We start from the raw sequence: 140,825 nt of genomic DNA on the forward strand, positions 1-140,825 counted from the left end.
ATACACAAAACCAATAGCGTTCATATGCGAAACCGATATATTACCCACGTGAAACCAGTAGAGTGCATATGAAAAACCAGTGCTATACGTAAGCAAACCAGTAGTATACGAACACAAACCAATATAGTTGATAAGCAAACCGATTGCATACGCACGCAAACCAATGCAATTCCCTCACAAACCGATAGCAAACCCACGTGAACCAGTAATAAAGTTCAATTCAATATAGTTCATATGCACACCAGTGCCATGCATATACAAACGGATATAGTTCACGCACAAACCGATAATATACAGACATGAACCAATATGGTTCATATGAATGAAACCAGTATTGTTCGCACGCAAACCAATTAAGTATGCACGCAAACCGATAGTAATCATCCATAAACCAATAATGTTCACGCGTAAACTAGTACTTTACGTACAAAAATATATGATTTTTGGCCTGTTTGGCCCCTCATACAGTCTCTTAGCCAGGGAAAACACTGTGAAGAAGTTGTCTGTTGTTACAGTTCTGCCTTTGTCCAGAAACAGCTCCATAAGCTTTATGACCATAGACTCGGAAAGTCTTTGCCTTGGGTTGTAACTCAAAACACAGTTCTCAACAAAACGTTGCTAGATATCCAAAACTGCAGCAAATCTGTCGTTTTCTTTACACATTCTGCACGGTGTCTGTTGTCAAAGTGCAAATGCCACATGGTAGTCTGACAGCGTTCACAGGACATCATATCTTTGAATTTCTGTACAACAAATAGTTTTGAGCAGGCGTCAGCCACAGCACCAACTGTGGTCATCGCTGCTCTTATCAAAAGACTGGAGATAAACGCCATCAATTCAGAGAGGGAGGGGCAAGATCATTGTACCACGTGAATGTCACTGACAGAATAAAACTGAATAATAAAAAAAACAAGTGTTAACTTTTACAAGTAGCCAAAATTTACAACTGGTGTTACAGTCTCAAATCAAATGCATGTTTTTATTATATTCTAATAATAATAGCAGCAGCTCAATACTCAAAGTGCTGAGACTCGATCTTTGTACCTTTGGGTTAGAAGGTAGCAGTTCTTACCTCTGCGCCATTCAAGAACATACTGTATATCAACCTCCTGTTAATTGACACCTGAGCTTGGGTTTTTAACTCATTGATAGCAACATGTAAATCGAATGTTTTTTTTTTTTTTGGTTATATTCTTGAATAAAAGTGCACGTGTTTATTGGATATTTGGATTAAACTCTTCACACATTATACACATCACGTCATTATTAGTATAACATGGAAAAAGTTTCTGCTTTAGGTATGTGTTCAGCATTTCTTGCCTCACATTTCCTTTCATCCTACACTTACCCAAACCTTTGTAGACACAGAACACACATGAAATGCATGTATTCCAAATAACGATATACTGTATTATTTACCCAATACAACTCCAGATCTCACACGCAGATAAGGAGTCTTGACTTGAGCTGAGAGAGTTGAGCTCCATCAAGGTGGGGAATGGTACACACATATCACATATTAATCAGATTTCTAGGACAGCATTTTTCCACTTAAGAAATATAGCAAAAGTTATTCCCCTTGTAACATTGCAAGATGCTGAGAAATTAATCAACGCTTTTGTTTTCAGTCGACTAGATTACTGTAACTCACTCCTCTCAGGACTACCCAAAAAAGACATAAATCGATTGCAACAAGTGCAGAATGCAGCTGCTAGAATCTTAACTAGGAAAAGAAAATCCGAGCACATCTCTCCAGTTTTGCTGTCACTACATTGGTTACCTGTGTCATTTAGAATTGACTTTAAAATCCTGCTTATAGTTTACGAAGTCTTAAATAATCTCGCTCCATCTTATATTTCAGAATATCTTACACCTTACACTCCAAATCGTAACCTTAGATCTTCAAATGAGTGTCTGCTTAGAATTCCAAGAGCTAAACTTAAAAGAAGTGGTGAGGCAGCCTTCTGCTGTTATGCACCTAAAATCTAGAATAGCTTGCCAATAGGAATTCCCCAGGCTAATACAGTGGAGCACTTTAAAACACTGCTGAAAACACATTACTTTAACATGGCTTTCTCATAGCTTCATCTTAGTTTAATCCTGATGCTCTGTATATTCAATTAATTTTCATGATTATTTATGGTATTTATATTCAAAATCTGTACTAACCCCTACTTTCTCATCTGTTCTTTTTCTGGGTTTCTGGGGTGGCGACCTGCGCCACCACCACCTGATCAAAGCACTGTGATGTCCCTACATTGATGGTTTAAAGGCCAGAAGTCCACATGACCATCATCATCAAGTTCTTCCATGAGAACCCTGAATACCATATGGACTGATTGTGAGGTCATTTATGTTAAGTAGAATGCCTAGAGGGGGCTGGGCGGTTTCGTGGCCTGGAAGCCCTGCAGATTTTATTTTTTTCTCCAGCTGTCTGCAGTTTTTTTTTTGTTTTTTCTGTCCTCCCTGGCCATCGGACCTTACTTTTTTTCTATGTTAATTAGTGTTCCCTTATTCTAATTTGTATTTATTTTGTCTTTTTTCTCTTTCTTCTTCATGTAAAGCACTTTGAGCTGCATTATTTGTATGAAAATGTGCTATATAAATAAATGTTGTTGTTGCTGTTGTAGCAGGCTGCTTGCTGCTTGTGCTGATCGACACATTTTAAAAACAAAAGATGCTGATGGAGAGATGTGAAAGGATTTATGGTGGGCCAGGATTACGAGTTTTTTTATAGGCTTCGGTAATTCTAGTGTTAATCCCTGCAGGACCCATGGAACCCAACCGGAATGCCCCGTGGGACTACAGTTCCCAACATACCCTGTGGGTACCGTAAATCAGGAATGCTGCCATCTAGCAGTTTGGGGGAGTAAATAACCCAGGTAAGTGACAACTCTCTTTCCCTCCATTGTACTGGCATCCCGGCTGATTAAAGTAACCTTTATCAAGTCCTCCTGGGATGCCAACACATATCTATGTATATCAGTATATCTATATATTTTTTTCCACACTTGTTGCTAGTTTGAGGTTGTTTTGTTCCTTCTTCGACTTTTATTGTTTGAAGTGAGGAAGCACAGTGGTTAGCAAACTGCCCAGTTCAGAGAGTTCATAAAACACTAAAGGAATTTCATCTGCTCCAGAGCTTTTACAGTTTCTTAGAGAAAAAAAAACTTGCAGGACATCTTCCCAAATGTAGCCATTGCTTTCAGGCTTTATCAACATTGCCTGTCACAAAGATAGAGATAGATAGATAGATAGATACTTTATTAATCCCAGGGGGAAATTCACATATTCCAGCAGCAAAAATATTAAATTAAAGAGTAATAAAAAATGCATATAAAAAAACAGACAATAACTTGAATAATGTTCAACGTTTACCCCCCTCTGGTGGAATTGAAGAGTCGCATAGTTTGGGGGAGGAATGATCTTCTCAGTCTGTCAGTGGAGCAGGACAGTGACAGCAGTCTGTCACTGAAACTGCTCCTCTGTCTGGAGATGACACTGTTTAATGGATGTAGTGGATTCTCCATAATTGATAGGAGCCTGCTGAGTGCCCGTTGCTCTGCTACGGATGTCAGACCGTCCAGCTCTATGCCAACAATAGAGCCTGCCTTCCCACACCAGTTTGTCCAGGCGTGAGGCATCCTTCTTCTTAATGCTGCCTCCCCAGCACACCACTGCGTAGAAGAGGGCACTCGCCACAACCATCTGATAGAACATCTGCAGCATCTTACTGCAGATGTTGAAGGATGCCAGTCTTCTAAGGAAGTACAGGCGGCTCTGTCCTTTCTTGCACAGAGAATCAGTATTGGCAGTCCAGTCTAATTTATCGTCCAGCTGCACTCCTAGGTATTTATAGGTCTGCACCCTCTGCACACAGTCACCTCTGATGATCACGGGGTCCATGAGGGGCCTGGGTCTCCTAAAATCCACCACTAGTTCCTTGGTTTTGTTGGTGTTCAGGTGTAGGTGGTTTAAGTCGCACCATTTAACAAAGTCCTTGATGAGGTTTCTATACTCCTCCTCCTGCCCACTCCTGATGCAGCCCACGATAGCAGTGTCGTCAGCAAACTTTTGCACGTGGCAGGACTCTGAGTTATATTGGAAGTCCGATGTATATAGGCTGAATAGGACCGGAGAAAGTACAGTCCCCTGCGGCGCTCCTGTGTTGCTGACCACAATGTCAGATCTGCAATTCCCGAGACGCACATACTGAGGTCTGTTTGTAAGATAGTCCACGATCCATGCCACCAGGTATGACTCTACTCCCATCTCTGTCAGCTTGTCCCTAAGGAGCAGAGGTTGGATGGTGTTGAAGGCGCTAGAGAAGTCTAGAAACATAATTCTTACAGCACCACTGCCTCTGTCCAAGTGGGAGAGGGATCGATGTAGCATATAGATGATGGCATCTTCCGCTCCCACCTTCTCCTGGTATGCGAACTGCAGAGGGTCGAGGGCGTGTTGGACCTGTGGCCTCAGGTGGTGAAGCAGCAGCCGCTCCATGGTCTTCATCACATGTGATGTTAGAGCGACAGGCCGGAAGTCATTCAGCTCACCAGGATGTGATACCTTTGGGACTGGGGTGATGCAAGATGTTTTCCAAAGCCTCGGGACTTTCCCCTGTTCCAGGCTCAGGTTGAAGATGCGCTGTAGAGGACCCCCCAGCTCTGATGCACAGACCTTCAGCAGTCGTGGCGATACTCCATCTGGACCTGCTGCTTTGCTGGCACGAAGTTTCCTCAGCTCTCTGCTCACTTGCGCTGCTGTAATTGTGGGTGGGGATGTCTCTCCTATGTTGGTATCAGCAGAATGATGTGTAGAGAGTGCAGTAATCCGAGGTGAGAGTGGGTTAGGGTGGTCAAACCTGTTAAAGAAGATGTTCATTTCGTTTGCTCTCTTCACGTCTCTCTCGATGGTGGCACCCTGCTTCGAGCTGCAGCCAGTGATGATCTTCATCCCATCCCACACTTCCTTCATGCTGTTGTTCTGCAACTTCTGCTCCAGCTTTCTCCTGTACTGCTCCTTCGCCGCCCTGAGCTGGACTCGGAGTTCCTTCTGCACGCGCTTGAGCTCATGCTGATCACCGTCTTTAAAGGCCCTTTTCTTCTGGTTCAAAAGGCCCTTGATGTCACTTGTAATCCATGGCTTGTTGTTAGCATAGCAGCATACTGTTCTTACTGGAACTAAAGTGTCCATACAGAAGTTGATGTAGTCAGTAGTGCAGTCAACAACCTGCTCAATGTTCTCACTATGTGATCCCTGCAGGATATCCCAGTCTGTAGTTCCAAAACATTGTCTCAGAGTATTCTCAGCCTCCGGGGTCCACTTCCTGAATGATCGTTTGGTTACAGGTAGGACTCTCACTTTTGGTTTGTAGTGAGGCTGAAGCAGAACCAGGTTATGATCTCCTTTCCCAAGCGCAGGCAGCGGGGTGGCACTGTATGCGTCTTTAACGTTTGCATACAGTAAATCAATAGTCTTATTTCCCCGGGTGTTACAGTCCACATACTGGGAGAATGCAGGTAATGTTTTGTCCAGCGTCACATGGTTAAAGTCTCCAGCGATTAGCACAAGCGCCTCAGGGTGCTGCGTTTGTAACTTAGCAACAGCAGAATGGATGATGTCACTCGCTGACTCCACGTCCGCCCGAGGAGGAATGTAAACGATAACAACAATGACGTGTCCAAACTCTCTGGGCAAGTAATAGGGACGCAGACTTATGGCCAACAGTTCGATGTCCCTGCAGCAAGTGGAGATTTTGACTTTAACATGTCCAGAGTTACACCACCGTGTATTAACATAGACAGCGAGTCCTCCTCCTTTTTGCTTCCCACAGGTACTTGCATCTCTGTCCGCTCTAACGGTGCTAAACCCGGGTAGCTCCACATTAGCATCTGGGATGGTGTTAGTTAGCCACGTTTCGCAGAAACACAACAAACTGCATTCTCTGTAAGTTCTGACATTTTTCACCAGCGCAGCCAGTTCGTCGATCTTATTTGAGATTGAGTTCACATTCCCCAGAATAACAGAAGGCACCGAAGGCTTAAAACGCCACTTTCTCGCAATCTGCTTCATTTTTAGCTTAGTGCCGGCTCTGCTGCCACGATACCGCCTTCTTACCTCGTCGGGTAAATAGGGAACCACACCGGCACTGGCATTTGTTCTCAGCGCCCGAAGTTGAGTACTTGAATAGGCGAGTCTCGGCGTGTTAAAATCCATGCCCATGTTGTAAAAGTAAGTGTATCCAGGGAACGAATCCACATAAAATAAAGTGGTAGGAGTGATCAATAAATAAAAATAGAAAAATAAAAGTAGAAAAATACACATATATATACAGTCATACACGGAGCTGCTGAAAAGGCTGCCACTCTCGGCGGCGCCGGATGTCAAAAGCAAGTGATGAGGGATCTTTCTCCAAGCTCAGGTTAGTAAAGAATATGCGTGAATCCACAATGAGATAGGAAATACTGAATTATTTGAATTTGCCATCAGCTGAGAGTAATCTGGTTCTTAAATTCAATTTTAGTGATCTGATCCAGGACTTTGCTCCAAAGAAATTCAAAAAAATACAATTTTGAAAGGTTAGCATTAGTATGTTTTACCATACAGCATGGTCTATCCAGTATTTGATCATTTTACTTCTGTAGGCATTTGCAGTAGGGTTGTGTAGTTGATTTTTCAAACCTTTGTTTGCCTTGGTTCCTTGTCATCTGTGCAGCAATATCTAATTAAAGCTAAAAGCTTTGATACCGCATACTCTGTCTCATAATTTTAGAGCCCATATTTTTTTCTGACTCTGTAGCAGTCATTTACCTCACTCTGTGTGTCTCTGAAACGTTGAAGTTGATGTGCACTCATAGTATTTTGTGTAGGTAGGGCATCAAAAATGCCTGTAGCCCAGGGGCCCCACCCTCCTTAATCTGGCCCTGCCTGGAACTTAAATATAAAAATAAGAATTATTGTTATTTAAAATACTGAAACACCTAAATTCTATTTTTTGTTAATATGATACTATATAGTAACATAATTGGTTTTGTTCTGTTTGCAGACTGTCATGTACAATGGAAATTTATAAAAAAAAAAAACAGTGTAGTGTAAAGGAAAGAAACATGATTCTCAACTACACCTCAATTTGATTATATAAATAGTAAAACAAATACTGAATTGCCTCCATGAGACATATGAAACTACCAAATTTCATTACCCCTATTATTTAAGATTTAATATGTTTAAAGTGACCCTGATCCTCCCCCATAAGGATTTATTACCAAGTTAATGTGCACAAGGGTTTTTTTCATTGACAGAATTGATGCTTGTACTAAACCAATTCTTATGGGCATCCTTAATAGTAAAATTCTGCTGATTCTACTGCAAAGCCCTGAAAAATCAATTTTGAACTGAAGTGATGTACACAACAAAGTAAGATGTTATGTATAGATGAGAAAATATCTACAACCGCTGTCCTCCGGCAATCTGTAATGAACTGATGCTTCTTTCCAAGTAGCAGTTGATATAGTTTTAAAGGCTTTTTTGGACTTGTTTTAAAATTTTGCTATTTCTTTCAAGCTCTCACAAAATTATTTGTAATACCATTATCAGTGCATGACTGTAATCAGTGTCTGGTTTCATAATATTAATCTTTATTTCTTATGCCTTCAGAATAAGAAGTAGCTGGATTGTAACTCAGTGGCTAGGAAACACAAGTATACCTAGAGATCATGGACTTTGCTCAATTAACATTTACTAATTTAGAAAAAGTTATTAATATGTCTCGCAGTATAGTAACATTTGTCACAGACAGCATGGGTTCCTGGCATCCCAGCCGGGATCGATGGTTCCTTACCTTGCTTGTTTGTAATGGAGGGGCACGGCTGGACAGGCATCCCAGCCAGCTTGGCTGCTGATACCTCTCCTGGTCAGAAGGCCTTCAGAAATGACAACTCCCCACACTGGAAAAATCTGAGGCACCAACTGAATCGTCCTGTTTATATTGGCCAAAACAAAATAAAGAAAATCAAACCCTCTTAGGTGTGCATGTCCCACTAAGCAGGAATCAAAAGCAAAACAAGATGTTTAGGCTGGTTAGCCAAAAGTTAGGTCACTTTGGTAGCCGAGCTCCATTCAGCGGGTTGCTCTTGACTGAAATGACACCCCCTTCCGGGAGGCTCAGCCTTTTATGGAAGCTGAAGTTGAAAGGGCGAAGTCAGTTACCCTCACTGGGTGGTTTCTCAACACTTTAGGGAAAGAAGGAGATAACATTGTTAGCGATAGTGCCCCTCTTGTCCCAGGTCAACAGAGCCCATAAGGAGGTTCTCCAATGCACACACATGACAAGGACAGACAGAGACTGCTTCCTGGGGAAACGTATACTCTCGATACACTGGATGACAGAATCCCCCCAGATGGAGCTCCCATTTGTACACCTGTAGGGCAACATGGGAGTTGTAATCCTGACAGGCAGCCCTGCTGGGTTACCAGGGTGCCAACATTGGGAGCTGCTGGGAGAAAAGTTCTACCAGTTAAGGAAGTTCTATCTGACCCAGAAGTGCTTCCTAGTTGTAATGCTGTCACATTGGAAGTACTCCTGGGTCTGACATAAGAGGAGCCATTTTGCCTCATCCAGGGAGTCTGTGTCAGGAGAGGAGAAGGACAACTTTTGCCTGGGGAGGAGTAGAGGAGCAAATGAAAAAGAAAACAGAAAGAAAGAAAAACAAAGAAAAAAATGGTGTTTTGGAGGTATTGTGAAAATAAAATTAATTTACTTGCACCTGGGACAATTGTCTGTTTAGTTGTATCTGGAACTTGCAGGCCACACATTTAAAAGATCTAATATTTCACACTTGCTTTATTCTCGAAGAGGAGCCTGGGGACTGTTCTAGCAAACAGACAGCAGGGAAGAAGTCTGAAAAGCAAGCCCATTAAAAGTGACATTATTCCAGCTGTTAAAGATAAAATTTGATTATTTTCAAATTCCAAACTGCAATGACTTTATGTACAATTATTGTGCATGTATTCCATTATGTATGCATATACATCCACTGAAAATTGTTGCTGATCTGGCAAGGATTTACCAGGGCATAAGACTGGCATAAAACAGAAGAAATGACTGTCTAGGTATGACCTCCTAAAGGCAACCTACATGATTATCAGGTAAATTAGAGCTGCTAGGAAGTGGTATGTCTTGAATGCTTTATTTGTGCTTCAGTGTTAATTCCATAGCTATTAGGTTGAGAAAGACATCATGAGGGGAATTGGTAGGTCCCCACTGCATATTAGAAAGGATAGGCAACATTGGAGTTTTTGAGGGTACCTAACTCTTTTAATGACAATTAAAAATATTTCAGCGATACCTGTGGCTTTCAAAGGGCTTTCAGGTGGAAGAGCACCATGACTTTTAAAGGTAGTGTAAAAGGTTGTTTGCTATCAGTGACACGTTGTGCTTGAAGTCAGGTAGTTAGGTGGAGAAAATGGTTGAGTGATCTGAGGTACAGGGAGAGCAGGGGGTGGAAGGAAGAGTTTATTTGGTGCTGCACTGTGTTTTGAAGGCGTAAAATTGGTCAGGGAATGACAACATGGGGAGGTTTAGGTCTGACTTCTATTTATTTGTCTGATAATTTGGGTTTTCTTTATACTGTGCATTTTGTTTCACATTTTGTTATTTTGTAGCCTTATTCTGAAAGTATTTACATTCATTTATTCCCTACATCAAGCAACACTCAATACCCTAGAATGACAAAGTGAAAACAGGATTTTAGAAGACTTTGCAAAATTATTAAAGGTGAAATTCTCACACTGACACAAGTATTTACACCCTTTACTCAATGTTTAGCTGAGGCACCTTTGGCAGCTTTCACAGCCTGGAGTCTTTTTGGGTATGACGTGACAACATTCACATATCTCAATGGCAGACAAACCCCAAATTCTTCTCTGCAGATCCTCTCAAGCTCTGTCAGGTTGGATTGAGAGTGTCAGAAAACAATTATTTTCAAGTTTCTCCAAAGATGTTCAATTGGTATCAATTCTGGGCTCTGGCTGGACCACTCAAGGACATTCATAGAGATGTCCCCAAGCCATTCCTGTATTGTCTTTGCTTTGTGCTTTGGGTCATTATCCTGTTCAAAGATGAACTTGAGAAAAAATCAAAATCTACAGGGGTTCTGAGGCCACGAGACTGCCCAGCCCCCTCTAGGCATTCTAACTAACATAAATGATCTAAATCAGTCCTCATGGTATTCAGGATCCACGTGGAAGAATTAGATGATGATGGTCATGTGGACATCTGGCCTTCAATCCATCTATATAGAGGCTGCACGGTGCTTTGATTAGGTGGTGGTGGCGCAGATCGCCACCACAGAAAACCGTAAAAAGAACAGCAGAGAAAGTAGGGGTTAGTACAGATTTTGGAGCCATGAAAATAAATGATAATTAAATGCATATACAGAATATCAGGGTTACACTAAAATGAAGCTATGAGAAAGCCATGTTAAAGTAATGGCTTTTTTAGCAGTTTTTTAAAGTGCTCTACCGTAATAGCCTGACGAATTTCTATCGGTAAGCTATTCCAGATTTTAGGTGCATAACAGCAGAAGGCTGCCTCAGCACTTCTTTTAAGTTTAGCTTTTGGAATTATAAGCAGACACTCATTTGAAGATCTAAGGTTATGATTTGGAATGTAAGGTGAAAGGCATTCCAAGATGTAGGATGGAGCGAGATTATTTAAGGCTTTGTAAACCAAAAGCAGTATTTTAAAGTCAAATGTAGAAACATTTCGACAATTATCAGTAAAATGGAATGCCCCTGAGCCAAATCTGAAGTGTATTAGTAAAGGATCCTAAAGCTTATGAAAAAATGAGATTTAAGGTTTTTATTTTTAACAATTGTGCAAAACAAAATTCTGTGTTGCAATTCTGAGCTATTGAGTGGTGCTTGATGTGTGAAAAAAGTAATTTAAACAACTTTAGGATAAGGCTGCAACTTAACAAAATGTAAAAAAAGTAAAGCTGTCTGAATACTATCAGAATTCACTGTAGCTATTACTGTGCTCCCTGTTTTGGTTAATAATAAAGATTATTTTTACATACGTAATGTTTTTGCCACTTTTTTGTTCAAGGTAACCGAATGGAGGCATAGAATGTGGTAGGGCTTACCAAGGCCATATACGAAAGAGAAGAGAAGGCAGTACCATTGACACATGCTGTTATTCCAGTGCAGAAAGGTAAGTACTGCTCTCACTTCTCAACAAAGAAAGTACATTTTGACTTTTTGTTAGCTACTGTAAGGCTCCTAGTTGTATTCTCTTCTTCAAATGAACTCTCTAATAGGAACAGAGTATTAAAAATGCAATTTGCTTTACAATTATTTAACTTTTGCTGCTAATTAGTTCCTATATGTGGATTTATATATGAAAAATGAACAGAAAGATGTAAAGAATTCAAATTCTGAGACTTTTTGGCTGGTCAGTCATGGCAACAAGTGTCTTCTGCTGTATGCCATCATGGATAGTAGCCAGGTAGTTGAGTCAGGGCAAAAAAAAAATGAAATGAAAGAAAAAATGATGCTTTGAAAACAGTTGTTCTTGCACTTGGATGAATCTTTAGAGAACATGTTTTGATTCAATTCAATTCAGATGTACCTTTCATAATTATTGAACTACAGTTAACATTTGTTACAACAAGAAGGGTAAGTAATATACAATAGTAGACTATATCAAGCACCTTATATACAATTTAGGGGGAAAAGAAAAGATATAACTGCTCCGACTGAAAGCATTTTCCTTTATTGGCTAAAATCATTTTAACCTGCCCAGACTGTAGTGTAGACTTGTAGTGGTTTACATTATTTAATTTCAATACAAAATACCTAAATAATACAGTGTGCAATTTATAAAAGTTCCCGAATGTATTATTTGCTATTGAAATTATTTAAGTGAATGAATTATAGATTGCTTTAAATGAAGAAAAGTCACAGAACACAACCCAACTGAAGAAAAATTAACTTCAGATAATGAATAACTGAATATTCCACACTGTATATTGACTTTGATACTGGGCTCCATCACATAGCAAGATACATAGAAAATAATGAAGTCTGAGACTGTGGGAAAAGATTCACCAAAAGGTACATGCAGTAAATAATCTGCAGAATAATATATCAAAGAGGGGTTGAGAATTATTATTAATTCATTCATTAAAATACTTATCTTTTATGCAATGGCTTTTTGTCTTTCTTAACTAATTTATCAAATAAAGCATTATATCAATTTCCAATGTAACATTTTAAAAAATCAAGTACCTTTGGCTTCTGTCATTATTCAGAATATGTTATGTTTTTTTCATGATCAAATTTTTATTTATATATTTTTGACCAATAAAAATAAACACTCAAAAAGGTATGAAATGTTATTTGGCTACTTTTATAATTCAGACAATTTCTTTCAGCTTTTGGCACAAGCAGAAGACACAGAAATTAAAGGTATGCCAGATTGCCTTTCACAAGCCATTAAAGACGAGAACTTACTGCTGACAAATAAATCTTCTTTGATGTGACAGCTGTAACATGTAGCATGAAAAGCAAATTGCTTAGACAATAGCTCTTTTACATTCTCATATACATATTGCCACAGTAGCCACTTCTGCATGCCACCATGGCCAGAAGCAATATGGACAAAAAGAAAAAATTCTCACAGTATATATGGAAAAACGTATTCTTAATATTAAGAACAATGATACAAGGGAAACAATAAATAATGTAAATAAAGGCAAAATATTAGCAATGCCCAGTCTCATTATATGACTCTAAACATACATTTACATACTTATTCATTATTATCTCTGTAATATGGTTTGGCCACCTGCCCACTCCAAAAAACACACCAGTTTTATTTCCTCACCTCTCCCACTGTTAAAGGATGAAGCCAATAACTTTGCCCTCTTGCTGGTTGCCTAGTTTATTGGTCAGCAGGGTCTCCTTAATTTATTTCACTGAGTGCAAAAAGAGGAAAAAGAGAATATGCAATAGACGTTTCTTGTTGTCCTGATCTGTTTAGCCTCTTTGGATAAAATCAATCAAATAAACAATAATAATAACCCAAAGACTAACATTATAAGTAAAGTATTATTTTATAAGAATATTATGTGAAGTTTTTCTCAGGGTTTTCTCAAGTTTTCAGCTTTTGTGGCTTGCTGACACAGTCCTTCTATAGCTCTTATACAGAGAAATTCATTGCCAGGGACAGAAGGATCATTTGTAGATGAGGGTTAGCAGCTTTGGGCTTCCATCACGCTAAATATCTAAGACATACGAGGGTATACCCAAAAATAACCGAAATCTGTACCTGGAACAATCTAGACACAGTTGCAAATTTCACCACTCGGTGTAGCATACTTACAGTATTCTATAGCAGTCTGCCAAGTGGCATTGCTCTGTATTGTTCGTACGGCATTCTGTATCGGTTTTTGCTTATTAAACGTGTTCTGCTATTTTTGTGATTGTAAAGAACAGCAAGTCTGCATTACATTTTGTTTTCTCTTAGAGAAAACAGCTGCTGAAACTGAGTGATGCTTGAAACTGCTTTTTAAAGAGGAAGCTTTAAGTAAAGCACAGGTCTACAAGTGGTTTTTGCATTTCAAACGAGGGGAAAAGTCACTTGAAGACCAATCAAGATCTGGCTGACCTTCCACAATTAGGAATGACGAAAATCTTGAAAAAGTTTGCAATGCAATTTACAAAGATCATCGTCAAACTATTGAAGAGATTTCTGAATTGACTTGTGTGTCTTGGAGTTCTTGCCACCTTCCCTCCTCGCCTGATCTTGCTCCGTGCAACTTTTTCTTGTTCCCGCATATCAAGAAAGAACTCAAAGGAAAACAAGTCAAAGAAAAATCACTGCAGCCATTGGACAATGTTCCTCTTCAGCAAATCCAAAAATGATTCCACCAGTGGGAAAACCGTTGGGACAAATGCATTCATTCACATGGAGAGTGCTTTGAAGTAGACTAAAGTTTCAGTAAGTAAAAATTATTAAAACAATTTTTTTTTCAATTCCAGTTATTTTTGGTTACCCCTCTTATGTCATGTGTAAAGGTTTGAGTTGACTTTTTAGAGGTTTCAGGGGTACACTGGGGAAGGATTTGGATGCAGTACAGCTACTGACATATTTTCCTCTGCTAAGACAGAGGACAATTAAGAAGAACGATAGCCATTCATCTGCCCCCCCACTACCTCCATCCCTCCCAGTCTTTCTGCTTAAAAAGATGGATTAACAGAAAGCCTAACTTCATTGTGGCACCACAAGCTATTGGATGTGACTTAAGAAAACATTTATAACTGGCTTCCTGGACTTTCCAACTTCTTTCCTATATAAATTGCTATTAAACATGGATTCCAGGGGACTGTTTTTATACTGGATTGTATTTTTCCACGCAAGGTATTTTTTACCTGGGCAGTAAATTGAACCACTTTCTATGAACAAATGAAATGGTAATATGAGTTCAGTGTACTCAGTGTCATTATATAACTCTAACAATGTGTTTCACAGGTTTTCATAGGGAGATTTTCACAGTTCACTTTTATGTCTGCTTGTGATTGTCACAGTGACTTCTAAAGTTGATTGCCTCATTGAGTTGATAGGCAACATGTTAACTTCCATCCATAAATGCATTATATTTAAAAAGGAAATTAATTTTTCAAATGGAGCTTAAACAACTACCCACTTATGAATAGTAACAACACAAACAAGCAACTCTAGTAAGCTTGTCCTAATAATTGTAATAGTTTTATAATCTTTGCTTCTAATTTAACTGGCTGTCTCCCATACATAGGGTCCACTTTCTGTGGGTTGGCATTCTCTTCATACTGTATGTCAACACAGGTTTTAGTTTAGGTTCTTTGGTTTTCTCAGTCATACTTTGATCTTTGGTTAATTTGTGATGCTAATCCAAACTTGTTTGTGTAAGTTCTTGTTTTTCTTCTTCGTTTTCAGCTTTTCCCACTTCTGTGTGGGATCAGTGTTTTATAGGTTTTGGCATGATTTTAATGGCGAGATGCTTTTCCAGATAGATAGATAGATAGATAGATAGATAGATAGATAGATAGATAGATAGATAGATAGATAGATAGATAGATAGATAGATAGATAGATAGATAGATAGATAGATAGATAGATAGATAGATAGATAGATAGATAGATAGATAGATAGATAGATAGATAGATAGATAGATAGATAGATAGATAGATAGATAGATAGATAGATAGATACTTTATTAATCCCAAGGGGAAATTCACATACTCCAGCAGGTATACAGACAGTCAATAACTTTGAATAATGTTAACATTTACCCCCGTGGGTGGAACTGAAGAGTCGCATAGTGTGGGGGAGGAATGATCTCCTCAGTCTGTCAGTGGAGCTGAAAGTGACAGCAGTCTGTCGCTGAAGCTGCTCCTCTGTTTGGAGATGATACTGCTTAGTGGATGCAGTGGATTCTCTATTATTGACAGGAGCCTGCTCAGCACCCGTCGCTCTGCCACGGAGGTCAAACTGTCCAGCTCCATGCCTACAATAGAGCCTTCCTTCCTGACCAGTTTGTCCAGGCATGAGGCGTCTCTCTTCTTTATGCTGCCTCCCCAGCACACCACCGCGTAGAAGAGGGCACTTGCCACAACCGTCTGATAGAACATCTGCAGCATCTTATTGCAGATGTTGAAGGACGCCAGTCCTTCCTTCTAAGGAAGTATAGTCGGCTCTGTCCTTTCTTACACAGAGCATCAGTATAGGCAGTCCAGTCCAATTTATCATCCAGCTGCACTCCCAGGTATTTATAGGTCTGTACCCTCTGCACACCGTCACCTCTGATGATCATGGGGTCCATGAGGGGCCTGGGCCTCCTAAAATCCACCACCAGCTCCTTGGTTTTGCTGGTGATGCCAACCCTCCCCATTTTTCTGGGCATGGGACTGGCTCCAAAATAGAAGATGGGTTCTCAATTTAATCAAGACTAGAAAGGAAAATTTAACTTGACCACTCTTTTAGGTTTTGTAGACAACACATGTTTACTATGCTAAGTTGAAGTTTATTTAGTTTATTTAATTTTAGCTCCCTCAAGGCCAAGCAAGTAATGGGCCAGACATCAATGACTCTAAAGGCTCTGGGCTGCCATTACTTCTTAAAAGCAGGTTCAGTAAATGGATAAATTAACTCAATTTCTATTTCACAGTGGCTTTGATTTCTTATCAATATTTTTTATGCAATTAATTGTTAGCAAATTACTTTCATCAAAGTTACAAATGAAGTTATTGGTGAGGGCAAGACCTTGCCTTTTAAATAAATAAGCTGCCTTGTCATGAACATACAGTACAAGACTAGACAGAGTAAGGCAGAAAATGATAGATTGTTAGCAGAGTTGAAAGCTGAAAAGAAAGAAATGAAACAGAAAAACATTTAAAGAATTGGGAGTGTTGTTCTTTCTAACTGGCTTTGCTACTGACTCCTATATAAGTGCATATGTGTTAAATTGAGTTTTGTGGGTTGTGTGTCTTTTGATCCCCCTATTATTTAAAGAAAATAAATATGTCTGCAGAAAATAAGGCTGCTGGTGTTTATGTGGTGAGATTTGGGCTATGAGGCTGCATACAGAATTATTGATCTGGAGCTCAGTCACGCATTAATTGTAGTAAAAGCTAGAACAATGAACAGCATGTACACATTAAATGTATTTGGGAACGCACAGGTACACATTGCTTGATTGTTAATCAACTTAATTAGCTGCTATATTTATTTCATTACTAGGCAATTAAATGATAAGTGTTGGCTCCTGCTTTGTGCTCAGTGCTGCCTGGGTGTTCCTGAGGTTCCATGACCCTGAACAGGAATAAGGTGGCTTGATAATAGATGACAATCAGATAAATAAACAGCTGAACTGAACAATACAGTTTAACTGCTAGTCCTATTTTCATGTAATTACCATTATACAGGCAGTCTTTTGTTATACGTATGGAGTGTTTAGAGTAATCTGTTTACATTAACGCAACGCCAATAATGATGTACCACCTCCTCTTGGTGCATGGCATCATAACAAATGGGCAGTACCGGAGGGCATTCCTCTTTTAAGATTGACTCTTCAGCATATTTTAGCCTTTTTGAAGTAGACATTAAACATACTCATGTTAAAAACTCCCCATCTCAGACTTTACAAAGCCTCTTTGTAAAGTAAGAAATGTGTATTTCTGTATCAAAAGAAAATGTTGTTGCTATCCAGAATTTTTACATAATCTGTTTTCACATTTCACATTGAACAACACGTGAGGGTGTTAATGTAGTAAACACAAAAGTGATAGACTTTTTATTGACTGCATCTAATTTTTATTATTTCATACATTTACCATAAATTTTAGCACATCTGTATCCTGTATATGATTTGTGTATGTCAAAACCAACAATTTCTAGAATTTTGCATCAAACTTTAAATCTCCTTACATTGCGTGAGCTAATACACAGACATACATTTCCCCACCACTCCATGTGAAATAGCGTTAAAGTAAGCTGCATTCATGCAAATCAGCACATACTTAAAGATCTTTACACCAAGTGTGAATGAGCTTGCACATGTGAATCAACAGCAATATCACAGTATCAACACAAAGGTGGTCATAGGTGGAAACTTTACTGTAGTAGACCATATATTATCCTGAAAATAAGTGGGGATAGATATGTGATTTACAGTGGTATATTAAACAAGTACACTGAGCTTTGCGTTCTACGAGTTCCCTGGAACATTCATGTTACATTTTACAAGCCTGGGAAGGGTCAAGAAGGCAGATAGAGTCTACCAGGGCATTGAATAAACAGAGCCTCATAGAATATAATGGTGAAATCATGGACAGGGACATGGAATGGCCCAGTTAAAGATGATTGAATACACTGGAGGAGTGAATATGGCTTTTGAAAAAGCATAAAATTGCTGTGGCTTGTTTCAGTATAGGGTGGTGCAGCGGTAGCGCTGCTGCCTCGCAGTTAGGAGACCCAAGTTCGCTTCCCAGGTCCTCCCTGTGTGGAGTTTGCATGTTCTCCCCGTGTCTGCATGGGTTTCCTTCGGGCGCTCCGGTTTCCTCCCACAGTCCAAAGACATGCAGGTTAGGTGGATTGGCGATTTTAAATTGGCCCTGGTGTGTGTTTGTGTGTGTCCTGCCGTGGGTTGATACCCTGCAGTGGGTTGGCACCCTGCCTGGGATTGGTTCCTGCCTTGTGCCCTGTGTTGGCTGGGATTGGCTCCAGCAGACTCCCGTGACCCTGTATTTGGATTCAGCGGGTTGGAAAATGGATGGATGGATGTTTCAGTATAATAGTTACTTTATGAGGCATTTTCTGTTGACATAACAGTGGGAAGGTAATTAAGATGAATGTGCAGCTATGGATCATCCATCCATCCATCCATCAATCCATCCATTCTCTAAACCTGCTTTATCGCGAGCAGGGTTATAGAGAACCTGGAGCCTATTGCAGCAAGCATATCGCACAAGGCAGGAACAATCCCTAAAGCATTCGTTGTTAAATAAATGTGCCCAATTTCAGGCTTTTCTCTCATTTGTGTGTGTGTGTGTCGGTCTTTACATCTCAGTATTTGTTGCAATATTATTCATGTTGTTGCAAAGTGGTAACAATTATCTGCAGCTTAGCACACTATCCTACCGTATTATGTGTTCTTTCGTCTTCTTCTTCTACTTCTGCTTTGATTATTACTATTACTATTATTATTATCATCTTTGTGCTGAAGCCTCAATGTTAGTATAAGAAAACTGCAAAACGTCATGATGACCTTGAATTCACAGCTCGAGGTATTGTGAAGTCACAACGTCTTTCATTCTCAGACATAAATTCCTACTCTTAGCCGAGACTGGGACTGCAAAGCTTCATAAACACTTCTTATGTCCTATTCTGAAGTAGGACTAATTCTTATCCTAGAGTGACATTTAGTTCAATTCCTACGAGTATTTAGAGACTTGATAATTGCAGGCTCTAGAGTCCACCATACTAGTTTTCTTCATAATTTTGAACTTTACTAGCATGTCTTCTGTTAACCTATATTTTCTTAAACCGAAAAGATTCAGCTCTTTTGACCTCAGCTCAAACCTCATATTCATGGCCTAGTCACTCTCACCACGTTTTTTCTTGTGCCACTCAATCGTTTTTGTAATATGGAGGTCAAAATAACATGCAGTAGTCCAGGTAATACCTCACCAGTGTGTTATACAGCTTTGGTATACCCTGCATAATACATGAGTATGTTGCATGAGTATGTTGAAGAATTAGGAGGAAAGATGTAAATAGCAGGAAAGCATACTGTGTGATGCTTACATCATCCACACTGGCTTAAAGAATTTTTCTGGGTTTTCACAAACAAGCACTGAATTTTCTTTTCAAGAATAGCTGTTTAAAAAATATTTGGAAATTCTAAAAAAACTAAAATTGTCAGGTTCTACAGACAGCTGAGTGCATTTTGTACATTATTTCTGGAAATTTTATTATTTATTTTTTTTATTTTACATATTTTTTATTGGGCCAGCAATTTTACATTGTTCTAAGCATACAACACATCCTAAATAAATAATGAAATGATTACATAGTGATGTCATGAAGAGTAGTCATGTTACACATTGTGCCTGGTCACATACTGTAAACTTGTTCAATAATGCCATATTATAAAAATAGACCTGGAAGCAAGTTAAGATCATCAGTTGTTCAGATCATATCTTTTTTGCTAATTTTTGCAAGGTGTTAACTGTTTTGTGTGTTCCTTTTGACTGTATTTTTGTGCATTGTTTTTGGCATTTTTATACAGTGCAGCAGTCCATGGCAGCTGCTGGCCAACTAGGAAAAATCTTGTCAACTTGGCTTTATTTATATAGAGTTTTATTTTGTCCCATTCTAGAATTATGTGTTAATGATGTCATTATTTTGCTAATTTGGATTTTGTTTGATATGATGACACACATCCCAAGGTACATGTTCTATGTGCACTTGCATACGCATGATATCAAGGTGACCACCTTATTTAAGACTGATTCACATGACCAGTAATTTTTGATGTTTTCTTTAATAAAGACCTGTCATCCAAATGTAATCTTAAGGTGACCACTGGAATTTTGCTTAGATTGTGCTCCATTTTCCTTGTTAATTGAATCATTTTCTGATGTAATTTTTGTATCTCTCTATTATAAAAAAAATCCTGGGAGAGAAAGACCGGAGACAAGACGTGATCTTCACGTTAAGATCACAGAAGACACTTAAAAGACCCACAAGACGAAAGAGAATGGCCACAGAGCGTCTCGTGGGGACCTTAAACATGAGACTTTGTGCCAAGAGATTGACCCAGGACCGTCTCACGATGACGTAGAACATGAGATTCTTGCAAGACATGCCCTACTTACAACCAATATCAAATAAGACCATGGGCAGGAAAACATTCAGTCATCTAAAGGATTTGAGCACACACAGATCCAGGGTCACAGTGCATGTAAAGCGTATAAGGACAATACGTTATAAATGAAACATTGACAACTAAGCGAAGAAGAAAGCAGCGCGGAGAAAAGAGACTCAAAAGCGTTGGAGAGAAAAAAGAGCAAAAAAGAAAAAGAATAATCTAGGTGCAAATTCAGAAAATAAGGAAAGTAATTATCAGCCCAGAACAAGTGAAATTGAAAAAAAAACACATCCAATCGGGCTCAGAATTAAAAGACAGAGTAAAAGACAAAGAAGAACTTCATAAAGACTTTCATGCTATACACGTGCAGAGCAGGTTAGAGATTATGAAAGCAGTGGAATTCGAAAGGCTAAAAAAAAAAAAAACGTTGGTGCGATACACATGTGGAGAAAGTTAAAGTTAGAAAGTATAAAAAAAAAGAAAGTAAAGATCGCAGTAGCACAAACAAATGGAAATTATTACTCGAAAAGGGGAAAATAATCACCACGGACCAGGTGTCATTGAAAAAAAAGCAGGACAAATCAAGGTCAGAAATAAAAGACAAAGAGTATAAAACAAAGTAAAACATCATAAAGAGGTTAAAAACAAGGGGGACAAACACATGCAGAGCAGGTTAGAGATAATGAAAACTGGAATTCAAAAGACTCAAACAAAAGCGTAGGAGCGATACACATGCTGAGCAACATACAGAATATGAAAGCAGAAAAAAATGACAGTGTCAAAACAAACAAAATAAACATCACATTAGCGCAAAAAAGAGAAATTATTACTCTGAGACATAACGAAAAGGTGAATAGAGATTGAATATATGGACATAGGTGATATGTCAGAAGTATGAGGGTTGTCTGCGCGGAATCACTCAAAATAAGTAGCCAAGGATTTTTTTTTCTATTTTTCTCATGTACTTTGATCCTTTTTAAACTTTTTCCAAGTATTCACCGCCAACATCAATGCACTTTTGGGCTCTTCTGACCCACTCTGCAAAACATTCGCGAAAGTCCTCGATTGGCCATTGTTGAACTTGTCAAGGAAAAACTTGCACCATTCCACACGAGCTTGCTTTTGTTCCACAGTCAGCAGCCATGGAACAGCACATTTCTTTGTAAAGCCAAGATCTCGTCGAATGATGGTGTCGACAGCATACCGGGTCATTCCAAGTTCCAGGGCAATTTTCCTGATGGTCACACGACCATCTTCTTCCAGGAACTCCTTCACACAATCAGCATTTCTGCCATCAGTCGAACTTCGCGGTTTCGGTTCACGTTCTTCATCGTCAAAGTTGAAGTGGCCTGTGCTGAAGCGCTGGAACCACTTAAAAACCATCGTCTTCTTTGGAGCATTCTTCTTGAAGATGCAAGAAAGTTTTTGGCAGCACTCTTTAGCTGTTAAACCATCAGAAAAGTCATAAAAAATCATCACTCGAAAGTCAGGCACGCACGGAGTCGGGAGCTTCGGCGCTAGTGCCGGCTGTGCACTCTCAGTTCGTTTGTTTCTCGTGTTCATTCTGAAGGAAAAGAGGGAGCAAAACATCTGAACAAAAACATGCAACCACTTGAATAATTCCTCTACACAGCAGAACAGGTTTCGACAGGCTGACACTCGACAAACGATAAAATTCCGCGTGGAACCCAGACAACCCTCGTATGTAAATATTGTAAGGCTTTGAAGTTTAAGTCTAGAGAATTTCAAAAACAGAGTTTACCTCATATGAATTTATTGGTTACTTTTCAAAAAAAATTATTAACTGCTGATGATGTAGATCGTTTTGTCTGTGCTGAAATTCCAAACAGAGAAACCTGTCCTAAATTATGGTACAAAGTCATTATACCATGTCTCACTGACCTCATTTAAAAGATTCAGCATATTGGGACTCCAAAGATTCCAAATATTGTTTTTACAGAAGTCCTGAAATAAAAGTGAAACTAATGAAATAGCAACAAAATCAAAGAAAAAAAATCTTAAAAGTGTGTATCCCGAAAACCAAACATGGGGGTTGGCGAGCAAAGCGAGCAGGGGGCGAAGCCCCCTAGCTTTGATTTAATGTTCAAGTTGTTTAAAATCATTTTAATCTTTTCTCAGTGCCATATTGCTTTGGTGGGAGCCACCATGTTGTAATATATTTGTCAACACAATGCTAGGGATTTAACAGGTGATCTGTAGCCTGTGATGTCACCATAGCTTAAAATGTCAGTCCCGTGCATTACTGCATTGTCCAAGATTCAGACAAAGATGGCATTTATTGTGAGTGTGTTGTATTTTGGATTTTCTGATATTTGAATGATTAGCTTTGAACTTCGAGTCTTTGCTTTTGATTTGGTGAAAGATCAGCTGTGTTATTTGGTTTCAAACTCGGCTTGGTTACTGAGTCCATCTGCTCAGCATAACACATGTCTGCGAATAGGCAATAGTCATTATGAGTTTCATACAGTATATGCAGTTAAACTGCGTAGTTCAAGAAATATTTTACTAAAGCATCAATGTCAAAAGAATTAATAAAATTAAATGAATGGCAGCAAAGCTAACATGCTAACTGATCATCAAAAACTAGACTGAAGAGAAGGACATTAACAATAGACCAGTGATGCTCTGAGCAGACGTCCTACACTCCAGTAGACAAACTAATATCTACAGAATTCATATTTTACTCAGAGGTCAAATTGATTTAACCATAGAACAGCATTAAGACCATGCCACCAAAACAAAGATGCAACCTTCCAAAAGAGCATTAAAATATTTGAACACAGAAAATGCTACAGGCACAACATCAAAATATTAATCAAATATTACATTAATCAAAACTTCAAATGTATTGATTACATATGCAACATCAGAACAGAACCTCAACAAGGCAGATAGCACAAGTATGTACAGTAAATGCACTATAAACAGCATAGACTCTTAACAGGCTAGTTTTATATATTTTAGATAAAAACAAAGTCACTTTCATCCATCCATTATCCAACCTGCTATATCCTAACTACAGAGTCACAGGGGTCTGCTGGAGCCAATCCCAGCCAACACAGGGCACAAGGCAGGAAACAAACCCTGGGCAACAATTTAGAATCGCCAATGCACCTAACCTGCATGTCTTTGGACTGTGGGAGGAAACTCACACAGACACGGGGAGAACATGCAAACTGCACACAGGGAGGACCTGGGAAGCAAACCCGGGTCTCCTAACTGCGAGGCAGCAGCGCTGTCACTTTCATTAATGGATAAATAATATATATATATATTTTTTTTAATTTTAAATATTACTTATTTACTTAACTTCACCTTCTTTCTCTCAAGCAGCTTCTTGATAACCACACTGTTGTTTTTTTTTTGCTCTCAAATATTCAGGAGAAAAGGTACTTGCTATGGCTTGGAGTAATTCTAAAATTGATCTCCTTTAAAACAGTTATTTCATTCATGATCTGCTGTTAATTATAATGTGCCTTATTTATATTCCCCTTTGTTAATTACCCATTAGAGTAATTATGTATTAGACACCTAATAATATAGCATTATTTCTCATCTGTAATTTAATTGACACTATTACACTGTATTGAGTTATCATAACACATTTACTTAATCTTCCCATATTTACTCATACTGAAGTTGTTCACTGCCCTCTAGTGAAAAAGCTGCAAATTAAAGTTAGTGTTTGATCTGCAAGAAAATACTGTACTTCTGTCCATTAATTATGTTGAACTGAACCAGAAACCAGTACTGAAAAAAAATGTGTATGAGGTATATAGAGTAGCACAGGTGCATCAAGGGGAAAGGCAGCCAGGAAATCCAGACAGTCTGGCAGTCCTTTGCAGGGCCCACTCAGATATAAAGCCACACAGGGTCAACCTAAAATTGTCAGTCTACCTAACATGCATGTCTTTGGGGTGTCTTTAGAATTCACAAAGCTGAATGAGCATTTTTCCAAAGATTTGAACGATGTGCTCCATATACACATAGTAATGTGGCCTAGTTTGCAATCAACAATGTAGCACAGGGAAGTGAAAAGTGTCAATGGAGACTTTTCAAAAAGAGAGAGTGTACCATTACACTCTAATGTGGTAAAAGATGCACCATTATGGGGTAGGAGATCCTTTTCTTACGACTAGTGTGCCAGAAATGGAGTCAGTAAGGCATTGAAGCAAGAGGAAGAGGCAAGTGCTCTAAGAAATTGAAAAAAAGTTCCCTAGAAAGCTTGAGGGCAGGCAATACACAAGACGCTGGGATGCAAGATGGTATTCCGGGGTAAGAGATACAAAAAAGAGAGCTGATAGTATATAGTGCCTAGGCAGGAAATCTAAAACCATAGTTCCCCTTTAGAAATTAAGGCAAGAATGACTGGTAGAAAACCAAAATACCTTCATGCCATTAGGTGGAAACACACAGTCTCTGACTGAGATGAGTGAAATCATGCTAAATGTTTAGAGCAGGGAATTTCTGGAGACTGTAAGTGACAAAAGTGTGATACGGTGTTTTAGTTCAAATGGAAGCAAGAGAGTGAGTGACCTCATCATAGTTCAAATTTACAATAGGATAGCCTGATAGGAAAGCAAGTTTCTTGTTTGTCTTGTTTTTGTACTTTCAGTAAAAAACAGAGCACTCTTCAGTAACAGCATATACATTGATCAGCCACAAAATACATTAATTTGCCAAAAACTGTGTAGGTCCCCCATCGTGCTGCCAAAACAGCTGTGAGTTGTCGAGGCATAAACTCCAGGAGACCTCTGAAGGTATCCTTTGGTATCTGGCACCAAGGTGTTAGCAGTTGGTCCTTTAAGTCCTGTAAGTTGTTAGGTGGAGCCTCCATGGACTTGCTTTTCCACCACATCCCACAAATACTCAATCACTTCGAGATCTATGGAATTTGGAGGCTAAGTCAACACCTTAAACTATTTGTTATCTTCCTCAAACCATTCCTGAACAATTTATGCAATGTGACAGGGTGCATTATCCTGTTGAAAGATGCTACTGCCATCAGGGAAACCGTGGCCATGAGAAGTGTATGTGGTCTGCAACAATCTTTAGGTAGGTAGTTATGTCAATTTAACATCCAAATGAATGCCAGGATCCAAGATTTTGTAGCAGAACATTGCCTCCACCAGCTTGCCATAACACATCTTGGTGCCATTTCTTTTTTCCAGATAAACAATGCACATACACCTGGTCATCCACATGATCAAAAAGAAAACATGATTCATCAGACCAGGACACACTTTTCCATTGCTACATGGTCCATTTTGACACTCACATGATCACTGTAGTCGCTTCTAGTGGCAGAGAAGGGTCAGCATGGGTACTCTGGGTCTACAGCTATGCAGCCTCATATACAGCAAGATGTGATGCATTGTGTGTTCTGACATCTTTTTCTCATGGCAAGCATTATGTCTTTCAGCAATTTGTGCTACAGTAGCTCTTCTGTGGGATCAGAATAGACTGACTAGCCACTTCTCACCATGTGCATCAGTGAGTCTTGGACACTCATGACACCTGGTTCACCGGTTGTCCTTCTTTGGACTATTATCGGTAGGTACTAACCAACCATACCAGGACCTGCCATTTTGGAGATACTCTGACCCCAGTCATTTTTCCATCACAATTGGCTCCTGTCGAAGTTGCTCAGATTCTTACACTTGCCCATTTTTACTGCTTCCAACACATCTCCTTCAAGAACTGACTGTTCACCTTGCTGCCTAATATATCCCACCCCATTGACAGGTGCCATTGTAATGAGATAATCAATGTTATTCACTACACCTGTCAGTGGTTTTAATGTTGTGGCTGATTGGAGTACATAATTATGTACATTTCTGCACACACAAGTGGGCGAGGGTCCAGTTGACAAAAAAAAAAATTTCAAGGATGGTAGAAAAAACAATTACTATATATAAGAAAGCTCAACAAGAATGGAAACTTCCCTAGGAGCTTATTTAGGAAAAAGAATATCAATACTGTTCTTATGTCTTTATAAAATAAATCCTTGGACTTGTAGCAATGAGAATAGTCATGTAGTTAAATGTGGTTAATTACACAAAGTGGACATGAAATGGTTTAGTGTTCACCAGTGTTTAATAGTGAAAGCTCTTAAAATAGATTGTTAAAATCTGAGCTTCCAACTACAGCATACTTCTTGTTTTTAAAGGTGAGACCATGGATGAGAACTGTCACCTACCGTATATAGTGACTGACATATTCTGTGATTTTCTGTGTAAAGAAGACAAAAAACAAATAGTAACGTTTGGAGGATCCACCCTGTATATTGCAACAATGCAGTAAATCAATGAACTGTGTATAAACTAGTCGTAAAGGACTGCGTCAAACAGTGACTAAATTGGAGAGTGGAATGCTTGGATCCATTCATGCACACTCACACAGGTCCAAATGAGAGTTACTAATTAAATTTAAGTGTTTGTCTTTGGAGATATGGGGAAAAAAACTGAATACTGTACTCAGAGGAAAACCCTTATTGACATGGGAAGATTTAGCAAACTCCATACACACAACAGAGAAGGTGCATGATCTGGAACTGTGATACTGGACCAATAAGTTAGCATCGCCACTTACTGTACTACACTGCATCTAAGTTAAAATTCAGAAAGGAAAGAAAACTTTAGGCAAAGTTCACAAGAAAGTATTGTGCAGCACTGAAAGGAAAAAAGAAAATGAGATACAATAATATACAAGGAAAAAGAGTGGCATTTGAATGTATTAAACAAGTCAACAGATTGACTTCTATGAAGAATTCAGGTCAGTGATATTTTACTTGTCTCTGATTTTAGTTTGTTTAAAATAAGATATGCTGAATATAAGAAAATTATATTAAAAGCTCACATACTCTGGTAATTGGAACAAACTAGCATTTAGATTAGAAAAATGATGGTGTAGTTCCTTTTATGTCTAGCATAAATGTGACACTTTGTTCTGTCATACCAAATAGCAGTATCAGCTTTAGTCTGATGGCTATAATAATTCTTAATTTAAACATATAGGTTTGATTATTAAGCTTTGCAATAATGGGTTTAATTCTGAGATTTATGACTATAATGTACGCTTTCACTCTTTAACGTTCTGATATGTAAAGTCATGATTTTTACATAAGTTTATTTTTAATTGTCACATTAATTGCAGCCAGGACTTGAAGATTCACTTCATTTAAAGATAAAGGGTAATTACTTTAAAAATGAATATGTAATATACCCTGTAGGAGGCGCCACTGAGCCCCAAACCCAAGACACTGTAATCAAGCACACCTTCAAGTTAAAATAAAAAATATTTATTTAAACAGCCACTGTTCTCCACAATCACCTGTCCAAAGATCAGCCAGAATACACAAATTAAATAAACTCTTCCACCTCTCTACCTTCTACTGAGAGTTTTTTTGCCCATTGCCTTCCAAGTCTGACTCATTAATGTTAGGCAGCAGGCAAAGGGCCATAAAGAAAGTAGGGATGTCCTCCCCCAACAACACCATCTATCGGTACAAAGGAACCAGAACACGGGTGCATTTCTGGACTCCATATCCCAAGTACCCCAGCAGGTGTCCCAACTGGGTTCCCATGTGCGGACCACTGCCACCTGGTGTATGGAGGATGGAACTGGTCCCGATTCCCAGCAATCGCTGGTCCATCCATTATTTGATATCAGAGAAATACAAAGCTATTTTCTCATCCCACCAGCCAATCCATTTGTCCTTCTGCTCTGGCCTCCTGTCTGGATATGAAACCATCCACTTTCCCGGCTGGGATGCCTGATCTTCACTTACAATAATTACTGAAGGCATTTAAAATATTTTTCTATTTGTAATTTGTCCTAATTTGGGATCCTGAGGTGGTTTGTTGTGTGGTGAGTGCAGCAACGTGCTGCATCAGTGCATGCTCCCAACCAACCAACCATTGGCACATAAAGCTGATATTACATTACCTTTCTTCTAGTCAGGGTGTATGTCAAACTTAATGAGCTGCCGATATTGTTGCCTGATGACATCAGATTACACAACTAGAAATCACTGGGCCTGTTAAATTACTCAACTGCATGATGATTTTCTAGCACAGTATCACATTTCCAGAGTATCGTGAGGAAGAGGAGGTTGGGAGCATGCACTGATGAGCTTGCCCCTCTTTTCTGTCCCCTAATAAAGTGCTGCCTGATGGAGCTGGAGTTTAAAGGTTTAAAGGTTTCTTTTGTTTCGTGGTACATAGAACATGAGGCAGGAGAACACCTCTTCTGTTTGCGAGGTCTAAAACACCCACATTCATTATTTCTCATAGTTAGATTATGTGCATTGTACTTCCAAGTGAGCGCTCATAGGTTGTCAGCTCTAGTATACACCATTTCCTCCCCTACAACATTAGATAAAATTCGAGCCTGTGTGTTTTTGTTGGGGTGAGTTGTTGGGTATGTCACATGGTGCATTTGGCAGTCATATGAGTGGATGATGAATGCTTCCAACTCACTAAGATTATACAAATTAAGATTATAACTAAAAATCACTGGAAAAATCGTGTAATGAGATATAGTCTAATCAGCCAAAGATGTAAAGCCTACCATTGTTTTAGGACAGGAGCTCAGTTATTAAAAGTGCTCATATGACTGGGAGGCATTGAAGGTTAATAAATGTACTGATATTCTATAGTGTGTATTGTGGATATAAACATTTATTGTAATATTTATACCATGTTGTGTCATACTTGCACGACCTGAAACTGTGCTTTCAGGATGGAAGAGTGAGCTAGTGCTACCTGTCTAGGTAGGCGTCAGTGTATTCAGAATTAACATTTGCAGTGCACCATCTATTGGAATGTATTTTGTAATGCATGAAGTAATTAAATGCATTGCATTTGTCATTCTACCAGATGGCGCATTACAAACATTTGAAGTAATAAAATGCATCAATACAAATGGGTGTGACACGCAATCTGTTGGAATGACAAATGTATTACAAATGTTTGAGATGCATCATCTGTTGGAATGACAGACACATAGAAACTGGGCACATACATAGATATACAAACACACAGCGACCTGTCCTTTTATTGAGGTGGATAGTGATATCAACCAACAGTTTAACTAAATAAAAAAAATTGAGGAACAACACATGATATGTCATGTAACCACAAGGGGGTGCCTCTGAGCCACAAACCACAGGCACAACTTTAATCTCAAATAATTGATTTTATTTTTCAAATGAGCCTCTGTCAGGCCAAAACAACAGTGTATACAATTAACAAGTTGTTCTCTCTTTCACTCCTCCTAGTGAGTTTTTTCCACTGCCTTTGACTTTGACTCCCCGTGGGTATGTGGTGGGCTTCTTTTAAATCAGACCTTGGAGTGCTTGTGGTGTTGCAGCAGTAGTACCTCTGGGTTGTATGGAAACCAGGTAAGTCTTTCTCCAGGCAGCATCCTCTTTCAGCGCCCACAGGACCCGACAGGGCTGCTCTTCTACATTCCAAATCCCATGTAACCCTGCAGGAATCCTAACTGGGACCAGTTTTCAGGGACACTGTCCCCTAAAGTGTGGGAGAATGAACTGCCTTCTGGCATCCACGTTTTCCCAGTTTCTTCATAATCTTCTCATCCTGACTAGGATAAGGATTGCCACCTATCCTGGCCAAGGTGTAGCTGTTTCCAAGTTGTCCATTCATTATGGCCTCCTGGCCCAGTAAGGAATCGTTCTCCATCCCAGGTGGGAATTAAGTCTAATTGCCTTGGCATCAAAAACTAAAAATCTTTAATGTTTACATTATCTGCTTTTTCTGCAATTTAAGAATCCATAGTTAATAAACAGACTTGGCATTTGAATTCATTCACAGTTTACTAGGCTGCAGAAATAAAACTGACTTTTAAATGTGGAGTAATAACAAATATAATTAGTTTGGAGGTGATGGGTAGATATGGTGTCAAGGAGAGGAATGAAGAAGGTCAGAGGATAGTGGATTTTGCCAAAACGATGGACATGGCAGTGGTGAATACGTATTTTAAGAAGAGGGAGGAACATAGGGTTACATACAAGAGTGAAGGAAGATGCACACAGGTAGATTATATCCTATGCAGAAGAGTCAATCTGAAGGAGATTGAAGAAAGTGGTGGCAGGGGAAAGTGTAGTTAAGCAGCATAGGATGGTGGACACTAGGATGACGTTGGAGATCAAGATGAGGAAGAGAGTGAGGGCAGAGCCAAGGATCAAATGGTGGAAGTTGAAAAAGGAAGACTGCAAGGTTGAGTTTAGGGAGGAGATGAGACAGACACTGGGTGGCAGTGAAGAGTTACCAGACAGCTGGGTAACTACAGCAGATGTAGTAAAGGTGGCAGCAAGAAGGGTGCTTGGCATGACATCTGGAATGAGGAAGGAGGAAAAGGAAACCTGGTGGTGGAATGAGGAAATACAGGAGAGTATACAGAGGAAGAGGATGGCAAAGAAGACGTGGGATAGTCAGAGAAATGCAGAAAGTAGACAAGAGTACAAGGAGATAAGGCGCAAGGTGAAGAGAGAGGTGGCAAAGGCTAAAGAAAAGGCGTATGATGAGTTGTAGGAGAGGTTGGACACCAAGGAGGGAGAAAAGGACCTGTACCGATTGGCTAGACAGAGGGACCAAGCTGGGAAAGATGTGCAGCAGGTTAGGGTGATAAAGGATAAAGATGGAAACGTAGTCACAAGCGAGGAAAGTGTGTTGAGCAGATGGAAAGAGTACTTTGAGATGCTGATGAATGAAGAGAACGAGAGAGAGAAGAGGTTGGATGATGTGGAGATAATGAATCAGGAAGTGCAACGGATTAGCAAGGAGGAAGTTGGGACAGCTATGAAGAGGATGAAAAATGGAAAGGCCGTTGGTCCAGATGACATACCTATGGAAGCATGGAGGTGTTATGGAGAGATGGCAGTGGAGTTTTTAACCAGATTGTTTAATGGAATCTTGGAAAGTGAGAGGATGCCTGAGGAGTGGAGAAGTGTACTGGTGCCGATATTTAAGAATAAGGGGGATGTGCAAGACTGCAATAACTACAGGGGAATAAAATTGATGAGCCACAGCATGAAGTTATGGGAAAGAGTAGTGGAAGCTAGGTTAAGAAGTGAGGTGATGATTAGTGAGCAGCAATATAGTTTTATGCCAAGAAAGAGCACCACAGATGCAAAGTTTGCTCTGAGGATGTTGATGGAGAAGTTTAGTGAAGGCCAGAAGGAGTTGCATTGCATCTTTGTGGGCCTGGAGAAAGCATATGCCAGGGTGCCTCGAAAGGAGCTGTGATATTGTATAAGGAAGTTGGGAGTAGCAGAGAAGTACATAAGAGTTGTACAGGATATGTACGAGAGAAGTGTGACAGTGGTGACGTCTGTGATAGGAGTGACGGATGCATTCAAGTTGGAGGTGGGATTACATCAGGGATCGGCTCTGAGCCCTTTCTTGTTTGCAAAGGTGATGGACAGGTTGACAGACGAGATTGGACAGGAGTCGCCGTGGACTATGATGTTTGTTGATGACTATTGTGATCTGTAGCGATAGTAGGGAGCAGGTTGAGGAGACCCTGGAGAGGTGGAGATATGCTCTAGAGAGAAGAGGAATGAAGGTTAGTAGGAACAAGACAGAATACATGTGTGTAAATGAGAGGGAGGTCATTGGAATGGTGAGGATGCACGGAGTACAGTTGGCAAAGGTGGATGAGTTTAAATACTTGGGATCAACAGTACAGAGTAATGGGGATTGTGGAATAGAAGTGAAAAAGAGAGTGCAGGCAGGGTGGAATGGGTGGAGAAGAGTAATTTGTGACAGACAGTTATTAGCAAGAGTGAAAGGGAAGGTCTACAGGACATCAGTGAGACCAGCTATGTTATATGGGTTGGAGACGGTGGCACTGACCAGAAAAGAGGACACAGAGCTGGAGGTGACAGAGTTAAAGATGCTAAGATTTGCACTGGGTGTGACGAGGATGGATAGGATTAGAAATGAGTACATTAGAGGGTCAGCTCAAGTTGGACAGTTGGGAGACAAAGTCAGAGAGGCGAGATTGTGTTGGTTTGGACATGTGCAGAGGAGAGATGATGGGTATATTGGGAGAAGGATGCTAAAGATAGAGCTGCCAGGGAAGAGGAAAAGAGGAAGGCCTAAGAGAAGGTTTATGGATGTGGTGAGAGAGGAAATGCAGGTGATGGATGTAACAGAGCAAGATGCAGAGGACAGAAAGATATGGAAGAAGATGATCCGCTGTGGCAACCCCTAACGGGAGCAGCCGAAAGAAGAAGATATTTTATTTCATTTTACAAAGCATTTCATTAAATTATTGCTAGTATACATATTGAAAAAGACAAAGAAACAAGTTTTAAAATTGGGCTGGTGTTAAGATTGCACAGAGTGCCTGATGATTATTGCAAGTAAGCCATAACCAGGATATGAAAGAAAGGCATGAAACCCAAGCAAGTTTCAAAAAATGCCAGAGACAAAACAAGATTGAACAACCAGGATCAAGAGCAAAACAAACTGAACTCAGAAATGCTCACAACCAAAATTAGCTCACTAAAGAAGATGAAAGATTTTTGTTTTCACCGAGGGTTAACCCAGGATGCAAATTCCACCCTGTTTATAGAAACTTCCTGTGATTTCATAAGCACAAAAAAACCCCAAACAATTCAAAGATATATGTATGTATATGCTTGTATATTACAGGTGACCAGACATCCTCTTTTTCCCTGGTCATTTCTTTTTCTTGAGGCTTAAAGTCCCCTAAAATTGTGAAGAATTTTGCTTTGCTTGTTTCTCAAACTGTGTTAACAAACATAAGCCTAAATATTTTAGTTTGTTCCATGACATAAATTTTGAACTTACACACATTGTAAATTAGTACTGTTCATACTGCAGTGCAGTATGGTAAGCCCTTTTACTATTTAATCACCTATTTTTGGTATAAAAATTAAATACTCTGGTATTGTACATTTCAAAATTTTAGAATGATATGGTATCAGAATTTTAACATTTCATATAAGCCTATCATCATTTTGAATTTAGATAATGACATTTTGAATTTTGACGTAAACATTTTGAAATTTGATCTTTATGGTTAACATCAAAGACACTTATTTTAACTGGGTGTGGCAAAGGATAATTTATTTGTTCTACAAATAGCACCTTTAATTTTTTTTGTGCATCTCCTGCCAGGAAAAATACTTATTTAGAAATCTTTTGTGGGGGTTTTAGACACAGGAATTCAATGGTGTACCTCTTTAGTTCGATCGGAGACTTCTCTGAAAGATTTATGATTATTTACTGCCATTTTGCTTTGGCCACAGGAGTTGCCATTTTGCATGGTCATCACCTTAGCAATAATTCCCATGATGCTCCAGGTGTGTACAATGTGTGACATCATCTTTGTGACTGTTTAAGGGTCACCATGTGCATTCTTGGATTATCCAATACTGATTTATCTAGCAATTTTTAGGATCTTATTTTTGTCACTTCTGGCAGTAGTACTTCTGTACTTTTCACTTTGATTTTTGGTTAGCAACCCCATGTCCATTTTTTGACCTTTTCTCCTGGTCATTGCTCATACAATGTTTTCCTGACTACTTTTTTAATCAGTACAATTTTGTTTTTCTTTTAAAAGTCGGTGGCAATAATTTCTGTATGCAGTGAATTTTAGTTAAAGTTAATATCAAACTTTTAGCATAGCATATCAGGATATTAATATCAAGAATTTAAAACTTGATAAAAACAGGTTTAAAATTTTATACCTACTTTTAAATGTTTTATATCAAGTATGTGGTCCAATACCAGGGTTTTGATATATGTTACTGCAAGATTGCATAGGAAATGGAGTCCATAAATGCAACCCTGCTTTGGGGTCCACCAGAGGGCGCTGTCAGGGGAGGACTGCCCTGGTTTCTGCATGACCCGAAAGTGCTCCACATCACTGGGACAAGAGACCAGAAGCAATTCCCTGGTCAAGCTTAAAGGAAAGGCGGTTCCTCATTTGACTGAGTCAGAGTTGGGAGGAAGTTGGCAACACTCATTGGAGGAGAGAAGGAGAGAGAGCTTAAAAGTCTGTATATTGGCTGTAACTGTAATTGTATTGGGCTGAGTGAATTAAAAGTCCTTTATTTTAGAGCCGGAGTTGTGTTGGGTCATGTGTGTCTGGAGTTTAGGGGCATGGTGGTGCCCCCAACTGTTTACACCTCCAAAAAAATGTTTAGAGTTTAAATTAAACCTGTGCTGTGTCTGGCCAAATGTGTTGTAGTTCAGATGAGAACTGCTGTGACATTAATATCTAATAATGCAACATTTTAAGATGCCAATGATATTATTTAATTATTTCTATTCAAATACTGCATATCCTTAAATCTCCTTGGGTCTCAGGCTGTCAGTTTGCTTTGGAAGGAGGAAGCAGAAGAAGCTGATGTTCATCAGACGTACAGTAAATTAATCTACTCTGCTTATGACAAGGGCAGCATTTTGTAAGTTCCTTTTTCTGCTGATGCTTTAGGTTAGGCATAGATGTTGTCTTTGGTAGTTTGGCAATAACCTGTTGTGCCAGTTGTTTGATTTTGGCAGGACTTAGTTTATTTATTTTTCTTATGACGAATTAAGTAGACACTTATGTGAATTTAACATTAACATTAACTTTCTAAGATTGGCTTTTACAGGTATTAAAAGCTGGGACATTTTTTAGGTAAAGTTAAATAAAGGACATGTGTGAACATCACGCTGGTCTTAACAGCAACTGCCTCACCTGTTAACCACTAACTCATCTCCAAAAGTTATCAAGCTGGGGCCTTCCCCTTGCAAGGAAGTTAAAGCTTCTGAACAGCTGCCTGAAGGATTGGTCTTGCAAAAACCACAAGCAGACACCAGCAGAAGTGAAAGCAGGAGAGAGAGAGAGAGAGAGATGCAGAGGGTCAAAAAGTGAGTGTGATCCAAACCCTTGAGAGAGGTGGGAAGATGGACAGCGACAAGCAAGAAGTAATTACTTTACTGCAAGGGCTAGCCATCTGAGAAGATAGGCTGAAATCACCTATTATGACTAGGATTAGGACTGATGCTGCTGGAATTTAGGCCATATAATGTTATTTGTCACATTAATTTGCTTGCGCTTTTGCATTAAATATGACATGTTAATGGTTATGTAAAGTGGGAACACCTGCTTTGCTGTCTTGCTTATTCTCTAGCCTGATGGCAAGAGGGGTTTGCAGAGAGATGTCCGCTATAAGCTGTAGGGTCACTTGATCATGGCTGATTGCGTAGAAGCTCATAGTTTCAGAAGTAGGATGTACTACTGTGGTGTGGTCAAGTGATACCATGCCACAGAGAAGGAATCCAGTAGCAGGAAGAAGTGGATCACAGTAGCAGCCTTAGGACTGACTGATGATGAGGCATCTAACCCGAGACTTTCGCTAACAGATGCAAGTGACCCTGCGGACTGTATTTAGGAGGAACAGGAAAGAGCAATAGTCATGTACAGTAGTTGGTAATTGGCATTGGAGTGGGGCATCCATAAAAAGAACCCTGTTGCACAGAAAAGGGATTATGTTTTAGGGGTCAAGGGCACCATACACATTCCACTAAAAACATAAGTTTAATTAACTATACAAATAGAAATATTAGCATATTAGGTTCATATGTATATACATATAATAATGTTATTATATACCATGTAATAATGTTAATGATCAATAAAATTAGCTAATCAGTACAGGTTGTGCAGAATAAATGTTTTAAGCGCTGATGCATGGTATGAACATGCAGTGAATGTTTCATTGGACTGAGTCCTTTTGATGAAGCAATTTTTACAGGAACTGTAATCCCTGTAACAACTATGCATATCCAGTAGCCTACGATCAATGTGGAGCGCAGCTGCACAAATGATTACAGCAGTACAGCAGAATTTTAAACAAATGGTTAAAGTGACCATTCATCTTGCATGGAGAAATAGTGTAAAGTTCTGAGAGGTATACATTGCTCATGTGTCCATGGACCATCAGAAGGGTCGGGGCCACTGCGAGAAGCCAGCCAAAAAAAAGTGTACAGCATGGAGGGAGGGGGCGGATATAGAAAACATGCCTGCAAACACTTCAAAAATGTGTTACACGACCATTGCCAAAATCCATTGGCCTGGGTCCACAGCCATTGGTCAAGCTCAGGAAGGATCCTAGCTTGAACTGGCTCATGAATTTGGGGAAAGTGAGTTCAGATGGTGTGGCTTTTAATCCCAAATAAGTGGTGCAAGGCAGAGCTGGCAGCATGAATGTGCAGGTAGTTTTTGAAGCAGATAAGTGCATAAAAGCAATGGACTGGAAGCCAAAGTTGCACTGGCAGTGGTGACACACAAGTGGCAGGAGCAACTGAAGGCTGTAGAGATTTAGAAACTTGCGTTCCCTGTACAAAGAAAGAAATGGTGTTTCATGAGACAGCTGACCAGCAAAATGACAGCCTGTACTGTGAGACCAGGTAATAAAGAGAAAGTTCTAACCATGGTCCAAAAAGTGTCATTTGCTCCCAACAAGACAAAAGCAATCATTAATGCTGTCGTTATATTACAAGGTGTTGACCCGATTGTAAAAGCACTTAAATATATACCTAATTGTGGCATTGCAAATCATAGCAGCAATCAGTGCAGTCAAAGTACTGAAACTTTAATTAAGAAATTAGGGCTATATTTCTGTTTTTTCCTTAAATGCCATAATGAAGGAGAAAAAGCTGTTTAACTGTTTAAAAAGTTTACTAAAAAAAATTATCTCTATTTTAAAAAAAATCTTGGGACGAGATGAGACTTTTTTTCCTGCGATGAGACGTGATCTTTTGAAGACAGATCTTTTGAAGAGAGACAGAGAGACACTTTCACGTCCTGTGAGATGGTCAAGTCACGTCATACTTATAACCTCTGGAAGCAAGTCCCGTCATCTAACCTATCAGTTGTCAGAATGCTTTTGGCAGACACACTTCCTGTGCTCTCATCTCTTAAAAATTTTGGGCCAGAAAAAGACAAAGTAGAACATCGTAAAGAATTCAAAAATGTTGGCATGATATACATGCAGAGCAGGTTAGAGATAATGGAAGTGGGAAAATTCGAAAGTCTATAAAAAATGATAGTAGAAAATACTACTTGGTGAAATAACGGAACAGCGAAAAAAGATCGAATAGTGTTTGAGGATGTCTGAGGGAGAAGAAAGACAAGGCAGTGAGACAAAACGACAGCTGCTGTACAGTCTTTTAAACATTCGAAGTGCCACACAAAATGCAGATCATGCATCACAGCAGCAGTAGCAAGCCAGCAGCTGACCGAGCAAAGAGGAGATATCACCGTTGCATCACCATTTAAGAAGGGTTTCAGAGGAGCAACCGCGTCTCCTTGGGGTGCGCTGGCGGAAGAGGGTGGGGGGGGGGGGTTTGGGTTGGCGAGCGAAGCCCCCTAGTAATTCATAAAATAAAAATATTTCGAATAGAAAAAGTAATAAAAATCTCTTACTTAGGAGGAATGTGTCATATGCTGATTACTCCTCTTTTAGAAAACCAAAATATGTTCCCCCTTTGTAAAATAGTTGAAAACTAGAAAGCATTTTTTTTTAAATATTTACAATGATAGAATAAGTACATCAAAGTGCAGAAGTCGGTAATACAGTCGTATATCAAGTTTAGAAAGATGTATGTTTTGAGCCCTATAAGTTATTCTGGGACTCTCCATTGTTCATTTACTGAAGAAATGACTTTGCTGTTATAATAATTATGTATTTTATTCCTAAAAGATAATAGCCTAGCATGCACTTAAACATTTCATCAATCCTTCAAAACATTTTACCCATAGGAACATGGTTGGAAATTAACTCATCTGTGAACAGAAATTGTAGGAGAAAACCTAGTGTATCCTTTCATCCCACTTAATACAAAATCAAATGATGATGATTCAGAGCAGGAGGCATTCATGCCATGAAAGGGTCCGTTAATCCTAGCTAACATTCAGACCTGACAGCAAACTGTTAAAACTGTCAAAATGAGTTTTCTATTCAGCATGTTATTGATAAAGATTTCAGGCATTTCCTTTGACCTACATTGTCTCTGTTAGATGCTGTAACCAATCGTGCAGACTTGGCAGCTTAAAGGCTTATTCTGGCTGCACTTACCTTTGAATTATATATTTATATTAATGAAAATGCATATGTCACCTATTCTGAAGACTGTTACCCCAAAACTAATTGTACACTAAAATTCAATCATCTGTGCTTACTTAACAAATGCCACAAAGAAATCGTCTTCACCTTTCCTTACAATTGAATTGGCATTTAAACATTGGTGCTCCCATTAAACTCACATTCAAAGCACTGCATAAAGCCTGGGATCATCAAACACATAATACATAATAGAGATATGTGTACTGCGAGTGTATGAACAGGACACCATACCTTTGCACAAAAATCTGAGAGTGTCTTTAATAATAATAATCATTAGTTTAATTGAAACAGATGACCTGCGAACAACTACAAGGACTGCATTAAGTTTGAATATACAGTATACATCAGTCGATGACATCTTTCCAAAATGAAAAGTAAATACAGAACTAAAGAAAAGACATGGGTTGAAATACTGAGCACTAAAATCTAAACTGAAAGCAAAATTGAAGATTAGAAAACTAAAAAAGGTCATAGCCAAAATCTTGACAGCTTTTACACACAAATGTTGATTTTAGAAAGCAAATCCAAATATAATACACATGGTGCTACACGTCGGCATCTTAAATATTACCTGTGTCATTACATTACATCTACCAACAATGGAGATCACATAATCTTGTCAGTAACCACAAACTACATGGCTGTGCCCAGGTAAGAACCAAATACAAAATGATGTCTTAAAAATGCTATGTGCATGTGACTGTAAAGATCATGTAAACCTACAGTATAATAAAATATAACATTCCAAAATGCCATGTTTTACAACATGTTCTTAACGGCCATGCTCAGATACTATCACCACCCAGTTACAGAAAAACCTCAAAACTGATCACATGTGGCCAACAACACTGTAACTGTAAACATCTACCTTATTAAATGGACAAGTGCCCCCGCATTTGTCCAGTTGCTATGTCTCCGTCATTCCAATAGATGATTTGTTGTAATAAAATGCATAGCAGATGATACATCACAAACATTAACACTGCTTTTAAGAATCCCACACCAAATGGTGTATAACAGAGACATATAAATTGCATGGTGCAAAACAAACGTTAATGTTGAGGTCTACATTGATTACTTAGATTTCAACCCATCTTATATGAGTAGCACAGGAAATTATATTTATTTAAGTAAGTAGATGAGCACATTTAGTTTTAAGAGTGTTAAATACATTAGCTACTAAGCAGAGATATCTTACCAGGTATACCTACTTGACAGTTATTTTCCCCTATCATATGTCAGATTCTGGGGCTGCAATTTGTAAAATGAATGAGTGCAACAGAGTAAAATGTGGACCAAGCAAAATCAAAAATACAACTCAGCATGGTCATGATTAGCAATACTGGGATGTGGCAAACAAAATGCACAAAACATCATGACCTACATTTAAACTTTAAATACTCTGCCTAAAGACCTGACCTGGAATGGTTATATGCGTAAGTTTGGCCTGCACTCTGAATATGTAACTGTTGTGTAACATGCCCAAGGAATTTATAAAACCTTTTCTTAAACAGAACTACCAAAGATGTTTTCAGTACTATTAACTGCCAAGACTATGCCAAGTGGCTTCTGAATCCTTTTGTTCCCACTACTGGCCCATCAGGTCAGAATCCTGACATCACATCCCCCAAAAGCTACAGATAGCCTAATACAGCTCGAATAATGTAAACATAAATAATTTATTGGCATACAGCATGTATTTTTGAATATATTTTCACTTTAAATATTGGCATATGTTTCCAAAGTATATTCCAGAAATACGTAACTGTGGGGAAAAAATGCTTCAGTATTTATTAGTGAAAAGCAAAACAACGTATTTTAATTAGCTGGGCATATACAATAATACATGTAGTAGAAACTATACTTTTATGGTGACAATTTATATAGTTTTTGTCTTTGTTTTTTTTTGTTTTGTGTGAGATTTAAGCAGTTTTGCACTGCATCATTCTACCTGGAACAAGAACGACCCCGAAGGTATGATATGACATGGGCGGCTTTCCAAAGTTGCTGTATGACTCAGCAGAAAACCTCTTCAGTATTTAATTATAAAAAGGAAAATGGCACTTTTCCTTCAGCTAGAAGGATAACATATTATATTAAGCCAAAATGATATTTTTCTATATACAGTAGTTTAAAAAATTACAACATTATTTACATATGTCACAGATTATGTAGGAAAATGGCAGGCAGCATGATCACCAGTCCACTATTATTTTTAAAGCCTAAGCGGCTCGCACACCAGAAATAGGTGCACTGTAATAACTTTTGTTTTGCTTCATGTGTATTCTCTCACTGCCTCTGTACTTATCAATGTCTCTCTCCATAGCCATCTTTTGTGTCCTTTCACAATGGGCTGGCAGTTCCCATCTCTTTTTTTCACAGTGCGGTATGGAGAAGACTTGTCTTTTGGGCTTAAAATATTGCTAGCAGTGACTTTTCTCACATTTTTTGTGAAAAGCTCATGAGTTACATTCCTACATATCAAACAGTGATATTTCTCAAAATAGGGAATATTGTATATTATACACTGTAAATACATATATAGTAGGATCAGGTGCAAAAGAAATGTTGGGACACCATCTGGGTCATCCCATTTCAATCAACAAACAAATTGAAAACAAAACAAACACTTGATGGCATTAAACAAATGAAATACGGTCTATAGCCTTTTCTCTTAGTCTGCAAATGCTGCTTGGTTGAGTGGGTCTGGCACTGGGGAGCTCTGTCTTCCAGTATGGTATGAACCAAAGTGTGATGCCTCCATCTAGGAATGCACAGCTTTATGGGATTTGACTTGGAAGGGGCAGAGTCAGTCGCCCTCACTGGGTGTCTTCTCAGAGCTGAAGGCAGAAGGAGGTCATAATGTTAGGGACAGCACCCCCTTTTGTCCTGGAGTGGTATTACATTCATCTGATGAGCCCAGAGGGTGATCCTCTACCATTTATGCATGACTATATATACGAGGGACGTTCAAAAAGTTTCTGCACTTTTTTTTAACTCTATTTATTAAGAGTTTCAAAAACAAATGACATCACTTTTCTACATAGTCGCCTTCATTTGTGATGCAATTTTCCCAGCGTCGTACCAACTTTTTAATGCCCAATTACTACTACTCCCTCCTTCACTGTTTCCAACAAAAATATAAAAGTGAGGAAACTCTTTGAACATCCCTTGTATGAAATAATAATACAACAATATTTAATAATAATAAAAACAAGGTATACAAACTAGGTAAGTTGTTAATATAAAAGAATTAGCACAAAGATTATATAGGACAGGAAAGCAGAAGAAAAGGTAGACTTATGAAACAGAATCTAAGGCAAAATCCATACAAAACAATAACTGCTGTCAGGAATTTGATGAAATTATTTACTTTATTTCTTATCTATTTATTTTATTGCTTTATTTTTTAATATCTCCAGGAACCGCTTCAATACTAAGGGACATGGCTACATATATATTGGGTGTCATGGTAGCCATATTTATAATTTAGAGCCACTGTTCCTTTTTGGAAGTTTTTTTTTCATTTTGTTTTCAATCTTAGCTTTTGCCCCAGTTTAGAAGTTTGTCTTGTTCTCTGGTTTTTGGTAACATTTCTTATTCTGATAACAACTCCTGCTTGTTATGACTATTCTCTTCCTCTTAAAATTTAAATTTTCTCTGCCTCACTTGATAAATTGTTTTCTTGTCCAGTTATTCCATTTTATAGAAAGTTCATTTTAAGCATGGCACATGGCCCAATCCATACATTCTATTACTGGTGTCACTGATAATCCTAAAGGGAATAGAGTAATCACTATTTTACACACAGTAATTCAAAGAATCTTCACTCAACTACAAAACTTCGTACAGCTTGCCATATGACTGCTAAAATTAACCACGGAAAGCATTTTGCGTAAATGTGTGGACAGCCTGCTACAAATGTATCTTAAGGAGTGTCATCACAACAATCATGAAGCTCATCTTTCAGATGAGGAAACAAAAAAAGTCACAGAGAGAAATGTCTGAAGAGTATGCTGAATGTGGCAGTACTGTTGTTCTGTATTTTGTTGGCTTCTGCTGAGTGGTGTAAGAAGGGGAACTGCCATGCAAAGTGCCAGGTGAACACATCCATGTGGTTTAGTGTTTGGCCACCGTGCTCCAGCTGTAAAATCTTGAGTATTCCAGTTGCCAGTTTACCAAGAAGCTGGTAAATTTGGCTGGTCAAAAGTGAACATTTTTGGTTTCTCCCATGTGCTATAAATTACAGGTTTAATACATTCATGTTTTTTCATGGATCCTGAGCGTAGCAACGTGTTGCATTTAAATTAGACATGGCACTAAAAATTACACTCTGATCTGCACATTTGACAACATAGGGGTGTTCATATGTGCACTTGGCACCAGGACACCCTAGGCCTCAGTTCGATGATCGACTTTATGGTCGTGTCGTCGGACCTGTGGCCACATGTCTTGGACACTCGGGTGAAGAGAGGGGCGGAGCTGTCAACTGATCGCCACCTGGTGGTGAGTTGGCTCCGATGGTGGGGGAGGATGCCGGTCAGGCCTGGTAGTACCAAACGTGTTGTGAGGGTCTGCTAGGAACGTCTGGCAGAGGCCCCTGTCAGAAGTAGCTTCAACTCCCACCTCCGGCAGAACTTCGACCATGTCCCGAGGGAGGTGGGGGACATTGAGTCCGAATGGGCCATGTTCCGTGCCTCTATTGTTGAGGCGGCTGACCGGAGCTGTGGCCGTAAGGTAGTCGGTGCCTGTCGTGGCGGCAATCCCCGAACCCGTTGGTGGACACCGGCGGTGAGGGATGCCGTCAAGCTGAAGAAGGAGTCCTACCGGTCCCTTTTGTCCTGTGGGACTCTGGAGGCAGCTGATAGGTACCGGCAAGCCAAGCGGAATGTGGCTTTGGTGGTTGCTGAGGCAAAAACTCGGGCATGGGAGGAGTTTGGGGAGGCCATGGAAAACGACTTTTGGACGGCTTCGAGGAGATTCTGGTCCACCGTCCGGCGTCTCAGGAGGGGGAAGCAGTGCTGTGTCAACACTGTGTATGGTGGGGATGGTGCGCTGCTGACCTCGACTCGGGACGTTTGTTGGTCGGTGGGGGGAGTACTTCGAAGATCTCCTCAATCCCATTAACATGCCTTCCAATGAGGAAGCAGAGCCTGGGGACTCAGAGGTGGGCTCCCCCATCCCTGGGACTAAGGTCACCGAGGTGGTCAAAAAACTCCTTGGTGGCAGGGCCCCGGGGGTGGATGAGATACGCCCGGAGTTCCTCAAGGCTCTGGATGTTGTAGGGCTGTCTTGGTTGACACGTCTCTGCAACATCGCATGGACATCAGGAACAGTGCCTCTGGATTGGCAGACCGGGGTGGTGGTCCCACTCTTTAAGAAGGGGGACCGGAGGGTGTGTTCCAACTACAGAGGAATCACACTCCTCAGCCTCCCTGGAAAAGTCTATTCGGGGGTTCTGGAGAGGAGGGTCTGTCGGATAGTCGAACCTCGGATTCAGGAGGAACAGTGTGGTTTTCGTCCTGGTCGTGGAACAGTGGACCAGCTCTGCACCCTTAGCAGGGTCCTGGAGGGTGCATGGGAGTTCGCCCAACCAGTCTACATGTGTTTTGTGGACTTGGAAAAGGCGTTCAACCGTGTCCCTCAGGGAATCCTGTGGGGGGTACTCCGAGAGTATGGGGTGCCGGACTCCCTGATAAGAACTGTTCGGTCCCTGTACGATTGGTGTCAGAGCTTGGTCCGCATTGCCGGCAGTAAGTTGAACCCGTTTCCAGTGAGAGTTGGACTCCACCAGGGCTGCCCTTTGTCACCGATTCTGTTCATAACTTTTATGGACAGAATTTCTAGGCGCAGCCAGGGTGTTGAGGGGGTCCAGCTTGGTGGACTCAGAATTGGGTCATTGCTTTTTGCAGATGATGTTGTCCTGTTTGCTTCATCAGGCAGTGATCTTCAGCTCTCTCTGGATCGGTTTGCAGCTGAGTGTGAAGCGGCTGGGATGGGAATCAGCACCTCCAAATCCGAGACCATGGTCCTCAGCCGGAAAAGGGTGGAGTGCCCTCTCAGGGTTGGGAGCGAGATCCTGCCCCAAGTGGAGGAGTTCAAGTATCTCGGGGTCTTGTTCAGAAGTGAGAGAAGAATAGAGCGTGAGATCGACAGGCGGATCGGTGCGGCATCCGCAGTGATGCGGGCTCTGCATCGGTCTGTTGTGGTGAAAAAGGAGCTGAGCCGTAAGGCAAAGCTCTCAATTTACCAGTCGATCTATGTTCCTGCCCTCACCTATGGTCATGAGCTATGGGTAGTGACCAAAAGAACGAGATCGCGAATACAAGCGACTGAAATTAGTTTTCTCCGCAGGGTGTCTGGGCTCTCCCTTAAAGATAGGGTCAGAAGCTCAGTCATCCGGGAGGGGCTCAGAATAGAGCCGCTGCTCCTCTGCATCGAGAGGAGTCAGATGAGGTGGCTCGGGCATCTGATCAGGATGCCTCCTGGATGCCTCCCTGGTGAGGTGTTCCGGGCACGTCCAACCGGGAGGAGGCCCCGGGGAAGACCCAGGACACGCTGGAGGGACTGTGTCTCCCGGCTGGCTTGGGAACGCCTCGGGATTCTCCCAGGAGAGTTAGAAGAAGTGGCCGGGGAGAGGGAAGTCTGGGCATCTCTGCTCAAGCTGCTGCCCCCGCGACCCGACCTCGGATAAGCGGAAGAGGATGGATGGATGGATGGATGGATGGATGGATGGATGGATGGACAATTATTACTACTTTTGCTTCTTATTTTCAACCTCATTAAATATTTTGGACAAGTGTAAGCAGCCAAATGTTCAGCATTATAGAGAGAGCTTTTTTTACCATACCTGTAATAACCATGTGCCAAGTTTACTGGCATTGTTAATTTTAGAATTAATTTTCTCTGCCACTTATGGGTTTTTCTGTAGTGAATGTTATAGATAGATAGATAGATAGATAGATAGATAGATAGATAGATAGATAGATAGATAGATAGATAGATAGATAGATAGATAGATAGATAGATAGATAGATAGATAGATAGATAGATAGATAGATAGATAGATAGATAGATAGATAGGCAGGGGGCACTCTCCATAGAGCTGGAAAGGATGGAAATGCTCCATACGTTATCAGCCTTTCTGGTGACACACTGTAGAGCTATTGCTTGACAAAGCACCATTTAATTCTGGGAAGGGTTCCCTGCATATGAAGTTGGTTAAATATGTTTTGAAAGGTTTTCCTAATATATAGGAAAAAAAACTAAAATGTTTATTGAATGGTAAGCTACCTACAGATTAAGAAAATCTGGATTTAGACCGTGTTGTTGCATGCAGCAAGAGTCCTTTCAAAACCATGACATATTGGTATTTCACAAATCTACTACCATCTATTCATGGAGCTTGTTACAAATCTCAATAAATAAAGATTCTTTCTGGAACATTCATGTGGATGGGTCTTTTGAGAACTAAAAAAGAGTTCCCCTATGGCATCACTATGAAGAACCACTGGCACCTTAATATTTAATAGTGAATAATCATCCATCTTATTTCATCTCTCTGTTCACTTGCTTGCCTGCCTGCCCAAATTCCTGTCTTGCTGTTTTTCCCCAAGGAGTGCCCCTAACCAAGCTAGGGTTTGAATATACAATCGGAGGTCTGACAAATAAACTATACCTTATGAGAAGAATTTAGGAATTGTAGTGGACTCAGACAGTGTTCAGAAGCCATTAAGAAGACTAACAGAATGTTAGGTTATTGTAAGCCACTAGGGGGCGTATCGCCACCCTAACCCAGACACAGACAGGCAGAAGACAAAGTTTTGCCATACACCACACGTTCATTTACAGTTTCTTACCAGTCGACAATACCCATAAGCACAACGCAGCACCACTAACACCTTTCAGTCCCTTCTGCCACCAGTCCTTCTCCCTCCACTCCTTTTCAGGCTTAGTCCTCTCCTCCCAACTCTGGCTCCTTATGGAGTGAGACGGCTCCTTTTTATAAGGCACCTGGATGGACTCCAGGTGCCTAATGAGCTTTTCAAGCCTTAACGAGCCTAAGGAGTGGCGGAAGCGTGACCAAATAAGGCCCTGGAAAGGTCAATGTGGCCCCTGGTGGTGGCCACAGGTTCCAACAGGGTTGAACCTCCATGCTCATAACCCGTGGCCCTACTGAAGACCAAGGGGGCTGCCCTCTATCAGCCCGGGGGAAGAAACTGTCCCGACAATACTCTTTTCCCCGGTCCTTCCACACTTTGGCCGTCCAGGCCAGGTAAGTGCCCCGGCTATCCGCCACATAGCACGATGTGTGGAGTGCAAGTCCAGGGAGGTTATGCTGAAGCTTCATAATGCACTGGTGAGATTTCATCTGGAGTACTGTGTGATGTTTTGGTTTCCAGAATACAAAAAGGACATAGCAGTGCTAGAAAAGATTCAGAGAAGAACGACTAGACTGATTCAAGGGTGCAGGGGATGAATTGTGAGGAAAGATTAAAAGAACTGAGCCTTTTCAGTTTAACCAAAAGGGACTAAGAAGTGACATGATTGAAGTGTTTAAAATTATGAAGGGAATTAGTACAATGGATCAAGACTGTCATTTTAAAATGAGTTCATCAGTTCTCAGTTTGAAACTTGTTAAGGGTAAGTTTCACACATATATTAGGACGTTTTTCTTTACACAGAGAACCATAGACATGCTACCAAGTAGTGTGGTAGACAGTAAGACTTTATAGACTTTCAGACTTGACTTGAGGTTATTATGGAGAAACTAAGTGGATAGGACTGGCAAACTTGTCTAAATTGTTATAATGTTCTAATGTTCTCATAAACATTCCCCTTTAGCCTCTTATTATTATCATCACTGTTATTGTTATAAATATTATAATTGATAAAGATACATCAAAAATAAATGTGCATCTTGTTTCATGTATATGATAAAACTAAAGGTTTGACTGATGGTTTTTATTTGGTGTTATGACTAACAATACTAGTGATCGGTGTTTATGTTTTATTAAAACTCTTGTTTGTCACATGGTACATTCTGCCTGTCGGTATTAATTATACTTTTTAAGACATTAGACATTAGAAGTTGCTGATGAATCCTTCTCGTTGTTGCCAATCCTTAGCAGCAAAAAGCAAAAGTGTAACAGAAGTGTCACAGAACGTCATTAAACTTTCTAGGCAGTTTCTGTACTGTTAACACAAATGACTAGATGATGTCACTGGAGAGGGGAGTGTCAAATGCTTTGAAGACTCTGCATGATTTTCGACACAGTTGGTTCAAAAGTTTTGGTGTTTCACAAGGCTTTACTCTGCCCATCACTAGCTGTCACAACAGGCAAGGTGAAAACAGAAATTAAAAATGGGTGGCCCAGCTATCTGGAGCAACAGCAGACAATTCTAGTAACTCCCTCAGCAGGTTTAAATAGGGGTGCCACAGGCAGAAAAGGAATGTTGATGAAATACCATTCACATATTTATGGGTGAATGAAGTGTGATCACCATAAATTAATGCAATGGGGGAAAAGGGGAGGTGAGCCACTACTTGCCCTTATTTCAAGATCCTTATTTTTTAGGTGTTTTCCTTCTGGCTCTAAAAGAGGGGAAGTGCTTTTTGTAGCATTAGTTTACAACCACTCAATTTTGATGAACTACACAATAAATATGATTTTGTATGTTTATGGGCCAGACCATTTATACCCTTTCTGGTATCTGCCTCTCTTGGGGGACATAACATGATAGTATTGATGTCTAAAATATACACAATATTTGAAATGTGGACATTACAATCTTTGCACGCATGGTGGCAGAATAAAAGTTCTATGTGATTATATAATCTTCTATTCATCCTTTCATCCATTATCTAATCTAGTTAAAGCGACTCTTGGCCCAAACACTGTATGCAAGGCAGGACTCAAACCTGAATGGATAAGTTGAACTTCCACTACAATCAATTTCATCCTAAGTACACATTTGATGATCTCTTTACTTTCTTCTTTGAATATGCATGAGATAACAACTTGCACATTTTGACATTTTTAATAAATATGTTTACTTATAGAACATTAGGAATCATTTTCATTTGTGCTTTGCTTTTCGGAGCCACCGTATGAAACCACTATTTAAGCCCTGACGAGGGCGAGACCGATTGAGGCAAACTCCAGCGAAAGGGACTTACTAACAACGATGCAATCAATTGGTAAAAGCAAAATACAGAACGATATGAATCAGTGTTTCTGCTATATACATACTACAAGTTGACTGTTGCAGACTTTATTTGACACACTGCAGTGTTTAAGCCTATTGGCCACTGAACTAATGTTACTATGTTTCACCTGATAACCGAACGCAAGTGAACAGAGAAACGTCACGTCCTAGCCAGCAAAGAAACGGACGCTAATGAAACAGCTACTACGGTGGCCGAGAAGTATCAACTGAACACGTGATTGAGAGAACCGCATGTGTGAAGCACAGCTTGTCTACAGAGGCAGGTTGATGCTGTTTTCAGTAGGTTTTAAAGCATTATTTCCACTGAACTTTTAAGTGAACTTTTTACGAAACGATCATGGAACAGGATGTTGCACGAATCATAGCGGAATTAACTGCAAAAGAAAAAGAAGTCGCGGATTTGAAGGCAAAGCTTGAAAAGCTTCAGAAGGTATTTCTAATTGATTTCTGTACAAATGTCGTCTGTACACCTAAAACGTACAGGGCAGTAATGTATCATACCAGCCTTTTAAATGAGGCGAGGCTGAAGTTAATTGCCTATTCACTCATAGCCAGCTACTTATTCGCATATTTTTTTGCGAACCAGAAACGTATTCTTTGTTATAAGAGGATAGTATGTTCTGAAAGGTAAACATTAATATCTTATTAAAATCGATCAGTAATTCAGAAAACTGGCATTCCATATTTTGAGTATATTTGCTGTTAATGAGTGTTGTAAAGACTAGGCCGCTTTAATGTTTACAGTTTTGTGAAACAGAGATTACAAGTGCTATGCTCCTTCTCGCCCAGTCAGGTCTGCCAGTGAACAGCGCATGGTGATGCCGCCCCTGCGTGGTATCAAGTCTCAATAGGTCCCAGTTGGTGGAAGAGGCTACCCACCTCCATCCGTACCGTTGACAGCCACAATGTATTTAACACATAAAAAGTAAATGAAGACCCTTCTTTTCTGTGAATATCTAATTGATTGAAGAAGAAAAAAATACTCTGTAGTTTTTAATATTGTTGTTGAAGTTTAATTGCCTTATCGAGTATATGTTTTGCTAGTAAATTATTAGGTATTACCTCTTTTCACTTGTAGCCATAAACGTTTGTTACTTGTCCTATTACACTTGCTGAACAAACAGACCCTAGCCTAATGCTGATCAAATATGTTTACCTCTGTTGTAAGTCGCTTTGAATATGCTTTTTAAACTTCTCTGGGCCAACATGAGCATGCCAGTCAGATTAACTGGCACCCTTGGAACATTTCCACATAAACAGCACTGGACAAAGTGTGTTATTTAATTGGCACTGTAAATACTTTGGGTCACTTAATCCAATGTAGATACGCTTATCTAAATTTACAGGCAAACGTGGCATGGCACACTCATTAATGCATTGAACCATAATATGTAATGGGCACTAACAGTTTTGTGACATGAATTAAATATGGGAGTGTGCCACTTTGGCTGGTAAATTTGACTAGTGCACCCTCATTGGGCTGGAAAAAAGTGCAGTGCAATTTAACAAATGACTCTCTCTTGTCACAAATCTATAAACCCTGAAGTGACCCAACATGGTTTAACCCTTTACAGTGCCCATTAACTAAATTAAGCTCTGCTTAAATGAAAAAGTAAGCCATGTCCATGATCAGCTAAGACAGAGTAATTAAAGAAGTTATGCTAAAACTAAAATGGTACTTGTGTACTAAACGGACGGCAGTGAAATCTCCCTCACGGAGCCCAACACTTAAATGGGTAGGGGGGAACTTTATGCAACCTCCCTTCTTCAATTTGGTGCCACAACCTTTTTCCTTTGTCATGCCGTCCGTCCGTTTAGTACACAAGTACCACTAAAACTTATAAAATGGGTAATCAGAAATGTCTTTGGTTTTATATGGAGCAAAACCTCCACTGTTTACACAAAAATATCAGTTAGTGTTTTACAGGAAAGCTGTTTATCCATCTAATAGAAATATGAAGTGAACAACATGTTGAAACTGATGTAGGTCAGCTGGAACTAATGTTGCTTTATGTTAACAGGATTCACACACCACAGCCTCTTTGCATCCCATGGAGGATATTTCATCAGCACTAGATCATCTTCGTAAAAAGGCTTCACTTAACAATGACGAGATTATGAGATATAGTAGACAGCTTCTTCTCCCAGAGTTTGGAGTCAAAGGTATCAAGACTGGCAGATAAGTCTGTGTTCACCTTTTTCTTTCGTTTTCTTCATAGTTCTTATACATAATATTAAATCATCCATTATATTTTATAGATGATAAGACTGTTCAGTACATGCTTATGTACTGTAGGATACTGTTAGTTTTTCTGATATTTTATTAAGCTATTTTTTAAAATGTTAGGGAATCCAGTTTAATTTAATGACTATGTAGAATGTTCCATTTTCCTACAAACGTACGAGTAATTATCCCTAGATGATCTTTATGGATGTTCTTTGTTGTTTGTTCAGTCCATAATTTTTTTTTTGGTATTTTTTTAAACAAAATGTTTTTAATTTCATTTACTGAGTGATGTTTGGGTGGCACAGTAGTGGGTTGAGTAGCACTGCTGCCTCACAAAATAAATGTCATTGAATCCTATTGCTGGACATTGTCTGTGTAGTGCATTGAATCCTATTGCTGGACATTGTCTGTGTAGTGTCTGCACAATGTCTCCTTATCTGTGTGTGTTTTCTTCTGGGTATGTTAGTTTTATTTGTGCCTCTTCTCTAGTGATCTGCACTTTAGGTTAAATGATACTTTTAAATTGACCTTTTGTGAGTATATGTATTAATGTTGGGGTGAGTGGGCTCTGCAGTGGACTGGCAGTCTTTCCAGTGCTGTTTATTGGCCTTGTTCCCAGTGCTATAATTTGTGCTGGATTTATACCGGTCCTTTACAATCCATGAATTGGATTAAGCAGGTTTGTTATATTGATGTAGTTCTTCAAAAATATAAACAAAGTTCCTGTATGTAGCTATGGTATTTTTTATGTTATTTAAACTATAATTGAGATTAAAAATGAAGAGGGTATTTTGTTCATTTCTTTTTACTTGGGGGACTATTTTAAAATTTTTGTTCAGCTGTCATTGTTACCTAGTGATAACTAGAAAAGTCTCATTAACTGTACTGAAAATATTACTTTGTCCAAGTTAAACAAGTCTTCATACATAGGTCTAAATTCCACTATAGTAAAATAAGTTAAATTTAATATTTTAAAAGTATTATTAGTATAATTATGGCATTGTATGTAGCTTTTGAAAACAATAATTAAGGCGCATCACATGGCATGAAGAACAACTGTAGTGTGTTATTCTAAGTATTTTAAAGCAAAAGTAAATTATTGAAGATCAATTAAATGCAGTAAACTGCTTTTGATGAATAATATGATTAAAAAGAAAACCATTGCCCTTGAAGACTAATGTTGAAAAACACAGCATCAACTAATGGATGCCCTCAAAAGAATAATTTTAATATTTTATGAAACATGTTGCAAGGCATTTTTCCCCTGCTCTTTTCTGACTTTCATTTCTTTTTCATTATCTAGTAGACAATCAGCCAGACAACTAACAAAAGACATCAGAGCTTTTTCAATACCAGTAAGACAGGTCAGATGCAGAAGGTTTCATTTTAACAGTGGCTCAAAGCTGTGAAACACCACTAGAAATTACTTTCAGGACCTGTTTGATTGTCAATCTTATATGCAGATGTAGCAAATTCTGATTGCCATATATCTTTAAACAGTATCTCACAGCGACTGCTTCTTGGAAGAAACTGGCAGAAGTCACCATCATTTTCTAGTTACTGTTTAAGCTTATGTCAGCCGCAAAACAATTCTCTCATATATTCATTTATAATCTGCAGTCCTTAAAAGTGTTTTACTGTGAGTGTAACTTGCTAACATGATTGTAGTAGTCAGGTGGAGGATGAACTGGTGTCATTTGGTTGCAGTAATTTCAAGTTTATCTGAGAAGTAATATCATGTGCAATAGTACTCACTCGCTTACCTCATCAAAAAATGTGGGGTTTTTGTTTAGAATTTCACACAGCTCCAAAGGCAGAGTAGTACTAGTTTGGAGAACACTTAAACCTTCACAAGTGTTTCTTGTGTTGTAAATCTAAAAGCTATGCAGATAAGCAGTCAAAGCCTGTAACTCCGTTTACATGGTGTAAATGATACTACCTGGATTAGTTTACCTGGCGCTTTGGATCATCTCAAGTTGATGATGTGTATAAATGCTATGATGTGACTTTCAGAGCTAATTCCTCATAAGTACCTGAATAGTTGTACCACATACATCTGAAGTATCCTTTTTATGTAGTTTTATTGTTCCAGCAGTGACTCTTTTACTGTAAATAATAAAAAACCTCCCGTGTTTAGCAGCAGTTGTTAGGTGTCTATTTTAAACGTCAGTTTTCCATTCATTTATTCTAACATATCCATTTATGTAATTCAGGGATGCAGAGGGCCAGAGTAAATCCTGGTGTTATCAAGCAGATGTAAGGAATCAGTCTTGGATGGTATGCCAGTACACTACAGGGCATATATAATTCCTGTAGTCGCTCACATCAGACCAGTTTTCAACTACCAATCAATGTAATATGTACATCTTTGGTACGTTGGATTAAAGCTTGAGTACCCAGGAAAAACCCATGCAGACACAAGGTGAACGTGCAGAGAAACCAGAATTTAAATATGGGGTTCTGGTGCTGTACCATCATGCAACCCCAGTTCATACTGTATATACCGTGTATGTGGCTTATAGTGAGAAATAAAAACACCATTCTAACTAGGTGATTGATTTGAAAAAGACAAGAATATCAATAGCTACAGCCATGTATTTTCATGGGTTGTACTTACTTTTTCACATGACTGTATTGACTGACTTCAACCCAGCAATAGCTCAAATTAACTGATGAATCTTGAGGATGTGGTTCAAAAGTCTAAATAGTCTATACAAAAATTAAAATTGCAAGTGTAAGAGGGAAAATAAAAGTTGCAGTACAAGAAAAACATCATCTAGGGAACGTTTTTGATCATAACAGTTATGCTGACCTTCAAGACTGCTGTAAATATGTATTTCCTTAAAGTAAATTAAAGTTCAAGTTTACTGTCATGCAATTTGTATAATACAGCATCCCAGGGAGGTTCTGTGACCCCCTAATAAACTCTGTGGGCGTCTTGTAAGCCTGAAAGTCAAAAATATGGTGGAAAAATGTAAAACATGTTATGGTGTTGTGAATTATTCTGTGCCCATTAGTGAGTTCACAAGAAAATATTGTAGTACAGTACAGAGAGCTGTTTTTACAGGCCTGACTGGAAGGTGGCAAGTCTATGAGTACTTTACAGAATGGAAGTTTCAAAATAATGAAAGAGAGGGCAGAGAGTTTCTTAAGAAACTAATAAACTATAACCACATACAAGCGTAAATGCGTGTCTGTGTGATCCATCATCTCAGTGACAATGAACCAAGTAGTGCCAGTTGCTGATACTATGTGAATCGACTGAGTTCAAGATGGGAACAGTATAAGCCAGCAACATTTTGTTCTTAGTTCATGTCAGTTTATAGGTTAACTGGGACCCATAAAATTGGGAAAATGAAATCATCAGTTTATTTTGGCCCTTATAGTACAGTGCTGCCATATACAGAATTATTGTTTAATAAACAAGCCTATGAGTGAGATTAATATATGTAAATGTTACTGAGATGGCTACAGCTCCTAGCAGTCTGCAGGTGTGCACTAAGGCCAATGGGAGATTGGTGAGCACTTTAAAACGAGTGGGTGTTTAGTGGAAAATATTCTGAATAGGAATACATGATGATGGAATGGGTTTTGCTTTAGACTGCATATTTGTGTATATTGTGATTAAACTAATTAAGGTATGCACATCCTAACTGATGAAATGTTTAATGTATTGTATATTCCATAGTACCAGATTATGATTTCAGTGGTTAGCCAACTAGACTCTACTGATTACTATGGAAAATCTAACACACTACTGTCATGTATATATAGTACAATGGCATTTCTTAGTTTCTCTCTGATTAGTGACAGTAGTACAATTCCAACAGTGGACAAAAGAAACAGTGGATGAAATATACATTGAATGCAACAATAATGCATATGGAAACCTGTTTTGATGGCATAGACAGCATTAAGCACAAATAATACTTGGGACAGTATTCTGCTGCCATCTAGTGGATGTAATGACATCATGCTGCCAAAATATCATTGTTTTGTCATTTCTGCTTTTCTGTGGTAGCTCATCAATATTCATGAGAGTAGTGGCACCTTTAATGAAAAAACATAATGGCATGTGAACGAAAAGCTATAAAGCAAGTTTTAAAATAAATAGAAATTGGTCCATTAGTTGAATCGAAAGGTAGTAATGACAATGTGAATTGGTCATCAAATGTTGAAACAGGTAGTGAAACTGATGCATGTGACACTGTAAAACAGAACCTTCAGGGGAAATGTGTAAGTCACAAAGCCTTGTACTGTGGGAGCCTACAATGACACACTTGTGTAGATCAGGTACTGACATTCTACCCTGTCATCTGCAATCAACAGACATAATGTAAGTAAAAATAATATAAGAAAAGTACACAGAGAAACACACTTCTACTATACTAGTTGCAACATCAGGCTGTGCCTTGATGACTGTTTCAAAACATGTCATATGAAGGATGTGTACTAAATCAGTACAGTAGTGAACAGCAGACATACCTTTCTTACTATAATTATGTTGACATTTTTATATTAACACGCTTCTGTTACACATAGTGACTTAGAAAGATAAATAGAATTGTTGCTATCTGTTATATGGTGGAATTGAGGGAGGTATACCTGTATATCAGTAACAATCTGTTCAGCCTTCACCCCATCTGTACTGCTTTGTGGTCCTGAGCTGGGCAGCTGGGTTACCAGCATATATTACAGGACAAACCTCTTTTCTGTAAATTGCTTTGTCAATGTTGATGATTAGGCCTATGAAAGTGGTGTCATCAGCAAATTTAATGATGGAGTTGAGTCTGACCACACATTAATAGGTGAACAAGGAGTATTGTAGGGTATCCAGTTTGATACCTATGTTGTGGATCAATGTGGAAGAAGTACTGCTGCCATTCTCCACATGGTCTAGTCTGGTCTGCTACTTAGTAAGTTGTGAATCTTTGAAGAAAGCCCATGTAAAAATATATATTCAGATTATTCACAGTAGAGAATTAAGCCACTGTAGCACTGTTTGCTTGTGTGTAAGAATGTTAGTTGCTCCTTTGCATTCTACCACCTCATGATCCCAACCAGTAGTAAAAGCATCATGTACTGTACAGTGCATCCGGAAAGTATTCACAGCGCATCACTTTTTCCACATTTTGTTATGTTACAGCCTTATTCCAAAATGGATTAAATTCATTTTTTTTCCTCAGAATTCTACACACAACACCCCATAATGACAACGTGAAAAAAGTTTACTTGAGGTTTTTGCAAATTTATTAAAAATAAAAAAACTAAGAAATCACATGTACATAAGTATTCACAGCCTTTGCTCAATACTTTGTCGATGCACCTTTGGCAGCAATTACAGCCTCAAGTCTTTTTGAATATGATGCCACAAGTTTGGCACACCTATCCTTGGCCAGTTTCGCCCATTCCTCCTTGCAGCACCTCTCAAGCTCCTTCAAGTTGGATGGGAAGCGTCGGTGCACAGCCATTTTAAGATCTCTCCAGAGATGATCAATCGGATTCAAGTCTGGGCACTGGCTGGGCCACTCAAGGACATTCACAGAGTTGTCCTGAAGCCACTCCTTTGATATCTTGGCTGTGTGCTTAGGGTCGTTGTCCTGCTGAAAGATGAACCGTCGCCCCAGTCTGAGGTCAAGAGCGCTCTGGAGCAGGTTTTCATCCAGGATGTCTCTGTACATTGCTGCAGTCATCTTTCCCTTTATCCTGACTAGTCTCCCAGTCCCTGCCGGTGAAAAACATCTCCACAGCATGATGCTGCCACCGCCATGCTTCACTGTTGGGATGGTGCCATGCCCATAATGACAACATGAAAAAAGTTTACTTGGTGCCTGGTTTCCTCCAAACGTGACGCTTGGCATTCACACCAAAGAGTTCAATCTTTATCTCATCAGACCAGAGAATTTTCTTTCTCATGGTCTGAGAGTCCTTCAGGTGCCTTTTGGCAAACTCCAGGCGGGCTGCCATGTGCCTTTTACTAAGGAGTGGCTTCCGTCTGGCCACTCTACCATACAGGCCTGATTGGTGGATTGCTGCAGAGATGGTTGTCCTTCTGGAAGGTTCTCCTCTCTCCACAGAGGACCTCTGGAGCTCTGGCAGAGTGACCATCGGGTTCTTGGTCACCTCCCTGACTAAGGCCCTTCTCTCCCAATCGCTCAGTTTAGATGGCCGGCCAGCTCTAGGAAGAGTCCTGGTGGTTTTGAACTTCTTCCACTTACGGATGATGGAGGCCACTGTGCTCATTGGGACCTTCAAAGCAGCAGAAATTTTTCTGTAACCTTCCCCAGATTTGTGCCTCAAGACAATCCTGTCTCAGTGGTCTACAGACAATTCCTTTTGACTTCATGCTTGGTTTGTGCTCTGACATGAACTGTCAACTGTGGGACCTTATATAGACAGATGTGTGCCTTTCCAAATCATGTCCAATCAACTGAATTTACCACAGGTGGACTCCAATTAGGCTGCAGAAACATCTCAAGGATGATCAGGGGAAACAGGATGCACCTGAGCTCAATTTTGAGCTTCATGGCAAAGGCTGTGAATACTTATGTATATGTGCTTTCTCAATTTTTTTATTTTTAATAAATTTGCAAAAATCTCAAGTAAACTTTTTTCACGTTGTCATTATGGGGTGTTATGTGTAGAAATCTGAGGAAAAAAATGAATTTAATCCATTTTGGAATAAGGCTGTAACATAACAAAATGTGGAAAAAGTGATGCGTGGTGAATACTTTCCGGATACACTGTATATATCAATACTATATAAAATGTATAACTGTTCTTCAATCTGTTCTTCAAAATGAATGTCAGGAAAGTGGTGATTTTACAAAACACTGGTTTGAAGGCTTTTAATGCATATCTTTGACTGATATAACACATTTTACAAAGTTTAAAATAAATATAAATTCACCATAGTGCTAACTGAACTCATGGCCAGATTTTTTGCCATTGTGTAGTTTTCCAAAGTAAGGTTATATATGGTGCAACTCCACATCTACTTAAGCCTTTATTTTGTGCCTCAGATCTTCTTACCTGAGGTGTATTTTATGACACAGATTAACTCTGCTTATCAAATTAACCATACTGGGTTTCCAGATGAATTGCTTACTTCATACAATAGGATCTAAAGGAGCTATTTCAGCACATTCTTTTACCATCCTCGTTATTCTTCTTTTGTTTTGTCTTTGCAGGCCAGGTAAATCTGTTGAAGACATCTGTCCTTATTGTTGGTTGTGGGGGTCTAGGTTGCCCAGTGGCACAATACCTTGCTTCTGCAGGCATTGGTAAGAAATTCTACATTAATCATTTTATATGCCATGGTTGTGTAGATAGGCAAATGTATTTCTGATCTTGGTCAGTAAGTTTAGATTTGAAATGTAGAAATAAAAGCAGGGCGGCACGGTGGCGCAGTGGTAGCGTTGCTGCCTCGCAGTTAGGAGACCCGGGTTCGCTTCCCGGGTCCTCCCTGCGTGGAGTTTGCATGTTCTCCCCGTGTCTGCGTGGGTTTCCTCCAGGTGCTTCGGTTTCATCCCACAGTCCAAAGACATGCAGGTTAGGTGGATTGACGATTCTAAATTGGCCTTAGTGTGTGCTTGATGTGGGTGTGTTTGTGTGTGTCCTGCGGTGGGTTGGCACCCTGCCCGGGATTGGTTCCTGCCTTGTGCCCTGTGTTGGCTGGGATTGGCTCCAGCAGACCCCCGTGACCCTGTGTTCGGATTCAGCGGGTTGGATAATGGAGGGATGGATGGATGGAAATAAAAGCATGATAACCATTGTCACTAAAGTCATTAATGCTATACAGTATATGGCAGTAAATTTTTCTTTTTTCCCAATTACAGGCCGTTTGGGACTCCTTGACTATGACACAGTGGAACTCAGTAACCTGCATCGACAGGTCCTACATGGGGAAAATAGGATAGGCTGGCCAAAGGCATTTTCTGCTGCAGAATCACTCAAAAGGTACAGAGAGATATGTAATATATCAGAAATTAGTGTGTAATCATAAAGCTATACATGTATAATGCAAAGTTGACTCCCTTACTCACTCATCAAGAGACACACTATTTGCTGTTTACTTAAAAAAGTGAAATTTGGTTGAGTGGTACACCTTGGTCAATAGGTATCTACAAAGAAAAGATATTCCCCTCAACCCAACAGAAAAACTAAATGCCCCACAATCTCAACAATAGTAAATAATAAAATGTCATTTTATTAACTTACATGTTCTATGCCAAGAGTGTGCTTTATGCAAATGAAGGACGCAGCAAAAGTGAATAGCACCACTAACCAACAGGGTGGACAAATGACTAAATACAAGGTGGGAACCTGGACAGTTGTGATCACATTGTAAATGGAAGAATGGAAATAGAAAGTTCTGCGAAGCTTGAGGAAGTTACAAAGCCCAATGGTCTAATCTTGGATATTTGTAATCCCAGTCATGGTGCTGAAAACTGACCCCACTGTCATCCCTGATCTTCGATTGCAGTTCTGCAAACTCCAAGGGAGAAACATCAGTTTTAGACAGTGGCACTTGAATAGCTATTGGGAAAATCCTCCTTATTCTTCACGTTACTACATCAGTGTAATACATAGGATACCAGCACTTATGTATATCCACCTCAAGCACTGCTTTGCATGTACATTTACATTTGCAGGCTTTAAAGGGGGGGGCTACTTGTAACTGACAAAATACATGAAATTTCCAATAGAAATATTGTTAATAAAAAGTTCATTACAGTGAAGTCCCTTTTATCTGTAAAATTCATTACAACAGAGTAATTTTCCATGAAAAAATCTGCAAAACACACATATTTCTTCTTCAGCAGCTCCGCTGAACAGCCAATTGAACTGGAGTTTATGTCACTTAGTTTACTGAATATTTTGTTACATTTTTTGTGGACAATGAAGGACAAAAGATTAATGAAGAAAAAGCTTCTGGTTTTTTTAAATGTTTTCATTAATATCAATTTATATATTGTCCCATAGTTCACAACCCTTTTATTATAGCTTGCTTTATTTTGGTTTTGCATTTTCTGTAAATTTAATTTGAAAATGTATAATAATATTCATAGTAGTTTACATGAAACAGTGGCATACTGTGTATTACAGAATTATTATTTAAGAAACCATATTGTCTCATTCTTGTTTACATGACAGTATTCTAAAGAAAGCTGAATTCAAGCTTTTGCTTTTTTTTATTTAGATTGAATTAAACATCATACGCCGTGTTTCCATTTTGGCATTTGGAATAGAAGATGTCTTTTATCTTAAGTACATGTTGATATGCCACCCAACAAATTATGGCTGTGCTGTTTCTTTTTTGTGATGTAAGAGACATTATTACAAACAAATAGGCTTTAGCACAGTGTTTACAACATATCCAATGGTCTGGATTTTAATTCTTGCCAAGGTTCTATTTATGTTAGCTTTGCAAGTTATCAAATTTTGGTCCAGGCACTGACTGTATAGAGAACCATACCCCTTCCCCCTGGATCCTTGTGGGTTGCCAAAAACTTGCAGGTTGGGTTAGGTGAAAATTGTAAATTGTTCATATACAAGAGATTTTAGTTCTGGTTGTGCACAATACCTTGTGATGTTATTGTACTAGTACTAACTTCTTCCCTGGAACTGATATTACTGGGTGAACTTTGTTACTCTACTACAAATTAGGTATAAGTTATTATAGTGCAAAGTTTTGCCATAACCTCTATTGAATTTAACTGTCAAAATCATTTAATGATAATGGTTTCAATGCAACCTAAACATTGAATATTTTATTAGTATAAGTGGAAAACTGAGTTTTTTTTAGTTTTGCTACCTCAAACTCTAATAAATAATACTGTCTCCTGAATAAGCGTGATAGTATCAAGAACAGATGGAAGAAAATCCATGAGTAGTATTTGGGAAAGGAGTCCCAGATGAAGGGCTAGTACTAAGAATAGACAAGGAGGAAGTAAAGGAAAAAAATGAAAAATGGAAATGCCACAGGAACAGAAGAAGTACCAGCTCAAGTGTGAAAGACTTCAGGAGAAAGGGGATGTGATGGATGGCCGGCTTCATATTCCGGCCCTCACCCCCAAGCCGCCAGGAGGAGCTCTTCTGACAGCGTGGACGTGCCCCGAATTCCAGCAGGGCCTCATGGACTTTGTAGTTTCTACACACAGCCCTGCTGGATACCCTGGGGTCCACCGGGAGTCGCTGTAGGGAGGCTCGTGGACTCTTATGTGCCCTATAACCTGTAAGTACATCCTGATCACGTGAACAGGAGAGATGACGTACTTCCAGGTTGAAGAAAAGGACTTCTACCCTGACCCGGAAGGAATAAGGACTTGTGGGTAATGGAACAGGAACACCTCCGGGTCAGGGGATATAAAGGACTCTGGGAAAGCCAAGTACACTGAGCTGAGCTGGGAGGTAGGGTGGCGAAGTGTCTGGGAGAGGAGGATTGGTTTGTATTTGGAGAATTAAGTATATGAGTAGTGTGGAGTGGAGGGTGCTTGGTGCACTGTACTATTATAAAATAAAGAAGTCTTGTACTTTTACCTGGTGTTTGGAGTGGTACCTGAGGGTTCAAGAGGTGGATCGATACCTCTACTGCTACAGGGGAGTAGATGTGTTCTGGAATCAAATGCAGAAGATCTATGAACAGGAGAGAATACCAGAGGAATGGAGGAACATAACCCATAGAGTGCGGTGAAGATGGAACAATTGAAAGGAGTTTTCAGGATACCTGTGTAATCAAAGGCTTAAGACAGAGATTAAAGGAAAAGTTTTTAAGACCGTTGCAAGACCAGCAGTGATGTTTGGAGCTGAGTAAAGGGGGTGCAGGAGAAGAGGTTAAATGTGGAAGAAATGAAAATGTTGAGATAGATTTGTGGAGTTACAAAAAAGAAAATGATACTAGCAAAGGTACAATAAAAGAAAGTACAGGAAAGCAGATTAAAGTAGTATGGAAATGTGATGATGAGCGACAATGAATATGTGAGCAAAAGATTGATGGTAATGGAAGTAAGTAGGAAGAGAAAGTGAGGGAGGCCAAAACAGAGATGGATGGATAAAGTAAAAGAAGATTTGAAGGAAAAGATTTTGACTGAGGAGGTGGTACAGGATCAAGCTATATGAAGAAAGGTTTATTAAACACATCAAATGCACACAGAAGTGGGAGAAGATGAAGAGGAGGAGGAGGAAGAAGACTGTCTTTGTGTGCAGCTCAATTAAATATTCTACAAATAAGTATTTTAATCTGCAAAATTTATTTTTATAAAATTGTAAAATTCACTGACTTAGTTGGTACCTGACACAAAATCCCAAATACACTACTTTGTCTAATGTGTGAATCTTGGTTTACACTTGTGACTTTTTTCAGTTATTATTGTCTAATTTCAATGCTTGGTGGATGAAAGAATGCCTACAATGTCTGTTCACTCCTTACCACTTCTCTATCATTGAAGCACATATGGAATCCTCCATATAGTGAATGAATATAAGTGTTTGTGTGACTTTTTTCAGTTATTATTGTCTAATTTTCTACAGAACTGAGACAGCAATCTACATCTTGTCGTGGACATTCAATAATATCAATAAAAGCACTTGTCAGTGACTTACCGAGGTGAATCCACAACCCTGAGTCCAAGCACTTCCTTCCTGTTCTGCAGGCTGCAGCAAGAACAGTAACACAATGAGGCTGAAATGAAACTGTGGAGGAAGACAAACTTGGCAAAGTGAGGTGCACAGCCAGTCTTTTAAGATGGCTAAATCTAACAGCAGTGGTTTTCTTTTTTGATTTTTTTTCTTTCTTACGACAAAATGCACAACTGTTTTGCAACTTGTGTGTAATCACAAGACATGGATCATTACTCAGTAACATTTTTGGCTTGAAACATGGACATATTCTAAACGTTATAAGGCTTTTCTTTATAATGGGAACCCAATATCCATAAACTCCATTATAAAACACAAATGAGTTAGTTGTTTTTTTACAATTTAAAATACTCTTCACTTCTGAATGTAATATCATGTGGCAAACTAATGTATATTGTGGTTGTGAAGAAATAACTCTGACTTGAAAAATACTGAATTATCTATTAAGAGATAAAAAAAAGACAAATTAAATAGGTCGATTTAAAAGTAAAACTACATACCACACTTGTTGAATGGTACAAGAGCGAATGGGAGGCAGTCTCCAGTTTACTGCAGTTAAAGTCATTCCAAACCTATGTTCACAAACATAAGCAGTAACAAAGCCTAAGCACTTACAGATCAAAGGCAACTGAAATTAATTTGAAAAAATGGATTAATCTGAAATTGATAAGTTCAATTTCATAAAGATAGCTTTAAAGTTGGAAGAAATGTAAGAAGAGAAGTGAAATAATTAAAGCATCTGTAGTTTGTGACACTTGATATTTGAATATAAATTGTTTATTAAATACACAGTAATATTAATCGGGCGATGTCTCCTCCATACTATGATACAAAGTAAAATCTCACAACAGCAAATGTCACAAACCTGACAAAGCAAAAAAATATCCAGTGTGATCTTGGTATTCTGCAATTCATGTAGCACCATTGTAATAATGCTTCAATTTTTATTCTTAATATTGATTTTTTAGCAGAATTTATTTTTCAGTTACCTATCAGTAAATGTTAGTTATATGCACGTGGTAAGATAAATCAGTCCATGATGATTATTTCATTATCGTAAATCTTGCGCTGAAATCCTTCCCCAAGCCTATATATCCTCACAAGCCAATAACCAACCATTTGTTGTTACATTAAGGAAAAAAACTCCTGTCTGCCACATATTAAATTAGCTCTGACTTTCCAATCTGAGTTGATGAATTAACATTCGGGTCACTTACTCCTTGGCAATAACATGAGTACTGATATTTCAAAATGTAATAGGTCAAGTACAGCATGAACTTGTTTTAAAATGGTAGTGTGAAGCCATAACGTAAAGACTGGTCTTATAATCCCTACCATGTCCACAATGAACTTTAGAATTTCCTGTTAGATTTTATCTGTAACTTGAAACCATAATGATTAAATGTCAAACTGCTCAGTCTGCTTCTTGAATGTGTGAATTTCGTCAGCAGATCATTTGTTAAAGGGCACACACGTCAATAATTTTTATTTATATGAAGTGTTTTTTGGTAAGTTCTTGCTCATCACAACCTGTAATTTCAGAAATTATCGTATGTTAAATACATTAAGAATGCTTTAAATTTCTGTGTTTTATAGTGCAGCTAGAAAGTAACACCATTTTAAAAGTTTTATATCTTTTATGTTTTGTGCACATATGGCAGTCTAATCCTCATTTTAATGATGACTGTATTTTGTGGTGGTCAAAGTTAGCTGTTTTCTGGGACATTAAAAATTAGCACACCTCTGGTATAATCCTCTTCTAAACCAATTACAATTTACATTTTGTGTCCCAATCCAGGTGCAGAGTAAAAACAGATTGTTAAAATGTCTCTTGAATGACATATCAATTCAAAGATAAGACACTGACCTAGTTTGATATCCAGATGAGGGATAAAACTGAATACCAATATAAAAATAGCTTCTGGGGCCCATGGCAGTAAGATTACTGACACCCATTTGCCTGATTAGGGTTTCAAGGTAGTGTGTAAGGGATTTAAACTCAACTTCTTCACAGTAAATGGATTATGTATAAATGGAGAAAATTCAGCATTGATAGCAGTTTAAGGGCATCCTGCTTCACTATCTCAGTCTGGAAATTCATTCTGTGGTGTCAAGGCCAAGTGCTACATGCCAGTCGTGATCTGGAGTCCTTAAAGTTACAAAGAACCTTTTCCATTTGTGGATAGAGCAGCTTTTAAGTGATCAGTGGTGTGTTTCTGTGTTTGCAACTTCTGGCTGCCTATCTCCAAGCCTCCCAGCGCTTAGTGCCTAGATCTCTACACTGACAGAATTCACCACATGAGCATAATGGAAGATGCTTCATAATTTCTCGAAGAACTGTAGGTTAACATTAAAATGGTCTTTAGGAATATTTTGCCATAATCACTGCCAAGGTGCATGAGCCGTTTGTCAGAAATAAATTTAGAAATTCCATCGAAACAGTAGGTGGGAAGGAAAGAAACTTAGGCTCTAAGAAAAGAACATGAATTATGTGAAGTTGGTAGAAATATCATCTGTGTGTGGAATAAAGGTTCTGGGGCAGTGTGTTCTAGACAGACATATTGAAGCTGAATTTTTTTTTTTTATTTTGCTGGAAAGTATAGAGGATGAAATATTATATGATTTGAGACTATTATTCATTTTAAGGGCCTGAGCACCTTGTTGCTATTAAAACAGGTTGTACCATATAATTGTGAATACTTCAGCAGAATTTGTGGCCATTATTTTTGAGAATCTAAAACTAGCCTAAAAATTATTCCAGCAGCATGACAGTTAGGGTTGTGTAGTACACTGGTAGAGATTTGTCAATGGGTAGAATTTTTTTGTGTATAATTTTAACCATGGTTGATCAAAAAGCCTCCTTTGTTAATTATCCTCCTGGAAATTATTTGCCAGTACAACTGTGAAGATGAAAGTCCTCACAGACTTTAACTTGCCATAGCTAAATATAAATGTTCACATGCAAATAAATAATTGAACAGCCCTACATGTCATAAAACTGAAAGTGTGTTTGTTTCAGAGATTAAATTTATATATAAATGTTGTGTTTTGCAGAAAATGCATGGTACAATAATAATCTTGGTCAGTAGAATCAGATGGTAGTAGGGAACAGGTACTTTTGTTTGATTACTGTTAAAAATTGTATTTTGAGTTGTTATTGTAGCAACGTGACCTGTGAGAGAAGGGCAGGATGAGGCTATACAGGTGTGAGGGTGGAGCCGTGCATGCTGGAAGAGCTTAGAAGGAGATGCAATGAACAGTGTAGCAGGCCAGATGGTCCAACGCATACTCAAAAAAAGAAGGAAGGAGTCCAGTGCAGTGTGAAGGCATGTGAGGACAGCTGTCTCTTCTCAAGAGGAAGAGGAAGAGCTTCATCTCCCAAGGGTAACTACAAGAGTTGCCCAGGGTCCTTTCTTAAAGGGACAATAAAGAGACCTTTCAAGGACTATTAAATAGCTGCTTGTGTCTGTGTGTCAGTCCTTCGTCTGCTGTAACTCAGGTTGTTGCATCATGTTTTGTATACTGTATGATATGATAACAAAACATTGCATTTTTTTTTGTTAAAACATATCTATAGATTTCTGAAGAAGCCCGTTCAAACTTGTGCAGTTATCAATTAACATGCTTTCTGCAGAATGTTCATGTATGAATTTTACAAATGTTAAATGATTGCGCAAGTAAACATTATGCAGACATGTAAAAATTAGGAAAATAAAGTACTACAAAACCAGTGAGATATTCAGTGCTACCAGCAACAAATAAATCTGTGATGTAATTTAATACAGGTACTTTCCACAATCTGTAACTATATTATGGTAGGCCTGCATTAACCATTGAGCAAATTTAGCACTTGCTTATGACACCAAAGGAAAGTAGTGGGCATTACAGAGTTTTTTCAAAATTAGTGGAAAAGTTTAAGCACAAATAAAAAAAATGTATAAGTAAGCAATAAGATGCGTTATTTTTTACATGTTTTGATCCATGAATGTTGAAATGCTGTGTATCCTAAAGGTTAGAAAGCAATGGAATTGAAGTTTTGTTTAGTACAAATAAGGGTATTTCTTCATTAGTATATCTTTTAAAAAATTGTCCACCAACATTGATTTGTGTAGAAAGAGGATTTTAAAAATTGAAATGTATGCACTCAAGGTCATATCTCTGTAGTGTGAAAGCTTTCTTTAGTAGCCTGTATTGTATGGCTTGTTTTGATAACCTCTGCCGAGGTAGTATTTAGTAAATGTACAGTAGATGTACATTTTACTTTTTTCTCTATATGTTCACAAAGATGTTTTGAAAGGCACTGTTAAAGTTTAGTTAGGGTTGCTTATTTTTGGCCAATGGGAAACCAGAGAAAGTGGGAAGAATAGTTCTTTGCAATTATTATATATTGTCAGTCTAGTATTGTCAATACAGTACACAGTTTCCAATATTCTGTATGTTAAAAGGTGTGTGGAATATGTTTTTTTTTCTACTTCAGTTCTTCTTATTTTTTTTTTATTTTGAACAATACAAATATTTTGGAACTAGCCAAAGCCCTGTAAGAATAGGAACGGAAAACGGTGAGAAAGGAATTCAGAAATCAAGAAGAAATAAATACTTCTTGAAAGACGCAGTTGTGAATAGGTGTTTTGGTGGAGACGACAGATAATGAGTCGAAAGATCTACTCGTACTACAATATCAGGTCTGTGCTCTGGTCTTTGGGTATCCCACTGTGCATGTAGAATTTCCAGCCAAGCAGGATTAAATGTGAAAGTGATAAATAAATCGGGCTTTCCGAATTTACATACTATGGTCATGGCAGTCTGATAGTTTTGTTGCATGTATCTTGGACTTCCTGGAAATGTGGACGGTAATATCATTTTGCCTACGCGTACGTTGTTATTTTCAGCATTTGCTTGCAGTGCGTCTGATAGTCCTTTGTATTGTTCATTGCGCAGATCTTGTTGATGTAATCTGAGATAGTTGAGACGCACGCCCTCTGTTTTAACATACACATCTAAGATGTACTGTTGGAGTAGTTTGCCACTAGAATGCAAAATACTAAATGTATTCCTCATTGCTAATCTGTATGCATAAAATTGGCATTGAGTAAGCCTTATTTGCTTGCCGGTTCTTTTATTGGGAACATGTTGTAAATCTTTGTGCAAGCCAATGTCTCCGTAAGGAAATAAATTGGGTAAACCATTTTTTGGAATTACTTCAGTTGATTAAAATTGCACATATGAAAAGAAGCCTCACCATAGAACAGTAGAGCTACTCACTGTTAACCTGTGAAACTAGACCAACAGAAACTGGATTAAATCTGAAAAGCATATGCCGATAGATTTTACCATGATATATACAGCAACCATGATCATTTTTAATTATATGTATCATGATGCAAATTTTTGGCCATTCTCCCCATCTCGAAGACTAAAGATTTTAAACTTTGGAGGAGATCCTTAACTTATATACATTTACTAATGCTCGCTTCTAATCAATCCTTGTAATGTCTATTAATATTTGACAGCAAGTGATTTTGTAAAATGGACCACAAATAGAAAAAAATATTAAAGGATGGAAAAGGCAGGCCCCCCTCTGGAGCCAGGCCTGGAGGTGGAGCTCGATGGCGAGCGCCTGGTGGCCGGGCTTGCACCCATGGGGCTCGGCCGGGCACAGCCCAAAGAGGCAACGTGGGTCCCCCTTCCCATGGGCTCACCACCTATGGGAGGGGCCAAGGAGGTCGGGTGCAGTGTGAGTTGGGTTGTGGCCGAAGGCGGGGACCTTGGCGGTCCGATCCTCGGCTACAGAAGCTGGCTCTTGGGACGTGGAATGTCACCTCTCTGAAGGGGAAGGAGCCTGAGCTAGTGCGCGAGGTCGAGAGGTTCCGGCTAGATATAGTCGGGCTCACCTCGACGCACAGCTTGGACTCTGGAACCAGTCTCCTTGAGAGGGGCTGGACTCTCTACCACTGTGGAGTTGCCCCCGGTGAGAGGCGCCGAGCAGGTGTGGGCATACTTATTGCCCCCTGACTTGGAGCCTGTACATTGGGGTTTACCCTGGTGGACGAGAGGGTAGCCTCCCTCCGCCTTCGGGTGGGGGGACGGGTCCTAGCTGTTGTTTGTGCGTATGCACCGAACAGCAGTTCGGAGTACCCACCCTTTTTGGAGTCCCTGGAGGGGGTGCTGGAGAGCGCACCTTCTGGGGACTCCCTCGTACTGCTGGGAGACTTCAATGCTCACGTGGGCAATGACAGTGAGACCTGGAAGGGCGTGATTGGGAGGAATGGCCCCCCCGATCTGAACCCGAGTGGTGTTTTGTTATTGGACTTCTGTGCTCGTCACGGATTGTCCATAACGAACACCATGTTCAAGCATAGGGGTGTTCATATGTGCACTTGGCACCAGGACACCCTAGGCCTCAGTTCGATGATCGACTTTGTGGTCGTGTCGTCGGACTTGCGGCCACATGTCTTGGACACTCGGGTGAAGAGAGGGGCGGAGCTGTCAACTGATCACCACCTGGTGGTGAGTTGGCTCCGATGGTGGGGGAGGATGCCGGTCAGGCCTGGTAGGCCCAAACGTGTTTTGAGGGTCTGCTGGGAACGTCTGGCAGAGCCCCCTGTCAGAAGTAGCTTCAACTCCCACCTCCGGCAGAACTTCGACCATGTCCCGAGGGAGGTGGGGGACATTGAATCCGAATGGGCCATGTTCCGTGCCTCTATTGTTGAGGCTGCTGACCGGAGCTGTGGCCGTAAGGTAGTCGGTGCCTGTCGTGGCGGCAATCCCCGAACCCGTTGGTGGACACCAGCGGTGAAGGATGCCGTCAAGCTGAAGAAGGAGTCCTACTGGTCCCTTTTGTCCTGTGGGACTCTGGAGGCAGCTGATAGGTACCGGCAGGCCAAGCGGAATGTGGCTTCGGTGGTTGCTGAGGCAAAAACTCATCATGGGAGGAGTTTGGGGAGGCCATGGAGAATGACTTTCGGACGGCTTCGAGGAGATTCTGGTCCACCGTCCGGCATCTCAGGAGGGGGGAGCAGTGCTGTGTCAACACTGTGTATGGTGGGGATGGTGCGCTGCTGACCTCGACTCGGGACGTTGTGGGTCGGTGGGGGGAGTACTTTGAAGACCTCCTCAATTCCACTAACATGCCTTCCAATGAGGAAGCAGAGCCTGGGGTCTCGGAGGTGGGCTCCCCCATCTCTGGGACTGAGGTCACCGAGGTGGTCAAAAAACTCCTTGGTGGCAGGGCCCCGGGGGTGGATGAGATACGCCCAGAATTCCTCAAGGCTCTGGCTCTGTTGTAGGGCTGTCTTGGTTGACACGTCTCTGCAACATCGCATGGACATCAGGGACAGTGCCTCTGGATTGGCAGACTGGGGTGGTGGTCCCCCTCTTTAAGAAGGGGGACCGGAGGGTGTGTTCCAACTACAGAGGGATCACACTCCTCAGCCTCCCTGGAAAAGTCTATTCGGGGGTTCTGGAGAGGAGGGTCCGTCGGATAGTCGAACCTCGGATTCAGGAGGAACAGTGTGGTTTTTCGTCCTGGTCGCGGAACAGTGGACCAGCTCTACACCCTTAGCAGGGTCCTGGAGGGTGCATGGGAGTTCGCCCAACCAGTCTACATGTGTTTTGTGGACTTGGAAAAGGTGTTCGACCGTGTCCCTCGGGGAATCCTGTGGGGGGTACTCCGAGAGTATGGGGTACCGGACCCCCTGATAAGAGCTGTTCGGTCCCTGTACAACTGGTGTCAGAGCTTGGTCCGCATTGCCGGCAGTAAGTCGAACCCGTTTCCAGTGAGAGTTGGACTCCGCCAGGGCTGCCCTTTGTCACCGATTCTGTTCATAACTTTTATGGACAGAATTTCTAGGCGCAGCCAGGTTGTTGAGGGGGTCCGGCTTGGTGGACTCAGGATTGGGTCACTGCTTTTTGCAGATGATGTTGTCCTGTTTGCTTCATCAGGCCGTGATCTTCAGCTCTCTCTGGATCGGTTCGCAGCCGAGTGTGAAGCGGCTGGGATGAGAATCAGCACCTCCAAATCCGAGACCATGGTCCTCAGCCGGAAAAGGGTGGAGTGCCCTCTCAGGGTTGGTAGCGAGATCCTGCCCCAAGTGGAGGACTTCAAGTATCTCGGGGTCTTGTTCACGAGTGAGGGAAGAATGGAGCGCGAGATCGACAGGCGGATTGGTGCGGCATCCGCAGTGATGCGGGCTCTGCATCGGTCTGTCATGGTCAAAAAGGAGCTGAGCCATAAGGCAAAGCTCTCAATTTACCAGTCGATCTATGTTCCTACCCTCACCTATGGTCATGAGCTATGGGTAGTGACCGAAAGAACAAGATCGCGAATACAAGCGGCTGAAATGAGTTTTCCCCGCAGGGTGTCTGGGCTCTCCCTTAGATAGATAGATAGATAGATAGATAGATAGATAGATAGATAGATAGATAGATAGATAGATAGATAGATAGATAGATAGATAGATAGATAGATAGATAGATAGATAGATAGATAGATAGATAGATAGATAGATAGATAGATAGATAGATAGATAGATAGATACTTTATTAATCCCAATGGGAAATTCACAAAAGATAGGGTGAGAAGCTCAATCATCTGGGAGGGGCTCAGAGTAGAGCCGCTGCTCCTCTGCATCGAGAGGAGTCAGATGAGGTGGCTCGGGCATCTGATTAGGATGCCTCCTGGACGCCTCCCTGGTGAGGTGTTCCGGGCACGTCCAACCGGGAGGAGGCCCCGGGGAAGACCCAGGACATGCTGGAGGGACTATGTCTCCCGGCTGGCCTGGGAACGCCTTGGGATTCCCCCGGAAGAGCTAGAAGAAGTAGCTGGGGAGAGGGAAGTCTGGGCATCTCTGCTCAAGCTGCTGCCCCCGCAACCCGACCTTGGATAAGCGGAAGAGGATGGATGGATGAAATAATAATTGCAAAATGGTATTTATGAAGACAGAGTCACCTTAATAAATTGACAGAACTGAAGTTAGGATTAGATTTCTGTAACTTCACCTGTGTTTAAGGAGACCATTTGTAGTGTACTTTTATTTTTACGACATGTTATGCAATAGTTAAACCATTAAAATGTATTGTTTATATTTTCTTTTCTAATTTGTAAATAGGCTGAACTCAACAGTAGAATGTATACCATATCATATGCAACTTACACCTGAAAATGCCCTGCAGCTTATTCAGCAGTATCCTTTTTTTTAATTCATATGGTTGTCCAAGAATGTGCTCATGTGATATCAGAATTTTGTATGTTTGTTTAGAATTTTCTTTTGTGGTGCTATATTGCCAAGCTTTTCCCATTCTACTTCTCCTTCTGTTTTTCACTAAGAAGCTATTTTTATAGATACATCTTCTTCACAACGTGATGGTTATCCATTGACTTTGCATGGACATAACAATATGTTTTAAGTACACCACAAGGAAGCTGGTCCATACTTATTTAAATCCAATAATATTTTTTTAAAAAGTGGTGAGTCAGAACTCTGAATGCCTTTGTCCATTTTTTCATGCAGATTTATTGGGACTGAAATTTGTCACCTATAATCCATTGTCTTTTCCCTGAAAACCTCTCTAGGACTTTTTCAAATTTGAGGCATGGAACATTATCCAGATCAAAATGTTAGCTAGTACAAGAGCATAGGAAGGGGCACAACTAATCAGTTAAAAAAAAATATATCACTCTGCTGCATTACAATTCTGGTATGTTCATATGAAGAGACCTAATGTTTTTCCTTTTCCACTAGCCTTCATTGTTGATAATGACAGTGTGGGACCATGAGTTCATCTCATTTATGCTGGTCTCCCAGTCACTGTGAATCGGATGTGTTTGTAACCATGCACTTTTTTAGGCACTTAGCTCACTACAGTTGCATCTTGTTGTTTTTTCTGATAGGATTATAATTGATTGGGTTGTTTGTTTTTGCACCCCATTCATTTCAAACTGGCATATTCTCCACTCTGAGCTGTTAGTTGATGGCAATGAACAATCAGTTTTTTTTCTTTTGTGTGTGCGTGTGCGTGTGTGTGTGTAAGTGGTATGAATGACGTATTGATATAGCCAAGATATTGTTGGGTATGAAAATCAGAGGATAGTCCCTAATACAGAGTGCATGGTGTCAGGCAGAGCCACTGAACACTTTAGTCTTACTAAATTAAACACATTCACACCTTTGTGCCCCTATATCTTCTTTAAATAATATTTTCCACATATATATTGTTGCTGATCAAGTAGGAAATTACTTGCAAGGAATAATTGTTGATAATATACGCTTAATGTATAATTACTGTATTTTTGTCTTACATGATGAGATTGAAATGATTAAGAACTGAATTAAAGTTAGATCATGTCTGTATTTTGTTCAGCATAATAAACAGAAATATGCCTGCGTTATGAGTTGGTAAGCAGTATATGAACATTAGCAAAGTGTATTAATATATTATTAATACTGTATTTGTATTTGGCATTTAAATTAGCCATGTTAAAACTAAGTTTTTTTCTTAATGACCATCCTTCCATGTATGACATTGTGGCTGACTGCTCAGATAATGTTCCAACCCGATACCTTGTAAATGATGCTTGTGTCCTTTCTGGTAAACCGTTGGTTTCTGCCAGTGCTCTGAGGTTAGAGGGCCAGGTAAAAAAATTTGAAATATTCATTTGCTATAAAACTGCATCAAATTAATGTGATTGTAATGATGACTGGAAGTTCCGGTGAGATGCATTTCAAAAAGTGTCTGAAAATTGTTATGATTATGAAACTATTGTTCATATCATTAAAGATTAATTTGCTTTCTTTCTGTATATTTTGCCTAAACTTTACACAATTTATTTAATATTCTGAGGTTTACCTAATCTTCCTGTGTAAGTTTTAATAACCAGCAGATGGCAATAACATTAACTAATTCTTTAACTGTTCTACTTCGGTGAAGGCTGGTATTGATCATTATAGATTTGTTTGGCTAATGGTAGCAAACCACAGAAATTGACTTATGCCATTGGTGAGTTAAACAATTTGAACTGAATCTGCCTTAATTTATTGTACTGTGGTTGAATATTTGCTTGAGTATTTATCATTATCATTTGGAACAGTATTGCACTTAAAAAAATTGTATTAGTTAAATGTTTTAGATTACTGCATGTGATTTACTGCTTACTATATGTTTGTATGTAGCTTACTGTATACAACTACAAAGGGGGTCCATGTTATAGATGTCTATATGCAAAACCACCTCCACCAGAAACTGTCACCAGTTGCTCAGATGGAGGAGTTCTTGGTGTTGGTAAGTGTTTCTTTTTTATTAAATTATAGCTGTAAATATATATATTTTTTTACACAATATATATTTTCTTTGCTTAAGACACTTTAATCTGGCGAGGAGGTATCTCAAAACCAATAATGATTTGTTATTGATTTTCTGAAAATTTGATACACTCTATTTGTTCAGACATTATGAACTAAGTGTTGTTAACTAAGCTCAAAATATTTAAGGCTATGCACAAGTATAGTTTAATGAAAAAGTCTGGCTGTGATAAGTATAACTGTCATATTAAGACCAAAATGTGTCCAGTTATAATACTGTACTTGCAGATTTGCCTTGCATTGCTAAATGGTAACCTTATAGTTTACCTATTTTCTTCTTTTTTTATTATTGAGGCCTAAATCCTAAGTACGGTAGTTTAAATACAATAGGCCACATGTATAAACTCTCCTGTACACCAGTTTTGTGTTATTTATTTATATATTTTTAAAAACTTAATAGAATATATTAGTGTATGAATCTTTGTTGCAATTGCAAGTTACAAGTTTTGTATCCATATTCCTAATTTTTTTAAAGATAGGCAGCAAACATACTCAAAATAATTAGTTAATTATATTATTACATGGATAATCGTCATATTGCACCATGTGTTTTCAAATCACTTTAGAAAATATACAATTACTGTAATTTACTGTAACTTGCTTGGAGCAGGGAAACAACATTTTATCATTCTGTTAGTTCACATGTTAAATAGGCCTATATATATGTTTTGCATGCTTTGTTAAATAAAATTATTACAAAAGCATACGATAGTGTTATACATGTGTTATGTTACAAGCCTCCTGTAATTCTGCTTTCTGCTCCAGAAAAAAAACATTTAATAATTAAAGTCATTGGCAGCTGCCGTAAGATATAATAAATGGTCCTTTTTATTTAGTGTATTTTAGCTTTTTTATGTTTAGAATGAATACTGTTTATATACCTTTAACTTAACTGACCATAATAAATAGTATACAAAGAGAAATATCAAAAGTGAAGCAATTTATTGTGCAAAAAAGTAAAGCTAAGTGACACAAAACTGCTTTATGAATCTTGTATTTGTTTGCTACACCTGACCTTCAGTGCTTCAATTGACAACTGCTTTGTGATTGCGTGTAAGTAATCAAATAATAATAAAAATGTACCTGCTGAATAGTTGTGTCAGAACTGTTTGGACACAAAACTTTAGTAATATGCATGTTACCAGTAATTCACATCATTCAAGTACATGCACCGATGTTAAATAATTTACTATAAATTGTTGGACTGTTTTCAGAATCAAAATGTAGGAACTGTAATTTGCAAACTGGATTTAAATTGTGTGCATAGTATATTGGAATTTTATATAAAAGATACAGTATGGTTATAGTATTATAGTGTCATTATTGCCATGTGTGCTCATTACAGTGAAATTCTTACTTACATGTATGTGATAACCAACGCATAGCAGGTTTTATATGAAACATCAGGTCTGCTTTAGAGAATCTGGAATATCTAAATTAATCCTGCATGACTGAGCTTTTATTCATGACTGCATACTGTGATGAACTTTTTGTTTAGGCTCAGCATCTATTTTGTATGAATTTGCTGTCACTATAGGATCTGTATATTGGCAACTCTGTAATTATGAATTGGTTTAGAAGGTGGTGGACTCATTTAGAACTTTAGGACAATGCACAAGTGCAAATTTTAACATCCAGCATTTCAGCATTAACTCATTTTTTTAAATAAAGTTCCAGGAATTATGGGATGCTTTCAAGCCCTGGAAATCCTCAAGATTGCTTCAGGAAAAGATTGTATCCTTACAGTATTACATTTTATGGTTTTTGAAAGTCGTAATTATATTAGATTTGTTCCTGTTTTTTTGCTATGCTGACTAGATAGATGTTCTTCAAAATAAATGGCTTGGTGGTTTTAACATATTAAATCCTTTATTTATATGTTCGAAATATCTTTTTTCATTCTCTCGGGTATATAATATTATGGTTGATTTTTTTTCTTTACAGTGATTAAGAATTCAATTAACATAAATTTATAGAAAAGAGAATTACATATATAAAACTTTTGAATTTTTTGTGGCAGTGACATTGTACAGCACATATCAGTGTGTTCTGGCAAACAGTAACTCTACTAATATGACCTCTAAAAACTTCATAATAATGTGTATAAATAAATTATTTTATGTTTTAAGAGCCTAGTGTTTTATCATTTTTGTTGCATTAGAAAAAGCAATGAATTATAGGATGCAGTATTTTCATTTTTTAGTGTTTCCAAGCGGCACTTTTAAAATGACAACTTTCAGCCACAAGAGGGTGCACTATTTTTACATGGAAGGCAGATAGTAGGTAGAAGGTAGGTAGAATGCATTAGAAATATTACACTTACTGTGATTTAATTCTGGTGAACTGTTTTCCTCAGTGACTTGCATTTAATCTTTGCACAGAAACGGTGTGTTGTATGAGTTTACTTAATGAGAAATGATTTAGGGAGTTTTTTGATTACTGTGCCTGCTTATAAATCGTAGAACTGTTTTATTGGCTTATGTTGTTTCCTGTCACATGACATTATGTGGCTTCTAGTTACTCACTGACAACCATTCAGTATTTTTAAATATTGCTTTGACCTAGATAAAATAAAGTATATTCTTCAGAGGTTCAGCGTTATGTTTGATGCTAAAAAGTAAATTTTAAAATGTGAGATTCCTTAATAATATGAGGTACCCTACAATGCTAAATTGAAAATGAATGGATGGATTGATATTGTAACCTGTAGTATACATTTCTTACCCACTTTGCAGAAATATCAGTCATACCGATTTATCAGCATCTTAACATACATCTGTGGAAAATGTTATTGGGGTAAAAAAGTGTGTTTCAGCATGACTGGATTTTACACCAACATGTTATGAAGTGATGAATGATCTTGAATTCATTTTGAAGAGCAGCTACTTACTTTTTACATTTGTTTTATGCCAGAGATACCTTAAAGTGTTGTACCATCTGTTCAGGGCACCCCACTAAAATAAACACAATGCTTTAGGAGAAGCATTATGTTGATTACTGCTAATAGTAGTCACATGACATGATGCTGAATTATAGTAGACCTGTTTACCAAAGCCAATGCTATAGAAGACTGTTGTGTGATATGTGTAGGTCAGGGATTCTCAACCATTTTTTCTTGGCATACTTCTAGGAATTGAAATGTTTTGAAGTTTTTTAATGTAAGAACAGTAGTGTGGTTTGATATGAAATAAAAAATTGCATGAAATGCAAAAATGATAATACAGTTCTGTATTAACTATTCAGTTCTATATTAAGGAGAAAAATAAATCACAATTTATGTACAACTTCAGGTTAACAAAAAGCATAAAATAACTTTCACATCAATGTGAAGGCTGAGCCTTTTAAAGCCCACTTTTTCCCATTTTTTATGTGTGGACATACTCCTTTCCATACTGTCTGCACCCTTAACCACAGAGGTGGAGAACCTTTTGCTCTATTAACATCTCAGGATAATCCGATCCCTTAAACCTAAATCATTATTTCTTTAAGAAAAATATAAGAGACAATTTACATTTACCAAGTGAGGCTTCGGAAAGACTAAACACTGTTAAGTGATTGTGCATAAATGCCGCAAAGATTCTACTGTGGCTTGCACCAGTTTATCAAATTGCTTTGTGTTACATCCTCCTTACTCTGTATTTTTATGGATGCAGGTCACAAGATATTTTATGATCTGTTTGAGGTAGTGAGCAAGCCGCAAGCAGTGTACACCATGAAAGCGATTCAAGATAAAACATTTATATGTACAAGCTTCACCAGAAGCCCTAATTGTAAAATTTACTTTTCATCTTAAATAAAGCAAACATTACACTTTTAGACATTATTCTCCAGTGTCTAAAGAAGAGCACATTCAGTTATTTTATGGCTCTAAACTGACCCTTTGTGTGTGAGTGTGGTGTTAGCATGGGTTTGCCTTACAACAGCCCTTTTAAATCCAAAATTGTTTTATGACTTGTACCAGATGCTTTCCATGTAAGCCCCGAATTTCTAGAAAACCTGTAATGTAAAAAAAAGACTGTCACTTACACATCTGTACATTTTTCTCACCACTTTCACTTTTCTTTCAGTTCTGCTTGCAGCTTTGGACTTGGGTCAGTAGTGAACATGAAGATAACCGTACCATCACTTTATGAGAGAGCTTAGTTATTCCATCAGTTCATATTATATAGTTACTTGCATGGGAAACCTCACCACATTATAAACAGCAAGATACTTAATGATGGTGACATTTTAAAAGTTTGTAATCTTACAGGGCTGCCTTGTGCTATAATAAAACCAGATAATGGAACAAATGTTTGTGTAAGCAGATGTCTATATTTAAACTATCTTGAGTAAAATATACAAATTAATTTCTCAGGACACATGCCATTCTTTTATTATTTAATACTGGCCCTTACTAAATATGCTGTGTTATGCTCAGATAAATTGTTTTAGGATTTATCTGACTGGAAAGGAATGTTTACTGCATATGTATCAATCCTGATGTTCATTTTTAACTAAAGCATCTTTCTACCTTGAATCCAAAGTGTTTAATTAGTCAGTGTGGCAATACTTGATATAAAATAAACTAAACATTAAAAGCTTTATTTTATAAGGTGCTCTGTGACTTTTCCTTAAGTATAGCATTTTTCAGCCTCATATCACCAACAGATGCTACTGTTTGATGCTCTAGAAGGCCGATTCCGCACAATCAGACTGAGACCAAAGCAAAATGGATGTGTAGTATGCGGAGAAGAACCAACAGTCAAAAGTCTTGTCAATTATGAACAATTCTGTGGATCAACAGCTACTGACAAGGTCAGCAGGCAATGTTTTATGGTAATAGCTAAAACTATGTATACATTGATGTGTAATATTTATATTTTCCTGCATGGCAGTCAGTACTCCAACCATACTTTAGCTGAGCAACAGAACTCTTTCAAAGGGAGGGTGCCCGGAATTTAATGATATTTTTGTTTACTTTATTATTTTCAAATAGTAAATGCATCTAGTCAAGTACCTCTCTGTTTAGTCAGGAGATCCCATAGAGAGAAATTCCCTGAAGGCTACCTTCTTCAGTCTGGCAGCATCCCACACCTCTGGGGTCCATCATCAGGTCCTAGGGTTGCTGCCTTGAGATTGCCAGGATGCTTTAAGACAACAGCTTTTAACAGTTGCTTCTTCAACTAAGATTTGGAACAGGTTCCATTTAAACTCCATGTTCCCAGCCTTTCTCTGCACATGGGAGAAGTTCTTTCAGAGGTAGGAGATGGGAACTCATCATGAACAAAAATCATAGCCATGCATTGTCACGAAACCCTAACAGCTTGTGTAGGCTTTACTGGCCAACGATTCTCATTTCAAATCCAGTTCACTTCTAAGTGATGATGAGTTGACAGCTCTGCCCCTCTCTTCACCAGAGTGTCCAAAACATATGGCTTCAGGTCAGATGACACATCTGCAAAGTCTATCAGCAAACTTCAGCCAAAGGTCCTGTGGTACCAGGTACACTTAAGTCATTTTGTTTAAATGTGGTGCTTGTTGTGGACAATCCCTGACTAACACAAAAATCCAATATCATCTCACCATTATTGTTCAGTTCCAGCAAGCATTTCCTCATAGTCACACCTCTCCAGGTGACATGAGCATTGAAGTTATTCAGTAAGACACTGAGACAGTGGGCAGCACCCCTTTAAACACCTCACCCATATTTTCTAAAAAGGCTAAATACTCTGAACAGCTGTTTGTTGAACAGGCACAAGCAAAACTCAGAGGTTTTCCTTCTGCAACTTGTAGGCAATCCTCACATCCAGCAGAAAAAATTTCAATTGCACCATTCTCAGTTGGGGGCTTGTCTGTATCCCCACACCCATTTGAGGTCTTTCACACATTGGAACTCTGGAGTAGTAGACTGACCACCCTCAATCAAGAAGTTTGGTTCCAGAGCACATATGTGGAGGTCATAGCAACTATATATACCTGGTACTTTTCCACCTCCCACAGCAGCTCAGGTGCCGTAATGTTCTAAGTCAGTCTCCATTGCCAGAATCTAGTCCTTCTAGTGCTTCCTGTCTTTGCCCGCCACTAATCTGGCATCACACCCGACCCTAACCCTTCATCTTGCAGGTGAGCCCACAAGAAAAGAGCTTCACAATAAATCTCCAAAGGTATATAGTTATCTATAGAGACAAATACAATGATAACACAATTATTGATTTTTTTTGGCATCCATATTGGCTCGGTAAGAAAGTAAAAAAACAAACTATAATCCACATATGTTATACTTTTTGGGTGGAAGATACAGACGTTAAAAGTAATTATCAGAAAACTGACTGAGCCAGGAGGAGGAATGTTGTGGGCTTGGAATCGAGAAGACCCATTGTGCAGGTAGATCTCTGCCATTGTACTGGTTTGTACAGAGTAAGCAGTATAATCACATTTTCAGTAGGGTTAACTTTCAGAGCTATGCATATGAGTAGCAGGGTCTTTAAGATGAGATACTGAGGCAAATGTGAGTGGACTAGCAGCAGTATTTTGTTTCAGTTGTAGTTTGCTAATGCATCCTGCAGTTGATGAGAGAACTGCAGTAATCCAACAGTGAGGTAATGAAGGCATGGAAAAATACTTAGGCTTCCAAGGTGGAAACATGCCAGTACAGTACTTAAGAAAAATGTCACAGAGCATGAGCTACAGTGTCCCTAAGTGAGTAACTTAGACACAGGATTTAAAGTAAAAAAATGTTTTAAGAAAAATAATCACAGAATTATTTCTTTGAATACCACCTCACACACACACAAAAAAAATTTGTTAAATAATTAAACAGTAGAGCAATCTGAGATTAGAAGGCTGCTTATCTGCATACCTCCAGTTATCAATAAGTACTAAATTTTGCATGGCACCCAATTTACCATTGGTCCTTGCCTTGAACTCTATGCTTCCAGGATAAGCTTGACTTTTCTATAACCCTAAACTGAGTGAGTTGATTTGAAAAGGTAGGGAGGGGTGGATGAAAATCTACAGCGCCAGATTTTGTTATCAAGATAAGCAACCCCAAACCTAACCACACTACGTTCCAGTAAGAGAACTTTTGTTCTTTGCCTCCCAGCTCCAAGCTTCATAAACCCCTGAAGAAAGTGTTCTAAACAGTGTAATAAATGATCTTGCGCAAAAAAAAGACTTCTACAAACAGAAAAAGGTTTGGGGACCATCCCCATATATTGTCGTCCAGACAATAATAACGACACTGATTCAGATGACTTCAGTACATTGAATGTTTTACTGTGAACAAAATGGCGTTTAAATAGCAGAGGGAATGATGGGACAGGAAATGGTTGGCAGGAAGTGATGATGGGAGACAGGAAGCAGTGGATGGTGGAGCCGGAAGTGATGTTGTGGCAAACCGGAAGTGACGTTGTTTCAGCCATTTTGAACCCGGAAGTGGAGCTTCTTAGTTTTCGTCAGGTTTTCTGTAGGCGAAAAAAGATTTAGGTAAGCACCACGTGATGACCCTTTGTCTCGCGATATTTCACTCACCTTTAGGCTCTTTGACTGCCTCCAACTCGCATGTGTGTGACATGACCCCCCCTTAGTCCAGACCCATCCAGTCGGGCGACCTGCACTGAGAGGTTGTGGACACGGGAGAGAGCATCTGCATTGGCCTGCAAGGAACCTCTGTGATAAGTAACACTAAAACGATAAGGTTGAAGATCCAAAAACCACCTAGTGACACGAGGATTCGACTCCCGATGAAGAGACATCCACTGCAAAGCGGCATGGTCTGTCACCAGAGTAAATTCACGCCCCAATAGGTAGTACCTCAATGACATGATAGCCCACTTAATTGCCAAGGCTTCCCGCTCCACCGCAGCATACTTAGTCTCCCGCTCCAGCAGTTTCTGGCTCAGATACATAACGGGGTGTTCAGCACCGTCGACACATTGGCTCAGCACGGCACCCAATCCTGTGGCCGATGCGTCGGTCTGGAGAATAAAAGGAATAGAAAAGTCAGGAGATTTCAATACAGGTGCTGACGTAAGGGCCAATGTTAAGTCACTGAATGCTCTATCGACCGATTCATCCCATACCACTTTTAAAGGTGCTCGTTTCTTTGTTAAATTAGATAAGGGCGATGCGATTTCTGAGAAATGCGGTACCAAACAGCGATAGTAACCAGCCAATCCCAAAAATGCTTGTACTTGCCGCTTATTTATCGGACGGGGCCAATTCATGATGGCAGCAATTTTAAGACATTGTGGTTTAACAACACCCCCACCCACTAGGTAACCTAAATATTTGGCTTCTCCTAATCCAAAGAAACATTTCCTCGGGTTAATACGAAGCCCGGCTGACGCTAGCGTGGAGAGTACTGTTTGAACCTGCCGTACATGATCCTTCCATGTGCCGGAATAAATGACGACATCATTCAGATAGGTGGCACAATATGAATTGTGGGGCCGTAGCAGTGTGTCTACCAGACGTTGGAAAGTAGGTGGCGCCCCGTGCAAGCCAAAAGGAAGAACCCTGTATTGCCAATGTCCACTGGCTGTACTAAAAGCGTTTTTTTCTTTAGCGGAATCCGTTAAGGGAATTTGCCAATACCCTTTTGTCATGTCAAGAGTAGTCAGGAATTGAGTGTTCCCCAGTCGATCGAGCAAATCATCTACTCGCGGCATGGGATACGCATCAAATTTAGAGACCTGATTAAGTCGACGAAAGTCGTTACAGAACCTCCATGACCCATCGGGTTTAGAAACCAAGACAATTGGACTAGACCAAGGGCTATAGCTTTCTTCAATAACCCCTAATTCCAGCATTCGTCCGATCTCTAACTCTACTTCCGCTTTCTTTGTCTCCGGGAGCCTATAGGGTCTCTCTCTGACAATCACTCCAGGGTTGGTAATGATATCATGAACAATCAAGGCAGTTTGTCCAGGTACTTCATCCACAACTTTAGGTGCAGAAAAGATAGCTGTTTCGAGATCTTGTCTTTGTTCGGGTGTCAAATTGGGACCAAAATTTAGATGAGCACAGGACATAAAAAGTGAACTAGGCTGTCCGGAGGAGGGATCATGTTCCCTTTCCTTCCACAGTTTCAGCAAGTTAATATGATAAACTCGTTCACTCGGTCGACGATTAGGTTGTTTAACTAAATAGTCAACAAGTCCCTTTCTTTCTTTAGTTTCATAAGGGCCTTGCCAATGTGCTACCAATTTTGAATGGGAGGTTGGAACTAATACCATAACACGATCACCCGGGACAAATTCCCGAATGGTGGTGTTCCTATTATAATAACGTGAATGCGCTGCTTGTGCTTTTTCCAAATTCTCTTTTAGAATAGGTCGAATCTTCTCTAATCTATCGCGTAACTGAGCGATATATTCAAGAATATTTGAAGTAGGGAGGACCTCCTCTTCCCATCCTTCTTTTAGCATATCCAAAAGCCCTCTGGGTTGTCTTCCATACAGCATTTCAAAAGGAGAAAACCCTGTAGAGATCTGAGGTACTTCCCGGTATGCAAATAAAACGAGAGGAAGTAACTGATCCCAGTTTCTTCCATCCTCGTTAACTGCCTTGCGTAACATCTGTTTTAATGTTTGATTAAAACGTTCTACCAGCCCATCAGTTTGGGGGTGGTAGACCGACATTTTCAGATGTTTTATCCTGAGTAATTTGGCGACTTCCCTGAATGTTTCTGAAGTAAAGGGAGTCCCTTGGTCTGTTAAAACCTCCTTGGGGATCCCAACACAAGCGAATATCCCTACCAATTCCCGTGCAATATTTTTAGTATTAGCTGAGCGCAAAGGAACAGCTTCAGGAAAACGAGTGGCATTATCTACTAGGACTAAAATGTATTTAAAGCCCTTTACCGAGGGTTCTAGGGGTCCTACGAGATCAACTCCAACCCTTTCAAAAGGGATATCTATAAGGGGATGGGGAACGAGAGGAGCTCTAGTCCTTCTTGGAATCTGGCGAAGTTGACACTCATGACATGAAGTGCAAAATCGCCAGACCTCCTCATTAACTCCCGGCCAATAAAATCGGAGTTTTATTCTCTCCAAAGTCTTGTCGGAGCCTAAGTGGGCTCCTAGAAGGTGAGCATGTGCTAATTCACATACCTTTTGCCGAAAAGTATGTGGAATTAACAACAATGTTCGCACTTTCACCCCCGTGTTCTGCCACTCTATGTAATAAATCGTTTTTAATTACAAAGAATGGCATGGGATCTAGGGTTATATAACCTTCGGTTGATACTACCGCATTCCTAGCAAATTTCAATGAATCATCATTCCATTGCTCTCTTTTAAAGGAGGATGGTGTTAATAGGAATTGAGCAGTTAAATCTTGAATGGGATCTCTTTCGAGCTCAATGGGTGGGGCTTTTGCCGCCACGTCCTCTACGTCAACTGTACTAGGTCCCGCAGAGGACGATGGGACATCGATTTCTTCACATTGGGTACCCGTGTGGGTCTGTGCTACTGTGGGACACGGCGTGGAGGCAGTCGGAGTAGTATTCTCTATTACTAAGCCCAAATTCTTGTTAGGTACAGTGGGGCAAAAAAGTATTTAGTCAGCCACCAATTGTTCAAGTTCTCCCACTTAAAAAGATGAGAGAGGCCTGTAATTTTCATCATAGGTATACCTCAACTATGAGAGACAAAATGAGAAAAAAAATCCAGAAAATCACATTGTCTGATTTTAAAGAATTTATTTGCAAATTATGGTGGATAAAAAGTATTTGGTCACCTACAAACAAGCAAGATTTCTGGCTCTCACAGACCTGTAACTTCTTCTGTAAGAGGCTCCTCTGTCCTCCACTCGTTACCTGTATTAATGGCACCTGTTTGAACTCGTTATCAATATAAAAGACAACTGTTCACAACCTCAAACAGTCACACTCCAAACTCTACTATGGCCAAGACCAAAGAGCTGTCAAAGGACACCAGAAACAAAACTGTAAACCTGCACCAGGCTGGGAAGACTGGATCTGCAATAGGTAAGCAGCTTGGTGTGAAGAAATCAACTGTGGGAGCAATTATTAGAAAATGGAATACATACAAGACCACTGATAATCTCCCTCGATCTGGGGATCCACACAAGATCCCACCCCATGGGGTCAAAATGATCACAAAAACGGTGAACAAAAATCCCAGAACCACACGGGGGGACCTAGTGAATGACCTGCAGACAGCTGGGACCAAAGTAACAAAGGCTACCATCAGTAACACACTACGCGGCGAGGGACTCAAATCCTGCAGTGCCAGACGTGTCCCCCTGCTTAAGCCAGTACATGTGCAGGCCCGTCTGAAGTTTGCTAGAGAGCATTTGGATGATCCAGAAGAGGACTGGGAGAATGTCATACGGTCAGATGAAACCAAAATAGAACTTTTTGGTAAAAACTGTACTCGTCGTGTTTGGAGGAGAAAGAATGCTGAGTTGCATCCAAAGAACACCATACCTACTGTAAAGCATGGGGGTGGAAACATCATGCTTTGGGGCTGTTTTTCTGCAAAGGGACCAGGACGACTGTCAAAATTCTGCACAGCCTTGTCGCACCTCCTAAAGATAGTGCAACACACATTTATATAGTTTTAAGATTCAAGGGTTTCTTTTGAGCAGTGTGCTAATTGTACAGGCCTATAGCATTGTGCATTAATCAACTCCACAAATGCAAATGTGGGTGTGGAAAGTCTGTAGTGGCCTGTGACAAGATCAAGTATGTGCTGTTTGAGTTAGGAGTGGTGTGTCACACAAAAAAGCACCTTGCCTAATGTGGAACTCTATTTCAGTGTTGTTTCCCTTTTCTTAATAAAAGGCACCATTACAGCAAGACATACATGTCTATTTTTGTGTATTGAGTAAATCTGTGAGAGCTGAGAAGAGTATGATTCATACAATGATAACATCTCTTTATGTATTACCTTGTATCTAGTAATAGTATGAAGAGAAACATGGAGTGAAATGAATTTTCCCAAAATATGGAATGAAAAACACAGTAATAGGAAGTTAATATTACTTGTAAAGCACTTGTCACTTAAAGTTTTTTGATTTGCTGTGGTATTATTTGCCCTTTATATTGCATGACTACTTGACCTGCTGGTAGTGTGGTGCCAGGAGGAAAGCAGGCACCACAGAGCTTCAGTGAGAGGACACAGAATTGTCCGTATAAATGCAGATGCTATATTGTTAAGGAAAATGTGCTAGATGATAATATGAGGGATAAAATATTGTTGGTTGATGGAGACCTGTTGCGTCTGCAGCCAGCACAGTTTTGTAATAGTTTCTGCTAATGCCTCACACAGCTAGAAGGACGCAGTAAAGAAAGTTGTAAACTTGAGTATATCCCTATTTAAACTGTGTTACAGACTGATTAATCTAGTGCAACACTGTGTTACAGACTGATTAATCTGGTGCATTTCCGTTTAAGCTAGATAAAATATGCAAAATATAGTAGCATGAATTAACTTGTTTGTGTATTGTTTTACACTTTATTCTCCTGTCCCTTTGTGGCCACAATCATGATAACAACGCACCTTTAGGGTATGACGTAGCTGTATATTGTGGGTTTGGACAAGTCTTTATTGAGTTTGCTCAGATTTGTTTTTTTACGTCTATGTGAAAGCTTTTTATTATATCTTGTCTCAAATGAAAATAGCTCTGCTCTGCAAAAAAAAAGAATCCTGAACCACCATAAAATTGAATGTTATCCTATTTACTCTCTTTACATATGATATATTGAAATTGAGCTTAAAGACCATTTAAAACAACACTTCAAGTGGACATTCCACATAACTTTACAGATAGGATTCAGGTTGTCAAATAGAGATGAACAAAATGTTATAATTATTGAAAAGCACTCACATTGTCGTTTTGTTTATGCCTAATTTTGAGTTGATTTGACAAGTATTAGAACATTAGAATACAGTAATTGTGATGAGAACAGGCCATCAGCACAATAAGCTTTCCTATAATATTCACATAGATTCTCCTAAATAACATCAAGTTAAGATCTAAAGGTCCCTAACGTCCTCCTCTACACAGCACTACATGGTACTGCATGTATCCGTGGTTCTCTGCATGCTGAAAAACTATATAAAATTTGCACAAAATTTGGCCTTAATAAGTTTCCAACTGTGTCCCTGTGTTCTTGTTGAATAATTTATTTGTAAAGTAACAGCTGGGATCCATTGTACTAACACCCTTCATAATTTTAAATAATTCAATCATGTCACTTCTTAATCTCTGTTCCTTCAAAATGAAATGCTTCGATCTCTCCTCATCAACACCTTGAGCATGGGAAAAGTGCTATATAAATGTATTATTATTATTACCAATAACGGCGCACTGCACAATAACGTGCAGTGAATACACTTGACTTGAGAATTCATAGTTTTCATACTCTTTCTCTGTACGTTTAGCATTCATTTGCTCAGATGTTGATGCGCTTGCTACTTCCTGAGCAGCTCTTCTTTTCTCCACCCTAGCGGCTCGCTTCTTCTCTTCTTTCATCTGCATCTTTTTGTGTTAAAACTGATTAAGTCAGTGTACATGTTGCAATTACTTAGTACATTTTCTTTAATTTTTCACTTCTGCTGGCACTTAAGTCTTCAGTCTACCTCAAGAATGATTTAAGGTATGAAGAGGTAGGGGAAGTGACGGTGAAGGTAGTAGGGAATGAGAACGGCGCCCTTACGCATGCGCCACATGGCCACGGTTGATTCTACAATAAAATAAAATAAAAGTAAAAAGAGGAATAACCTAGGAGGTCAATCATTACCCCAAAAGCGGATAGTAGACCTCACGTAGTATATGTGTACCAAATTTAAGGTCAATAGTTCAAACGGTTTGCGAGCTACAGGTGATTTAAAATCCTGGACAGACAAATGGGCATCCACGGTAGTGTATTATATAAGAAGATTATTATAGCTCATACATCTCAGTTCTGGGATCAGCCTAATTGCTCTCCTGTGAACTTTCTCCAATGCTGCTGTGTCTTTTTATGTAATGTGGAGAGCAAAACCGTACACAGTGCTCCAGGTGAGGCCTCACTAGGGTGTTGTATAGCTTTAGCATAACATTCCATGACTATGCTGTTGTTTATATATAACCTAACAACCTAATGGTGTGCCCACTGTGACTGCTAGATTCTTCTCATGTGGTGTACTTGGAAGTTTCAGACCTCCCATGTCCAAATCTAACATTTCTACTCCCTAATTGTATTACTTTACATTTACTTACGTTACATCGCATCTGCCACCAATCTGCCCAAGCCTGTATGGTGCCCAGGTGCCTCTTCAACAGTTTGGCTGATTCTACATTATTTGTCTTTCCACCTAGTTTGGTATCATTCCAGATTTCAACTTGCTTGTTCATATTCTTACCTAGATCACTTATGTTCTCTGTGGTTTTAGCACCACATAATTCTAAAAAAAGTTTCTCTCGCCATAACCGTTTGCTTCCTGTGTTTGAGCCAATTTTGTACCCACTTACACCCTGCACCTTGAACTTACACAGTTTTCAGGTTGATCACTAAATTTTCATGTAGCATCAAAGTTGTTCTGAAAATTTAGATAATATCACATGCACCTCTCTTATTTTATGCTTTTGTTGCTTCCTCATAGAATTTTACCATTTGTAAAACATGACCTTCCCTGTCTGAAACCATGCTAATACCACTTTGCTGTTTAATATTTTCCTTAATAATCGCTTCCATTAATTTACCAGTGATGCATGTTAAGCATACTGGCCTATACAGTTAGGTCCATAAATATTTGGACAGAGACAACTTTTTTCTAATTTTGGTTCTGTACATTACCACAATGAATTTTAAATGAAACAACTCGGATGCAGTTGAAGTGCAGACTTTCAGCTTTAATTCAGTGGGGTGAACAAAACGATTGCATGAAAATGTGAGGCAATTAAAGCTTTTTTTGAACACAATCCCTTCATTTCAGGGGCTCAAATGTAATTGGACAAATTAAATAACTGGGAATAAAATGTTCATTTCTAATACTTGGTTGAAAACCCTTTGCTGGCAATGACAGCCTGAAGTCTTGCACTCATGGACATCACCAGATGCTGGGTTTCCTCCTTTTTAATGCTCTGCCAGGCCTTTACTGCAGCGGCTTTCAGTTGCTGTTTGTTTGTGGGCCTTTCTGTCTGAAGTTTAGTCATTCAAGAATTTTCCACTTCTTTGCTTTAATAAACTCCTGGGTTGCTTTGGCTGTATGTTTTGGGTCATTGTCCATCTGTATCATGAAACGCCGCCCAATCAATTTGACTGCATTTAGCTGGATTTGAGCAGACAGTATGTCTCTGAACACCTCAGAATTCATTCGGCTGCTTCTGTCCTGTGTCACATCATCAATAAACACTAGTGTCCCAGTGCCACTGGCAGCCATGCACGCCCAAGCCATCATACTGCCTCCACCGTGTTTTACAGATGATGTGGTATGCTTTGGATAATGAGCCTTTCCACGCCTTCTCCATACTTTTTTCTTGCCATCATTCTGGTAGAGGTTGATCTTGGTTTCATCTGTCCAAAGAATGTTTTTCCAGAACTGTGCTGGCTTTTTTAGATGTTCTTTAGCAAACTCCAATCTAACCTTTCCATTCTTGAGGCTTATGAGTGGCTTGCACCTTGCAGCGCACCCTCTGTATTTACTTTCATGCAGTCTTCTCTTTATGGTAGACTTGGATATCGATACACCTACCCCCTGGAGAGTGTTGTTCACTTGGTTGGCTATTGTGAAGGGGTTTCTCTTCACCATGGAAATGATTCTGCGATCATCCACCACTGTTGTCTTCCGTGGACGTCCAGGTCTTTTTGCCTTGCTGAGTTCACCAGTGCTTGCTTTCTTTATCAGGATGTACCAAACTGTAGATTTTGCCACTCGTAATATTGTAGCAATTTCTCGGATTGGTTTTTTTCTGTTTTCGCAGCTTAAGGATGGCTTCTTTCACCTGCATGCAGAGCTCCTTTGACCGCATGTTGTCTGTTCACAGCAGAATCTTCCACATGCAAGCACCACACCTCAAATCAACTCCAGGCCTTTTATCTGCTTAACTGATAATGACATAACGACGGACTTGCTCACACCTGCCCATGAAATAGCCTTTGAGTCAATTGTCGAATTACTTTTGAGCCCCTGAAATGAAGGGATTGTGTTCAAAAAAAGCTTTAGTTGCCTCACATTTTTATGCAATCGTTTTGTTCACCCCACTGAATTAAAGCTGAAAGTCTGCACTTCAACTGCATCTGAGTTGTTTAATTTAAAATTCATTGTGGTAATGTACAGAACCAAAATTAGAAAAAAGTTGTCTCTGTCCAAATATTTATGGACCTAACTGTATTTACTTGGATCAGTCCAATCCCCATTTTTATACAACTTTTTTTTTAAAAGTGCTACAGGAAGATTTACTGTCCTATTCAAAGCAGTGAGCTGCCAGTTTTCTTTTTTATTGCAAAGTTTTTACACTGAATGTTTTAAGGCCTTCAACCAAAGAACTGCTTTAATTCGGAAGCATTAGTAGGTGTTTTATCTTGTTGGTCACCTAACACAAAAGGTACCTACTAACCTACTAACCATTCTTAATGAAGGATAAGAATAAATGTCAAAATCAGCTATATTGCTGTTACCCTTAACAACAGCATTTATTTATGTAGCACTTTTCAGACATAAAAGTAACACAAAGCGTTTTAGCATGATAATGGCTAACCATAGTTGCAAAAAGAAACTTCTTGCCTGTCTCACTGTCAAGATTGTACCTTGCATGTTTAATCCTGGAGATCTCTAATGAAATGTTGCTTGTTGACTGGGGCTTTCTTTACTCCAAACATTCGGTCCATTTTTACCACCAATAGAGGGCTTCACGAGAGCATCCTCAAGTGCCAGTAAGAGACTGCAGCTAGACAATGAATAGACAATCTAGCTTCTTGGCTTACTAATAATAATCAGACAAAAGCATTGACTTTTAAGTTTTAATTATTACTATGTTTATTTGCATCCAAACCATTAACAGCAGATACACAGTGATACAAAGAATCATACATCCATTCAATTCCCAGGTGGCTCTTTTCTTGTAGATATTCAGAGACTTGCAGTTTTATGAAGTAGCTGCATTTTTACCCCCTTTGTCTTCTTTTACATCATCATTAGATCCAACCTGTTTGTCAAAAAAAAGGAAAAAAAAACAAATACAGTGAAACCTCAATTATCCGGTTTAATGACCGGCACCCATCATCCGGATAATCAAAAATCACGGATAATCGAAAATAATTCTAAAAATTCGCAAATGCTAGAATAGGTGCTGTAGAGTGAAATTCTTACCTTTCTTGTGTTATTTATGAAGTTTTCTTGAAAAAATCAGACAGGAGACGCTGCTTTGTGTTCTTGTAGCGCTTCAATTTTTTTTGATGTGCTGAGTTTGCGAAGTGTTAGGATGTCACTAAAATTTGAATCCGCTTCCTGCTCAAGAAAGTCTAGCAATGTTTCTGCACAATTTAGCGCTTCTGCAAGCGAAACTTTATTTTCTGAAGGTCTTCAACCGCATCATCATCGCTTTCTTCCAGCAATTCTGCACTTGACTTTGCTTCCGCAGCAATGACGTCGTCGTCTTTCACTTGATATCCAGGCTGATCATTATCAGAGAGTAGCCATTCTTCGATGTTTTTTCTCTGTCGACGCCTTCAAATCCATTTACATTTTGAATTTCCTCCAAAAGCGAAGCCACTGTTATTTCTTGGCTTTCACTCTCATTGACGTTTTCAACACTATCCATCACATCAGTAAACAATTTTCGCCATGAATTTCAAAAGGTTAAGTTCGGCATGTCATCTCAACTCTCTGAACATGAGAAAATTGCGTCCTTAATTGTCCATTTCTTGTAAAACTCAGAGATCTCCGTCTTCTTCCAAGACTGAACGGAGTAAAGATTTCCTGTAACGACGCTTGAATGCTTCTAAGACGCTCTGGTCCATAGGTTGCTTAAGCAACTTCACGTTTGGAGGAAGATATGCGACGAAAATCTGGTCATCGCTTGTTTTCAGGACATTTTCGCTAGGATGGGAAGGTGCGTTGTCCAACAGTAACACAGCTCTTTGTGGCAAATTTTTGGAGCATAGATGGTCTCGAACAGCAGGAACAAAATGTTTAAAAAAAACAATCTTTAAAAATCTCTCTGTTCATCCATGCTTTGGTCTGATTGTAGTAAAGGACAGGAAAATTGCGCATTTGTGTTCCCTTTAATGATTATGGATTCTTAGACTTTCCAATGCATACGAGTTTCAATTTGTGCGAATCACTAGCGTTAGCGCATGCTAGCACTGTTATTCGTTCCTTACTGGACTTGTGACCTGGAGCAGACTTTTCTTCTTTTGATACAAGCGTTTTTGACGGCAAAGCCTTCCAGTACAAACCAGTCTCGTCAGCATTATAAAGTTGGTCAGGTGAAAGATCATGAGCCTCGACAAGTTGTTTAAATTCCGTTACGTAGAGAGCTGCAGCGTCAGAATCACCGCTTAGTTTCTCACCTTGCATATCCAACTGTCTAATTCCGTGGTGAGATTTGAAACATTGCAGCCATCCTTGAGACGCAGCAAATGGTTCAGGAATCTTCATCTCACAGTGAAACCATACAAGACAACCCTCGGCGCGTTTTTGCTTGAACCATTCGAACACAGCTCTATCCAGATCGTCAAATTTTGAACCCTTTGTTGTCTTGAGCGCACTCGTCCCAATAAATGTATCGGATGAAGTTACGAACTTAGAGTTCATCTTTCTTCCGAACAATATCACGCACTGTTTGATTTCCAATGTTAAATTCCGATGAAAGCTTAGCAATTGATTCCCCCTTTTCGACACGTTCAACAATTTGCAGTTTCATAGCAATTGACAAAACAACTCTTTTTCTTTTCACTCCCACACTGGACCCCGACATTTCGGCACGAACCTACCCGAAGCTGCTTTCTAACCTCGAGGTGCGGACGGCAACTGAATGAACTCGGAACAAGGTGTTGCCTACACGGACGTTGCGACCTATACACAATCTTTTCCAAGAAAAGCGTTGAAGCAGAAGACAAATATCAAAACTTATTGACGAATGGCAGTCGTCGGAATTTGGAAAAAGGAGAGGGAGAGTGTTCGGAACAAGTCCTCTGCATTGGATTAAGTCTAATGGTTTTTCACAGCAGGGGATCAGATGCTATACTTTCAATCCTTTTAGAATAATTCTCAGAAACCCATCGACAAAGAAAACTTAAGCTGTGACACACGTAGTGTACATTCCTGTAGTCGGAATTCTTGGCGTCGAAATCTTGGCGGTCTTGTGATGTCTAGCAGTTTTTTTTTTTAGGCGATCCCGGATTACCGAATGCACGGAAGACCGGATAATCGAGGTTCCACTGTACTGGTAACATGTTGACATTATTTTTTGCAGTTTCTCAAAGCACAAGAAAATGTTTTGGACATTATTATCAAAACTCCAGGTTAATTCTCTAAGATTCAAAGTTTAGTGAGTCAAAAGTTAAAAATAAAAATCTCTAAGTTCCTAGTTCATATTCCAACTGCAAGCATTGCACTCTTGTTTAGCTTTATGAGACTTCAGAATAGGCCTATTACCTGAACAGTTTAAAGTATCTCCTGACAGTAGGTTTTGAAGTGTAAAGTGTTTAAGGCCTTCTCGGAACATCTCTATTGAGTTTAGATGTGGACTTTGACTAGCAAGTCCAAAACTTATTTTTTGTTTGTTTTCATTCATTTTAATGTAGCTTTGATTTTGAGGTTTAGATCATTGTCAAGGATGGATGGGCACATATTCTCCTTAAGAATTTATTGATATATGATTCCTTACATTTTTTTCTGTCTTACTACTCTCCAATGAAGTCCATTTTTCCCCCAGTGCACATGATATCACAATAAGAATGACATTAGGATCACTGGGATATTGTGATGCCATGAGCTTTAACCTTTGCTGAGATAAGAGAATTCTTTGTAGCTTTCTGGGAGATTGTATGTAGTGCACATGTAGTAATTTTAGCAGGTCAGCTACTTCTAGGAAAATTCATTACTGTACCTGTTGTTTTCAGTTTAGAGTTTATGGTGTGGTTCAATTGCGTTCATGAGCCTAAGAATTTTTTAAGCCCTTTCCATACTGATATACATCAAAACGTTTTTTTTCTGGTTCTTTCAGGAATTTCCCTTTGATACTGGCATTGTGTTCTTGTTGAAAGTTTGTGCTGGCACATTTATTCAAAAATAATACCACACTGGGCAAATTCCTAATGACAAAAATTTAGGAAATTTTACCCTGTCTTATAAAAGGGGTGATCAAGCTGATCTATACTGTAGGCCAGTACTTACTAATCATGGAGAGGGTCAACATATTGGATGGTGCTTAGCACATGCAAGTAAGAATTTCACTGTACTATGTGACAGTAACTACCCTATAATCAGGCCTAGCAGACTTTATTTATCTCTTTATTGGTTTGATTTAACTTGAGGGCAGTTCCTTTTTGAAAAAGTGGCAGATAGTGTTTGATAACTTTGTTCATCAAATATATAATTTAAAAAATGTGCTATTTTTTCACACGTGCTATTTGCATACTATTAGGTAACAGAGGAAATCAAGGATGGGGTAAATACTTGTCACCACTGTAAGTAATGTATTTGAAGATAAAGGGCACGGTTTGGATATGAATTCATATCTTGCCCTGGACAGGCTCTTTGTGGTGTTTATACAATATTTTCTTAATGTGTCTATGTGTGTTTTTCACTGGGTACCCTGGCCTCCTTTCATATTTCAATAAATTCCAAGACAGACAGACAGATAGATACTGTAAATAGATTGGCAACTCTAATTTGATCCTTTAAGTCAGTGTGCCCTGTGTTAGACCAGTGATCTGCCCATGATTGCATCCTGTCTTGCACCAAATGCTGACAAAATGGGCTTTACTCTGGCCACCCTGAACTGGATTTAGCAAGTTTGGGAAATGGAAGAATGAATAGTTTTGTTAAACAAATGAAAGGATTGGAAAATGCTGGCTTTATGTTATATTGCAAAGCCCAACTTACCAACATTTCCTGCCTTGAATGTGAAGCCTATTCTACCATTCTGCCACAATTGCAAGCAGTCAACAGTGAAGCAATGGTTATGCAAGATGCACTTTCACCCTGTACTTCAACATTACCTTTTGTTGACTTGCAAGGAAACCACTAAATTAAAAATGCAAACTGATTCAAGCACTCCATGTCATGCTACTACAGTGTACAAAGTGTTTAACTATACAGCCTGGGTTGTGGATTATGTTTAACAGAACAATCTCTTTGTTGTTTCCCATTTTGTGCAGTTTGGCACATTATATCATGAAATACCAATGGTCATCCAAATCTGGCTAAGGGATGCACACAGTCAGTGAAGCTGTTGTCTAGAAAAAGTAGTGAAAATCTATGCATTTGCACATCTTTTAGATATTCTAGTTAGATTAAATCATGAAGGCATTTTTTGCTATAAGCTCTTGTGAACAGTGAACAGATTGTGAGGTAGCCAGGAAAATAATTGGGGCACCAGCCGGACTACCCCAATTAATTTGCAGGTGGCCATTTTGGGGTTGAAGGCAGGCCCTAGAAGTCTTCCTGGGATTGCCTCTTAGAACTGCTGGTGAAAATGAAAACAATGTTAGTGACAGCGTTCCCTCTCGTTGTGGAGTGATACCTCTTACCTCCATAGAGCCAGGAAGGAGATCCCCAGGTGCACATGCGTGACGGTCTTCATAGAATGAACAATTTCCTTTATTTTACAATTATCAGGAGGTTACGGACACCGTAAACCCATAAAATAAATGACTGTTATAACTTTTGCATGAATATTATTTATTATATCTAAGGATCAAAGCTAGACAGATGTTTCTTTGTAGTTCATGTCTCATTTAGCTTCCATTTGAGTCCATCAGATCCTTGTACAGTCGTGGCCAAAGGTTTTGAGAATGAGAGCAACTTCTTCCAAGCATCCAAGAACAGTCTGGTGACAAACAATGCCTTTTCCAGCATGACGGACTACTGTGCCATAAGGTAAAAGTGATAACTAAGTGGCTCGAGGAACAAAACATTGACTTTTTGAGTCCACGGCCAGGAAACTCACCAGACCTTAATCCCATTGAGAACTTGGTCAATCCTCAAGAGGCGGGTGGACAAACAAAAACCCACAAATTCTGACAAACTCCAAGCATTGATTATGCAAGAATGGGCTGCTGTCAGTCAGGATTTGGCCCAGAAGTTGATTGACAGCTTGCCAGGGTGAACACTGCAAATGCTGACTCTTTGCATAAACTTAATGTCAATAAAAGTCTTTGAAACTTATGAAATGCTTGTAATTATACTTCAGTATACCATAGAAGCATCTGATAAAAATATCTAAAAACACTGAAGCAGTAAACTTTGTGAAAACCAATACTTATGTCATTCTCAAAACTTTTGGCCACGACTGTAGTGTGCATAACACCTAAACCAATCTATAGTGTCTCCATGATTGTGTGAGTCTTTATTGCCAGGAGTCTGATCAGATACTAGAGATGCTGGATATTTCATGGCATCTTAAAACATCAACACGACATAAGGCTCACATGACTACCGAAACAAATAGACTATTGTGGGCACATCAAGTATGTATGCCTAAGTATAACTGACCCTAAGGCTCTCTTTTTGACATGATGTGATTCTGTTCTACATAACCATCTAAACCAACTGTAAATGCTGCACTGGATATTTTTTTACCATACACAACATAGCTCCGACCTACTCTTAACCTTTAAGTAGTTCAACCTGAACAGCTGGAAATTTATTCTGGTACTATTTCCAGTGAGCCATTTTTTTATTCTCATTTGTCATATGTATATGCTGCAAAGTGATTTTACATCAATGCAGTATCCTAAATAAGATGTATACACACACACACACACACACACACACACACACATTTAATTTAATGACCTGAGAGTTAGAAGGTTCTATTAGTCATGGTTTTAGAATATTGAGCTTTAAAAATTTTGACTTTCCATTAATTAGACTTACACAACCTTTTTTCTGTTAATTTTGTTCCCATACTTTTAAAATGTATTTTCAATACAAAAATATTTTGACCCAAGTAATTTTTGTTGAGAATATGACCCCACAACAATAAGATTCTAACATATCATATTTGACTATTTTTGTAAGTGAACAGCAAAACTTTAATCAGGATTTAGACTGTGTTATTACAAGTGGAGGCTCTGGTAAAATTTTTAATTCTGTTAATTCCAGTAGTATTCATTTGTATGTCAGTTGATTGGGTCAGCACTGCTTAAAATGACAAGGAAAACTCAGTATTGGGACTACCAAAAGCTGACTTCAGTGATAATTATTCAGGATAAAGTTTGCAACCATGTCAAATACAATATTTGCAGTTGACAATAATAATGAAAGGTCAAGAAGTGCACAAAGAAATTCAATTTAATAAACACCCTGATAAGGGAATAAACTACATAAGCTAAAGCATTAAAACTGTGGCATGTCCACTCCTATATTACACAGTATATATAAATTAAAGACAAATGTAATGTGGATGAACATGTTTGTTTATATAGTACAAAAAGAATAACATTGTACAATGCAGTTATGACAAAAAAACAAAAATGGCTAAAAACAGATCTACTAACAATTTCAAATATATTGTTTTAATAAGGATCTTAGGCAAGAACGGAAAAGTGTGTTCTTTATGTTGTGTGTTGTGAATTTCCCCTTGGGATTAATAAAGTATCTATCTATCTATCTATCTATCTATCTATCTATCTATCTATCTATCTATCTATCTATCTATCTATCTATCTATCTATCTATCTATCTATCTATTATTTCCATCAATGGCCTTATGAATAATTGGTAAGCTTTTATAACAGATAAAACAAAATCGTAAAATGCAAAAGACAAATAAGAAAATAGGCATGTTTATGGAGTGGAGATTGAAGTGGAGTCCCAAGTTTCAAATGTTTCACAGATGCTGCCCCTGTGCTTCCATCAGTTGTGACACAATATAACAATTCTTGTCTCTCACTATTAACACACACACACACACACACACACACACACACAAACAAATCAACACTCAAGGGTAAAAGCAAAATTTCTGTTCATATCAGAAATAAAAAACCCGTGCATCAGTCAACTGAAAGCACAACTCTTGGCCTTGTAATGTATAGAATAAATACATCCTACTTATGACATATTCTGAAATTGGCTTTTATCAATACTTCAGGTGTTGTACTAATGCTTACTTAAAATTTCAAGTTAAATATATAGTACAGTATATACTTACATTAACATATATTTTGTTTATATTCTTCTCTAAATTCTGTACAATTAAAGGGTATTTTGTTTAACAGAATAATGGTACTGAAAAGAAAAAGAAAGAACTTGTTTGTTTCACATGACATACCACTCTGTGTATACTGGGCCATCCATAAACATGTCCTCTGTTTCTGCTAGAGAAATCCTCTCAGCTTTTATCAGATCTTAATTAAAAGCCTATAACAAACAAAGAAAAAGAGAGGACATTGTTCATACACACAATTTATATACTCATTAAAGAGTTACTGTAGAAAAATTAACCTCTGGCATTAGCAAATCCAGAATGATATGGACTCTGTCCATCCTTTCAAAAGTGCATATAGCTCTTGAAAGCACTCCATCCAAATGGTTGCGGAGGACATCTATTACTTCTTCATCCTCTATATAGGACATTACCCACTAACATTTAGGATCTTCATAATTGTCATACCATTTTGGTGAAACATGTCTACATACAACACCCTGCTGGAAAAGAAAATATAATAGTTTGGTACTTTAAAGTCATCGTAGCTCTCTGCTACTAGATGGATTACAATAACAAAGTTTTTTAGTTGTTACTAGCAAATGATCATCTGCCCCATGGTCCTTAATTATGAAGTCTGTCAGTTTTTAATCTTGAGCCCTCCTGGATGCCCTGCTTGTCTCCACAGCAGCAAAAACCTGAACCGTGTGCTCTGGAGTCAGCTGCCCTACTAAAGGCACACAGCCAGCACTCTCTCCCATACTGTGAACACACACAGATAATACATAAAGTTATCATCACTCATTAAGAGTGAAAAATGAGTTGAATAATGTTAATGGTCTGGTGTAACTAAAAGACACATTCAATGTTAAACTAACCACAGTAAAAACATATCAAACTTTATATAGGAATAACTGGAGTATATTAATCTACAGCCATACTTTAATATACACATATTTATGTTCTCTGTACATCTCCCTGTCAGTCAAAAAATAATAGAAAAAAATCCACTTGATAGTTGTCAATAAGTGTCTGCAAGTAACCACTATCCCAAAATACTGGTTAATTTTAAGGAAAATATTATCATTATATCATCATTATATTGTTGTTGTTGTTTAAGTAAATGAACCCATAAACAGACCTGTGTTTTCGCTCTGTCTGGATGCATCTCAGTGACAACAGACCCCTTCCTGCAAAAACGAGTGTGACTAGCATAGACATACTGTATAGAAACATTTATGTTCTCTGTGCATCTCCCTGTCAGTCAAATAGTCACCCATTCACAAACTCTTACTCACACACATACACACATAGAGACACACCCACACTCCATGCTACAGGCAGGGTGTCATATGTGTAATGTAGGTCACTTTCGCTTGCCAGTTGCACTAACTGACTACCTAAAGGCTTAGCTCAGTTCATAGTACTGCTTCCAGCAACCTAGGTTTGAATCCCCTGCCTGGATGTTGTCTGTGTGACATTTGCACATTTTTCCAGTGTCTGCATGGCATGCCAGCTTTCCTCCCTATCCCACATATGTATTGGTTAGGTTAATTTACAATTCTAAATTTGGCCCCAAGTTGACTGAAAGTGTGGGTGTGTGAGTGAGCCTTACGATGGGTTAGTGGTGCTGGGATCAGCTCCTGCCCTCTGCAATCCTGATACGGGTTTAGCTGGTATAAGAATACCATGATATGCTACAGGAGTGTCTCCTGATATTAGAACGGCTGCTCTCAAATAAACTTCTGTAGTTCTGCTGGTAACATTTTGGGGATTCTTGAAAGAATTGTCCTGAAAGTGAAGAGTGATTTTAGATCTTAGAATGCATTTCACGTTAGTTCTTATTTTGGATGGCTTCCCTGCGACTGGAACAAACAACCAATGATTTTAGAAGTCTGTCATCGTAATCGATTCTTTTTCATCTTTAAAATTTTCAATAAATTTCACCTTTTATTGGCTAACTAGAAAGATTACAATATGCAAGCTTTCGAGGCAACTCAGGCCCCTTCTTCAGGCAAGATGTAATTGATTACATCTTGCATGAAGAAGGGGCCTGAGTTGCCCTCGAAAGCTTGCATATTGTAATCTTCTAGTTAGCCAATAAAAGGTGTCATTTTGCTTGGCTTTTCTCTTCATTCATAATGGCTAACACGGTACAACACCCTAGTACTACAATAAATTTCAGTTATTTCTTCACTCAATACTAAGAGCACTCTCTTGTGGAAATGAAATGTAAAATAATTTTAACTGCATTTCTTATTAATTTTGAATAAGTACTCATTTTATATTAAATAATTGTACATCCCAGCTACAGAGAATTGTTTTCATTTTAAGTATTCCTGATTGTCTTGTTTTTTTATGATGATGTTGTCAAGATTCATACTTAAACCAGGGCTTAGTTTAAACCTAACATTTCTGTGTCTGAGCAGCCTGATCCAGCCCATAGCTAGAAATAAGCCTAAATACATAAAGAGATTACATTTTTTTTATTTAAAGTGTGTATGGTTAATGTGCAGCTGGAAAATTTTTTTTTTTTTTTTTTTTACCAAAAAAAAGTCTTTAATATGCTAATACATACTGTAACACAGTGTAACTACGTGCATTATAATCAGTCTGCATTCATCACATCCACATGAGGCAAATTTTGAGATGCTGATTGCTTATTTTGAACAATGGCTTTCCTGGTAAAAGCATTTTCAGAAACACAGTACTTAGCATTGTGAACACAACCTGGATTGTTTTTTTTTTTTTTAATTTTTCCTCCTTTATCCCAGTGAGACCTCTACTATCACTTTGAGGAAATTCTTAAGAACTATGAATCAATGTCTAATTACTGCACAGACCACAGTGTATTAGCTATATACATTTGCCTTTAGCCATGTTACACGCCAACTCTACCACAAGCTGTAGAACATCAACTTTTTATTTGTGTGCAGCAGAGTATCCCTGTCTCAAGTGCCTGTTGTAAAGTAATTGTTAGTTAAGTGGCTGTTAAAGAGCAGTTCACAATAAAATGTTAGTGATGCATGATTTGAAAATCTTCTCTGCATGTAGAAAAAAAGCTTTTTATATACTGTACTTTCATTGCAGTTTGGTTTTAAAATAAGAAAAAGTCTGAATTTTAAGTTAAATGGGCAAAAATATATTGTAAACTAATTTGCAAGCAAATGGGCACAAATGTTTTCTTAATATTATTGGTTGTTCTGAGACAATTGGTATCATTTTTTCTGGAATGTTCTATACATATTTCTTCTATATTAATTAATTAAACCAGAAAACTTTATAGTGTACTTTTCCTGCTTTAAATAGGCTGCATAAACAATGTAAATATTGCAGTAGACAGCAATTGAAACACTCATAGCATCTACACCTTGATTTCCATTAATCCTTTTATTTAGTCGATCCACATTATCAGTTATAAGGATGAGCAGAAATTGCCCTGAACAGATTGTAATCCATCTCAAAAGGCACACTTTTATACAAATCAGTATTTGCATTCACTCATACAGGGCTAGTTTAGAATCTCAGACTAATAGTTGCACATTTTTGGAGTGTGTGATGAAATTAGAGCAACAGGGAGATCATACACATACCAGTACAAGGAGTTAATACAGACAGTGATTATACCAAGAATCAGGTCCAGGTTTCTGAACCTGTAAGCGAACAGGGGAAAGCACTAAGCATAAGTGTGGTCTCTTATGAAATAAAATTTAATAATGTATAACATGTTGGCCAGTCATGAAAGTAACAATTCCCATGTATTCTGCACAATTGACAATACTACTACTACAACAACATCGCTGTCTCATCCAAAACCTTACTTTTGACCCCAGAGACTTATTTGTTTCTTTATCCAAATTTGGTTGAAATTACATGAGCAGATTGTCGATGAGTTTGAAGTACTGAAAGAATTGCTAATGCCTGTTAGTGCCTGTTTCCAAATTCAAAAAAGTAAAATGAATAATCAGTTGACATGCATGTCCTTTTAAGGTCATTGCCTTTGCAATTCTCTCTTTGTCTGAAAATTGAATTAAAGACTCTCTCAGGCAGTAAATCATGCAAAATGTATGCATGAAGAACTGTTCAGTAAATTATATTACAGTATTACAGCACAGTAGATACATTCTGATTAGTTAAACTCTTCTCTAGTGCACTTTTAGAAGCAGGAACTACAATTAGTCCCCAGAGCTAGATTTGATTTTCCTTCCTTTTGTTGTTTTACAGAATGTGTTGTTTAGTTTACGATTTCCAGAACAGGGTATAGTTTAAGGGTTTGAGTTGACCAAAATAAAACATTTTCAAGACTCGATACATTACATAAAATCCACAGACCTTTTCTAAAATACAGTACTAGTAGTCTGAACAGAAGTAGAAAAGTTTTTTCCCCAACACTGAAGGCTGATTTTGGCATCATTATTTTTCAAATCATTTTTCATTTTTTGTTTAGACACATCCAGAAAAGTTATCTGCATGTTACTAATATAGTAAACTTGAACCACACAATTTTGAAATTCATTTGTATTGCACCAGTAAATGAAAATCTGAATAGATCTGAGGTGCCACCTCAGACACCCATATAGATGTACGGAGAAATGCTTAATAAATTGTTAATAGCCCCCTCGATGCCTTCTGCTGTTGGTCCCTTCCAAGATCTTCTGACTGCCAATAACCAATGGAGGACTACTTTTATTTGTGTTTTTTTGAGCAGAGTCAGGTTGAGCTTTATGTTTCTTCTTCCTCTAATGATCATTATTACTACAGAGATAGCAGACAAGTACATTACCTTAGAACATTAGAACAATCTAGATGAGAACAGGCCATTCAGCCCACAAAGCTTGCCAGTCCTATCCACTTATTTCTTCCAAATAAACATCATGTCGAGTTTTCAAAGTTCCTAAAGTCTTACTGGATACCACACTACTTGGTAGCTTATTCCAAGTGTCTATCGTTCTTTGTGTAAAGAAAAACTTCCTAATGTTTGTGCGAAATTTACCCTTAACAAGTTTCCATCTGTGTCCGTGTGTTCTTGATGAACTTATTTTAAAATAACAGTCTCAATCCACTGTACTAATTCCCTTCATAATTTTAAACACTTCAATCATGTCACCTCTTAATCTTCTTTTGCTTAAACTGTAAAGGTTCAGCTCTTTTAATCTTTCCTCATAATTCAACCCCTGTAGCCCTGGAATCAGTCTAGTCACTCTTCTCTAGACCCTTTCTAGTGCTATTATGTCCTTTTTGTAGCCTGGAGACCAAAACTGCACACAGTACTCCAGATGAGGCCTCACCAGTGCATTATAAAGCTTGAGCATAACCTCCTTGGACTCCACACATCGTGCTATATAACCTTACTGAATTATGTTCTGCCTCTTCCCCTAAGAATTCTGCACTGTAACAGATTTGTGCTCACATCTTTGACAGAATATATATTCATTTGTGTATTTTCTGAAACTCATAAATCAAATCAGGTTAATGGGAAATCAAATATTTTCCCTGCAACATTGAAGGTAAGTCAGGACTGAATCCTACAATGTGCAACCCCTCATTTACTTACAAACCCATATAAGCTTATAAAGGATCATTAAAACAAAAGTAACTGGAGAAAATACATCTAGGCACAGGTAGAATATGAAGATTCCACAGAGACAAGATCCAGTCTGAGATTCCAACTCCACTTTCTAAAAGAATAAAGTATCAGTGCCAATCAGTGATGCACCATTTACAGACAGACAGACCCCCAACAAACATATATTAAAGGAACAGTTCACAGTTGTTTTCTTCCTTGCTGTGGGCAAGAGGAGTCTGCACTTTTCAGCTTAGTTATTTAGTTTTCATTATTTTGAACATTAATCTGAAAGTATCAGCTAGTATTAGTTGCATGCTGTGAACTGGATGGCAAAATCTGCACTAAGTAACTTCAAGGCTACATTCTTCCTCATCATATTAACTCAGGGAATAGAATGCCCTGAATGCCCTGTCATTTTAATTGTGTTCTTTAAGACAAACAATAGCATTTAAAATGAAAAATGTTAAAGAAAAAATGCAGCAATGTCTAGCTTGTTGCACTTTTTTGATGCTACTTATAATTTTAGCAGTGTGGTATGAGACTGAATGAAAATGGTGAGCTGGCAACACAGTACTGCTGCTGTTTTTAATATGGGTGTGCTAAAGAGTTAAAATATTCTTATACAGCTCAAAAATAAAATCATTACAGAAAGAAGCCTCTATAAGCAAGACAGTAGTCTTCATGCAACAGCAAAAAAAAGAAAACACACACACACACACAATTTTAATATTTAGCATTCAAAATTTAACTTAGACAAGGGTCAGAGGAAACACGTTATATAATACCATAGCTAGTCATTATTCCTCTCCATGCCACCAATTTATACCTGAATAAAATGATTATAATTGGATCTGTTAACTATGCACTGAGTTGTCTGGGCCATAAAAACGATCGATCCATCTGTTTTTTTTGACTTGTGTGCAACCTATTTCATATGGTTTAAAGCACTTGTAATTACTCTCCATTCCTAAATGCACATATCAAAAGATAGTGCCACAGCATATAGAAAACATTTTAGTTAAAATGTTGTGTTCATAAGACTTACTTCAGAATTCACTTCAGTTTTTTTGTCTGACGCATCCTGACTCATCAGTATGTGAAAACCTGCACATATGATACATCATTTGACACATCTTGGTGCCTTCTATTTTTGACCTTCTTACACCCATTTTAAGCCATTTTGGATCAAATTTTGTGCAATAAATTATATCCTTATGATAAAGAGCAAACCAATATGTGTCTTTAGCAAAAATGATTAGAGGGATTTGAAATTTGGCAGTGCACATCAACAGACTCCAGGGGTTCACCCCCTAATGGGGTACAAGGGGTCAAAGTTACTCCTTTTTACAAATTTTGAAAAAATGGGGATCGATAATATAGTCATGTGGAGTGTCATTTTATGATATTTCAAGGTTTCTGATCACAAATATGATAATATTTTAAATATTTTATTATCAGTTGTGCTATCCCTCTAAGTGCCACTCCCAGAAGGTTGAAAGTGACAAACTGCAAACATTAGCATGTGTGGTATTGGTTTACACTGTTTCAAGGTCAGGGGGTTAAGACTATGATGTTATTTTTGATGTTTTACTTGGAATTTAACCCCATATGGACCTCTATCAAAGGGTAAAAAAAGCAAGTTTCTATTACAGTAAAGGAATATTTGGACTTCAAGCATTTAAATTAAAGCACACATTTTAATATTTTAAATACTTGATTCTTTTTTATTATGTACTTCTGCCTCATAAAGTAAATTATTACTTTTCTTTTGAACACCCTGAATTAGAGCAGCTTAAACTAATTCAGACTTTTTTTAATTTGATGCTATGGTAAAACTCTATTCACCACTTTAACTCTTATTTGCACAATTTGGTAGCCTAGTATGTTTAGATCTATTTATTCATTATCTAACCTCATTTTTCCTCCAGTGAAAGATTGTGAGCACCTGGGGTTTGTCCTGGCACCATCATATTTAAGATAGAAAGTAATGATTGCTAGGAGTTCTCACTTACACATGGTCTTTTTGAATACACACAGCTCCGACTTTAGTGTATGGGGATGGCATTGGATTCTTGTATAATTCCCCATCAACTAGAAAACATGTAAATGTCCCGCCAACCAGGAATAAAAATATAGTTTAAACAGTATAAGACAGTAATGGTATGCAAAAGCTGAGAAACATCAAAGTTATCTATTTGTGCATTCCTGCACTCATCTCATCAGTTCTCAGATTCTGAGGTGGCTATAAACAATACCTAGCAGTGTATTCTAAAAGTCTGATACAACATCACATTAGGTTATTCTAAAATGCTGTTTAGAAGAATCTGTGTATTCACTACTCCAGATAACAGGAGTTGTTAATTTATGCTTGTTCTGTCTCAGAAGTATTTTTAATTCAAAATATATTACTATATTGTTAACAACTTTGCTTTGAACTATGTGGAACTTGTGCACTGACATCCATTGTAAATACTCGGAGGGTAATATTGAAAATAATGAAAAACTAACTGGACTGGACATTGCCTGCTACTCTCACTCATGGGTATTTCTCAAGATAAGAAAACAATTTTAGCTTTTACATGACTGCTCATATCTTTTTCCATCATATACAAATGTTCCCTTTACTTGTTCCACCCCAGTTAAACAAGAAACAAGTATAAAAAGTGTTCCATTTACAACCACACCAACTAAATTAAATAACAGGGCAGGGAAAAGTAAAAGTATGCTTAACATAGTGAGCGTACTATAGATTTTTTTCCACACAAAGTGCAGCAGAGGCTGCTGGATGGTCTGATATGATGCAGTATGGAATGTCCACATGGTCCTGTAATTATAAAGCAGTATATATATATATATATATATATATATATATATATATATATCCATCCATCCATTTTCCAACCCGCTGAATCCGAACACAGGGTCACGGGGGTCTGCTGGAGCCAATCCCAGCCGGCACAAGGCAGGGAACCAATCCCGGGCAGGGTGCCAACCCACCGCAGGACACACACAAACACACCCACACACCAAGCACACACTAGGGCCAATTTAGAATCGCCAATCCACCTGACCTGCATGTCTTTGGACTGTGGGAAGAAACCGGAGCGCCCGGAGGAAACCCACGCAGACACGGGGAGAACATGCAAACTCCACGCAGGGAGGACCCGGGAAGCAAACCCAGGTCCCCAGATCACCCAACTGCGAGGCAGCAGCGCTACCCACTGCGCCACCGTGCCGCCCTATATATATATATATTTATTTTTATTTTTTTTTCCCCCCCAGTGCAGAAGATTGTGTTTGCTGACAAGTGATAAAAGAATAACCATCCAGGTAATGCTAATAAAACTTTTTAAGAATATTGTATATACATTCAGTCACAGGAAATTCAAAGTATTGATATATTGTATTATTCTTTAACATATTGTACCTAATTGTTGAAATGACTAGTTTATTAAAAAGTGGGACTGCAAAATGACAAAACAGTAGGAACAGTTTCCAAAACTGACTTGCACAATGATTTTGTGTAAACCACTGAGGGTGCTTTGAGTTTTCTTTTTTATGCTGGTGAAGATATGTTAATGGTTTCTATATTTGATATTTTTTAAATAATGTTTGACCTTCATCAAAATGGAAGTACTTATTAAGCACATAACCAAAACTTGCCTTCTGTAACTTATTTGCTTTACTGACTACATGTATTTTACCTTTAATTGTTGAACCCTAATGGTTCCTGAAATTTAATGTTGGTGGTGAATACGTCTCTGTCAGTGAGGAAATTATTTTTTTTCCATTGGCTTCAAATTAAACTCTAATTTATTATTAAAGTGTCTCAAGAATTATGTCTTCTATGAAAAAGGTTCAGATACACTTTGTTAACAGTGCTTTCTTGATTAAAGTAAGTGTTTAGTGTTTAAGTGTTTTTGCATTCTGTGTTTACAATACCAAGGTGTAGTAGTAGGCCGTTTAACAGTGTTAGCCATTATGGATGCAATGAGAAGTCAAGCAAAATTACACCTTTTATTGGCTAACTGAACAGATTACAATATGTAAGCTTTCGAGGCAGCTGAGGCCCTTTGTTCAGGTCTGAGCTGCCTCGAAAGCTTACATATTGTAATCTGTTCAGTTACCCAATAAAAGGTGTAATTTTGCTTGACTTCTCAGTACCAAGGTGCAAAAGGACCAGAGCGAATACAAGAATGACCAAAAAAAATGTCAACAAAACTTGCTTATCATTTTTTCTTCCTATTAGGAGTATAAACAGATTCTAGATGACAAGATCCCACACTTACTCCTTGATGTTCGTCCATTAGTAGAGTTTAACATCTGCTGTCTGTCATCTTCTATAAGTATCCTTTGACAATCACAACAAGGGTTCTAGATAAGATACCTGAGTTAGGTTAAAATGAGCATTTGACAAAAACAAACTTGAAAAAGAAAATTATGTGACACAGGCCTGGTTTAAAAATCAGTGGAACTACTCTGATATATAAAAACTGCAAGTAGATAGCCTTTTGTATGTTTGTCTGTAAAGTAGGGAAAGAATTAATCTTGTGATTGTGGATATGCAATACCTTGCTTTTGAACTTGATATGCATATAGGATTTCAGTTTTATCCATGTGAATAGTTATTTGATCAGTAGCTACAAATGTTAAATAATTCAGTCCATTTTAAATATTTTATTTCTTTTTAATTGTGCTTGCTTAGACCTATGAAGTTTCACTCTTTTTTATTATTACTTTTACTTTGGAAGGGCAATTTATTTTATATTTGTGTTATACATGTTGATGTGTTTTTATATCCAAGGCCAGTTTCATTGAATCCACTGATGGTGTTTTAAAGAGCCTTTGTGTTTTAATGCAGGCACAAGCTGAAAGTACCATTTAATAAACAAAATATATTTGCATGCATAATATGAAATTAGTCTATCTGTATCTTGTTGTCATATAATATGATTTATATTGTCACACATAAATAAATAAATTAAAAGTAATAGTGAACAGGTACTGTAAAGTCAACACAACAGTACATGTGAGAGGTAAGTTGATACAAATGAGAAGATCTTTCTTACATATTGTTTTCTTAATCTAAGTAAGTATGGGATTGATGTAGGTAATAAAGTAGGACCCTTTTAAGAAAGGCTTATTTTGACCTTTAAACTCTCACCAAACCCGGAATGCATCTGCTTTAGACACAAGGTTTCAGTCCACAGGCGCCATTTTATTAAAAACAGTAGTTTCAGATTACAGTCCAGAACACACCAGAAGATACTGATAGCTCTAAACATTATACATTGTGAAAGCTTGGGGGTGACGGAGAACCCCAAAGCCCAACACGAACACACTAAGACAATCCTGGGTGTTATATAAATACCTCACAAAAAAGCACCAAGCACAGGTCACTTCTCCTCCAAACACCTCTCATCTCTCCACCACACTGCTCTCCATCATTTGAGTGTTGGTGGTCCTCCTCCCAGCTCTGACTCGCCTGGACAATGGAGTGTGGTCCCTTTTATTGAAGACCAGGAAGTACGTCCTGTGCCAGGACTGTTGCCCATTGGAAGCACTTCTGGAGCACACTGAACCTCCACATAATGGGTAGTACCTCTGTCTGCAGCGCCCTCTTGCGGAAACCACAAACTCCAGGAGGACTATGCTGCTGGACTGAAACTCCCGGCATTCCCTGCCAGTTCCCAAATGGGCACCGATATTGAGGGCTGCTGCCATCTAGCAGCTGGGGGGAATAAACACCCTCTGGCAACAGTCCTTCCCTGTCCTCCTCTTTTATCCCAGCCAGAGAAGATTCTGCACACATGTCTGGTCAGGATGCTTGACCATTTGTCTTGGACTGCTTGCCTGGGTAAGGAACCATCCTCTTTTCTGGCTGGGATGTCCATCCATCCATTAGGGAAATCTTGTCCAGGTGCAACAACCTTCCCCATCTTGGCCAGGATACCTTTCTGTCCACTCGGGTCTTCCCGTCCGGGTTAAGGTATCTGCCCAACTCCTTGCCAGTATGCCCATCCATCCCATTTGCCACCAACAACATGCAATAGACTGTTCTCTATCTGTGTTCTGTTTTCTGCTGTTCCTCCTCACCAGTTGAGTGCTGTTCCTGATTCAGTCCCTCCTGACTGAGGCAAAGCTCCTTTTCAACCCGAAGTTAGAAGTATATCTTGTATATCGGTATTGCAAATAGGAAATACTTCATGGTCAGGCAGAACTTCAAAATGATAGGGTAGCCTCCTCCAGTAGCTCTGTCCAAGGACTCCAGAGGACCGTATCAGGAATGACCGTCCACACAGGTGACCAGTACTGCCTATGGGATACTCCAAACAAGTGTACTGGGTAAATACCAGGTCTCAGGAGGCAGCACCTGCCCCTTGCCCATCTCAATACCTTTTCACTATTTTGGCCTTGCAACGAAAATGTACCATCAAGCCAGGTCAAGATGTCAATGTATGCATATCCCTGGCTACAGTCCAACTTGCTTGCTCACATTGTTGACTCCCAAAGTTCTGTTCGCTTTTATTAAGATGAAGTAAGGCATACTTTAGTCTGAGCAGTTTCTGAAAGTCTATAGTTGCAGCACAAATATTGTTATCTCATGGGTGTAATTATACAATTGGCATTTACAAATAAAGCTACATGTAATGCTTCATGCAGTCACATCATACTCAGAAGATAAGAGAAAAGAAGCCATCAGACAGCTGTTCGACAGGTGTAACTATATTAGCCCAGCATGTTTAAAAATGCCTTAGTATACTAATAGTGTTAAAACAGTAACATCTTAATGATTACTATGAAAAACCATAATCACCATTTACCATTTAAAAACCATTTGTTAGTGTTTACCACATCATGTGGATTATCCATATGGGTGCCATTTAGTTGGTCTCCATATTTCATCACTTTCATTAAGTTTTTTTTTGTGTTCACACATTTAACCCCAATAGCACAAATGAGCAAGGTAGCCCAGTGTATCCACTTCTGGGTTACAAGTGTGACCAGTTACCCTCCTCTGAGAGATAAATGAATTAAAATATGTTCTGCCTCTTACTGTTTAACATCTGTGTGCATATACAGTATATGCCTTTCACAATATTTGATACCAGAGTACTGTACTGTAGTAATCTGTAAAAAAAAAAAAAATAATAAGATGGCTGATTTGGATAAATTGTATTTTTCATTACAATAGATAAGTAATCTCATTGTCTTTTTACTAAACAACATTTAGTGGGCTTTTTATATTTTTCTTGAGCAAGCAACAGCCTATTGAAATGTTTTTGTTAATTCACAATGTTTTCTTGCATCTTGCATAAATGTAGGGTACCTTTTTGTGTCTTTCTGAAAAAATATTTTTTCTATACACTGTATTCAGATATTCCTCTTTCAAATCTGGAGCAATGTAAACCTGAGGATATTGCTCTGTTGAAAGAAAAAATGAGAGAATATAAAAGAAACCTACAGTCTCCTGTGCAAGGTACAGCACTGCTAACCTTTATCATGAAAAGTATTTTAATATTGCTTTATTACTATTCTTTCTAATAATACTATGGAGTATTACTTTTTCATTATTAGCTGTACTGAGTACTTTAAAATCTTTCATGAAGCTTTCTGCAGTTGTAATATTGGCATACCTATGTACATTTTAATTACAAGGAATTTTATTGTTCTAATAGACTGAAAAAATATGCCTGTTTTAATAATATGTATGAACCTGAAATATCTCACATGGAAAATTTATGCATATTGTTTCATGTTTTCATAATTCAGTGCCTATGTCAGATTTTTTTTTAACAATGGCAACAACAACCACATTTATTTATATAGTACGTTTTCATACAAACAATGTAGCTGAAAGTGCTTTACAAAATGAAATTAAAAGATGCTAATATGAAACAAGATTAGGCAATAATATTATACAGTATGAAACAAAGAAAATGGTAAGGTTGAATGGCCAGGAGGACAGAAAAAAACTCCAGTTAGGTTAGAGAGAAAAAAAACAAAATCTGCAGGGGTTCAAAGGCCAAAGGACTGCCCAGCCCCCACTGGGCATTCTACCTAACAGAGATGTTCTAAGTCAGGCCTCATGGTTTTCTGGCTTCACATGGAAGAAACTGAAGATGATGGTGGTAATGTGGACATCTGGAACACCCGCCGTTCAATAGGGAATTGCAGAACCCAGAGGAAAATGATAATTCAGTGCCATATAGAGTAACAGGGATACAACTAAACTAAGGGACACATTACTTCTATTTATGTGGCGGTCCTACAACAGTTGTAATTCTTGACAAAAACTTTATATGTCGTACTTGCTACATGCAAACAAGATTTGTAACAATACAAGCATAATAGTTCAATATGAATGTTATATTTTCTGAGATTGCCTGTGGCCATTCCAGAGGTTGTTTCACTATAAACCACAAGATTACCTCTCACTATCCCTCCTCTAATTCTTAAAAGAAAATGTTAAATAATTTACACAATATTAACTATGTATAATGAGAACATGTGTGTGTCCAATTGGTATTATTTTTTATTAGTCATTTGTAATATAAAAATTACTCTTGATATACTGTAAGATTGATTGTCATATCATCCCTGTTACTATATACAGTATTTGGGAATGGTGTTCACTATTAAAGGACTGAAATGGTTTGCATGAAATGTGCAATGAATTAATATAAAAAGGACCATAAAACCATTGCTTGGAATATTAGCTAGCACCATTGCTTTGGACTTTTTATATTCAAATGTTCGTGTTTGAATCTGTTTTGGATAAAGATGTCATACTAATTTATGCTGTTGTAGCACACAAGTTCAAATCTTTGATGCTTGCCTATTGAGCAATCAATGAATCAGCACCTTTGCAAATGGGAACACTTTTATGAGGTCCTTACGCTCTTCTCAGTCAGGTCTGCAAGTAAATGGCCTGTATGTGACATCAAATCAAAATCCAGATACTTCATGTGTAGCTCCTACCTGAAAGAATGAGCTGAGACTCCCTTAGTGTGTCTAAAAAGACTCTTTCCTGTTCTGAGAATATCTTTCTAATTGATAGTGGTGTTGATGTGGGGTTCTTTGTAACTACGAAAGCGCATTTAGTCTTGTGTTGTTCTGTTTGGTTTAGAGCACTTCACTTGTGATAATCAATTTTGTAACACTTGTTCTAAAACAGTCCCCCACACTGGTGCTTACTCGATTCTGTTAACCTGTTTTGTAAGTATTGGATACAAGTGCCTGCTAAGAGCCTAAATGTAGAAGTACTTCAAACATTTAAGTATGCACTACACAAATAATCTTTAAAGTTTAAACTTTCATTTTAAATGAATTTATTACTTTAGGAATCATCTTTTGGATAATCAGTCCATTCATTTGCTCTGAGAAGAATACATTGTGTTCGTACATGTAAAGATAGCATTCATTTTCATTCTCTTTGTTGTTCTGTCTTTAATCTGAGCCACAGAATTGGTCATCACAAATAGAATGTAATGTCATTTTCTAACACACTTAATCTAGGCCATGGATGCCAAGGAGGCCTGAGCCTATTGCATCTATCATAGTGAGCAAGGCAGGAGCAAACGCTGCACAGGGCTAACACACAAACACCTAACACGCACTAGGGACAATATAGTGTCGCCAATTCACCTAACCTGCGTGTCTTAAGACATCCATCCATCCATTTTCCAACCTGCTGAATCCGAACACAGGGTCACGGGGGTCTGCCGGAGCCAATCCCAGCCAACACAGGGCACAAGGCAGGAACCAATCCCGGGCAGGGTGCCAACCCACCGCAGGACACACCAAGCACACACTAGGGCCAATTTAGAATCGCCAATCCACCTAACCTGCATGTCTTTGGACTGTGGGAGGAAACCGGAGCACCCAGAGGAAACCCACACAGACACGGGGAGAACATGCAAACTCCATGCAGGGAGGACCCGGGAAGCGAACCCAGGTCCCCAGGTCTCCCAACTGCGAGGCAGCAGCGCTACCCACTGTGCCACCATGCCGCCAATGTCTTAAGACAAGTGGGAGGAAATGCAGACTTCACGCAGGGTGGACCCTGGATGCCTTACTGTGAGGCAAAAGCTCTACCACTGTGCCACTGTGCTGCTGTAGAAAGAGAATGTTATTCAGTATTTTTTTCCACTACCCTATACTATCCCATTAGATAATTTTAACAGCTGGACAGGATTCCAGTTCATCACAAAACTCAGACACATGCACTGTAGTAATAATGTATAAGAACGTACCTTTACAGCCAGAAATCTGGAGAACTTAGCAAGCCCCCATAAGGACCAGAGAAAGACTGCCATACACAACACAGACTGTACTCTAGTTTGGAGCTATCCAAGATTGTTTCCTGTTTCAAAAAGAAATTTTGAATGGGTATGGGGTGAGGAGTGTTTGTCATTTTTTTTTTCTAAGCCTGTATTCTCTTCATGTCTGTTGTCCACACTTATATATTGTCTTTCTCTTTTTCTTTCTTAGTGTATGTTGTTTGCAAGAATGGAAATGATTCACAGAAGGCAGTATGCGCTTTACAGAAAATGTCCGGCTCTGAACTAGATTCCTTAGAGGCCAAAGATATCCAAGGAGGACTAATGGCTTGGGCGGAGAAGATTGATACAAAGTTTCCACAATATTAACTATTAATTGTTGGACTGAAAAAAATATATATTTATATAAAAGTATACATATGTGTGTCTAGCTGGTATGAATTTTTTATGAGTCATTTGTAATTTTAAACATTTTATGTTGATAATAAGATTCACTTTTTTGCCATTATGCTTGTTTTTAAATCAACTTCACTGACACAAAAAATGTTCCTTAGCAACTGTCAATATTTGCACACTCTTATCTCCAGCTGGACTTATTATGTATTGATTAGAGAGGTTTTTACTGGTATTGTTTAAAATTTGATCTACTAGACTATTTTTTTGCACTGACGTCAAACACAAAGTTCACATTAAAAAGAAAATTTATTATTTGCAATCATGTAAGGTGAATTATACTTCAGTACAGCTCTTAGTGTATCATATTTAGCAGGCTCTTACATTATTTTTAATATAGCCTTATTTTATACTGATATTTTGGTTTCCTCTTTTTCCAAAGATTTTTTGCCTCTATTTTCTGAAATGAGCTCATGTTCACTTCATAAAAGAACTGAAATATTTAGATTATGAACTTTCTGCAAAACCCTCTAGTCTAAAATAAACATTTGTGCAGAAGAAATTGTTCAGAAGATATAATTGTTTAATTCAGATATTAGATTAATCAATAAAAGTCTTTCACTGAGCTGGTGTATCAATTATATTAAGTAAATGAGTGGAGTCCATTGCCCATAGGTTTGGCATTTTTATAGAATTCTGTACACCTCAACAGTCAAGATCATTTTTTAAGTAGTTATCAATGTGTACAATTTGTTTATATAGCAGGTTGTCTCACCCACAAAGCATCACATGCAGGCCAGAAGAAACATTGTTTGACTCGAGAAACAAGACCTTATGAAGGTGTACTCCTTTCAGTCTTCAAAAAGCTAAACAAATAGTCATAATACCACCCTGTTTGTAACGTATCACTCTGAAACTTGTGGCAGGATCCTTGTGGATTTACCATCCAAGGACAGGCAGGGCCTACTCAGGCCCCTGCTAAATTTAAGAGAAAACTACCAGATAACCTAAAATGCATGTCTTTAGGGACACAGGGGGAATATGCAGACTAAACATAGACTTAACTCCTCGGATTTAGGCCCAGGATGCTACATCCATAAGTCAGCAGCACTAACCCCTGTATCATCCATATATTTTTCATTCTTGAAAAATAAAAAAAAAATACTAAGACTAGTTGAAGTAAAAAAAAAAGCAATTATAAGAACAATTATAATAAAAAGCCAACATCATCAAAAGTGAAAAATATTCCCATGTACTGTATACAAGACTTGTTCATGTCAAATGAAAGCTGAGCTATTTTGTGACTGCTTGGAAATTGAATGGAGAAGTACACTGCAGTAAAACAACAGAACAGCATTGTTTATATCATACTCTGCACAGATGAATACAGTAAGTGAAATAATAGTCATCAACTAATATAAAATTTACTCAGAGTGCAAATAAGGAGTATATGGTACATGCATAAAACTAAAACATTTGCCATTACAGTAAGCAAGATACAACCCGTAGGCCCTCAACTGTATATATACTCTGCAAGCATCAGTTACATGTTAATCTCTTTTTCCGTGTTGACATCCCTTGGTGATGTCCTGCACTCGCGTCACATGAATCAGACTTAATGACAAGTATGGACCCCAATGCCTCTTACGATAAGTTGTCGTGACCATTAAAAGTCCTTCTCCAAACCTAAAAAGTGCATGTGATTAAGATTGCCACAATTTCTCAGATATCTGTGCAAAGTCCAAATGTTGGTCTGTACTTCCAAGCCTGGGCTCATTGATTCCTCTTCATCTGAGGTTTTACTGTTGGCTGGTCTTTTTTTATTCTCGCACCCCAATTTTAAGTCGTCTTTGGTAGCTAAGGAATGTAATCCCTTTCAATCCAAAACAATTTGTTGTTACCATTTATTAAAAATGGTGACCACTATTCCTATCTGCAGGTTTTGCAGAGGTGTGCCCATCTATCTTGGAGTAATAGAGAGGTCCCTGAACAAGGTGCCGCTTTTAACATTAATTCCTTTCCTAATTTACGGAAGTGTATGATCCACTCTTGCAGATTTACCACTAAAAGGTTTTTTCATGCACCACATTGATCTTAGCCACATAAGTAAATGCAGTCTCTTTTCTGAACTGGATTTAATATCTAAAATGTTCTTTTTCAGGACTATGTTTCTCCACAATGCTGGATGGTATTGTTAAAAGTTTGACAGAATCTCACCCAAAAGTCATTCTTCTTGCACTCACCAAATCCTCCCATTCGTGAACCTTTACCTCAGTCAACCTTATTAGCTTACTAGTATTTGTTAGTCAAATTTAGAGAGCCTCCTGTCAACTTGGTGTTGAAAGCCACTCAAACTTGGAGGCCTTTCTCACCTTTGTTGCCCCTCTAGCAAGTCCTAGTGTTGCCATAATGACTGCCTTTTAGCATTAGCTCCTCATAGCTGATATCATTACAGAGGTCTTCAGCTGGAACCACTCAGAATCTGTGTGTGTCCCTCATCCCCCAAAGATGTCACAGAAACTGTTCCAGTCAGTGAGGGTTTAACTTACATCACACTGAAACATGAGCATTGGACACTTAGGCTTCTAAAACAGCTCACTGCAAAGTGCTAATGAGATGACTACTCAGCATCTCACGTTATTCATATGTGCAGAACTTATGGTTCCAGTTCAAATGAGATGACTACAAACTCATGATTGACATTTAGCCCAACATACATTGTTATCAGGAATAAGTATGAGCAGTTTTACATTTGAAAATTATGTTTGACATTGATAATAAAATCTAAGAACATTTCACCACTCCAGCTGAGATCAGGCAGACCACTCGTGTTACTTCACCATGCTAATGTTGAAGCCTCCCAGTTGTACTACAACATTAGTAGGCAATGAAACTGAATATTGTAATGGCTATCTTAATAAAAGGCACTGTGCTCTTGAGTTATTGCTTGTCACAAATGGCAGTCAAAGTTTTTCTTGGTGCAACTCAAAGTCACTTTCACTTGACCCACTTGTCCCCAACAGTACAGTCGTCACCTATACAATACCTGGCTTTGAGTTTGTGGATATCTGTACACCTGTCAGGAAGCTCTGCTTTGGGATATCTCCAGAGGAGGAAGGAGAACATTTCTGAACAAGATGCTTAGTTTCACGGATTATGCCGTGGCTAGAATAAAGTCTTTCTTGCCAGTATTATATTATGACCACCTTATCACAGGGGAAGTAATATTTCTTGTTCCAAGACTATTATTGTCAACATCTAGTGTGTTTGTATGTGTCCTATGTATTCCTGTGACCCATCTTCATCTTGCAGTTTGTGAGCCTATTTGGCAACATGGATACCCTGGCCACTAAATTCTCAAAAGAGAGCACTGTCTTCAGGCTTTGTTACCTGTTCCTGTCGACTCACTTGTAATATTTATATTGGTTTAAGGTGAACTGATTTATAACATATGTTGATAAATATTTTGATAAATATTTTGTATGTCTTTCTTTGTAAACTAGACATAGCAAATGTAATTATTAAATAGTGTTTCAGGAGCCATGTTTTACTTTATTGATGAGGACAGAGGTGCTTTGATGTCTACCTAACCAAAGGATGAGGAATTTATGGTGAAGGGGATGAAGCATCAGACCAGCTTGGCAAGGGTCACTGTGTTTGGACGTAGGGCTTGTAAGTCATCACCTGCAGGAAGGCCATAAATGGACTTAACAAAGAAACCTGGGGAGGAGTTGTACCTGAGCACTTTCATTGGTAGAGGGCCCATTCTGTTGGTTTAAAGTATGGCTGTTTATGACTGGTTTTGAATCGGAGACCATTCTGTATCATGAAGGCCAAATGGGATTAAGAATGGAATAAAGTTGGTCACCTTGCCTTTACCTCTCTCTCTCTCTCACCATTTGGCCATGTGGAGTAGACCATGATGAAGACAGCTCTATCGTGGCAGCCATATTGAGACAGGCATGCAGCCTGTTTCAATTCCACATTCAATTGCCATGTGGTAGCAAAGCAAGCAAAACAGACCTGCCTGTGGACGCAGAAGGCACTGCTACTTAGGTTGTAAGGGTATGGTTTGCCAATATTTGTATAGTATTCTGCTTCCTCAATTTTTGGGCATTTTAATTAATAATACATAATTAAATGTGTAACTTAACTCTTGCCTGTTCCTTTACACTGTCTAATTGCCCAAGGTTACAGATGTAGAGGAGAAGAGGGTCGTGGGTGGGGGGGCGGGATGATAAAGTGCATGATCACAGAGTGGTAAGTGTTTGGGATTGAAGACATTTTATTAAGGTCTACACAATAAAGAATATAAAGGGGAAAAATAGGGTCACCATAGGACCTCACATGATAAAACAGGGTTTTTGCTTTGTTCTGTCTGGAGTTTCTCCTCAGTCCAGTGTGCCAAGAGTAAGCCTATGAGGAGTTCTAGTGATCCTTTCAGCCAAGTTTGTGGAAGCCTTGTGTTCCTGGTGTCATTTCTGGGTAAGTCAGATCATTTGTTAATATTTCTGTGATGTTTTCTAGTGAGCAAAAGCACTTAACCCACCACTTCACCTTGATTATAAGCCTTGTGTTGAAACATTACCTGAATGTCACCGTTATGCTCGGTCTGCCACAGAAGTAAAAGGCCTGTAAGAAACTCAAGACTGTGCTCCTTTGTGGACTGTGCCTTAACCTTCTTTCACTTAACGTATCTGTTTTTTCCCTGTAGGGATTATGGGACATTTAGTAATTTCAGAGTAATGGGGCTATCCTTCCTCATACTAGCAGTATTATTGTCAAATGTACAAAGTAGAGTGAAACTCATACAGTATTTGCAAATCCAACCATCATGTAACATAGTGACACTCTCCAGGGCCATGATAAACAAGAATTACTTTAATGGTTGGGCTCTGGCTTCTGGTCCTGTCTTTAGATGGCACTTCACAATGGGAAATACTGGAATGCACCATACTGTTAATCGATTTGCTGAGATTTATGTCATTTTCCTGCCAGCAGATGTGCTTTTAAAAGAATAATTGCAGGTCAAACACCAAAATCAAGCCCACCTTCCTCCCCAATAAAGTTATAAGCATATAAAAAAATATGTATTTTTTTATATTTTTTTCTGCTTTAATCTGTTTCACATTAGAAAAAATGGAGAAAGGAAACCCACTTTAAAAAAAAAAAAAAAGTGTAACATTTGCTTGGTCAGTGCCAGAGCAGCATCTTGATCTTTCCAAAATGGTGTGAGTATTTATCCAGCTGTGTTAATGGCATCTTGAGCTTCTGAGAGCTCCGAAGAGAAGCATGTCAGTGGACACTTGAATCACAATTAGCAAAGTTTGTGCAGATTCCCATATGTAAAATGACCAGGACAGAATGCAGATCTACTGTCCTGTGTTAGTGAACTGCTAGCTCTAATTACTGTGCTATGATAGTGCCATGTTTTTATATTCTATACATAGTTACCTAGCAGCATGTTCTCTGAATAGTCTGCTTACTTGATTTTCCTCATTTTCTTTGTATTTTAGGGCATTATGTAAGGGAGCCTGTTGAATTCAGTTATGGATTCAAATATTTATTTTTTCAACTACTTTGCCTGTTCACTAGCCATAACTTACCTTTGATTTTTCTGCCTGCCTGTTTTGTGTACAAATACTGTACAAATGTTGTTGTAGTTTCTCTGCCTGGTATCTGATAAGCAGAGGTGGGTGACTCAAGTCACATGACACAAGTCTTAAATGTAATGACTTGTGACTTGCTTAGCAATATTTTAAAACCGCTTTATTTTATATGTTTTGCACAGATTTCTTTCCTCTATTTTGAATTTGTGAGCTCCTATCTTGAGTTGTCTTAGACTTGCTTATTGATGACTTGTGACTTGACTCGGATTTAAATGACTTCCCAATTCTTAACATTTTTTTGCCAGTAGTATTATTTTTCAAGTTACAGTCTTTTTGGAAAGATACATAGCTAGGTACTCTTTATTGTTCTTGTAATTAAAACAAGAAAAAATCTGCTTTGACACCTTGTTGAAGACAGCATTTTATATATATATATATATATATATATATATATATATATATAGATATAGATCTATATATATATATATATATATATATATATATATATATATATATAGATAGATATATACTGTGTACTGTATGTATATATATATATATATATATATATATATATATATATATATATTAGTCACAGGAGGCTGGGTGACAGACCCAGCCAGGATGCCTGAAAGGACTGGGAGGTGGCATATACATCCCCTGGGCCACGAGGGGGAAACCGCCCTGGATCTTGAGAGGAGCAAGGAGGATCATGCCCATTGGGGCCCATGGCCACTGCCAGGGGGCACCCCGAGCCTCAGAGAGCCCAGGAAACATTCACTTCTGCCACACCCGGGAAGATGGAGGAAGAGCATCATCGAGCACCTGGAGCACGTCTGGGTGAACATAAAAGCGGCCGCCTTCCTACAGTCTGGGAGCTAGAGTCGGGAGTGGGAGCAGGACGAAGCTCCCGTGGAGAGAGGAAACGGCCGTCCATGGACAGTGTGAGAAAGGCCCATATTAGGGGTGATTGGTGCTGGGAGCACTGTGTGCTGTGTGGGATTGCATTAATAAAACGTGTGCTTTTTATAAAGATGTGGTCTCACTCTGGGGGTGTCCGGCGTGTCTCACAATAATATATCCATCCATCCATTTTCCAACCCGCTGAATCCGAACACAAGGGTCTGCTGGAGCCAATCCCAGCCAACACAGGGCACATGGCAGGAACCAATCCCGGGCAAGGTGCCAACCCACCGCAGGACACACACAAACACACCCACACACTAGGGTCAATTTAGAATCGCCAATCCACCTAACCTGCATGTCTTTGGACTGTGGGAGGAAACCGGAGCACCCGGAGGAAACCCACGCAGACACGGGGAGAACATGCAAACTCCACGCAGGGTGGACCCGGGAAGTGAACCCAGGTCCCCAGATCTCCCAACTGCGAGGCAGCAGCGCTACCCACTCCGCCACCGTGCCGCCCACAATAATATATATATATATATATGAATATAATATAAAATAAAAATAGATAACAATATGAAAAAGAGTGCTAAAATACAAAAGTACAAAACATAATGCACTGCAGTCAATCTCTTTTATCAATCTAGACTAGTGCAGAAGTTACAGAGATAGCAGGTCTTGGATAGAAACTGTTCCTGAATCTATTTGTTTTAGTTTGGATTAACCTACTGTAAATCTTTTTCCAGAGGGAAGGGGAAGCACCCAATGTCCAGAATGTGTTGAATCTTTAATACCACCACTGGCCTTCTTTTGAAGTTGGCCAGTGTAAATATCCAGTAGTGCTGGGAGTGTAGTCCCAATGTCTTGCTGAGCTGTTTTCACCACGTGACGTAGTTCTTTCTTGTCTGCCACAGTACAGCTGGCATTTCACACTGTACAGCAGCAGCACAGGATGCTCTCAATGTTGGCATAATAGAAATATACCATTAACTACTGACGGATGAGATTTTTTTTTTTTTTAATCTTTCTAAGGAAATCTCTTCTGGGCCTTCTTTTGTGAGCGACATTCAACAATGACTTAAGGTCCTCTGCGATGTAAACACTTAGGAGTTTAAAGTTTTCTACCCTTGTGATGGTGCGGGTTAGCTCCATGTGCCGGTTGCCTTCAGGGAGCCTCTCAAACCCACCAGCGTTGGTAATGTAACCGAAATGAGCCACATACATCCCCCGTCACCTATTCTTTGACATCTGCAGGGTACGTATGTGGCTCATTTCGGTTACATTACCAGTGTTGGTGGGTTCGAGAGGCTCCCTGAAGGCAACCGGAGCATGGAGCCAACCCACACTGTTACATTTAGTGGCAGTGGTGGGATGAACTGAGGCAGTGAGACACTGAAAATTGAGAAGGAATCAGCAAATGAGGTGGGTGCCTGAGTTTTTAAAAGAACCCACGAGACTCAAGCTGGAAGAGGATGATTTTAGAACTTTTAACATTTTTTTTTCATTTTATTAATTTTATTGTCATCATTCCATACAAATAGATCAATTTTTACAAAAAATAGGATTGAAAACAAATCAACCCCCACCCCTGAGAAAGAGAGCATGGCCAACGGAGTAAAACTTAAAGCTAGTAAAAATAAATAAACTGATGAGTTTAATAGGCGGATAAAGGTAAATGGAGAAGAAAAAGAAATGGGAAGAGAATCTGCTTCCTCAGTGCTTTAAGAGCTTATTCTAAAATATTATTGATTAGATCCTGACAGGTTTTGAAAAAGTTCTGCACAGATCCTCTAAGTGAGAATTAGATTTTTTCCAATTTCAGATAGTATGAAACATCAGTTACCCACTGATTTAAAAGAGGAGAGTTTGGATACTTCCAGTTTAGCAAAATAAGTTTGAGTGCCAATAGTGTAGTGAAGGCAATCACCGTTCGTTTGTCCTTCTCCACTTTAAGCCCATCTGGAAGAACACCAAACACACCTGTTAATGGGTTAGGAGAGATTGTGACACACAGGCTGTCTGAAAGGCACTTAAAAATTTTGGTTCAGAATGATGTTAATTTGGTGCAGGCCCAAAACGTGGCCTAGTGAGGCTGGGACTTGATTGCAACGTTCGCAGGTTGGAGCTTGCCCTGGAAACATTTTGGACAGTTTTAAGCGAGACAGATGTGCTCGATATATAATTTTGAGTTGAATAATTGCATGCTTTGCGCATATGGAGCTCGAGTGAATTCTCTGCATTGCTACCTTCTTTGAACTTTTTAATGGGCATTTATATACTGCTGTTTTAATTGTCATTGAAAGTTCTTATACTTTGTACTGTTTTTGCAAAGGGGGCATGGTTTTTGTTTTAAGGAGTATTTGTTTTAGTGCTTTTATTAGCCAGTATGGGAGGAAGGGGGATAAAAATGGACTGGCCAGTGAGAGAAAGGCAGTCAAAGGAGAGAGAGCAGTTAAATGGAAAAGAGAGAGACAGAGATACTTAGAGTAACAGCAAGAATGAGAGCACCCGTGCTGCGGGGAGCGAGAGGCAGGTGGTCAGGAGTGAGCTTCAGGGCTGCAGGAGCCTGAGGCTGAGGAAAGGACGCTCCTACTGAGCAATTGCCAGAGAGAAGGAGCGGCCCGACATGCAGTGTCTCCTTCAGATGTCGAGGGATAGGCAGTGGGGGACATTTGCGGCTCAGCATGGCACCCCAGGATTACCAAAGGCCGGGCAATGGGGACCTGAACCAGGGTATGAAGGTTGAGTGCACCTCTCAGTGGGTGTCTCCTCCTGCTGTGAGGTCCGAACAGGATAAGGGGAGGAGGCGCCAGGTTTAAAAGGGCAGTATTTTGGGGCTCTAAATTTTGTGGACAGTCTCTGGCTTTTAACCTCTACGTTTTTAATGGAATTTGTTTTTTGCAACTGTTTTTAACATCCACCATCACCTGTTTTTATGGATTATTTATTTATTTATTTATTATGCACCTTTTGGACACTGTTTTCAGATTCTGTTAATAAAAGCAGTAATCACTTTATGCACCTAACCCTTGCTATGTGTGAGTGTCTGCCCAGCTCATTTCGGTTACGTTATCAACGGTGGCAGGTTCAAGAGGCTCTCTGAAGGCAACAGGAGCATGGAGCCAACCCACACCGTCACAACCGTTTCTACTGCCTCCTAGTCTCGCTGGGCCATACGTGATTCTCAAATGAGAACACACATCTGGCGACAGCCTGTCAAACAGTATGTAGTGATTAGCATTGAATTCCTGCGCTGCAAAGGCTTCGCCCACAGAGCTTCTTCCCAAATCACCGACCACCAAATTGTCCAGCCCACGCATTTTAAATCATCGCCAGAGTTTCAGGAAGAGAGCAAAAGACACTGAGCAAAAGACTTGACGCTGAGAGAAAATAAAAAGCTAAAACTGCTGTTATCCATTCAGGAGCCTCAGTAGCACAAGGTAACTAAAGGTAAATGATTAATTTGCACGTTGTAATGATTGCTGTGTCAGTGAAGACACCTCGGCTGTGTCTGCTCCAATATCTTTCTGTCTTTTTAACTATTGCATCACTATATGACATAACAACAGCAAGTAGAATTTAGATAAGCTTTGTTGTCTATGGATATACAGTACAACGTGTTCAAACATTGCATCTATTTTGTCATGGCATGATCACATTTCCAATTTGACAGTAATGTTAAATTTCTTTAGTTAGATGTGTAGACAGAAGGTGGATGTTGTGCAGCCTCATCTGTGCATCTACTGGTGGTGTTAGGCAGATTTGTTGATTCGGGTTTTGAGTACTGAAATCTGCATCTCCTGTGGCTCTTTGTTATCAACTCTCTTAACTGCAGTCCTTTTGATGGAGGGTGACACACTATTTACTTCAAATGTATGCCTTTTGATTTCATATTTTAATAAATATAGCTGCCAATTCTTTCACGCAATAATATATTGTTCACGTTTACCATTCGTCCATTGATGCTGTCAAATGCTAATGTATAACCTGATGTTTAAGAAATTTTTTTACCCTTACGTCAGATTATGTTTACTTTTAAATTTTGCACATCTAATAGGGTTTATTCAAGAGACTTTTCAACTGCAGACGGTTCATCGTAAACCGAAGCTTGTTCCAGTTCTCTGTCTGACAAGGTTAATGGGAGCACCTCTGATCTTTGCAGTTCAAAATCACTGCCTTCATGAGGCGATGGATTGGTTTAGAAATATGACACTCAGTGAGTCATCTAATTGTTCCTACCCAGTTTTAAGCAAAGTTCACTCATGGTTGCCTCCAGACGTATATATTAGATGCCTGAATTCAATTAAACTAATCTCCTCCAAATGTATGTGAAGGACAGAGTGCTCATTTATCTTAGATCTTTGGAAGTCTGTAAGAGTTTCCTTGGTTTTGTAGTGTTAAGGTCCAGGTTATTAGAAGAACACCACTCTGCAAGATGTTGCATCTCCTCCCTGTAGGCTGTCTCATCATTGTCTGATATCAGTTCTGCTATGCTTTGTGTTACCTGCAAATTTGACAGTCATGTTGGAGAAGTGGATAGGGGAGCAGTCATTTGCAAAAAGGGAATAGAATAATGGGCTGAGGACACATCCCTGTGGTGCCTCTGGGTTTGAGATCCAACTTGAGGAGTGGTGGCTCCCAGTCCTGACATTCTGGGGCCTGTTGCTTAAAAAGTGCAAGATCCAAGCAAACAGTGAACTTCCCAAGACTAAACTGCTCAGTTTTTGACCAGTTTATAATGGATTATTGTATTAAATGCAGAGCTGAAATCAACAAACAACATCCTTATATATGTGCTCTGCTTTTCCAGATGTGTACAGACTGTGTGAAGTACAGTTATGACTGCATCATCCGTTGAGCTTTTTGTCCGATGAGTAAACTGATGTTGATCAAGATCACCAGCAATAGCAGCCTTAATATAAGAAAGAACAAGTCTTTCAATACACTTATGTTAGATTAGGGAGACTTTATTATCCCAGAGGGAAATATGTTGGCAGTAGGAAGGTACAAAAACAAAAGGCATTGCACAGATCCAATAAAATAAACAAAGACACAACAACTGACAACCACAGTTATTATATATACCCACACTCAATATTAGTACAAAGGAGAATAATTCATTTCAACAGTACATAAAATAAATGAGAGTTTAGCATTTACCAGCATAAGTAACTTAATTCAAGATGCTTTTAACTCTGTGAATAAGAGAGTTCTGAAATCTCAAAATTTGTACATATTTGTACATTTGTACATCTCCGCTATCTCTCCATTAATTAAAGTTGAAACAGTGGAAGCAGGTGAGCACCTGAGATCTACAGCCGTATCTTTTGTCTGAGAAATATTTAACTGTAAAACAGAACAATTACACTATTGTACAACAGGTCCATGGCTGTCTTCTTTATCTTGTGAAAGACTCACAATGACAGAGTTGTCTGCAAATTTCAGGATATTTCTATCCTTGTGTGAACTCCAGCAGTCATTTGTATGTAAGTTAAATAAAAGAGGTAATAAACAGCATCCTGATACATATACTTAAGCTATCACAAAAACAGTCATTGACACTTACTCTTTGTGTTCTGTTTTGTTAAAAAATCCAGAATCCACCGCACTAAGTTAGGGTCCAAAGAGAACTGATCAATCAGTTTATCAACTAAAATTTGGGCCTGGATTCTATTAAAAGCTGACAAGAAATCTAGGAACAGCAATCTTGCATGGCATTTTTGATCCTCCCAAGTGCTCATACAGTAAATACAGAAGGGTTGCTGTAGCATCCTCCACCCTTCACTTTGCTCCTTATGAAAAGTGGTAAAGGTCCAGATGCTTGGTTAAGAATTGGACTCTTAATTAACTTCTCAAAGGATTTCATGATATGGTGATAATGGGGATTAGAGCAATTGACAGTCATTTAGACTGGCCACTGCTGATTTTTGAGATGGGAACAATTGTAGTTGACTTAAGGCACTTGAGGACCACAGCTTTTTCTAGTGAGCGGTTAAAAATGTGTGTAAATATCTCTGCTAGTTGGTCTGCGCAATCCTTCAACACTCGTCCTGAGACTCTATCTGGTCCAGCTGCTTTGCTGATGTAGATGCTACCCAGAAAGGATTTGACCTGGTTCTGATGTAATCTTCTCGGCTGTGCCATCTCTAATGGTGTATCTTAGATGTTAACTTCTCTGTTCTGACAGTCAGAACAAGCAATGAAATGATTTTGAGTGCCAGGGAGAGTGTTGGAACCATCATCACTTCCAGTGAACATCTTTCTCCACTTCCACATATCATGGGAGGAGTTGTTTTTAAAACACTCCACTATGAGCTGTTTGTACTTGCTCTTTGCATCTACAACATTCTTCTTCTTCAGCCTCCCTCATACTTCCTTGTAGGCTTGTGTGCCTCCAGATTTAAAGGCTTCATTCCATGTTTTGAGTCAGTGCGTCATTTATTCAGCCACGTTTTCTGATTGGGAAACACTTTTACCATATTTTTTATGGTCACATTTGCAACACCAAAATTATTACATGAGAGAAATGTAAGTGTATGTTCCTCCAGCTGTGCATCCTGACCAAATATTCCAATCGTTGACATCCAAATAGTCCAGCAGTACTGCGGTGGCTTTCTTAGTCAACACTTGAACTATTTTTTTATACTTGGTTTCTGTCTACAGATCAGAGCTTTATATGCTTGTGTAACAAACAGACACATGTGATATGACGATGCGAGATGTGGCAGTACAGCAACTTTACTGAAATGTTGGCGCAAACTTGGTCCAGTGGTTAAAATCCCCTGCCACTGTAGCAATGTTGTCTGGTTGTGGCATCATCTGATGATTGATAGTATCTTGTAGCTGATCTAAAGCATGATGGTAATGTTACCCCAAGAAAAGGAAAACTTCTCAGTCTCTCCGCAGCATCCCATCCAATGAATATGTCTGTGTGGTCTACCTTGTGTTTTCTGAAGTCTATGATCATCTCCTTGGTTTTGCGGACATTAAGGGTGAGGTTGTTGTCCTGGCACCACTAAGTCGGCAGGTAGATCTTTTCTCTGTAAGCGGTCAGTCATTGTTGGTGATCAGGTCTATGATGATGCTGCCATCAGCAGACTTAATGATGATCTTTTTTTTTTTTTTCTTTTTTTTTTTGTTCTTTATTTCGTCTTATACGATTTCTCGTATTAGAAATTTGTCAGTTTTTCGCATACCCCTTGGGGTCAGAGCGCAGGGTCAGCCATTGTACAGCGCCCCTGGAGCAATTACAGGTTAAGGGTCTTGCTCAAGGGCCCAGCAGAGTAGGATCTCTTTTGGCAGTGACGGGGATTCGAACCGGCAACCTTCTGGATACCAGCGCAGATCCTTAGCCTCAGAGCCACCACTCCGCCCCTTAATTGGAGCTGTACCTGACCACACAGTCAGAAATGAACTCTGAGGAGTACAGAATGGGGCTCAGCACGCTGCCCTTATGACAGCCTTATTAAACAGTATTTAATCAAAGGAAAATGTCTTACTAGAGTTTGTTTTGATGACTAATATTATTGTTATGTAATTATTATGAATTCTGTGAATTTCCTGCATGGTTATATTATTTGAACAAAAATTGGATCATTTCAAGGGTTAGGGAATGCTTACAAATGTCTTCCATTTAAATTAAAGAGTGGATTAGCTTCATAGCGTGGGAGAACCCCATATAAGAAATTGTTTTCTTTATTTAGTTGGACTTTTTGCTTAGCTTTGTTAAATAGAAATCACTATCTGGTAGGAGGCAGACATGCAGAAAACATAATGTTAGCACTCCTCTTTTGATGCCGATGACCATTTTAAAAAACATTCAGGTAGTCTAGATACAGGACAGCAGTGAACCTATGAACTTGTGGCAAGAATGAGAAACAGTTGTGGCGAAGGGTTGGGTGTCAACCGGATACACCATTTAATGCCAGGTGTAATCAATCAAATATTAAGTCAAAGTTAAAAAAAATAAAAGGCATCTTGATGTTTCATCCTGTAAATAGGCTGCTTCTTTGATGATGAAGGTTCCATCCTCTCAAGAAGCTGGTTCCAAAAGGAATGCTAACTTCCTGCCTTTTATCAGGCTGCTTATATCTTGAGAGGACTGGAAGGGGTGGGACTTATGGTAATTGGGTGGAAGTGATGTCATTAGTCTGCCGGACTTTCTTGCTCCACTCTAAAGGGAAACAGAGAAGGGCAGTTACTGATTGTGTCCCCTTATTATCCTTCCCTGTCCTGCTTTCCTCATCAGTGCCAGGGAGACGTCCCCTAGAGCTTATGTGTGTAACAAACTATAAAAGAGAAATACTAGGGACCTTTTATACTGTTCTTTTAAAGACAATTTCCCACCACAAGAACTTTTTTTCAGGAACCAGGGACTTTTGAGAAACTTTCCCACCACAGGAACTTGGGCATTTTGTAGTTCCTGGCACTTTATTTAGCTCCTGCTCCAGGGCTTGCACTTTTTGTTCAACCAGGAACTATTGTAGGTGGGACTCGGTCAATGAATTGTGCGGACTGGTTGACCACAAGCACTGGCGCCATCTTACAATCCTGTTAGCAGTTTGGAGTGTTATTAGTGAAGATGTAATGCCGCACTTTGCATACCACATCATTCGCCATAGCTGCCTCCCTGTGGTGCCGCGCCATGCACCAACCACATCAAAACAACAATGGGGTCCCCTGTGAAGTCACGATTGCACCACACTTTGCACTGCATCAATCTTCATAGCCAACTCCCTGTCACATTTCACAAGCCACATCTGTGAGAGTGGAAATTAAATTGTGTTCTCATTTGATGGACATTAAGTTAAGCTCCAAATGGAGACACTGCTTAACATTATTTATATAAAAAGTATTTTCAGCATGCACCAATCAGCCACAACATTAAAACCACTGACAGTTGAAGTGAAAACATTGATCATCTTGTCACAATGTCAAGGGGTGGAATATACTTGGCAGCAAGTGAACACTCATTTGTTGAAGGTGATGTGATGGAAGCAGGAAAAAATGGGCAAGCATAAGGATCTGAGCAGCTTTGACAAGGACAAGATGATGATGACTAGACGACTGGGTCAGAGTATCTTCATAATGGCAGGTCTTGTGGGGTGTTCCCAGTATACAGTGGAAAGTACAGTACCTACCAAACGTGGTCCAAGGACGGACAACTGGTGATCCAGTGTCAGGATAATGAGCACCCAAAGCTCACTGATGTGTGTGAGGAATGAATTCTATTCCATCTGGTCCCACAGAAGACCTACTTAATGCTGGCCATGACAGAAAAGTGTCAGAACACACTGTGAATCACAGCATGCAACGTATGGGGCTGCAAAACTGCAGACTGGTTAGAGGACTTATGATGGATGACCCTGTCCACCACTGAAAGCACCAACAATGCACACTTGAGTATCAGTACTGAATAGTGAAGCAATGGAAGAAGGTGGCCTGATCTGGTGAATCATATTTTCTTTTAAATCATATGGATGGCCAGGAATCTGTGCATCATTTACCTGGGGAAGAGATAGCAGCAGGATGCACTATGGAAATAAAGCAAGCCTGCTTAGGCAGTGTGATGTTCTGGGCAATGCTTTGCTGAGAAACCTTGGGTCCTGACATTCATGTGGATGTTAATTTGACATGTACCACCTACCTGAAGATTGCTGCTGATCATATACACCCCTTCATGCCAACAGTATGCCCTGATGGCAGTGGTCTCTTTCAGCAGGATATTTTCTGCCACACTGAAAAAATTGTTCATGAATGGTTTGAGGAACATGACAAAGAGTTCAAGTTGTTGATTTGGCTTCCAAATTCCTCAGTTCTCAATCACATTGAGAATCACTAGGTTGTGCTGGAAAAACAAATCCAGGCCGCAGCTTGCAATTTAAAGGACTTAAAGGGTCTGCTGCTAACGTCTTGGTGCTAGATACAACAGGACACCTTCAGGGGTCTTGTGGAGTCCATGGCTCAATGGGTCAAAGTTGTTTTGGCAGTACAATGGAGACCTACACAATATTAAGTAGGTGGCTTTAATGTTGTGGCGGATCAGTGCAAGATTCAGATCTCAACTGTATGATTAGCACAGGAAGTGTGTGTCCATCTAATTCCTAAACTAACATTTGGGATGACACTCTGCAAAGCAATACAATAAGCTCTCTATTGGAGCGAGGGAAGTTGTTCTTCAGTGGTTGGCTGCATTTTACACCAACTTCTTTTAGTGCACATAATAATTAATCTTGCACTGTGATGCAAGCCTATTACAGTTATACAGAAATTTCTGCATGATAATTCAAAAACTAAATAACATTCTGAGCTCCACTTTATTGAGTTCAGTATCAGAGTTCAGAAGCTTATCTCAGCAGCATTGGGCACAAGACAGGAACACACCCCAGACAAGATGCCAGTCCATTGCAGGGCCCACACAAACATATAGCCACATGGGATCAGTTTAGATTTGCCACTTAACATGTACATTTGAGAAATGTGGGAGGAAAGGCAGTGTACGTGTGGGGAAAAAAAAATATCACATACATGGGGGGGGGGGGGGGGGGGGGGGGTTCAAGTAATATGCCGATGGTGATTAAATCGCTCTATTTTGTTCTGATGAGAAGACATCATTTACTTTTGGTTTCTGATTCACCAAATGTTTCCAAAGGTCCATCTAGCTACTCCTCTCTGGTATTTCCCTAGCCTGTTATGTAATTTATATAAGTGGGACATCAAAACTGAACTTTATATTCCCCATTAGGCCTCGCCAGTGTGTTACACATCTAAAGTATAACCTCCCTTGTTCTGTACCCAGCCCAGACTGCCATGCAACCCAACATCCTTGCAGGTGCCTTGGTCACTTCTATACATTGTCTGGTAGTGGACTGTGACAAATCTATTATGGTGGTTCTTAGAAAATTAGAAAGTAATTTCTACACACAGTATATGGTATAAGTGTATTGCATATTAGTGAAAACTTGGACCTATGATCCTAAAATAAAATGCAAATAAAAACCAAGTTAAACATAAGGAGCTTTTAATACTTCTTATGCTTTCTAAATATTTACTTTTCACTTCTTCTGAAGGTTATAATGTATTTTATTACTGTGGTGGCTCATATAGAGCAAGATGAATATGGGCTTGCAGACACCATGCAAGTTAAAAATGAAATACAGGCTGAGCGTCCATAATCCGAAATGTATGAGACCAGAAGTATTTTTGTTTTACAAATATTTTCGGATTTTGGAATATTCGATAAAACATAATGTGATATTGTCAATGCTCAGAAAGGTCAGGATTTTAGAGCATTTCAGTTTTTGGAATCTCAAATTAGGGATACTTAACCTGTAATAGGCTGTATGCACCCAATAGTGCTGACGTACTTCCAGTGAAATCTCAGCCAGTTCAGTCTGTTCCATCGTCTGTGCTGCAGTTGTGATTTTTGTTTAGTGGTGAGAATGTCTGAGAATAAGAACTCTTAAGTTTCAGTATACAGATAGCTCTACAGCTGAACATTGTTGTGTAGCTTTATGTCAAGCTTCCAGTAAGTACAACAAGGTGCTTAGTTTTCATACATTTCCCTCCATCTAAATGGATCATTGCTATCCGGAGAGAGAGCTTTACTGTTAGTCCCCGTACCTGAGTTTGTAGCCGGCATTTTTAAAAAGAGAGGATTTTCGCAAGCCAAAGCCTGAGTCAGGGTGCTGGCTGTTTAAGAAGGGAAAGGTTCCTGCATTGTTTGAGTGCAACAATTTCTCCATTCCTCATGCAAGACTGGGGGTTTGGGAGAGGAGAAAGCAACTGATGGAGAATGACACTTTAGAAGGAGGATGATAAAATCCTTGAGGAACATGACTACACTTTGGCTCTGGATCCAGCAGTTGTCGTCCTAGCGCTTGATGAAAACATGACTCTCAGAGACGAGATCCTCCAGCTGTGGAAACAAATTGAGACCTTTACAATGAAGCAGCGGTTTGGTATTCACCGTTTTGCTGGCCCAGACAGAGACATTGTCTTTTTTACAAGGTAAGATGTCCAGCAGACTCATGTTATGTATTGTAGCATCGGCACCAAGCACCACAATTGATAGATTCTCTTCTCTTTATGTGACTCACTCTCCTTAAAAGGACTGCTTGCCTTTTGTCATGCTAGTTGGAAAAGCATGTGCGACTGTGCAGAGATGCTGTTTTTATAAGCGCTACTGCTACTGATGATGTAATGCGAGCTCACTCTTTTGGTGACTAATCTCTGGCTGATATAACTTGTCCAGCACCGTTGCAATATTAAGCTGACATACATAGTCACATGTCCCTGAATAGTTTAATGACTAATTATTGAATTTTCATAGAAGCCAAATGTAATCACATATTTATCCCATGTAAGTTCATAGTAAACACAAGTTTTTAATACATCCAGATTTTACCTTTGTAATTGTGGATGCAACTTGAAACATATAGTTTGAAGCCCATCTCCTTTTTAGCTCCTGACATTTGGCACAATGTTTGAATAATGCGACTTAATATTGTTTATTGTCTTGATGCAATCTGGTTAAAAAATGCCATAGTTATTCCATTTTGATATCTGCGCCAGAAGTACAGCAGCTGGCTGACGTGGAATCTGGAAGTGAGTGTACATAGAGCCTATTGTTTTATTGAAAGAAAGAAAAATACATGACCAATACAAACATGAAATAATAAATTAAGTATATGTTTTTGGGTGTAGTTTACCAATATAATGATAAACTTGATTATGAATTTTGAACATGTATGCACCATGTCTGTATGCACTATGTCAAAGGGGGTTATCAACAGAGGCTCCCATTAATGCAAAAAATAAGCTGTTGATACTTTATATGTGTTCTAAATAGCTACTTTTCACCTCCTGTAGATATTACAATATATTTTATTACTTGTGGTGATTCACCAGTCTACATGTGTTTTGTGGACTTGGAAAAGGCGTTCGACCGTGTCCCTCGGGGAATCCTGTGGGGGGTACTCCGAGAGTATGGGGTACTGGACCCCCTGATAAGGGCTGTTCAGTCCCTGTACGATCGGTGCCAGAGCTTGGTCCGCATTGCCGGCAGTAAGTCGAACCCATTTCCAGTGAGAATTGGACTTCGCCAGGGCTGCCCTTTGTCACCAATTCTGTTCATAACTTTTATGGACAGAATTTCTAGGCGCAGCCAGGGTGTTGAGGGGGTCCGGTTTGGTGGACTCAGGATTGGGTCACTGCTTTTTGCAGATGATGTTGTCCTGTTTGCTTCATCAGGCCGTGATCTTCAGCTCTCTCTGGATCGGTTTGCAGCTGAGTGTGAAGTGGCTGGGATGGGAATCAGCACCTCCAAATCCGAGATCATGGTCCTCAGCCGGAAAAGGGTGGAGTGCCCTCTCAGGGTTGGGAGCGAGATCCTGCCCCAAGTGGAGGAGTTCAAGTATCTCGGGGTCTTGTTCACGAGTGAGGGAAGAATGGAGCATGAGATCGACAGGCGGATCGGTGCGGCGTCCGCAGTAATGCGGGCTCTGCATCGGTCTGTTGTGGTGAAAAAGGAGCTGAGCCGCAAGGCGAAGCTCTCAATTTACCAGTCGATCTATGTTCCTACCCTCACCTATGGTCATGAGCTATGGGTAGTGACCGAAAGAACAAGATCGCGAATACAAGCGGCTGAAATGAGTTTCCTCCGCAGGGTGTCTGGGCTTTCCCTTAAAGATAGGGTGAGAAGCTCAGTCATCCGGGAGGGGCTCAGAGTAGAGCCGCTGCTCCTCCGCATCGAGAGGAGTCAGATGAGGTGGCTCGGGCATCTGATCAGGATGCCTCCTGGACGCCTCCCTGGTGTGGTGTTCCGGGCACGTCTAACCGGGAGGAGGCCCAGGGGAAGACCCAGGACACGCTGGAGGGACTATGTCTCTCAGCTGGCCTGGGAATGCCTCGGGATTCCCCCGGAAGAGTTACAAGTAGTAGCCGGGGAGAGGGAAGTCTGGGCATCTCTGCTCAAGCTGCTGCCCCCGCAACCCGACCTCGTTTAAGCGGAAGAGAATGGATGGATGGTTAGAAGTTTTGAGCATTTGAAGATCTCCTCGTTTGTTGGCATGTATTTCTCTGTTGTTGTCGTTCTTGCATTCTGTATCGTAGACTTTGTCTTGCATGCCTATGAGCCATCACATTTGCCTGATGCTCAATTGTTCTATATTCAGAATTAATTCATAGCTGACTATGCATTTCGGTGTCTTGTCTTCTTATTGTTTTTCGTTCTCCATCACTTAACTGCTTTCTGTGATTTGCTGGTCACTGCTCGTCTTCATTTTCTTGCCTTTATGGTGGTTACAATCATGCTACCATTAACACACATGCACAGATCACTTTGCGTGCATGTAGGAATGTTTAATGAAGTAAGATGTTCGATGATCAATAAATACAATATATTCCAAAACAGGATGTTGTTTTTATAAGACATTACTTTAAGAAGATAAAGTAATGAATAGTTTGCATTAGGGAGTGAGTTGTGTGACACAACAAAAGGATTAATATAAAGAACAGTAAACTCTTCACCAGTTGTTTACACATGTAAGAACTCACAGTTCATTACAGATCCTGAACACATATTTGATAAATGCATGCTTTTTTCTGTCTTTGGTGTTTTTTGTATTCTGTATCCCACCTTTGACAGTCAGCAAATAGTGTGGTGCTCCTCTTCATCTTCTTCCTATTATGGTATTCTTCATTGTGTCATTGACCTGTGTAATTTGCTTTATGCTCAGAAGATGTTGCTGGTCTTCTTTTTCTTTTCGTCATGTCACTTGGTTTGCAGATCAGTTTGCTGTACTAAACACATGAGCAAGGGTCATTTTGCTGAGTTTACCATTTCCCACATCTAAATTTTGTTGCAATTCTTCTATAGGCATCCTGTTCAAATCAGTTTGGCTAGGATGCAAGCCAGGAACACCTAAGCCTCAAGGACATTTCTAGAGAGCTACAATGGTTGCAGATTTCTGTTCCATCTCTGTTGAAAAATATGATAAATTTGAAGCCATTTCTTGTCAATAATGGAACTTGTTATTTAATTCCATGCTTTGTTAGCATTTTCATTCTTCTATATCCCACGTTAATTTGTAGATTTTATGTTTACGAGGATTACTACCTAAATGATTGTAGGCTGAAGTGGATTAATAATTCCTCAGTCCTTCACTCTTTTTTCTCTTTCACTACTTTCCAAATATTTTAGTAGAATAAAAATTTCCTGATAAAGAAACACAGGTGTAAACTGGAGCAGGTTACAGTGATGATTCAATTTGCATGTCATTGTTATTTGGCAGTTAATTAAAAGAACAAGGAACAATGAACAGTTTAAGACTAAAATAGACAATTAAGGACTAGAATCTTATCAAGCGAGTGAACGAAAAGGAAGTACAAAAATTTTGCGAAGGCAATACATGGCTTTGAATAAAGAAGCTGGGCTGGAACACAAAATGTTAGGCACATCACCAGCCACTGACTTCTCTATGATCACATCTACAGTTCCTCATTTGAGTTGCAACAATCCAGTAGCATGTGGTGTAAGTGTAGAACTCTGGTCCAGGTTGTCAGTCTGCTGCATAAACCCACACTCAGGTGAAAAGAGGTGACAATAAATCATATTAGCACATTTTGTAGCTGTGGAAGGAAAATTGGAGGTCCCATGGAATATACCAACACAGGGGACCTGTAGGAAAACCCACGTAGATAGTGACCCAGCTGGGACTCAAACCTGGCATTGTAGAAGAGCCATGACCCTGTTAGAGCAGACACTTACTAAACTACCATGGTTGATTGATTGATTGATCCCAATGTTGTCAGTTAATGAATTTTCCCTTATAGTTGACCTATTTTATACACTTTTCCACTGAAAAAGCAGAATGTGTTTTTTTGGCTTGTTTTAGAAAATAATTTTGGTTAATTATTAAAAGCAACAGAAGAGCATGTTAAAAACACTGTCCATAGTTCTATAAATTATGATTTTTATATGAGAATGGGAAAAATAAAAATACAACAAGCTGAAAAAAATGTCTTTTGAAGTGTTGTTTTAAAAACAGCAGATTTTTAAAAGGAGCTAAAACTTCAAATCACTTAGGGCTGCAGTGGCTGCAGGTTTTTGTTCTAACCCGGTTGCTTAATTAGAAAGCAATTCTTGCCAATAATTTAATTTCATGGCTTGTTAGTGCTTTAACTCTGCTATATCAGGTAATTCTCATATCCTAGATTTTCTTCCCCTTTCGAAGGATATCATCCAAATGATTTGAAGGCTAAAATGGATGAGTAATTCTCAGTCCTTCACTTTTTTCTCTTCACTTTCCCTCCAAGTATTTAATTAAACCCAATAGTGCATGATAAACACACACAGGTGTAAATGGTAACAAGTTAAATGGAGAAATGCTGGTCTCTTTGTCATTTGCATGTTATTGCTAACTAGGAGAGCTGAGCGTAAATGGAGAAAAACTAAACTAACTATCCACTATGACATCCATCCATCCATCCATTATCCAACCCACTGAATCCGAACACAGGGTCACGGGGGTCTGCTGGAGCCAATCCCAGCCAACACGGGGCACAAGGCAGGAGCCAATCCTGGGCAGGTTGCCAACCCACCACAGCAACTATGACATATTGAAGGTTAAAATAACAGAATACAATAACACAGTCCGTCTTGAGAAGCGCTGCTATTTCTCTAGAATTATAAATAGCAATGCTAGTAATCCCAAAGTCTTATTCTCTATGATTGATCGTCTGCTAAACCCAGGTAACTCAATGGAATGCCTCCACAATACTTCCAGTGAAACTTGCGAGGCTATTGCTGCATTTTTCAATCAAAAAATTAATATTAGAAATAATATAGTATATCTCCCCAACACTGCGCATCCTCTTAAGCCCCAGTACTCCATTATAAACAAATTAAATTATTTCACCAGGATAGATTTACCTGATTTAGATAAAATAATTTCTCAACTGAGACCCTCCACCTGTGTTCTTGACCCAATACCAACAAGTTTTTTCAAAGAAGTATCGGGCATGCTAATTGATAATATTCTTGACATAGTAAACTCGTCATTAGATACGGGGGTCTTCCCAGACTGTCTTAAGACTGCTGTAGTTAAACCCCTACTGAAGAAAATTAATCTCGACTCCTCTGCTTTTGAAAATTTTAGACCCATTTCTAACCTGCCTTTCTTAAGTAAAATTCTAGAGAAGGCAGTCATTATGCAGCTAAATGACCACCTCAATAAACATGCTATTCTTGATAAGTTTCAGTCGGGTTTTAGAACAAATCACAGTACAGACACTGCACTCGTTAAAGTAGTAAATGACTTGCGGGTAAATGCAGACAGAGGCCGTGTATCTGTTCTCATCCTCTTAGATCTAAGTGCCGCATTTGATACCATTGATCACAATTTTCTTAGAAATCGCCTTAGTCAGTGGGTGGGCCTCTCTGGCAGTGTCTTAAATTGGTTTGAATCTTACCTGGCAGATTGAAAATTCTTTGTTAGTTGTGGTAATTATACTTCAAAGACCCATGATATTTTATATGGTGTTCCACAAGGATCTATCCTGGTTCCGCTGCTCTTTTCGATCCACATGATTCTGTTAGGTCAGATTATCTCGGGGCATAACGTGAGCTACCACAGCTATGCTGATGACACACAACTGTATTTATCAATAGCACCTGATGACCCCGACTCTCTTGATTTACTGACACAATATCTTACTTGTGTTTCTGAGTGGATGAGTAGTAATTTTCTCAAGCTAAATAAAGAGAAAACTGAAATTTTAGTGATTGGCAATAATGGATATAATGAGGTTACTAGAAATAAACCTGATGCATTAGGATTAAAAGTCAAGGCGGAAGTAAAGAATCTAGGGGTAACTGTTGACTGTGACCTAAATTTTAAATCACATATTAATCAGATCACTAGGAGAGCATTTTTTCACTTAAGAAATAGAGCAAAAGTTAGACCTCTTATATCATTGAAAGATGCTGAGAAATTAGTTCACGCTTTTGTTTTCAGTTGACTAGATTACTGTAACGCACTCCTCTCAGGGCTACCAAAAAAGACATAAATCATTTGCAACTAGTGCAGAATGCAGCTGCTAGAATCCTAACTAGGAAAAGAAAATCCGAGCACATTTCTCCAGTGTTGATGTCACTACACTGGTTACCTGTGTCATTCAGAATTGACTTTAAAATACTGCTTATGGTTTACAAAGCCTTAAATAATCTCGCCCCATCTTATATACCGGAATGTCTGACATCTTTTATTCCAAATCGTAACCTTAGATCTTCAAACGAGTGTCTGCTTAGAATTCCAAGAGCTAAACTTAAAAGAAGTGGTGAGGCGGCCTTCGGCTGTTATGCACCTAAAGTCTGGAATAGCCTGCCAATAGGAATTCGCCAGGCTGATACGGTGGAGCACTTTAAAAAAACTGCTGAAAACACATTACTTTAACATGGCTTTCTGATAACTTCATTTTAATTTAATCCTGATGCTCTGCATATTCAATTAATTATCATTACTATTCATGGTGGTTCTTTTTCCAGTTTTCTGTGATGGCGACCTGCGCCACCACCACCTAATCAAAACACCATGATGTCTCCACATTGATGGATTAAAGGCCAGAAGTTCATGTGACCGTCATCATCAAGTCCTTCCATGAGAACCCTGAATACAATGAGGACTGATCATTTATGTTAGGTCGAATGCCTAGAGGGGGCTGGGCAGTCTCATGGCCTGGAACCCCTTTAGATTTTATTTTTTCTCCAGCCGTCTGGAGTTTTTTTTGTTTTTTCTGTCCTCCCTGACCATCGGACCTGACTTTTATTCTATGTTAATTAGTGTTCTCTTATTTTAATTCTTAGTTTGTTTTTTTTCTCTCTCTTCATCATGTAAAGCACTTTGAGCTACATTATTTGTATGAAAATATGCTATATTAAATAAATGTCGTTGTTGTTATTGTTGTAGGAGTAATTAAAAACCAAGACTACAGCTGGTTAAGACTAAAATAAGCAATAAGGGCTCAAAGTCTTAATGAGCAATACAACTAAAGTGAAGCAGAAGTGTTACTTGAGCAATAAGTGCTTCTTATTGGAAGCACTTTTTGGTTGGAGCAAAAGCCTACAGCCACTGCGACCCTCCAGGACCGTGACTGAGAACACCTGACTTAGAGTATATCTATCTATCTATCAAACAGAATTTATTAAAAGGAGAACACAACATGATAAGTGTTGTGCAAGAACAAAGTTGTTTGTAATGTTGTATTTCTGTGGTGGCAATTATAGATTGGATACCTTGCTCTGTGAAGAGGATTACTTGTGTTCTGTTTTGTGTGTTGTAGTAACCCCACTTTTTGGCACCCATTGCATGCCCAATCTACCTGGAAGGGGTCTATCTCTGAATTGCCTTTTTCCAAGATTTCCTCCATCACAATATTTTTTGTGAGTTTTTCTTGTCTTCTTAGAGAGTCAATGCTGGAGGGTTGTCAAAAAAAGAGCCCTGTTAAAGCCCATTGCACCATTCCTAGTTTTGTACTATACAATAAATAAATTGCTGTTATGGGTGGTGTTGAATAATCAGCTATTGTACTCTGCCAGCAGCCATACCACATGCACTTCAGAAGAGGTCATCCACCTGAAGTTAAGTGTGTTCAGGCCTGGCCAGAACTTGGATGGGAGACCATCCAGGAAAAGC

General features: G+C 39.1%; 1 protein-coding gene across 1 annotated transcript; it reads left to right on the forward strand.

The window, feature by feature from the left end:
- The first annotated feature begins 49,005 nt into the window (after nucleotides 1-49,005).
- Nucleotides 49,006-118,095, forward strand: mocs3 (molybdenum cofactor synthesis 3). Its single transcript, XM_028797457.2, has 13 exons — nucleotides 49,006-49,268; nucleotides 50,860-51,001; nucleotides 58,256-58,348; nucleotides 58,904-59,024; nucleotides 71,813-71,887; nucleotides 73,219-73,336; nucleotides 73,874-73,982; nucleotides 75,734-75,796; nucleotides 78,696-78,859; nucleotides 107,226-107,273; nucleotides 108,193-108,289; nucleotides 111,322-111,423; nucleotides 114,438-118,095. Exons 1-13 carry the CDS (start codon nucleotides 49,176-49,178, stop codon nucleotides 114,593-114,595), a joined length of 1,383 nt encoding a protein of 460 aa, XP_028653290.1. The 5' UTR covers nucleotides 49,006-49,175; the 3' UTR covers nucleotides 114,596-118,095.
- The last annotated feature ends 22,730 nt before the right edge of the window (nucleotides 118,096-140,825 follow it).

Source organism: Erpetoichthys calabaricus, chromosome 3 (assembly GCF_900747795.2).
Source record: "Erpetoichthys calabaricus chromosome 3, fErpCal1.3, whole genome shotgun sequence".
NCBI lineage: Eukaryota > Metazoa > Chordata > Cladistia > Polypteriformes > Polypteridae > Erpetoichthys > Erpetoichthys calabaricus.

Coding starts and splice junctions, on each gene's coding strand:
- mocs3 (XM_028797457.2), top strand. CDS start 49,176: ATGGAACAGGATGTTGCACGAATCATAGCGGAATTAACTGCAAAAGAA. Junction 51,002..58,255: donor CCCAGAGTTTGGAGTCAAAG/GTATCAAGACTG, acceptor TTGTCTTTGCAG/GCCAGGTAAATCTGTTGAAG. Junction 71,888..73,218: donor GCCCTGCAGCTTATTCAGCA/GTATCCTTTTTT, acceptor CCATCCTTCCAT/GTATGACATTGTGGCTGACT.